The 115,157-nt window shown below is 52.1% G+C and overlaps 1 protein-coding gene across 1 annotated transcript; it reads right to left on the minus strand.

The window, feature by feature from the left end:
• Positions 1–1,122: 1,122 nt before the first annotated feature.
• Positions 1,123–59,085, minus strand: RUNX3 (RUNX family transcription factor 3). The gene is made up of 6 exons (XM_090268809.1): positions 58,566–59,085; positions 26,111–26,376; positions 24,130–24,286; positions 16,465–16,569; positions 7,345–7,503; positions 1,123–2,680 (listed from the first exon to the last, which is right to left on the minus strand). Exons 1-6 carry the CDS (start codon positions 58,621–58,623, stop codon positions 2,136–2,138), a joined length of 1,290 nt encoding a protein of 429 aa, XP_090124935.1. The 5' UTR covers positions 58,624–59,085; the 3' UTR covers positions 1,123–2,135.
• Between the last annotated feature and the right edge of the window lie 56,072 nt (positions 59,086–115,157).

Here is a 115,157-nt window from a genome sequence, read left to right on the forward strand (position 1 = left end):
CCACCACCAAGAGGCTTCCAGTAAGATGGTATCAAGCCCTTCGTTTTCTTGTGCTTTCTAAGTCAGTGTGTTTGCCTAGCATAACTTTAAAGTAGCCTTGTACATAAGGACCCATTCCTACAAGCCCAGGCTGTCCGCGCCCACTATGGGCCTTAGGACTCAGCATGGCCGCTGTCACTTTTAGTCAAGGGGTGGGGATGGGATCAATTTATTTCCTGTCCCTGCCCCTACCAGGGCTTGGATATCAGGAAGGGGTAGTAATCTGAAGTGGGGCCACAAAGTGCTGGGCACTGGGAACCAGGGGTGCCTCCCACACAGGCCTGGGCCAGTCTACAACCACAGAGAACGGAACGAAGGAGAGACAGGATGGATGGGTAACTGCTTCCTGAGAAGGGGTGGGGCGCCCCCCCTGGGTGTAGAGAGTCGCCAGGACACCCCCAGCAGCTCTTCTGAAGAGATGGGAGACTGCTTTTTCCAGTGAGGGCAGGATAAGAGACTGCAGCAGGAAGGGTTTGGATAACGAAGATCACCAGGGGGGCTCCTAACCTGCCAGGCAGAGTAACAGTGTGCCTCTCTGGCTGTTGTCAACAGGTCGGGGGCGGAACTGCAGGCTGAGTGCTGTGACAGAGACAACCACTAAGGAGCATTTTGTAGGGGAGATTTCCACATCCAGAGGATGTGGCTGAAATAACTGCTAAAAACCACACGCTATGAGTTTTCTTGTCCTTTCCACATAAGCCTTCCTAGAACTACAGAACTCAGACACGGGAATCCATGCAGCCGGAACCCTTGGGCTGGGCTTGTTTCCCCACTTGCAAACTGAAGGGGCAACACCTCGCCCCCGAGCAGGGGGCAGGGGTGCTGCGCTGAGGCTGCTGAGCTCTGGACCCTGTTCTTCCCTCACGTGGCCACTGCTCTCCACACCCACCTGTACCAGAGCACCCAGGACATCCTCTTGGACAAGTGTCTAGGAGCCATAGATGTGCGAGTCCAGCATCTCCCCAGCATTTCCCTTGGTCCTCACCAGGGCCAGCCTTTGGGGGATGTCGGGGAGATGCTGCCAAAGGACATGTGACCTGTGGAGAGGGTACTGAGGCCCCAACAATTCCACACTGGGGAGAGGATGTTGTTACCATGGGCTTTAACCCGCAAGATGCAGTGGGTCTGAAAATGTTTGACTGAAGCTTCTTTTTCTAAAATCAGCTTTAAAAACTAGTTTTTGTTCAAGATGGTGGTTGGACCATAGATTAGTTCAAGATGAGGAGTTGTGCATCAGAGGTCAGATTTCCCTGGGGTGCTGGGCTTGTGCACAGTGTGACTGGACCTAGGCGGGGTAACATCTGTCTGACCCCAGTGCTTTCTGCTAGTTCCTATCTGGCCCTGTGCTCTCTCCAAAGATTGCAATTTTGGGACCAGCCTAGGGTGAAGGGGGATCCCTGGCCCCTCCCAGGAGAACAATGGATGAGTGCCTTCGGCTGGTAAAGTGCTTGGAGGGCCCACCTGCCGGTGCCTTCCCTGGTGTTAGGCAACTGCTGCCACAGGCTAGTCTATCCTGGGGCTTGGGACCCACCGGCAGCTGGATAGGAACAGCGGCTTCTTAGCTGTTAGGAATTGTAGGGGGACTGGCTTGGGGGGTGCCCTCACCCCACATCTGCCAGTGATTTTTGGGAACTCTGGATGGGTCCCTTCCCCATCTATACAATGAGGGGAATCCCTCTTAGGGTGGAGGGACCTTCCAGTTGTGCCGCAATTCGTGTAAATGCAGAGAAAGGGCTGAGCCCATGGGTGTCTGAGGAAGGTAAGGGTAGAGAGATCTTTCCAGGGCCCTGTGGATAAGAGGACAAACTGTATGGGCCCTGTGATGTCACTGGGCATAGCTGGGGACAGCTAGGCCACCAGGGGAGGTGGCAGGAGGAGGATACTGTACCCAGAGGAGAGTGGGGTGAGATGCTAAGATCTGGGCTGGGGCTGTCCCACCCCACTGTACAAAGATGTGGCTACACTGGATGCTCTTGGAGCCGCCACCAGCTCTGGGCCCATGACTGCCCTGAGCCTTGGAGCTGGGCCAGCCACTCGTCGGGAAGGTCCTTGGGGTCCCTGCTTCTGCTGGGAGCAGTCCACTTTGACCCAGGAGGTCAGTAGGGCCGCCACACTGCCTCGTCCATGCGGCCCGGCGTGCTCAAGGCAGTGGGCGAGTTGCTGTGGCTGCCATCGGCCTCCACGCCGTCGCTCTGGCCGCCCAGGCTGGGGTTCATGAGGTTGCCGGCGGCCACGGAGGCGGCACTGCTGGTACAGGAGGCCAGCATGCGGGTGGGCGAGCGGTCGCCCCCGCCGCTGCTGCCGGCCACCATGGAGAACTGGTAGGAGCCAGAGGATGCGCCGTAGTAGAGGTGGTAAGGGGACGGGTTGGCCTGGAAGGGCCCGCTCTGGTTCTGCGGGGCCCCCGGGTAGGGCGGCGGGAGGTAGGTGTGGTGGAAGCGACTGGTGGCCGGCATGCTGGCCACGCTGAGGCTGCTGATGCTGGTGCCCGAGGGCGTGGCGCTGTAGGGGAAGGCAGCCGACATGGCCCCTGGGTAATGCATCCTGGGGTCTGGGAAGCGGCTCTCCGTGAGGGTCTGCAGCGCTGGGAAGGAGCGGTCGAACTGGCGGGGATCGGAGAAAGGGTTCAGGTCCGAGGTACCTGGAAGACAGCAAGAAGGATGGTCAGTCACAGCTGGATACCACTCCAGCGGCCTTCTTTAAGGACGACCTTGGTAAACGGGGTCAAATACATGAGGAGACTGGGCTTTGGGTGGTGAGCACACCACATAGTATACCAATGCATCATCAAGTTTATATATCTTATTAACCAATGTTGCCCCAATAAATTTAAAAAAAAAGAAAAGAAAAAGAATGACCGCAGGGCTCTGGTTCACAGGCTCTGTTTTTACTGCCTCGGCTGCTTGGGGGCGCGAGACCTCCTGACTGAATATGGCCCTGCCTGGGAAGCAGGTGGGCACAGGTGTCTGGGCTGAAGCTGGCCATGGGGGCCTCCCTGGGCAGACGGAGAAGGGGGTGAGGACCCTTCTTTGCCTCATGCAATCCTCTTCACAACCTAGCAATGCAAAGGCCTGCCGAGTGGTGAAGGTGGGCCCACTAGGGCTGGTGGGGGTGGGCATGGGGCAGACAGGGAGAGCACACGCCTGGCCCGGCAGCTTCTTCCTCCCTCTCCCTGCCTCCTGGTCAAGAGCTGGCAAGACTGCGGGTGTACAGAGGGTCCGCAATGACCCTGTGAGAAGGGGATTTGGAGCCTGCTTTTGCAGATAAGGAAACTGAGGAAGAGAGAAAGATTAATTTTCCGGATGTTGCAAAAAGGACACAAACTCCCCATGAGGCCTCTGCTTTCTGCTCTTTGCTCGGGCGCTGTGCGTGCCTACGCCTCTCCTGCCCAGGTGGGGCTCAGTTGGGTTATGTGAGCTTATGCCTGTGTGGCGGGGGCCAGGTCCAGAGCAGTTCTGTGTGCCCCCCCCAGCCCCACCCCCACACACCTTGCCCTGGGCCTGTGTCTCCAGGGCTGCCTTGCAGACAATAGTGAGAGGCCACCTTCATTTGTTTCAACAGCAGAGTGAGATGGCAGCCAGAGGAGCTTGGTGGCCTGAACCCTGCCTTTGTCAGGGAGAGACCCAGTGTCCAGCCCAGGTTCTGCCCCAGCTCCCCCAGTTTGGCTCCCCACTGGACTCCAAGATAGCCCCTGCCCCCTACTTTTGTATTCACTGATCCTCAAAACCTCAGTATTCACAGGGCCTTTGGGATTGAGTCTAACTCCTTGGTAGGAAAACTGAGGCCCAGAGAGGGCGAGGCGCTTGCCTAAGAGTCACACAGCACACTGGACTGGCATAAAACCCTTGGGTTCTAGTTCTGAGCCCCAATATGGGCCTGACAGGTAGCTGTCCCATCTCTGAGGCAGTACAGAACAAAGGCTAACTGTGTGGGCTCTGCAGCTGGATACGTATCTTCATTCTGACACTTCCTAGCTGTGTGTCCTTGGGCAAGTCACTTAACCTTTCTGTGCATCAGTCTTCCCTCATGAAATACGGAGACAGTAACCGATCCTAGGAACGACGCTAGTTAATACGTGGGAAATACTTAAGAGAGCAGAGGCCCGATGCAGGCCTGTGGGTCTGCAGGGGCTGTGACACCTATGGCTCTGGGCAGCCAGCAGAACAGGCCCTCCCAGGGCCCTGCCAAGATGATCTCCCGACCCTGAGCCTTCCTTGTACACTGGCCAAGGGGGTCACTTTGGCAGCAGTGAGGTCGCGGATGCCTCCAGAAGTGGTCCCGAGGGAAAGTCTATCTGGACCCAACCTCACACAGGGCTCAGGGAGACCAGCATCTGCCCCTGGGCGGCTCCAGCCTGGCACTGTTCGCTGTGATTGAGGCTTGCCTGATGACAGAGAGCTGCAGCTGCCCTCAGGCCTCTTCCTTCCCCAGATCTGCCCAAGGTGCTGTGTGACCTCAGGTGAGGCTTACAACTTTTCTGGGCTTTGAGGTCTTCCCAACTCAGCTGGGAAATTTTCAGACCTTGGGGGTCTCCCCAGCTCAGAGTGTCTTCTCAGCAGTGGGCTCTGGTCCTGGTTGTGGATCACAATGGAACGATTCCCCCGGGCTCAAGGTCTGGGGGTGTGGGGGGCCACGGTCCTCCCGGAATGTCTGGGACCCTCCCTACCAGGTTCTTTGGCTGGTCAGTGCTGCCTTGAAGCCTAGAGGGCCAGAGGTGGCTGGCTCCCCCTCAGAATCCCAGGGGAGAAGGTCTTGTTGGCAGCACCTAGCACCCCAAACACAACCAGGCATGAGGCTGACTCCTCTGCTTTGAGCCCAGGGAGTGGGTGGGGCCCACCCAATAGGAACCCCCTTCTCAAAGCAAAGGAAACCCAAACAGGGAGCCCAGGATGAGATGGAAGGGCTGCAGCCCAGGAAACACAGGCCAGGCAAGGGGGGCCGGGTCTGGTGTGTGTGGCCATTGGAGTTCACCTGGGCTATACAGGCTCTGAGCTGGGCCTGCCCAGAGTGCCACAGTCCTCTCCTGCCTCCCTCCCAGGGTGGTGGGGAAGTGTCTGCCCTCAGCACCCCTGAGGCTCCTGCCCCCCAGCCCCTCCCAGCCCAGTAGCCCCAGGAAACCGGAGCTGGCCGGCTGTCGAGCAGCCAATCCCAACACTGGAAGGAAATGTTTATTTTCTTCTCCAAATTGCCCCAGCTGCTGCGTGGCAGCTGAATGGGTCCTTTGAGCTGTTAGAAGCCCCCATTGTGGGCAGCCGCAGCTGGGGGGGCTAGGGGCCGGTGTATGGAGGGGATGGGGCCTTGGCACTGCTTGCCAGTGACCAGAGCCGGGGGGTCAGAACTATTAACAGGCACCAGGAGAAGTGGTGGTAGGCACCCTGACGGGACACCCAGGATGGAGTCTGAAGGCAGAGGCTGGTCCCACCAGAAGGGGAGGGCCACAGGGAGGCGCCCCAAACCCAGCCTTGCCAATGCCCCTTTGTGGCAGGTACCTCCTTCTTCCCACTTTACAGATAAGAAAGCTAAGGCTCAGAGAAGTAAAGTGACTGGCCTAGGAACACACAGCCAGTGGCTGGCAGAGGCAGAATGCCAAACCTGGTCCATCTGACTGCAAAGGTCATACTCCTCCCCTGGTCCTGGGGGTTAGGGGCCCTTCCTCTCACTTCAAAAGGAACAGGCATGGGGAGGAGGGCCTGGCTGAGTTGAAAGGCCACATAGGCCACCTAAGGCCCAGTGCTATGGGTGGTCAGGGAGGGGCTGGGGGCCTAGGATGCAGCAGAAAGAAGGACTGGGTCCACCCGCCCCACACAGGCCTTCCCTACCTCTCTTCCCGTCCTGGAGTAGAGGCAGGGCCTCTGCCAAGTGCTGGGCTAGACCCTGACCTTCGGGGCTGGACAGAGGGTGGGTAGTCTGCCTCTGGCTCCCTCAGGCACTGAATCCATTTCCACACCACTGTGGGGGGGCTGAGGTGGGCTCTCCTTCCATGGAGAGCCTGTTGGATTCCAGGACTCCCTGGCAAGGCCCCAGTACCCGACGAGGCCCTGGCTCTGCCCGAGGCTGCGAGTGTTAGGCTGCTGTACCCTGACAAATGCTGGCCTGTGGGAGATGGGAGCACAGACAGCTTTTGGGCAGGGGTGGGCGTGAGCCCAGAGTACTTCCCACTTCTTCTAAGCTCAGATCGTAGCCTGCAGCCTCCTCCCACCTCCAGCTCAAGGGCTGCCCACAGGCTCTGAGCAGCTGGACCTGGGGCCCCTCCCCACCTCACCAAGGCCCAGCTTCTCAGGTCAGAACGAGAGGGACCCTCTCTTTATACTAAGGGCCTATATCAAGTCTGCCACCATCACTGATTTGCCAAATGGGCTCTAACCAGGCCCCGGAGGACCGAGAAGGGATGACAGCCACAGTGTGTGACGGCAGCCACTCCTCCTGCCTCTGCTCAGGACTGCCAGTGAGTGTGCTCTGCTCCAGCTTGGCTCGAGGGCCAGCTGTGCACACAGCCTCCTGTGCCCAACCCACTGGCCAACAGCGCCTGGAGAACGGTAAATATTCATCATCCAACCATTTACTGAGCACTTGCTAAGTGCCAGGCATCTGTCTGCTCTGGAAGGCCTGCTGGAGATCTAGCTTTGATTGCACCTGCTGTATCCATCCAGGCCATGGGGATAGAGGCCCCTTTCTGGGCCTCAGCCCAGAGGCCCTCCTGCTCCCTTCTGTTAAGGAGGAGTCTCTGGGCCTGTGGGAACTTTCCCAGGAGATACTGTGTATTTCTCCAGGGCTGCAACATCACCGCACAGCTTACAAAGCTTGTTTGAGTGCAGCAACAGCATTTGAATGTCACCCCAGCCCAGGGTAGAGGCACTCACCACCACCCTCCTTTCAGATGAGAAAGCTGAGGCTTGGGGGTGGGGCATGTCTTCAGCAGGGACATGTCTGCCACAGGATCCTCGGAGAAGTCATGCCCCAATTTTAATGGGTGTACTATGAGAAGAATGCCCATTTCCCCAGGGGAGAGTAAGCTCCAGCAGGACAGGGATCGTGTCTGCTCCTGCGGATCCCGGGGCCAGGAGCCAGCAGGACACAGGGCGGGTGTCAGTGTTTGCTGTGTGAATGAATGAATGGCCTCGTCCAGGCGCAGGCAAAGAGCATCCCTCAGGAAACATCTGTAGGAGCAAAGGAGCACAGCTGCCTCCTTTGCAACACAAGGGCGATGCAGTGAATAGCCTCTGGGTGAGCTTCGGTCAGGAGCACAAGGACCACGTCCAAGCCCTGGCCCCCCCTCCCCCTCCCCCAGCCTCCCCTGTGCTGTACCTTGGATTGGGGTCTGGGCCTGGCTGTTGAAGTGGCTTGTGGTGCTGAGCGAGCCGCGGGGGCTGGGCATGCTTGGTGTCACCCGCATGCGCACTCGTTCCAGGTCCCCGAAGCGGTCGGAGAACGCCTTGGTCTGGTCCTCCAGCTTCTGCCGGTGCCCTGCAGAGCACGGAGAGCCCATCAGCAGCTGGTTCCCGGGAGTCTCAGGTGGACAGAAACGCCACTCTCCCTGAGGTCTAACATTAGGCCTTTGCAGGGGGGAGCCCTTAGGTCACTCCCCACCTCCTTTCTCAGCTTCTCCAAAGACTTTCTGAACAGACTGGGGTTGTATGTACTGCCCTGGCGCTGCCGTAATGATCCCACCTCATCCTTCTCGAGCAGGAACACCCATCCTCACACCTGAACCTCTACAACACACGGTTTGGCAGAAGGGGAAACTGAGGCAACAGGCATGAGCAAGGGACTCAGGCAGGCTCTGGTGGGGAGTAAGGGGGAGCATCCAGGAGTGCAGCAACCCTCTGCCTCCCAGCATCGCAGACCCCACCCCTATGTGGGAGGCAGCTCTGGAATGGGACTGCCACCCACCCCTCAAGCCCAGAGTCACCCTGGTACCCACATGCCTGCTCCTCTCTGGGCCTCAGACAGAAGGGAAATTCACCAGGATGCTGAGAAAAGGCATGGGCACTTCACTGAGGGCTGGACTCCCATCTCTGACTGGAAGCTGGGAACAGGGGACCAGTGCACCCGGCTTGGGACATTGCACCTGGAGAAACTGCCAGCATTTCCTGTTACCCCTCTGCCATGGCCCACACAGGAAGGAGCCCAGCCTCGTCTCCCAGGCCCTGGAGGTGCTGGCAGCCTGAAGGTGGCCATGTCCCTGCCTCATGCAGCTTCTTGAAAGACATCAAGCCTAGAGGGACACCACACACACACACACACACACACACACACACACACACACACACACACTCTCACACACACACCACTTTTCAATGAATCAGTTTACATTTCACAAGCATCACATGAACATGTACAGAAATAAAGGCGTCCCAGATAAGGCCATGGCTCCTTTGAGCCACCCAAAGCCCCCGCCCCCATAAGTACCCACATGAGGTCTTTCCTTCCAACCTTTTTTTTTTTTTTGGTTTCACACACATGGAAAACACAGAGCAAGTTTCTCATGGAACTTTCTTGAATGGTCCCAGCCTGGCTGTATCACTCTGTAACTTGCTCTTCCAGCAGCACACACCCTGGGGCGCTGCCTCGGTTTTCTCATCTGTAAAATGGGGAAGGTAAGCCAGCCCCATGTAAATGACAGCTCCTGCCAGGAGCCCGAGGAGGATGCGCCGCTCTGCCAGTGGGTGTCCTCATCCATGCTGGTCACATCTCCTGGACACTGAGTCTACTCAGCCGCTCTTCTCAGACGGGCACTTAGCCTGTTTCCAGATTTCCTGCATTATTCCCTCACACGTGATACTCCCAGGGACATCGCTGTTCACACCTCTGTGTTTCTGGGGATTTCTCCAGGGCAGACACTACTCAGCCCAACTGAGGGTGGCCCATTCTGCTCCATCCAACCCCTGAAGGAGCAGGCTGGGCAGGCACAGTGGCCTTTTCTTCTTTTTACAAGCAAGAGAAACTGCCACTCAGAGAGGTGAAGAGGCTTGCCTGAGGTCACAGAGTGACCAAGGGGGAAGGATTTACTGGATCTGGGATCTCTTGGAAAACAAGTATGGGGAGGGGCCAAGGGAGAGGGCAAGTCCTTATGTCTACCATGACGAGTGGAATTTTCTAGATTGACAGGGAAAGAAGAGAGGAGTGGGTGGGAGGTAAAACAGTAATCATCACCGGCCTTCCCCGAGGCCCTTAGAAATGGAGCAGATAGTCCTGGGAGCCACAGTGGGCTCAGCAGGTCACCGAGAACCAGGGAACCCACTTTCTCCTCTGAGGACGCTCCAGGACTGGAGCCCAGGGGACACTCAGCAGCTGGGATGAGACCACAAGGCCTCCAACCAGGAACCCTCCTGCCGCCTCCCAGGGCTCCTGGCAACAAAGGGGAAAATGTGGGTTGGGAGTGAGTTGGCTGGAGCTGGGGCTGAAAATTCAGGTGCCTATGGGGGCTGTGCAAGTCAAGTAAATGAGGCGCATGGGATGGTTGGAGACTGGGGCAGACTGGAGAGGCTGATCCTTGTAAGAAGGGTAGTTAGCATCTAGCCCAGCTGCCTGGTGCTCTGACGGGGGCAGGCCCAGTGTTGCCAGAGCTTTCACTCGATCAGGAGAGACCATAAACCTGCTGTTATATGAAATCTCCCATATTTTGTATGTTGGCAATTAATTCAAATACTGAACAGCAAAAACAAAAAAGCCAAACTGATCGCGTTGTAGGACGTGTCCTGCCCAGGGGCTGCCAGTGTGTAACCTTCATTATCTAGCTGGTTGTATAACCACCAAGAACTGGTTAACGGAGACCCCTCAGGAGGTGGTTTCTAGGGCAGTGCCCAAAGGCTTGGCCTCAGCCCTGGAGGAAATACTGCCTTTGCTGGTGAGGCAGCCGAAAATGGCAGAGTGAAGTAGACCAAGTGGAGGACGAATAAATTCAGAACAATCTCAACAGGCAGGAAGCCGGCGATGGACCTGGAGACCGCAGGCTGACCCGACAGCAGCTTAGGTGCAGAGGATCCGGGTGTCTTAGTCAGCCACAAGCTCGAAGGGAGCCAATGGGGCTCCGCAAAAGCTGGCGCAAAACCTCAGGCCTTGTCATTGTCATCACTGGCAAATAAAGCCCCGTTTCTGAGTCACACCGTGTTCAGAGTGTTTACAGTTACTCCTGTGGTTCAGCAGGAGGAGGGCGGAGTTCACAGCAGATGGGGGTTCAAGGATGGGCCCTGCTGCTTGCAGTCTGGTGGCCTCCCTAAAGTCACACTCCCTTTCCTCCACCCTAAGCCACAGTGTCCCCACTGTGGCGCCCTCCCAGGCGGTGGTGCTGGCCAAGCAAGTTCTGTGAACACTTTCCACCCACATGGGTCAGGGCCATCTTGACCAGAACTTCCACCCCAGCTCATTCCAAGGGAGGCAGGCTGACCATCCTCACATTAGACACCAGGACACTGAGGCCAGGAGGGTAAGTCGTGTCTGGGACACAAAGGCAGGACAGCAGAAACAGCATGTCATCCAGAACCCAAGGGCTCCAAGGACAGATGGGACCACTGAGGCTTCAAGATGAGGGCCGTGCTAAGTGCTCGGTCTGGCATATAAATCGGGTAGCCTGGCTCCTGCACGTACGCTCTCATCGCCCAGTGTTGTTCTGCCTTCACACGGGGCAGAGTTTCTGGAGGAGGCGAGTTTTAATAGCACTTTGGGAATTGCTTCCTTGTTGCTGTGAAGGCTGGAGCCATTGCCAGGGAGGGGCAAAAGGAAGCCGAGGCGGCTCCTCGTGGCAGGGGTGCCAGAGAATGTCAGCGCCCTGGGGCCTGTGCCTTCACACTGAGAGCAAACAGAACTTCCTGTGCCTGGGGAAAGAAGATGGGCCTGTGGGAGAGATCTCTTTCATGTGGCCACCCACAGTGGGGGGGTGGGGAGGCTGTGCCTCAGTTTCCCCTTTGCACAGGCTGCTCACTGAGGCCCCTCTAGCTCTGAAAGTCCCTGACCTAAGATTGCAAGGGTCAGCAACTGGCCAGAATGAAGAAGGCAGGGCTGCTTGCTCCAGGCCCCCCCCTCCCCCTAGCGTTTCTCGAGTCTCCTCTGGCTCCCACGCTTCAGAGCCACAGCGCAGGCACAGACCGGCCAGGAATGCTCTTCTGTCCTCGGGGGCTCAGCCCAGGCATCTTTCCTCCAGGAAGCCCCCTTCTCCCAGCCCCGAGCTGCACAGCCCCTCTGCAGGCCAAGTGCCGGAGCAGCAGCAGTGGAATAAAACAGCCACCATGCTTCTTCCACGCCGGTATCTGAGCGGGAGACGTGCACGGCCATATTTCACCTGGCAACATCCCACATGGAAGGTGTTCCACTGTCCCTATTTTACAGGTGAGTAAACTGAGGCTTGGAGATGGTAAGTGACATGTTTGATGTCACCCAGAAAGCACCTGGCTCCCTGTTCTTCCTGGAGTCCATCCTGCAGGAAAGGAGCCTTGGTTTTGAAAATCAGCGGCTCCAGACAGTGGGTATTGGGGTCCAGCCCAGGCCCAGGGTGCAGAGTGCTCTCTGCAGGTCCAGGAGGATGGGCCTGGGGAGGCGACAGGGTCTCAGTGGACTGGATCAGGAGCCTGCCCTGCTCTGAAGATCAGCACTAACAGGCCAACTCTGATCACGCCCTGCTCTGACCCACCAGGTCCCTTTCCTTCTCCAGGGCTGTTTCCACAACTATAAAATGGTTATCACACCGTCAACCCCGGGAGTGAGGAGGAGCTGAGGACAGACCTCAAGTGTTTAAAAATACAGCACTTGGTGGGGAGGGGGGGGAGCACCCTGGCCCACGGGACCTGGCTTAGGCTGCCCATCAGCCTCCCCCAGCTGGGCTCAGATTGCTGATGGCCCCTCCAACGTCACCAAGCACTGTGCCAGGTGGCCCAGGCACTTTGTCTACGAGGGCCACGACCCTCTGAGAGGCTGCTACGGTCACCTCCATTTTACAGATAGGAAAAGTGGAAGCATGTGGTCAAGGTCAAACCTAGCATGGTTGGCACATGGCATGGAGCTTGGCTGCGGCTAAGGTCTTGGCTTCCTAAGACCTCCATGAGAGAAGAGCTGGGTTGCCCTGTAATGAGGTCTGATTGGCGAGAAGCCAGCTCAGTGTCCTGCCTCAGTTGGGTGGAGGGGGACAGGAGGCCAACGGGGCAGAGAGCAGGGAGCAGAGGATCTTGGCAGGGCCACAGGAACAGGGTTGTCTGGGGAACAACGTGGGCCCCAATTATGGGACCCTTCACCCATATGAAGCCACTCAGATGTCTACTCGTCTGCCCGGCCCGGCTCTGGTGTGGCTACAACCCAGACACAGCAGCCACTGTCTGCCCAGCCGTGGGGTGGGGCACCGGGCCCTAGGCCCGCTCTGCGGCCTGTCAGGAGATTTACACCCGACTCTTAACAACCGCGTGGAATCGCAGGCGGGTGCTGGGCCCGGGGTGGTCTGCCGTGAATCGGCCCCCTGTGAGCAGATGAAAGCCAGTCGGGGGCTGGCGGGGGGCCAGCGGGCAGGGAGGCAAACGGCTCCTTCCCAGGGCTGCAACTGGGGCTTCCAGCGGCCTGGGGTTGATTAGGGGAACCGGGGAGGTCTGAGGTTAACTCCTTCCCTCCCGCTGGGTGCACTCCCCTGGGAGTCATGGGGGGCCAGGACCAGCTGGCTCTCCTCAGCTGGGGCATCCCTCTGCCCGCACCAGGAGTAAGGATGAAACTGTGGCAGCTTCAGAATGCTCACAGGCCCAGCTGCAGGCCTGGGATCACTTTTCCTGCCCATACTGTCTGGAGCCCCCAGCAGCCACAATGACTGACTGCTCCCTCGCCTCAGGTCCCTGATCAAATGTCACTTCTTTAGGAGGTCTCCCCTGTCCCCCGCCCCTGCCACATCCCATCCCCTACACTCTGGCCCCTCGCCTCCAGCTTTGCTCTTTTTCTCATAGGACTTCACATGACCTGAAATGTATTAGCTAATCATTTATTTACTTCGTTTGTTCCACAATATTTACAGAGCACCTACTAAGTGCTCATTTCTGAGGCCTGTACCAGGGCCTGGCACATGGTAGGTGCCTAGGAAAATATCTGTTGAAAGCATTCCATGTACATTTCTAGGAAGGGCCCATAGGTCAGACGGCAGGGATGCCCCTCTCTGCCTCAGGCAGGATTAAGAACCTGGGTCCGAGCCTTTGAGGTCCATCACCTGCTAAGCCTGGAAGATGTGGGGCGAACAGTTCCCAAACTGTGGTTCCCAACAGAATCTCTGCGCACTGTACTGCCTCCTGCCCAACCCTGGATCCTGCTCAGCCACCTGCTTTGTAAATAGCCCCCAGTGACGGAGAGGGACACCAGCACTGAGAACCTCAGAAACCCAGGCCACACAGGCAGGAAGCCACCAAGCCAGCTTTCAAACCCAGCTGGCCACCTGGCTGCAGATTGGGCACGCTCTGCAGGGCACTGGAGGGGAACGACCCAGCCACAGAACCCACAGTGGCCTCAGGGATCTGCAGGCTCCACTCCCTGGCTCCCTGGACCAGCCCCTACTCCCACCACACCCCACAAAAGGCTCAGCCCTCACATGGGGCTGGGAGTTGCAAAGCAGGAAAAAGGGCCAGAAAGAAAACCCTGTGATAACCCATGAAGGTTCTTGGGCACTTCCTGAAGGCTGGGCAGTTGGTTTAATGCTCACAAGAACTCCCCAGAGAAGATGCTAATGTCATCCCCATTTTACAGATGAGCACACAGAGGTGAGAAGGCCCTTCCAAGTGGCTCACGTCCCTGAGCCCCAGGCTGGAGCCCTGGGTGCGCTGAAGCTCCCCTTTGGACAAGTGGCTTTGTCTCTGGGCCTGTGTCCTCCTGGGGCTATTAAAGGTCAATTAAGAGAGACTTTGCATAGGGCCTGGCACTCCAAGATGGCTTGATGACCAGCAGTGGTTTGGCTGGCTTATCTCTTATAGGTAGGAAAACTGAGGCCCTGAAGGGGTGGATTTGTCCAAGGGAACAGTCTGAAGGCCAGGCTGGTACTGGAACCCAGGGTGCTGGTGAGACCAGACCTGAGGGCCGGGGTGGGGGCAGGGGCAGGGGCAGGGCAGGTAGGCCCGCAGGATGGGAGACCTGGCCCCCTCCCACTGGTGCTCTTTTCTATAAATGAGCTGATCTAGCCTGTGCTGAGGCCCAGAGAGGGATGCTGTCTGCCTCAGGTCATGCAGCAAGCCTGGCTTCTGACTTGGACTTATCTCCAGGCCCAGCTTTCCCTTCCTCTTACTGCTTCTTCCGGTGCCACCCCTCCCCCACCAGCTCACTGCATGAAGGGGCTTCCTCAGGTCTAGGGGACCCCAGGAGAGAAGAGCAGGGTGGAGTGGGTGCCAAGTCTTACTCATCTAGAAGCCTCAGTCGGGGCCAGTGGGCAGCTCTGGGCTGGGCCGGCTGAACATGGAGAGCTCTGAGGTATTCCAGGCACTGCCTGGCCCCTGGGTACCTTTTCACGGGGCTCCAAGCCCCGCCTCTCCCTCACTTCATGCTGCATCATCATACTGAGCCCAACTGTGACTCCCATCTGTCCTGATTCTGCCGCTGGAGCTTCAGAGTAGAATCCTCCTTCACCAGAAACTTACACTCCTATTGCCACAGCCTGGGGTTCTCAGCAGCCACCCTAATGGTGGTGGTGGTGGTGGACGCCTGGGGGGATGCCCAAGTACCAGAGATAACAGCACACCACCATCCAGTGGCTAAGGAGGCACCTCCCTCTGCTACAGCCAGAGGCTATCCACCTGTGGGCACTTCCTGGAGGGGGCAGCTGGGGCCCAGAGGGTTAGCAACTTGCCCAAGGTCCCCCAGCCAGGCAAGCTGGCTCAGAATCTGCTCTCTGCACAGTGGCCTATGACTCACAAGGGCCTCCCAGCCATCATCACATTGAGACTCTGGGGATCCCTGACCCAGTTCACAGATGACAAATCTGAGGCCAGAAAGGAGACATGACTCGTCCACGGCTATGAAGCCCAAGGCCAGGGCAGGGACACATCCACATCCAATCCTGGCAGTACTCTGGCCAGAACGGGAGCTGACTGCCTTCAGGCCTGATGACCATGTGCAGGAGCTCAGGGGAGGCCACAGGAGGTGGCCCTGGGAGGCCTGGACAGAATGCGTCCAGGGCCACTGGGTGCAGGTCCGAGCCCTTCCCAAGTAGCCAGATACTGGAGTGGGCCCAGGAATTGGACAGATGGGCAGCCAGGCCTGCCTGATTCCCAAGAAGGGCCAGGCCTGGATGGATCTCACTGACCATGCCCTGGCAGAATCCTTCTCCCATTCTGAGCCTCCTAACAGAGACCAGGAGCTTGTCCTCCTGCCCCAGGCCTGCTCCACCCAGAATCAGGAGCAAAGGCTGCCTCTGGAACACTGGATGCCTCCCTGAAGCTAAGACAGTGTGAGGCCCCGGCCAGGATCTCCCTGTCACCAGGCCTGGATTCTCTCCTCACTGGAATTGGGTGACTCTTCGGCTCTGGCTGTCACGAGGTTCCCACATGAGACAGATGGTAAATATGAGAGAGTTTTCTAAACTGCAAGAGGCAACAATTACAAAGAAAGAGAAGGACAGCGCAGCTCTCAATGCACCAGGCGACCATGTGCAAGGCAGGGGACAGTCTGGACAAGAGCTCTGCTCAGAGCTCAGGAAGCAGCCCATCCAGAAGGCCATCTGGTTCTCTGTGTCCTGCATTCACTCACTCACTCATCCAGCGAACTCAGGCCTCTGGCCCACTCTGTGGCAGCTGCCCCTCCAGTTTCCCCAATCTGAATCTGCAAACTCCAGGTTCTTCAGCAGGCAGAAGCCATTAAACACAAACTCTCTCTGATGCTACAATGCATGAACCAGGGCTCCCTACACATAGTAGGTGCTCAATAAATACCTGAAAAATCAAATTTGCATTCCTGATTTTGACATGTGTGGGTCCTGGAGTCAGAGTGCCTGGGTTCTGTGAGACTCGAGTAAGTCACATACTAAGATTCAAAGGAAGAGCTTCCAAGGAGGGGACCTGGCCTCCTCAGCCACTGGCAGAGGAAGCTGGGGTGGAGTAGAGCTCACCTGGCCCAACCTCCAGCCCCCAAACACACACACACACACACTCTCTCTCTCTCTCTCTCAAGCCTGTGCCAGCCTCTTTCTTTCCTTAACGATGCAAGTCCATACTCCCCAGCAGGCCCCCATGGCAGAGGGTCTCAGCTGATCCTCCTATCTCTCTGTCCCAGCCTCCTCACTGCCTCCCCAAGTCCAGGCCAAGCAGAGAGGTTCGGGGGCTTTGCTGTCAGGCACACAATGTGTGGGGGTGCAGAGCAGAGGACCACAACCCCCCACAAGAGTGCTTTCAGGACCCAGTGTCATCTGTCTGACCTCGGCTGCTGCCCCTCCCCCTCTGGACCCTCTTTTCCCCATCCAGGGGACTCAGTGGCTCTGGCACTTACGTCTGGGTTCCCGGGGTCCATCCACAGTCACCTTGATGGCTCGGTGGTAGGTGGCTACTTGGGTGGGGTTGGTGAACACGGTGATGGTCAGTGTGAAACTCTTCCCTGGGGGGAGTGGGGAAAAAGCAGGTGGTTGGTACCTGGAGCCATTCACAACACTCTGGTCTTCCACCTCGTCTGCCTCCCCAAGAAGCCCCTAACCTTCTATAAGGGCAGAAAATGGGGTTCTGGGTAAAGTTCAAAGCTGCTGGGGTTGGCATTCAAGGCTGTAGGAGGTCTGGCACAAACTTTATAGCTCCCACCTGCCCCCCGGCTCTGGCTGCCCTGGCTTCTTCCCTCTCTGCTTCTTGTTCTGGTTGTGCTGTTCCTTCTATCCAGAGACCCTTGCAATTTTGGGATGGGGAGCAAAGATGGAGATACACACACACACACACACACACACACACACACACATATATTATTTTTTCTCCCTGAAATATAGAAAATTTTGAGAACATAAAAGATATAAAAAAGAAGAAAAACCCCTATAGTTCCACTAGCCAGAGATAAACACTATTATTATTTGGGTGTTTTCTCCCCTAATATTTTTTGTGTGGGTGTGTATTTAAAGAGTTGTAGTGATTCTAAAATATATATTTTTGTACCCCGCTTTTTTTCACTTAACATCACATCATAAGCACTTTCCCATGTCATTAAAAGTTCTTTATAAACTTCATTTTTAATGGTTGCAAAATATTTCAACTCACAGGAGCCTCATCTTTCACTTATCCATCCCCTAACTCTCGGGTAGTAGGCTGCTGCTAATTTCTTATTGGTGTGTGCAGCTGGGGCTGGAAAAGGGCTGATTTGAGAGCTGCAGACATTTCATTTGTAGACACACTGTTATTTCCAGAACTCTGTTCTATTTTTAAATAGACATTTGGCTCCAAAGTCTCCATTCAAAATTCCTGAGAGGGGAAAAAAACTTTTAAAATAATAATAGTTTTTTTAACCATTTCAAATAAAATGAAATGACCTTCTGTTTATAAAAATCTTTGTCCACATCTCTGCATATTTCCTTAGCACGGATTCCAAGAAGTGGCAAGTGACGTCATCACATCAGAGGGTTGGGACATATTTAGGGGCACTGATCTCTCTAGTGAGATGACTCTCCAGAGACGGTCCTGGCGGGTGTGAGGCCGCGGGTCGCCCTGGGGCCATCAGCGTCATGACCACGTCTGTCCGGGAGGACGATCTTTTAAACTCTCCTGACTGCACTTGCCTTTCTTCTATTCCTAGTGAGAATGAAACTTTTTATATGTTTATTACCAGTCCTAACCCAACACAAGTTATGGCTCCATGTTCTTTTATACTTTCCTATTGAGGTTTTAGTGTCTTTAAAAATCACTCTGTATTAAGCTTGTTAACACTTTCCGCGTCCTGCCTGTGGCAACCAGTTTCCCAGTTTGCTGGTCTTCACATCTCACTTTCTGACTCTGTTTTGCATTTTCGGTTCTACCTCTGGTTTGTGATTTCTCCTCTCATTTTTACGTTCAGGGAGGTTTCCCCTTGTAACAAAGCAGATAAAAGTTTATCTCTGATAAACCGTGTCCTCTTTACTTTCTACAGCTAATTCTTTGATTCTTCTGGGTTTCAGGCAGGGGTTTTTCCTCAAGGGCAACCCCAGTTTGCCAGTGCCTTCCCTGAAGTGAGAGCACCCTGCCCCCAGCTGCCCTGTTAGCATTAAAGCCGCCCTACAATGAGATCGCAAATGTGTGTGGGAGCTTCGCTGACCCCCAAGTCACACGTGGCCCCTTGTCTGAGCACTCCTCTCCCTGGACCCCAGTTATAGGCTTAGGGCCTCCCTAAGGGCAGGGGCCATTGGCTCAGGGCACCTGTGTCCCCCAGGGCTGGCTCAGGGCGGGCACGGCGGGGGGCTGCCCTAGTGGGCCTCTCTGCTCCCAAAAACTCTCCAAGACAAGCAGGTGAGTTTTGCCATCCCCACTGCACAGGTGGGAGATGAGCTCTCAGGGCAGGGCTGGCGGCACAGCCCTCTGTGCTTGGTTCTTTCTGGGTACGGGCTGGTCCCGTGGTCAGGTGAAAACTCCAGGCCCTGGGACAGGGGGCTCCAGACCCAAAGTAAACCAGCTGGGCTGCTGGGGCCACACTAAGGAAGCCAAGCGCTCTGAGCCACCAGGGCTGGCGAGGACGGGGCTCAGACTGCAGCGTGACTGGAACTAGAAAGGATGGGGCCTCTCTGAAAGGACTGTCCTGAGCCAGCCAGCCGGAGGCAAGGTGGCAAGTGCCAAAATCCGTACCTGCCCCTGGAGTTCTGGGTCAGCGGGACTCTTTCCGTGGTTTCTGGACACAGGATGTGCAGAAGGTCTAGGGGAACGCCAGGCAGGTGGGTTCTGTCTCCCTGCCCACCCCCTCCAGCGGATCCTCTCCTGCTTTCCCTCAGTCTGAGGTCATTTCCCTTCCAGACACCCTTGCCCTCCACCAGCCAGGCACTCTCTGGAGGTCCCTGGACCTTTCTGTCCCTCAGCTCCTTGGTGCTGCTGGGCACTGAGCGATGGGGAGTTTAGGTGGACGGCAGCGGAGCCAGAGGGCAGCCAGAAGGCTGCCAGGTCGAATGGGCCCTAACCCCCTCCAAGTGCTCCTGTTTTCACCCTGGCTCCCTCAGGTCTCCACTGAAAAGTCACCTTCTCAGGGAGGCCCTCCCTGATCACTTTATCTAAAGTAGGGGTTTTTAACTTGGTATCTGTGGCCTCCTCCTAGAACTGAGTGTGCCTGTGAACTGGAGCAGGAAAACAAACAAACAGCAACTGTCCTGTCTCGAACCTTTAAACAAATTTAGCATCTCTCAAGTGTGAACATAGGCAAGAAGCCACAAGCATTACAGAAGTCCCTGTGACCTTGTCACAGCAGACGTCATACATACGTATTTGCGTATCACATTACAGACATTGCAGATTTCTCTAAATACCTCTTATGCTTGTCACAGCTTCAAATCACGGTTGTCATCAGACCCTTTGCTAGATCTTACTATTCAATATGCTAACAAAGGGGCACATTTATCACAACTTTAAAAGACATCTTGCTAACTATGGTTTAATACAATCGGCTTTCACTGTAATCTCTTGTATTTTATTTTGTTCCTTAAAAAGCATTATTCTGAGACTGTCAAAGGGGTCCACAGGGTGAAAAAAGATTAAGAAGCTCTATCAGAAGCATCACAGACCCTCCTGCTCCCACTCTCCCTGCTTGAATTTCCCCCAAGTGCTTATTGCATCTAATAATTCAACTGCTTATTTATTTTTGTTTTCCTCTATTAGACTGTAAGCTCCCTGGGTGCCAGCATTTTTGTGCTTTTAATTGCTGTTTCCCCAGCCTCTATGAGAGTATCTGGCACACAGTAGGTGCTCAATAAATGTTTGTTAAATGAATTAAGGGCAGAGGATATTGCTCCCGTTTTTTAGATGAGAAAACTGAGGCACAGGGACAAGGAGTTGACCAGGTCACACAGTAGCCGGGCAGGGCCCAGAAAGGGCAGAATATGCTGGGCCAGCCCCTCCACACAGACACTAGGGACCCAGCGGCACATCACATGGCACTCCCGAGGTCACCAGCCCTCCTCTACGGCTTCCTCCCAGTTTCCAGGCCTGGCACCACCCCTCCCAGGTACTCCCAGAGAGCAGGGGCTGGGGAGGGAAGAAGGGAAAGGCTGCGAGCTGGAGCGGGGGTGGGGTGGGGGGGTGGAGCAGGTGGCAGGTACCACAGGTGGCAGGGACACCATGAGGGAAAGCTGTCTTCCTGAGTGGCCCTTGCCCCTGTCAGTGGCCTGGCAGCAAACCCATCCATCATCTCTCTCCCCGTCTTGAAGGGGGATGTTAAGAAGACAAAGGAGGTGGACAAGTGCAGGGACCCCGGAAAACGTGTAGCCAGCCAGGAGTCTAGAAATTGCAAATCAAGGCACTCCAAGGGCTGGCACTGGTTGGAGGGGGAGAAGTCCTGGTCCGGAAATAGCTGCTCCTTGGGGCTCTGAATGTCTCCAGACATTCCTGCAGGACCTGGGCCCGTGGACCACTTGGCATGCACAGCTGGTCTGGCTGTGTGACCTTGGGCAAGTCTCTGTCCCTCTCAGCCAGGGTTCCCATGTGAGATGTCCCAACCATGGGGTTCATGAATAATGGGAGGGGACATGTCTCAGGGAACCTCTGGGTTTTCTCAACACTGGCCAAGAAGTCATCTGTCGCCTCCCCACCAGTGGTCCCTCCAAGGCTGCAAGCCACAATCTCATCCCAAATCTCTCTCCACACAGTACGATTTCTTTTTAAATAGTTATCGACAGTTTGGGAACTCCTGCTCTTTTCACTTTCATGTAGACCCATGGCCACCTCTTAGAGGAAATTTGGGGGATTTGTGGTGTGTGGTCCTCAAGAGGTGGGGGGGCGGTGCAAATGTCCATCACTGCACAGGGCAGTGAAGTATTCATTCTTCCTGTGCGTGAAAAATTTGCTTATAAAGACTCTCTGGGCTATGAACCTAACTAAATTTTGCATGAAACAAGGCACACTTTTCTGCACGCTTTTAACATCTATTAAATTTTTCAGGAGGAAAGACAGTTTTTAAACAAATTTTTGTTCAGAACTTTGCCAAGAATTGTTCACAACTTCAGAAAATCATGTCATTGTTGGCAGTGCCGCCTTCAGACTCTGAGTCGCGGACACCTCACCTTCCTGGCTTGCTGTGGCTGTCACGGGGCTTCAGCCAGAGGTGTAAGCGTCTGTCCCCCAGACAGTGTGGTCTCCCCTGACACTGACATATTCAAATAGATATTTTATTATAAATTACTCCCCCCTCTTTCCATTAGAGCTATAGAGTTTTACAGATTTTGAAACTGCGCATAAGTAGGTAGGCTAGGTTACCTATGAATTTCATTGTGAGATGGTAAAAGGAGCATTTCAAATTATTTAAGAAGGGCCACTGCATCTGGCAGGGCGGGGACCTCGGCCTTAATCACTGCAGGAGACACCAATGACTTGGTTTCCTTCCCTTCCTTTTCTTGTTTCACACCTACAGTCTAATCGCGAGCTCTGTGGTGGTGGTGTGTGTGTCTTTCATGGAAAGGCATTTTTCTGGAAATAAGACAGAATCAAGGAATAAAAAACAAAGAGGCAAGTAGAAGTTTCCATCTGGCTTCTTAGTCCTGGCAGAAGTCAGAGAGCCAGGGAAAAGCTCTGGTTCCCAAATCCCAACCTGTCCCTACTCCTGAAGTGGCCCGAACTGTCTGCCAGTCACTACTGGTTTGTTCTCTCCAAGGGAATTTCCCAGTGGGCAGGGCAGGCGCTGCAGATGCGCTGCCGTGTGCCCCAGGACCCCTCCTCACCGCCACCCGCCTCCACTTCTCCCACTCACCAATTCACACCTTCTGGGTTTCCCCCACCCCCGCCCAAACCGCACCAGAATCAGAGAATCAGTGACTGTCACCACTCAAAAGGACTTCAAAGATCTCTAGTCCCAGGCATTTGAAGAAACAAAATCTCTAACATGTATCTAGCTCTCAGCAGATGCCAACCGAGACACTTGTACCAAGTTCCTTAATCCTCACAAAACCCCACGAGGTAGGTACCATTATGACCCCCATTTTATAGATGAGGAAACTGAGGCACAGAGAGATGAAGCCATTTGCTCAACGTTATCAAGTCACTGGTGGAGCTGGGACTAAGATCTAGGCCAGCTGGTAGTAGAGCCTCTGAGGTCTGAAAGTCTCGTCCGGGTCCATAGGCATCAGAGCTCCCACTCAGGCCTCTTCTTGCCTCCCAGGACCACTGAGACTGGCGAGAGAAACTCAGCTTCCTGCATCCGTTTTCCAGAGCCACTAACCAGCCTCAGCTAGCCGTGCCTGCTTCAAGAGTGTGCTGTCCAGCAGTGCTGTGGAACCCTGCCTCCCTCCCGGCAGGGCCTGCGGGGTGGGTGCAGGTCTGTGGGCATAAATGCCGCAAGGAAATCTTTTTTCAGCAGCAGAATGGCCATGCAAGGTCTCAGGTAACTCAAAGAATCATCACCTCTTCTATGTCGCACCTCCTAGAAGCGGGGGCTATGGTGCCACATTCCTGACGTGACCTGGGCTCCAGGGACTGATCTTCCCTTCTGCCTGCCTCCCAAGGGGCTGCAGCTATAGAGGGCCTCCCTCGCTGCAACGTCTCCTAGGCCGGCTGATGGGGCCACCACTGGGCAGCTGAGAGGCACTCGAGCAGGAGCAAGCCACCGCTAACCAGTGGCAGCTAGGGACTCTCTCTGCTCAGGGCTGGGGCTGGGATTAAGTTGCAAAAGGCTTGAGATATTGGGGATGACAAAAGGGGCTTGGAGACTAATTAGGAGCAGCAATGAAAGCTTAATTCATAAAAGCAAACATTTTCCATCCATCAACCTGCAACCAGTTACGGGCAACGTTTGAAAGAAATCTGTGCATGGGGAAGGGAGCCAACAGGAACAGGAAATGTTTGAAAGAATGTAAACTATTTCAGTTTCATAAAAAGTAACAAGTAAACAGTTATTACATGCAAATAATGCCCTGGTTTTAATTAATGCTGAAAAGTCAAAATATGTTTGACATTTGTATGTATACATTGAACGGCTGAAAAGGGAAAAATGGTGCCCAGATGCCCACTTCCGAGCAGGGCTGGCGGCTCAGAGGGAGCTAAAACCTCGGAAAGGTCTTATTTATTGGTGTTGAAAAGTACAATTCTGCCTTGGCCTCTGCTTCGACTAGGAGCAGAGGGAACCTAGTTTACTTTCTTAACAAAGCTGGAACCTAGTTTACTTTCTTAAGAAAGCTGGAGGGGCAGGCCAGGTACTTGGGAAGGGCACTCCTCAGTTCTCAGCAGGATGGTCTTAAAGAGGCAGTGAGACCTCAATTCTCCATTTCTCCAGGGCAGGGTTTCTAGGACTTCTCCACCCGAAGAGGTCAGGTCCTAGCAGCCTTTCCTACTCAACAGCCCCCGGCGGCAGCCATAGCTGAGTCTGTCCTACCTTCCTCCATTCTGCCCCAGGTAGATCAGAAACGCAGGGAGGCACACCGGCCTTGATTCTGGGGTGGAAGGTGGCAGCCTTTGAGCTGCGCTTTCCAGTATTCAGCACCCTGTGCAGTATTTTTTTCTTTTCTAAACCACGTTAAGGCTCAAAGGGCTGGGGAAACTGTGGCTTTGGGAGACCACAGCTGTGGAGAGGCAGCCTCAAAGTGTGGGGGAGAACCTGCCCCACTGGGGAGAGTGGCTGGGGTTCTTGGGCCCCACAGACCAAGGATTTGTCCTCTAAACCACCTGCCGAAAAACTTACAAGGCCCCTTTTTGAGCGTGTGAATCTTCCTCCAGCATCTTTTGTGAAATCAGGGCACTTAATCAGGAGGGAGGTGGCATGGCAGACTTCAGGAGTTAGTAAACCCCAGGAACTAAGAGAAAATTGTAGCCTTTTTTTTTTTTTTTTTTTTTTTTGGCAAGAGACCCTAACTTCTTCACATCTTTAAAGGGGTCTGAACTCCCTAATGGGTTCCAAATCGCTGTTTTAGAACTGGACCTGTTTTGGGGGCTCCCATTTGGACCCCAAGGCCTCATTCTCAGTTTCCTTCCCCCCCAGCCTTTGCTACTGCCAATGTTGGGCTGGTACAGACTCCTTTCCGCTCACCTCGCCCACTGCGGCCCACGAAGCGAAGGTCGTTGAACCTGGCCACCTGGTTCTTCATGACGGCGGAGGCATTGCGCAGTTCAGCAGAGTAGTTCTCATCGTTGCCTGCCATCACGGTCACCACTGTTCCATCTGGCACCTCCCCCAGCGCCACCACCTGAGGGCAGGGGGCAGGGGACAATTTAGAAAGGCAGGGGGAGGCAGGGAAGGCGGGGGAAGGGCTGGGGCAGACAGCTCCCCTAGGTCCCAGGCGCACTGCGGATTTCTCAAATGCAGGGTGGAGAACAGGCTTAAAAACAAGAGACCTTCCCCCAAACATAACAAAAACAAAAAAGATCTCTACCTTTCGTACCAAAATCCTGGAGAAATTGGTTAAGCCATGCCCTGCGAAATTATCCTTTCAATTCAATTAAATCTAAGCGAGAGCTGGGAATGAACTCAGTCATTATGAGGTAGGGTGTAGTTTCCTTTTTCCCTTTGCTTGAGCAAAAAAGGACTCAACATGGACTCTAGTAAAGTAAAAATGGCATCAACAACAATAAAAACGGGGCTCCAATAATGCAAGAACCGTTTGGGGTATGAAATTGGGCCATGAAATGCGGCCCAGGCCCAGTCTATCAGCTCCTGCATAGCCCGAATTCGTTATGCAGGGAAAATGCAAAATGCAAAACAAACTGGGGTTTGAGAGGGTTTGTACAGAAAACCCCTTTAAAGTGGGAGAGGGGCTTTTGATAGCAGGAGGAGGCACCTGCTGGGAATTGCAGGATGGGGTGGAGATGCCTCCCTAATACAGTCTCCCCCAATCCTCGCCCCAAGGAGCATGGAGAGGCAGATGCCTTTTGAAAAGGAATCAGACTGCAAACGCAGCCACAGCCATTTAAACGTGGCCACCGCGTGTAGGGACTAGGGATCCAGATGGTAAAAATTTCAAGGAGAAAATGTTTGGGGTCTGATTAAAAAGGCCAGATTTCCTGTCAACATCCTGTCTTCTTTTAATTTCAAAGATTCCTTTTAAGCTCCAAGTGACAGTAAAACCTCCGATCTGAGGATTAAAGTCACACGGGCCTCCCCTGCTCACCACCCCCCACCCCCGCCAGGAGATTTCTCCCCACTGGTATTTTAAGATGTCACCCGGGAGACCTCAAAGGGCCACTCATCAATGGGAGCAAGGACGGACTCAGCGGCCAGAAGCCGCCGTTTCCAGCCACCTCGGGCACGGCCACCCCCAGGCGCTGGCCCTTCCTGCCCTACTCTTTCTCACGGCAGCTGCGAGAGGTTTAGGGGAAAACCAAGGCGTTTTCGTTTCATCTCGCTGCCCCCTTAAAAAAATGAAAATGAAACAGTCGCCTACTCCTTGGCAAAGAGAAAAAGATCCTCTGAATGACTGGGGGCTGCCAGGGGTGCGAGCGCCCCCGATCTTTGTCTGACATTTGGGATCCCAGCCGTAATCGTTTAGGAACAGTGTCTCTGACCCGGGCCCACGGCCGCCCGGTGTAAAATTTCTGAAGCTAGAGTTTGAGGGTGTGAGCAGGAAGTGTTTCTGAAGCGGGGCAGGAGGAGGGGTGCCGGCAGTGAAGGGTAGGCCCTATTCACCCTGCGCACCCCACCTCCGGTGTCCTTGCCCCGGCCCCCGGGCTCCTCTCCTCCCCAGCCCGCAGGGCTGTGTCCGAGGGATCCCGGTTGGAGGGGAGCCCGGTCCGCCCGTTTCCATATCAGCCTTTCTCCGCAGGGCTCCCCGAAGGTGGAGAGGGAGCAAGCTCCCTAGAAGTCACCCATGCGGGGTGTATGCAAGAGGGAACACCGAAGAAGTCTCCGGGCCGAACCCCCAGCGAGACCGAAAGGGCCCTTGGCCCAGCTGCCTGGGTCTCGCCGCGGGGTCGCGGGTACATCCTCTCCCCTTTGCTTCCCAGCCCTGGCTCCTGCAGTTGAGACGCCCCGGGCCCCGGGGCCAGCGCCCTCCCTTCCCGGGCCCCGTACTCACCTTAAAGGCGACGGGCAGCGTCTTGTTGCAGCGCCAGTGCGAGGGCAGCACCGAGCAGAGGAAGTTGGGGCTGTCGGTGCGCACCAGCTCGCCCGCGTGGTCCGCCAGCACGTCCACCATCGAGCGCACCTCGGGCCGGGTGCGCCCTCCGGGCCCCACGGCCGCCTGCGCGCTCAGCGTGCCGCTGTTCTCGCCCATCTTGCCGCCGCCGCCACCGCAGGGGAAGGCCGTGGAGGGAGGTGTGAAGCGGCGGCTGGTGCTCGGGTCTACAGGAATACGCATAACAGCGGCCGTCAGGGCGCCGGACGGGCGGCGGCGGCGGCGCGGCTCCCTCGGGGGCAGCCGGCGCGGGCGCCTCCACGGCCGCCGCTGCCGCGAGAAGCCGGAGAGCAGAAGCGGTCGAGCCGGGGCCTCAGCGCGCAGGGGCTGACGCCCGGGGACGCCCCGCCGGGGCCCTCCCGCAGCGAGGCCTCGCCGCCCCGACGGCCGCGCGCAGCCTGCCGGCTAGTCCCGCATTCTGGGCGGGCTGCCCAAGTGCGGCAGCCCCTCGCGGCGGTCCCGGCTGCCTCGGCCGTGGCGCGGCCCGCGCGGATGCTGCCGCCGTCGTCTTCCGCCCCCGCAGTCCGCTCGCGGCCGCCCCGCCAACTACGCGGCCGCAGCCCCAAAACAAATCCTCGAGAATCAAGTGGCGGTGCAGCGGCCGCCCGCGCGCGGGGTTAGTACCCCGGAGCCGGCGGGGCGGGGCCGGCCCGAGCGACGCGTTGCGCAGCCAATCGGAGCCCCCATCGCGGGGCAGTGCTCGCGGGGGGAGGACCGGGGACCGCTGAAGGCGGCCCCACCCGCAGGGGCGGAAGGCTCCGCCTGGCGGAGGACACCCGGGTTGGATCCCCTGGCGCGATAGCCCAGGGCTCCTCAAGGGTTCTGGGGGACCGGGGCCGAGGCTAAAAATGTGTTTAAAACGTCCGGGTCCTACAGAAGGCTCATTTGCTGCCGTCTCCGGGGCCGCGCCTCCCCTTTTCTCCCCCTTCCTCCACCTTCCCCGCTGCTTGCGGTCGAGCCTCCCCAACTCCAGCTGCTTTCGGCCTGTACTGCAGTGGGGAGCCGCAGGGGTCCCAGGGTGGGTGACATCGCGCGGGGAGCTGCCCCAAGAGGCTTCTCGCTGCCCCGCTGCAAATTATTTTGACCCAAGAGCCTACACCGCACAAGAGATTACGAGCGCGCCCCATCCTTTGCAGCTTCCAGCCCTGCGAGGCGTTGGTCCCAGCCTCGGAGGCCCCAGTGCCAACCTGGGGACAGAGGGAAGGGTGCCCCCCCCCCACGGGCCCGCGTCCGACTTGGGGGAGACTAACCCCGTTCCTCTCCACACTCGCCTCGAAACAACTGTCAGAATCTCACAGGCCTCGCCGCGTCGTTTTTCGTTGTGGAGGCCCGTGCCTTCTTGAAAAACACGATGGGGCCTAAACAACGCTAGTGTTTCCCCTGGTCCCCGCCCCACCTCCCAGCCCCCGTGCTTGTAACCACGGTCCTGTATCGTGGGAGAGGACGCCAGTTCGTGGTGAGAAGAACGGGAATGGCCGCAAAGCTAAGGGCCCTGGCTTCCAAAGGAGGAAATTTTCTTCCCCCGCGTGGATGTAAACCGCCTCCCGCGGATCCAAGCCCACGCCTTCACGGGTGGTGCACTCCGGCTGCGCCGCAGGAATGCAGACCGCTCTGCCGAGGCAGGGTCTGCTCGCTGGCCCTGGGTCCTCGCTCCCACTCCTGGCGGCGCGGCCCAACCACTGCACGGGCTTCACGTCAAACAATCCCTTCCGCTCGCTTCTCCCAGGCCAGGCAAGCGGGCCTAGGAAACGGCTACGGAGGAGAGGGGAATAGGGAAAGATCAAGCCCCATTCTCTCTGGATTATCGCCCCCGATGCGCTCCCTGGAGCCTGGGGAACGAACTCTTGCCGAGTGACCCCGCCGTTTGGAGATGGGTTGGATATTGGTTGTTCCCGGCCCTCGACAGGTGCAAAACGACGAATTCCAAGCCTCGAGAGCACAGAAGCATAGCATCCGATGGTGACGGCAAGATCTCGCCCTAGATCTGACCTCGCCCCAGTGACCGCCATTTCGTCTTCGACAAACGAAATCAAGCCCAGCGTGCACTGAAGAGCAGATGGGACCACCGGGAAAGCGGGTCCCTACCCGCCTCTGCGCATCCGATCAGTTCCTCGGCCCACTTCGAAAGCGGGGAGGGCGAGGGCCCCTTACTGGACTTTTTGTAGAGCCAACATCAAGGCCCGCGATCTCGGGAGCGCAGGCAGTAAGTAGCAGCAGAACCAGAAGGCGAGGGACCCGGACCTTAGCGTGTCTGACCTCTTGGAACTTCCCAACGAAAGGCCCACCACGTCGTAGCCAGGTAGGGTCCGGGGCCTGCTACCCTGGAGCGACTGTGGGGTCAGGACCCGCTTCCGAAGGGATTTCTAAATTCGATTCGTTTGTTTTGGTTTGCACCCTTGCCCTTACTTGCCCCTCCGCCTGATTTCTCCCTCTCATCCGACAGCGGGTTTACAAACGGGTTTCTTGAGAATGGGGCTTGGGTGGGTCTCAGCACCTGGCACAGGACCCGGCTTGGCGCCAGCGCTCGGGAGGGCGCTCGCTGAAGGCTGGCGCCAGAACCTGAGGACCCTGTCTGTGAGCTCTTGGGTCTCCAGCCCGAGGTCACCGGAGCCGACGGAGGCGGAGCAGTTCCGGGAGCCACCGCTAGTTAGCGCCTGCACTCTGCAGCGGCGGAGTTTCCCCTGCAGGCCCTGCGCACACATGTGCGCCAGCTGCGGCCCCCGTGTCCAGGAGCGGGGGGTCATCTCCTAAGAGCTGCCCTTTCTGGACAGACGTCTTGTCCGGCTCCTCAACATCTGTGTGGCTACGTCTCGAACAAACCAAAGGCCAGAAGGATGACGTCTCCCCCTCCGTGGATGACACGCTTTGACATTGGCGCTTTTTGCATTCGCTTCTCAGACATTCGAGCGTCCCTGCACTTTCGACCCGCGGAACATTCTTCCGGACAGAAATGCAGGCCTCTTCAGTCCCGTTCTGGGGTCGGGGCTGAGAAGGATGCACAGAACAGACCAGCTCCTTCCCAATTTCGACCTACTTCTGCCCCATCCTGGACCGACAGACCTAGGGTGCTCCCCTGCCCCATTCCGCTCTCCCTCTCTCTCTGTCCCATTTGTAAGATAATTGGACAGTTCCCACTCCCCTATATGGAACACAGGGATACCTTTTCTCTTCCCCATCTTAAATGGACAGCCATCTCCTCCCTCTCTTCCACTAGACTGATAGACAAACACCCTGTTTTCTCTTAAATGGCTCTGACCTAAGCGCCCCCCAAGTTGTCTGCAGCAGGGTGCGGAAGCCGGGAAGTCTGAGCTTACCTTGCCCCAAAGCTGGGTAAACAGGGACCCAACCTGGGACCTGCAGAGCCCTGGTTCTGGTGGCCACTCCTGCCGATATCATTCACCCCAGGGAGAGGATCCATGGGGTGAGAATGATCCTGTGCCAGGAAGCCCTCCTCCTGCCCCTGGAGGGTGGGGTGTCTAGAAGTGCACTCTGCTTGCTTTCCTGGTAGCGAGGTGCTGGCCAGAGAGCTTCCAAGGGCAGATATGATTCTTGGAGAGTCCTGGTGCTTGGGGAGGGGGAGAGATCCCCTATATGTGCCAGAAAATGGACATATATGCTCTGGAAAACCTAAGAGGTTCTCTGGTTGTGAAGGGAGCTTGAGTCTGCAATTCTACTGCCTGAGTTTTTCTTCTGCCACCACCTACTCTGATCTAGGGAAAATTGCTTAAAACCTCTTTGAGCTTCATCTGTGTTATTTGTAAAAAAGTGGTGGTCATAATAGTGGCCTCTTCATAAAATTGCATGTAAAGTGCTTAGCATAGACCTGGCACATAGGGGGTGCTCCACCCATGGGAGCTGTCGCTGTTATTATACTATAAAAATAAGACCTGATCATTCCTTGTCAAGGGCCACAGCAAGTCCCCTCCCCTGTCTGGGCCTTACACGTCCCGTTGTGAAATATCCAATTCTCATGTCCATGGTTATCCTGCCCTCTTGGTTCGCCAGGGGGCCGCCTGGGGAGGGCAAAGACTGCGTCCTGGCTCGGGCAGAGGCAGCTTACAAGAGGGCTTGCGTCATCCACCGCAGGGCTGCTTGTGCATCTTGACGATTCACCTTCCTTAGGCTCTCAAACCCTCACTCTAGAAACCCACTGGCTCCCACCAGGCACTTCCCTAAGTAGGAACGGGCCTCAGCTGACCCTGTCAGCCACCTCCCCCTCCAGCCCTTCCTAGGAAGCATCTGTTCCCTTTATCTCGAGTCTCACAGGAGCCCCACTCCAGTGACTAGTACAGAGGACTGTCTTCTAGAAACGAATGACCTCTCCCACTTTAGCCTCCACACCCCAACTCTGGAGGGATAAATATCACCATGTCACCCATCTACCTGGTGCCCTGGAACTCAAGGCGGGACATTCCTGTCCCTCACTGAGCCTGAGTTTCTTCTCTTTCCTATGAATGGAGGTCGTTCTAATCGCTCTATTTTACAAATCCGAAGGATTGAAAACCCCACCTAGGAGGGGAGCGGCATTGAATTTCACTGGATCTAAAATACCATCAATTGTTCCATGTGAAAGAATACGAAAGACAATACCGCTAATTAAACCAGCACTTGTCTGCATCCTGGTTTTAGATACACACATTTATACATATATAATTGTATATTGTATTACATATATTATGTATTATACATATAAAGTTACTGAGGAAGGGTCATGAAAAAACTATTATGTTTGAAGGGTTGTTGCTTCAAGGGTGGGGGCCCTCACCCCAGAGAATCCAGCTCTGAGCAATCTCTCCTGGACAGCCTCTGGAAGGCTCCAGAATGTGCCGGCAGACAAGTGCGCTTCTCAAATTACAGAGTTTTGTTTTGCAAGGGGCCAGACTCTGCAGGGAGGAGGGGAGCTGGGGAGAGCGCTGTGCTTAGGGTACAGCTACTGGCTCTGCTGTTGACTGGCTATGTAAGTTCTGTACCTCTCTGAGCCTTGGTCCCCTGGCTGGTATCGTGGGAAGGACAGTGATAGCCACATTTGCTGAGGTGTTACCGTGTCTAGGCACCGCGATTGGGCTTTAAAGCGCATCATCCCATCCTCTCTGCAATTGTATGTGGTAGGTGTTACACCCATTTAAATGACAAGGCATGTTGCCCAGAGTTTTCTGGGCTAGGGAGAACCAGAGCCAAGTTAAAAGCCCAATCTGACTCAAAGTTTGGGGAGCGGAGGCCCCACCGGGTTATGCACATCCCCCTCCTTGGTTGAATAAAGTAATGGGAAGAGCCAGGTATACGGATATTGAAAGTGCTGGATAAACGTTTGCTGTTATGATGGCGGCAGAACTAGAGGCAATAAAATCGGTTAAACAGCCACAGACTTGGAAATCAGCAGACCCCTCAAAGCCAGGTTGGGAGACAGGAAGGGCGCTGCAGGGGTCCTCTGCTGAGACCCTCCCACCTTGTGCTCTCCTTCAGCCTTTGAACCACCTGGGAGGAGGCAGACTCAGCTGTAGTCCCTAATTCACTGTTGGGGACACTGGGGCCCAGGAAGGGGGAGAGATGTCACCTGAGTGAGCAAGGAGAAGCCGGATTGAGACTGAGCTTGGGCAAAGCCAGGGGGCAGCATGGGGCTGCCCGAAGTGGGGGTTCTGACCTCTGCCTGTGGGGGCCCCAGGTGGAGCCTGGGCCAGGACCTGCACTGTGGTCCCAAGGGTGCACCTCATGGCTGAATGCAACCCCTGAGCGCCCAGCGCCGGAGGGAGAAATGCCAGAATTTCCATCTGAGGATGGGAGGGTACTTCCATGGTCCCCCAAGGCGCCAGGCAGGCTCCCTGAGGGATCCCAGCTGAGTTTCACTGTGACCACAGGTTGGAGCCCCCCAGACCACTCACCACCACCTCCTCAGGTGGCACTGGCTCCTGGCATCTGCAGCGGAGGAACCCCCAACCCCCACTCCCACCCCACTGTAGTCCATCCTGAGAGGGTGCCCAGCTTGGGGAATAAGAGAAAGGGAGGGGAGGAGGGGAGAGAGGTAGTCTTAGCGGGAACCTGGTGCAGGGACAAGAGGCAGACCCCACCTGTAGCCAGGGAAGTGAGTTCTGGTTCCGGCTCCCACCACCGAGTCTGGCATTCCTGCCACCCTCCCCGCTTCTCGCTTTGGTCATCTATAAAATACAGAAGTAATCCTGGTAGAGCCCTTTGGCCTATAACTAATAACTGTCCTAATGTATTGGACCTCTGCCATGTGCTAGGAGTTAACCGTCATGATACAGATTTTATTCTCTCCATTTTACAGATGGGGAAACTGAGGCTCAGAGAATAAAGAGCTTCTTGGCTCTGAGCCTCAGAACCTGAGCACCCTTCTTTCAACATGACTTCATCCAAGCTCCTGCTGGCTGTTCACAGTGCCTTAGACTCTCCATCCACAGCAGTGGGTAGGAGCAGAGCTACCTGCTGGCAGAGCCATCCAATCAGAGGACTCTACTGCGGGTGAGGCAGGGAGTGGTGAGAGGGACCTGGGCAGGTTGGAGCCCAAGAGGGTTCTGGATGGGTGTGCCCTTTCCCCAGCCTCAGGGTGGGCTTCAGCTCTGGCTGCCAGGGAGAGAGAAAGGCCCCTCTGAGTGGCTGTCGTCTCTCACATCCCCTATTGTGGAGGAAAGACAGCAGGATTTCCAGGTTCAAAATGCCTCCAAGCCTTAATCAGGTAGCAGGAATAGGAGCCAGTTAGAAACCACTTTTTGAAATAGGATCGGAACCACAGGAGGAGAATCCTGACCTCTGTCAGTCTTTTCTGATAACAGTTAAGCTCTTACAGCACACCAGGCCGATCCCACACTTTATACTTATTCATGCCTCACAGTAATCTTATGGGAGAGGTACAGTTATCACCCCCATTTTACAAGTAAAAGACTGAAGACAGAGAGGTTAACTAATTTGCCCAAGGACACACAGCTGGGGAAGTGCAGAGCTGGGATTCCAACCAGGCAGACTGGCCCCAGAGCCCATGTTCCTGACCACCACGCTCTGTTGTCATGGACAAGAATCAGATACTTGAAGTTACAATCATGGAATAGAATTAGAATCCTGGCATGAGAATTGTGGGCAGGATTCAGAATTTTATAATGTCAGACTCCACATGGCTCAGAGGTATCACATCTAAATCTCCCATTTATCAAATGGCAGAACTAAGGCCCAGGGAGGGGAAGGGTCACCCCCCAGGTCACAGCCTAGGCTGGGGGCAGAGTCCGGAACCCCCTTCTGCCACCTCCCACTGACTCTGGTCCAGATGCCTTCCTCCTCATGGCAGCCCTCCTTACCCCACCACCCACTCCGTGGCTCCCTGGCCCCCTGGCCCTGCCAGTCCCATTAGGGATTTTCCACCTCCCCAAAAGGTCCTAATGACTGTCAGTCCTTGTGAAGCCTTAATTAATCTCAGAGGCCGATGGCTCAGAGGAGACCAGGGGCTTTGGCCTTACGCAGATGAAGATTACGGCTCCATTTCATGTGGTGGTGAAGGAACGCCTCAGACATTCCTCCCAGCAATAAAAGCCACATGGCTTTCCAGCGTCGCCCTTGGAAAAGAAAAAAAGCGCAGCCCTTTGCGGAAAGAAATCAACTATGTGCTGTATGCATGGCAGGAGATAAAAACGGGGCATAACGAGGTGGAGAACAGTTGGTCTTTCATGCTGCCTGTGATGGCCACCGAGAGTGGCAGGGCCCAGCAGTCACGATCCCAGCTGCAGCCCTGGGGAGAGGGGGTGGCCCTCAGCACAGTGATGGAAGTCACTGTGGAAGGGTTTCAGCCCCTTCCCGTGAACTGGCTTTGAGCCGGCCAGATGCCCCATAGGCAGGGCCAGCTTCCTGTCCTGGGACCCCTGCAGTGACACAGGCCCTGCTCTCAGAGGGTCCTGCCCTTGCTTTAATGCTCTGCCTTCACTGCCTTAAATTTCTTCATTCTTTTTGAACGTGGGGCCTGCAATTTCATTTTGTGCAGGCCCCCCAAGTTATGTAACTGGTCTTGCCCACACATTTCTCCACCAGCCAATTGCCACACGTCTCCCAGCCCCTACCACATGCCCAGGCCTGGGGAATAGTGTATTTAAGCACCTGCTTTGCTTACATTCTCTGAGATGAATTGAGCAGCGGTGGAAACTGGGGCCCAGAGAGGCTTCCACGGGGCAAGAAAGTCAGAGACCTCTGACTCTGAAGCGAGTGAACCGCTCCACGTTCTACAATATCTCATCTTCGCCATTCCCTGGCGGGTGGTGAAGCACACAGTCAGGCCTCTTTATTCCCGAATAACAGAAGAGATAACTGAGGCCATAGAGATGAAGGTGCTCGTGGTCACACACAGTCAATGATGAACTGAGCTCTCAGTACCTGGCTGTGCCACAGTGAGCCACCTTAGCCTGGGCTTGCGCCAGGACCTGGATCCATAGGGCTGAGGCGGGGTGGGGCGGGCCCCAGTTTTTTAATTGTTTGTTCCACTTCAACTGTTTGTCCTGGCCCCCACAGCTCCCATTTCTAAATATCTGCAAGTCCTTCTTTGTGACTTCCTCCACTATTTCATGCTCCAGTTTTCCTCTGCCACCTCATTGTTTGGGGACACGGTTGGGCCTTATCCCTTGACAGACTCAAATGAGTCCTAATCCCCCATGAATCCTAGAGAGCTGGGGCTGAATGGAGCCTAAGGACAGTCATGACCTGTAACCCAGGTGGGACCTGAGGCTCACGGACTGGCTGCTGGCTCCCAGGGAGCCTTCCCCTTATTTCTTGCTGGGTGACCCTGAGAAGATCCCTTTCCTCTCTGGGCCTTGGACTCTTCATCAGGGAGGTAAGTGCATTGGACCACACTTGATCTCTGGAAGGATTGCCCATCTTCAATGTCCTGGAATTCCATGTTAATCTATGACAAGTCTGGGAAATCTGAGGCCCAGGGAAGGTCAGGGACTTGCTCAAGGTCACATAGGATGCTCATTAGCAGTTTAGCCCTGACTCTGGGGGACTGCCTATGGGCCCAGCTCTCCTCTGCAAAAGCTTTTGCGGGGGCTCTGCCTTGGCCTAGTCCTCCTTCCCCATGCCCCAGCCCACCTTGGCCTGTCAGGTACCCTACATGCCCATGTCTGGAATCCACAGCTAAGGACCCTTGGTAGGAACTAAGGACTCACATTAGAAAAAATGTGCCCGGTGATGGCAACATCTTTATTTTTCCCATGCACATTTTGGCCTCTCCAAGCCCCAGTTTCCTGTGTCATTGTTTCCATAATAAAGGCTCCTTTTCCGTGGGTTATAATTTGGCTGGAAAATGGGAAGAATCAGACTCTAAGATCTGAGGGGCAGGTGAGGGAGAGAGTGCTGAGAAGCCAGGATGGAAAAGACCCCACTGGATCCCTAGCACACAGGGCATACACACACAAACACACCCTCTTCTCATGGACACACACAGCATGCAATGCTTATGGGCATACTCTCACAAACACTCACTGGCAACTCACACACAAGCCCTCGTGGAGGCCAGAGCTGGTATGATGCAGCCACACATGTAAACAGTTAAGTGTGTGTGTGTACAAAGATGCTCATACAGAGACATACACAGATGTGTAGATGCAGACAAGCCCTCGTATAAGGTTGGGTAAACACACACAGAGGCCAAGGTGCACAGCAAGGTTGTGTAGACGCAGACAATCCCGTGGATGGATCCACACACAAGCTTTAAGGCAGGCGTGGAATCAGGGCTCAGAGCTTGGACCTGTAATCCAGGTCAGCCCTGGCAAGAGCGGAGCCCTGGCCATGGAAGTTTCTGCTTCTCCTTAATTCAGAGGCATTGACTTCCTAGGTAGTTTGCCAGCCTTGGGTTTCTGGACACTTCCCTGGCATCTGACTTTAAGTCTGCCCTGCTGGCCCAGAGGACAGTGGCTGTAACAGGGGGTCTGCACACGGGGTTCCCCGAGGCAGCCAGGGCTAGAGGGCAGAGCACCAGCCTGGGGACCCCAGGCTCTGGCGCCAGCACCTGGCTGAGAGGCCCTGGGCATGACACATGCCTCTCTGTGCCTCAGCCACCACACCTGTCAAATGGAGGTAATAATTGCTGCCCAAAGGGAGTGTGAAGGGGCTGCTGGCGTGCAGTGGGAGCTTCAAAACAGCGGCCGTCACAGTTCAACCACCTCGGGAGGATGAGTCAGCCTGAACCCTCTGTTAGGGCCTTGGTAACACCTCCAGGGACCTCAGCATGGGGAATGGTATTGAAACCTTGTCCCATGATGAACTGTTAAAACAACTGGGGACTTTGTCCTGGAGAAGAGCAGGCCTGGGGGCTGGGTGGCAGAGCAACCTGTGGATACAGGGGACAGAACTAGGCTGGTGGGTATGGGGCAACTTACAAGGAAAAGAAGCATAGAGAGCCAGCCGGAGGGAGAAGGGGACACACCCCTCCGGAGGTAGAGGGCTTCCTGTCATGGGAGATACTCAGGTGAGGCCAGGATATCATAGAGGGAATTCAAAGTGTTGGAAGGGGCAGGAGGCTGGCCCAGATGCTGGTGTCCAGCCCAGGATGGGTGCATAGTAAACATTTCTGATCAAATGAGACCATGGCACCAAAGCTCCACGTGTGACCTGATGGTCTGCAATTCAGTCAGCTCTGAGTTCCCGGTGTCTTCACCTTCTGGCTGCGTGACCTTGAGCCTCCCTAAACCTCAGTTTTTTCCTCTGTAAAATGGGGAGAATTACCCATCTTTCGTCCTCTTTGCCCCATGTAAACTTCTTCAGTAGCTTGATAGCTCACACCCTCTATTGCTGCCTTTCAGTTCATCCCCAAATTTTTGCTCTTATAAATGGAAAACGATACTGAAAGCAAAAAGCATACAGACATGCAAGAGAATGGCTAATACAAAGACCAGGAGAGTGGTTCCGCCCATCCAGCCATAGCAGGGGAAGGAGGGAGAAGGAGGGGGAAAGAGGGATGTGACTGGGCCAGGGACACTGGGGGAGCCCTAAGGTCCTGTCCGTGGGGTTCTTTAAAGCTAGGGGGTGGGCATATGAATATCTGTTTTATTATTTTTCTCTAAACAGTATTTATATTTACACTCTCTGTTACTATATTTTGCAATAACATATTTAAAAAGAAAAGCAAAACATAAACACAAAAACAAAAACAGAAAAAGCTCCCTTCCCCCAAACCTCGGAAAAAAGAATGGACAAAAATGCTTACAACTGCATAGTCATAGAACTGCCCAGGCTGCGTCAAGCTGTGCAGTGTTTACTCTTGGCCAAATTATTGTTTTAACCAGGTTGTCCTGCCAACCAGATTGCTCCCAGCCGAATCATCTGCTGGCCCTTCCAGCCATCCTCATGGCAGCCCCTATATGGAGCATTTCTGGATACCTGGCCCCTGCTGAGCCTGCTCCCTACTGAGCCTCTTCAATCTTACCAAAGCCTTTCAGGTACATGGGCTACTTTATAGGCAGAACTGAGGTTCATTGAGTAAGTCTCCTGAACTCAGGAAGGAGCAGAGCTGGGATTTAAACCAAGATCTATGGATGCTGAGATTGTGCTCTGCTGTCTGTAGCAGGGCCAGGCCCCTGAATTAAAAAAACTAATGCTATCTACACTTTACATGTATTATTTTATTTAGTCTTGCAGCCACCACTAAATTATCACCTCCATTATAACACTAGGAAAACTGAGGCACAGAGAGGTTAGTATTCTGCCCCAGTTCACACAGCAAGTGAACGTCAGAGCTGAGTATTGAACCCAGGCAGCCTGTGCTGCCTGGCCTGGCCCATGGGTGGCACAGACACCATGGAAACAAGACAGTTATGGCCCAGGGTCCACAGATGACCCCCAGGGACCAAAGGCCAGCAAGAAGTGGGTGGCGGCACAGGCTGGAAGTATGGGCTGCTGGGTAGGGGGGAAGTGGGGGGACCAGAGTGGAAGGCACCCAGTGCTGATTGGAACAAGGTGGCAGCACTGGGAGCCCAGCCGGCCTTCATTGATCTTGCCCGGTGTTCCAGCCACCAGGCGGGGCGAGCACTGGGCAGGCTGCCGGTTTTCCCAGGTGTGGGGACACCCTGGGGGAATGGCTTTTCATGTGGTTATGGAGTAGGCCTGCCACCCAGCACGTGGGGGAGGCCAGGGCATGGGGGGCATGCTGGCAGAGTGGGGGACTGGAGACTTGGAATCTCACAGCTAGCAAATGTCAGGCTCCTGGAGACAGTGTCAGGGACCCTGGGCCCCCGGCTCCGAGAATGTTAGAATTTTTGTCGTCAGAGCTCATGTTTATCTGAGCGCTCACTGTGTGCCAGGCACAGCTCTGAGCTTAATTCCTTTCATCCTCACTCTGTCCTAGGAGCTGGGTTCTATGATTACCTCCACTTACAGATGGGGAAACTGAGGCTCAGTGGGGTTAAGCAACCTGCCTAAGGTCACACAGATACGAGGTTTTGTCTAGAATATAAGATGCCTAGATCAGAGAGTCTTAGAGTGTGGGAAGCACTGCGGTCAGTGTTGGGAGGGCCTTGAAGATCCTTGAGCCCAACTCCCTCTTGTGGGAGAAACAGGTCTGGGGAAGGCACATGGGTTCTTGAGGTCACAGGACGACCAGTCGCCAAGGGGAGGCCAATGGCAGGACCCACCACTCCTCCAGGTCATCTCGGGAGCTTGGCTGGCCCCTGAATGCGAGGTGCCTAGGGCACGGACCCCTTGACCCTCAGGGAAGACCTAGTCTGCTACATGTTACCAATCTTTCTGGTTGGTAATCAACAGTTTCCTGCTAGCACACCGGAAGTTCTTTGAAACATCTAATCTGAATCCCTGTCGTTGCAGGGAAACCCTCTTCCTTCTCATTTTGCAATGTGAGGAATTGGGCTTTTGATGTGAACACTTGGAGTGGGTGTCAACTTAGCAGAACAGGATGGTACTGGGGACAGGGGCTGGTGGAATGAGAACCAGGAGTGGGGAAGAGCATCATCGATTCTTTCTTCCAATCTGCCCTACGGGGATCTGCGTGACTGGCCCCCTTCTGTCTCTCTGCCCTCATCTCCTTCCATTATCCCTTTCCCTCTGCTGCTGTTGCCACACTGACCTCCTCTCTGGTCCTCGACACACCAGTCACACACCCTGATTGCAGGGCCTTTGCACATCCTGTCCTTCATATCTGTCTGTGTGGCTCAACTCCCCACCTCTTTCAGGTCCCTGCATCGCTGCGAGATGCCCTCTGTGAGCTTCTGTGGTTGGGCAGAGTAATGGCCCCCAAGGATGTCCACATCCTGACCCCCGAAACCTGTAAGCCACCTTACATGGCAAAAGGGACTTGGTGGGTACGGTAAAGGTTAAGGACTTTGAGATGCGGAGATTATTCTGGATTATCTGGGTGGGCCCAATGTCTCATGAGGGTCCTTACAGGTGGAAGGGGAGGCAGGCAGGACAGTCAGGGGAGATGTGATATGGAAAATGAATGGGAGAACCAGAGAGATGGGAAGAACTTGACCCAGAGGTGCTGACTGTGAAGAGAGAGGAAGAGGCCACCAACCAAGGAAAGCAGGTAGCCTTTAGAAGCTGGTCAAGGTGAGCAAGTAGATTCTCCTAGAACCTCCAGAAACACAGTCATGTTAACACCTTGCTCTTAGCCCAGTAAGAGTCATTGAGGACTTCTGGCCCCCAGACTGTAAGGTAATAATTATGTTGTATTAAGCATGGTGATTTGGTATTTTAGCAGTAGGAAATGGATACATCCCTCTCCCGTGATTTCTAGCTCTTCAGTACAAGTATCACTCCCTGGTAAGTTATGCCTTTACCTATGAATCGCTGTCTCTTTCCCCCTTAAAAGGAGGGCAGGGTTTTTGTTTTTTCATTTGGTATTGCATTCCCAGTTACAGTTGCAGATTTATTAAATAAAAACACAGAACAACCAGTTAAATTGAATTTCAGATAACCAGCAAACATTTTTTAGTGTAACATTGTCCCAAATGTTGGAATTATTCATGGTTTGCCTGAAATTCAAGCTATTTGAGTGTCCTGTATTTTGTCGGGCAACTCTACCCCAGTTGCCTAAAAAAGTGCTTGGGTTCATTCTAGGATCTCAGTCAATATCTGTTGAATGAGTGAAATCAGTAAATGAATGAATAAACATAATCTCTAGCTTAAAAATCAGTTTGACTTTCAGAGTGCCTGCAGGTATAAGTGGAAATAACAGCAAAAAATAAGAGCAAAGAGCTTCGCAGCCCTTCTTACGCACCAGGTTCTGTTCTGAGTGCATTACAATTTTTCACTCACTCACTTCTTGCAGGAACCCAATGAGATCATTAGCCCATTTTCCAGAGGAGGAAATTGAGGCGTAGGAGGTTTAGTGACTTGCTCAGAGTCACACAACCATTGACAGAGCCAGGCAATTCAAGGCCCTTGAAGAACCCGGCTCACAGAGCATCCTCGCTCTGTCTCCTGACACACTCCCCCGCAACAGAGCAGATTTTTTCCTTTCTAATAGCCCATGGTGCCTCTGCAGGAGGTGGCCTTCCCCACTCTCTGCCTGCAGAACTCTTGCTTGTACACCAAAACCCTGTCCTAATTTCCCTTTGTTGTGGGACCACCTCTGACCCTTCCAGGAGGACTTGGCCCCCCATGGGCCCTTGTTGGAATGCATTTTAAAGACTTACTGTTGTGTCCTTTTTCTCCCCCAGACCTGTGACCTCCCTGTCGACAGAGAGGGGTCACTTTCAGCTCCTTGGCCACAGAACTTAGAACTGAGCCTGGCTCTAGGGGGGTTTCCAGAAGCATTTGAGGATGAATAAATGAATGAATGAGCGAGTGAACGAATGAACGTCATTCCCTCTCAGCCTGTTTTAGAGTCCGAAAGGAGACAAACAATCTCTAACTCCCATCCCCCATCTCTTGAAACAAAACACACTTTTTCTGATTATAAGAATAATACGCATTCATTAAAGAAAAAATTAGAAAATAATAAAATTATGAAGAAGAAAATTAAAACCACCCATAATCCTGCCACCCAGAACAATGGTTAACATTTTGGTTTTTAGCCTTCTGGTGTTCTTACCGTACGTATAGATTCAATTTTTTCTCTCCCCTTCCTGTTCTCTCCCTCCCTTCCTTCTTTTACAACGTTGGGAACATATAGCACATGTTTTGAACCTGCTTTTGAAACTCACCAACATATAGTGTGCATTTCCCCATGTCTTTAATCCTCTTCCTGATGGCAGGGGACATGCCTGCACTGACTGGGCATGGTGGGGATAGGAGTGTGGAGACCCCACCCACCCGCCCACCCACCACACCAGCTAGGCCATTGTGGTGGTCCCTTGTGGTTGGCTCTTTAGAGTGCTTCTGGGTTTCAGCCATGAAGACACTGCTGGGAGACCCTGGTGTGGACATCTTAGCCGCGTCCCTGATTCCTTTCCTATCTTAGGACGAGTTACAGGCGGGGGCCCAGTGTGGGCACTGTTGGGCTCTTCAGCTTCACTCCCACCAGCAGCCTTGGCCTCTGGGCTTGGCAGGAAACCAGTGAAATTATTTATCCTCCTTTGAGGAAAAGCCCTGTTCATACCCAAGACCTCACTGCTTCCATCTGGGCTGAAAATACCCATTTATTCAGCCACTTGTTCACATTATGGTCTGAGGCTCATGGTTTCCATCTCAGACACTCGGCTGCAAGCAAAAACAGCCTCAGAGATGACCACAGACTGAGGGTGCTCGTGACCTCCATCCCGTGTAGATGTCACACTTGTTAATAATTCCTTGACTGAGTCTCCTCGGACCAGGCCCTGTGCATCGCAGTGTGTCCTCACAGTCACCCTCAGAGGCCGCGACGGCTGTCTCCCATCGTACAAGTGAGAACACTGAGGGTCTGAGAACTAAGTGGCCCCGCAGGGAAACAGGGCATTTGGGGTTCACCCCAGGCTGGCCTGATTTGGTGTGAGGCTGACTCTCCTGCCCTCCAAGGACTGTGTCCATTTAGACCACTGATTCTGCCTCTGTAGACCACTGAGCTGTGGGCCTTGGAAGCTGGGAGTGCAGAGCTCTTTCCCACTCCCCTGCTGCCTGCTACCCGAGGCGGACACGGTCGTAGCATCAACAGGAAGCCAGGACAGAGCTTTGGCCTAAAAGCTGGGTGGCCAGATCCTGCCCCCTGTCCTGATTCCACGTGTGTCCTGGGAGGTCTCTATGCCTCACCTTCTCCACCTGTAATGTGGGCGATCAAGGGACCAGGAGTAGCCTCTTGGGTTTGCGGCTGCTCGAGCAGAGGAGTGGTGGTCCTCAGTGCTGAGTCAAAGGGAGAAAAGGTCTGTCAGACAGGCCACCTCGCCACAGGCAGCCACGCCTGGTCTTTGGGGACAGGAGGAGGCAGGTCTGGGTCCTGGGCTGGGCTGGGAAGACCCGATCGCCCCAGATGGAGCCTGGCCCCCTCAGCCCCTACAGATGGGAGGCTATTTTTTAACCGACCCCACAGGAAGAAGAGGCCAGAAATGAACTCAAGGGGTTAACCCAGGCCCCTAGGGACCCTTCCTATTTGCATCCTCTTTCCCCTCCCAGCCAGGGAGCTGTGCGGCCTTCACTGGAGCTCCCTGGAGCCTTCCAGAGCTACAGCACATCTGACTGGTGGAGCTGGAAGGTCCTTGATTGGCCCAAGTGTGATGGGTGCAGGCACTGAAGCCCAGAGGGGTCTGACCAGGCCTGCCTTCCTCACTGCCATCTCTAGGTCACCTCCTCTGCCTCCGTCTTCCTGGGGTGACCCTGCCCCTCCTAGCCTCAGTTTCCCCACCTACCAGGTGATGTGTCCTCCAGGCATCAACAAGGCCTCTCCCAGATAGGCAACCTCTTCGGAGCCAGGGCCTCCTCTCTGTCCTATCAATCCTGGGTTTCCTCCAGAAGCATCAGCTCCCTGGACAGGGGCCAGTAGAAAGTGTCTGGGGACCCCCAGAAAGAGGAGCGACTTCCTGAGCAGAGAAGTAGGGACCAGCCTGGGTAGGAAAAAGCAGCTTCCCCCTGTGGCCTCCCTCAGACCACACCACCAGGTGTCCCTTGGTCCCCACAAGCAGAGGTTCCTGAAAAGTTGGTTGTCTGTCACAGTGGGTGTGGCCTCTGATGTGTGTTATCTTGTGTGAGTATGTGTGCTCACATGTGGGGTGGGGGTGGGGTGAGCAAGGGGGGTTGAGGGGTACTAGGTAGAGGGGGGACCAGACTTTGGTTGCTAAGCTGGGACAGCTTGTGATAGAAGCTTCACCAACCACACCCATAGTTTCTACCCGGAACCTCTCTGCTGGTGCTGGTCTAACCTGAAGGTGGGGTGCACATGGGCGAGGGGCACGTGGAGGCAGGCACCGGGCACCAATGCTCTGAGGGCCTCTAGGAAGCTATGACCTCTGTGAATGCTTGAGGGAAGCGGACTCTGACTCACCTCCTTTTATTTATTGTCTATTTAAAACAATATTGTTAATAAATAACATTAATTGAATCACACACACACACACATGCCTGTGTGATACCGTAATGAGCACAATGAAAAAACCTTGGAAAATACAGAAAAACACTTAAGAAATGTTGAAGCCTGAAATCGCGGAGCCAAAGCACCTTTGAGGGGTAGGGGTCTTTGGGGTCTTAACAGAATCATATCAAGCACTTCACATGGGCTGCTGGCAGAGCTAAGCACTTTAAATATTATTCTACTTAATTCTCTGTACTGTTATTCTCCCCATCGTACAGATGAGGAAACTGAGTGAAAGGGACATGAAATATCTCCCTTGGGGAGTAAGTGGTAGAGCCAAGATTCGAACCCACGTCTGGCTAATTGGAAGGTACACCTGCTCTCAGCGTCCAGGTCTCAATCCCTGAGAAAATTGTTCATTTACTCATTCCTTCTACAGTATTTACCAAGCACCTCCTATAAGTCAGATCTAGCTCAGCCCTGGGTACTCGACCGTGAACGAGACAGACAAGTCCGCAGTTTTAGCCCTCAAATGGCCACAAACCGAGCCCAGCCTTGACCACAGCTTGATCCCAAGTCCAGGTTGTGGCTGATTGAGCTATGATCCCACCTCCCCGACTCAGCAGGAACCTGTAGAAGCTTTTCATCAGTGCCATGTATCGAAAAGCCACAGTCAGGTGATCCACCTTACCAGGCCATCGACCATGACCTCAGGTGCATTACTCTGGGCCAAACCTCCCCAGGACAGGGGCTTGCCTGGAGCTGGGGGTGGCCTTGGGCCTGGCTTGACCAGGGTGGATATAGAAGCTCAGTTCCCCGCTTGCACTTGGCCGAATGAGCCACTGCACAGGGGTGTCCTGGGAGAGTGAGCTGGTGTGCACCTCCAAGCAGTCCCAGGCAGCATTGCTGAGCTCAGGGCAGCCACTGGGGGGCTTCCATGTCCCCAAGTCCTCAAACCAGGTCTCCTCGTCCTGACAAGACCCCAGACATCCTAGGACAGCTGGGGAAGTGTGACTCCTTCCACTCAGTTGGAAAAAGTCAACACGCGGGTCTGGTCTGGACTCCCTCCGTGCTCCTGCACTGTATTTTGGTTACTCTGAGTGTTCTCCCCAACCCTCAGTCAAGGCCAGCTACCTAATTTAGGGCACCCAGCATGAAATGAAAATATGAGGCCTCTGTTCAAAAAGCAGGAAAAAAACACTTCACTTTCTTCGACAGTTGCTAGACCTGTCATGGTGTGTTGTATCTGCTATCTCACATCACACTTCTTTGGACCTGGGGACACTGTGGGGTGAGTGCAGACCCTCACATTCACCTGGGTTCCCACCCTCACACTTAGTGTATGGGTCACAAGCCCCTGTCTCCCGAAAACCTGTACTCATGCCCAGGCCCTGCCCAGGCCCTGCCCAGGCCCTTCCCACGGCAGGAGCGGGGCACCCTTGCATCAGACTTCACTTACAAAACACCAATCAAATGATAGAATTATTAAGAATGTCAAGATAGCAACCACAGAGCATTGAACCCAAGTGTGGGGGCTCCCTTCTGACCTTGAAGCCCATGACACCCCCTGGGTTGCAGCCTGAGAGGGGTACCCCAGCTCAGACAGGAGGGTCAGCCACCCAACTCCGAGCCTGCAGGGGTGCAGGGGGCATGTGTGGTATGAAGTCAAGCCCATGTATTCAGGAGCTGGGGGACCCTGTGGCAGTGGTGAGCAGAGCCTCTGTTCAAACCCCAGCTCTACCGCTTATAAGCCCCGGGACCTTTGGCTGGTGGCTTCGCTTCGCTGGGCTTCACTTTCCTTTTCTGCAAAATGGGGACACAAATACTGGCCTTGGGGTTGCGAGAATTAGCAGTGATGTCTATAAAGTTCTCCTCGTGATGCTGGCACAGGCGTGGTGACTCAGGGCAGGCAGACAGGCAGGTGTGGGGTCCATGAACAGGCAGAGGCATGTCTCTGTGCATGTCCCGCATCCCACATGGGGACCTGGGAAGAGAATTCCGAGGTACTTCAGCAGGATGCCCAGGGCAGTAGGCCTCGGCACGATGCTGGAACAAGCAGAACCTGCACTAGGTGGGAGGGACCCTTGAGAGACCTGGGGGGGCCCAGGGAGAAGAGCCCAAGGGGAAAGGCCCCCACCAAAGTGCTGTTATGAGAAGGTTAACAGGAGCCCCTGCCCAATGAGAAAGAGGCCCCTTGCTGTGGCCCTGGGCCAGCCATGGGGTTTGCCAGGCTCCTTGGGGTGCTCTTCAAGCTCGGCTCTGACCGTGTCCCCTCCCTGTGTCTCAGGTCCCCACCTGTGCTCTGGGGAAGGAGAGGACCGCCACGCCCCAAGCGCCTGCTGAGTGGACCGTGCACTGTGTTTTTCAGATCTCCCTCCCTTGCTCCTCAGATGATTTCTGGTCCACCTTTCCAATGAGAAACCTGATTCTGAAGTGCCACCTTCTGCCGGGGAAGGGGACCAGGGGACCAGTGGGAGCCAAGGGATGTTCCTTGATCCAGGAAAGCCTGGTTAACTCATTAATTTGATGAGTTGCTGGGCTGTGGTGAGGTACACAGGCTCCAGATACAGGCTACCTGAGTTTGAGCCCCAGCGGGGTGACCTCGGGCAAGTGGCTTAACTCCTCTGGACTTCAGTTTCCTCATCTGTAACACGGGCTTAATAATAGCAGTTGGTCTTACGGGGTTGTGAAGATGAAATGATCAAAGATAAGTAACGCACTTAGTGCCTGGCATTAGTAGGGGCTGTGTAAGTGTTTACTGTTAATATACCAACTATTTAAGAGTTGACTTGTCGTTATTTACATTTTCTAGGCGAGCTGTTTTCAAACAGTGTGCAGCAAGAATGTTCAACACATTCGATACCTGACTGTTTAGTCAGAGGTACTGACCTCATTCCCTTTAGACTGTCAAATAAAAGAATGACAACAGTCAACACAAAAAAAAGGCATCCTGTACGAATAAATCAAAATTATACCTGGTTTTTTTTGTCAGATTGGCAATAAATATAAGAAATTTTTGGTGTGCCATAGAGTTTTAGTAATTAGTTTATGTGTGCCACAAGATGAAAAAGGCTTGAAAATCGCTGTTCTAAACAACTACGTATTTCCTAATCCCAATTTTGTGCTGTTTCTTTTTGTATTCAGGACACATACAGTTTTCCTTTCAAGTTTCATACAATTTCTTAGGTCCTTCAAAAGATCATTCTCTGCCCTGGCTGGTGTGGCTCAGTGGATTGAGCCTGGCCTGCCTGTGAACCAAAGGGTCACCAGTTCGATTCCTAGTCGGGACACATGCCTAGGTTGTGGGCAGATCCCCAGTTGGGAGCGTGCAAGAGGCAGCCACACAGTGATGTTTCTCTCCCTCTCTCCCTCCTTTCCCCTCTCTCTAAAAATAAATAAATAAATAAAGATCATTCTCTGCCCCCACAGCCATAGTGGAGTTAACAGCTCTCCTTAGAGCAGCTTTTCCCAAAGTGCCCCCCCCCCCCCCGCCCCCTCCGCCACCCCAGGGAGCCAGCACACCAGCCCAGGAGGAGAAGCCTATGTGCATTAGCATATCAAAGGCTCTGGAAAGTTCCGAAGCAGAACACTCAGTGAAACAGTGTTTGATACAGCCATTCCCACTCTTGTTCGGTCACAGAGCCCCTGTATTTCTGCTCAACACCTGACAGCATCTGCCACACACGCCTTGGGAGAGGTGCCCCTCATTTCCTTGTTTCTAGGAAATGGCAGACAGGGTGAGAGCTGTGAGCACCTCCCCTCACAGAGACGAGTGGTCTCCCTCTGCGGAAGTCATCTCCAGTGATGAAGGCTTCCACTGCTCAGCTGGTCCCCTGTGTTCTCGCCCTCACTGTCTGATCCATCCTCGCAGCAGCCTGGGGAGGTCAGCAGAGTCACTATCCCCATCTTCCAGGTGAGGAGGCCGAGGTTCACGGAGGTTAAGTGGACACACAGCCAGTAAGTGGCAGATCCGGGAGACAAACCCACAGCTTCTGATTCTAAACCCATATGCTTTCTTCTGTACATTAATAAGAAGAATAAAAATAGATCCCATTTTGCCAGAATCAATCTTCCCCGGTGATACGCTTTTGGAAATCTAAAGCTTCCCTCCCCTCCATGACATTGACTGTGTTAAAAACTTAACATCTTCAGTAGCTTTGCTGTGATTATGAAAGGCAACTGTTCTTTTATATATATATATATTTGTTTATTTACTTATGTATTTATTTTTAGAGAGAGGGGAAAGGAGAAAGAAAGGGAGAGAAACATCACTGTGTGGTTGCCTCTCATGTGCCCCCAACTGGGGACCTGACATGCAACCTAGTCATGTGCCCTGACTGGGAATCGAACCAGCAACACTTGGTTTGCAGGCCGACACTCAATCCACTGAGCCACACCAGCCAGGGCCATTCTTCTTATATATAAGACTTTTCAAACATTTTGAGTTGGAACATGAGAACCCCCTAATCTCACTCCAAGAGATAACCTGAGTTAACAGTTGGACAAGTACTCTTTCAGGTCTGCATGATTCAACAAGGTAGCCATTAGCCCAGGTGGCTATTTCAATTAAAAGAATTAAAATGAAATGATTAAAAATCTGGTCCATCAGTTGCACACGTTGTGGCTCTGGGCTAGCACATTGCAAGTATTGAGTGTTCACACGCAGGAAGTGGCTATACTACTGGGCAGTATGGACATACAATGTTTCCATCAGCACCGAAAGTTGTATGCCACAGAGCTGCTCTAGACTCTTCCTAGACATGTCCTGACACATGTGCACAATGATTATTAATATTCTCGATGAAGTTCCTGGATATGTCATAAGTCTCTCTATGGTCTCATCCACAGAGGGAAAAGAGCCTCTACAGGCAAAACACAGACCCTTGGAAAAATAGTCTAGAAGGAAATATGCCAAATGATGGTGGTTTTCTCTGGGTGATGAGATAACAGACTTTAATTTTACATTTCCCGCGTCCTTCAGGTGAGCTACAGCATAAATGTAGGTGTGGTGGGGATGCTGTGGATTCATGATTTCCCTAATGTTCTTGCTTTTCTAAAATCTTCCAGGTAAGATCTCGCCCAAGGCTTAAGTTATTATTATTATTTTTTAAATTGTGGACTCCTGAAGAACAGAAGCCTGCATGAGCCAAAGAAATAAAGAGCAAAGAAGGAAAAGCGGACAGATTTATTTCCAGCCTAGGGCTGTTGTAGGCACGACGGCTTCATGGGCATAAGAGCCGTGCAGGCGCACAGGGTCCTTGCTTAGAAGGGCCCTGTGCTTGATTTTAATGTTTTGTGGTCACTGTCCTGAAATTCTTAATGATTTCTTAACAAGGGCCCTGCATTTGTCTTTTGCACTGTGCCCTGCCAATTGTGTCATGGGCACTGGTCCTGGGATTCTCCCCAGGACGGGGCTTGTTTTGACTGCTCTGAACCTCCGCCCTTGTCTTCATCAGACCACAGACGTGCTCATCCATGGAGCGCTGTACGTATCTGAGGACAAGTGTGTTTCAGCTGCTCAGATGTGTGTCTAGAGAGTGATAAAAATAGGACTTGAGAGCGGGTGCAGGAGGTATGCCTGTGGTCTCTGTCCATACACATACACATGCTTGAGGCACACATCTACACTGGCCTATTTCAGAGAGCAGTGCAGTGCATCATGGGGTTCTCTGCTCCACACCACCGCCCAGCTCAGATCCTGTCTGGATCTCCACTCCTTGAAGGCCATGCCCAACCTCCAGGCCTGGCCACCTCCTCCCCAATCTCTTCCATACCTCTGCCATGCCATTCACTCTTCCTGGACCACTAATGTTTCTTTCTTCTCCGATGTACCTATTCTAGACCCATATCAGATTTTGCCCTTTTGGGGAAGCCTTCTGAAAGTATTTGAGAAGGGCCTGAAGGTAAGTTGGTGGCATACAGGAGGATATGAGTCACCTTGCCTGGAGGAATCAGGGAGGGCTCCATGGAGGTGGTGAATCTGGACCTTAAGGAAGAAGAGATGCCTGCCAGGTAGAAGGGGGAGTTTTACTGGGCTGACATGGATGTCAGATAGACCCTGGCATGAATCTGGGCTTTGCCTGTTACTAGCTGTGTGAGTTACTTCCCATTGCTGAGCCTCAGTTTCCCCAGCTGTAAGATGGGGATATTAACGATAACACCTACTACACGGATTATTGTAGAGATTTAGTGAAATGAGATATGCTTGCAAAGGAACCACCACAGTGCCTGGTAAGTCATCAACAAATATGGTTCCCTTCTCCTTCCCTCACTGCAGGTCACCCCATCACTCTGAGTCTATTTGTTAATTCATCTCTGCAATGGAGGTAGTGATGCCCAGCACACAGAGCTGTGATGGGGATTTCAGGGAGTAACAGAATCATTTGTAGAAGTTCCAGAAAGCTAAGATTCTTCTGCATTGACAGGAAGGGCACAAGCTAGAGGGGTGCTGGCCTCTCACTGGGGTGCTTTTGCAAGGCAAACTCTTTCCTTATGGCACAACAGCTCCAGGAGGGTAGCTCTTTGTTGGTTCTGTTTGCTCCTGATTCCCTTGTGGGTAGAGCAGTGCATGGCATGCAGTCGGTGCTCCATAAATGTCTATTGAATGATCAGCAGCAGCAACTGGCCCACTTCACATCCCAAGCCCTGAACACTGGGAATGCGAGAACCCAGGGAGACCAGCCCTTTCCAGGGAGACTGCCTCCAGATTTCTGCCACAGTGCAAGCCACAGCATTTCCTGAGCTCCTGCTGTATGCCTGGCTCTGCCCAGCCCAAGGCGGACCCTGGCTCCACAGCCCGACAGGGCAGGGGCAGGGAGTAAGATGGCCGACACAGCGGCTTCGGAAGAGGAAGAGAGAGGAGGGGTGGCCTGCAGGGCTGTGGCTGGGCAGAAACAGGCCCACTCCCGGCTGCAGTCCAGGGGAGAGCAGGCCCAGCTCACCTGCCCCTGGGGGTGGGGGTTGGGGGGTGGGGGTAATGCCTCTTCCTCTTTCTTTCTTTGAAAAAAAAAAAAAAAGGTTTTCCTCCTAAATCTACAAGTCATGTTCAGTGTTTAAAGGTTTGGAAAACACACAATTACTGAAGGAATTAGAAAGGAGGAATTAGTGCATGATGTAGTATTAACTGTGACATTTTAGTGATTCCCTTCCAGTCTTTTTTCTAAGGTGGCCTTGTTTTGTCCCCACTGGGCAGAGATATAGCGGCTTGTAGAGGAGGACCAGGCTTGCCCCCAGGCCTCTCACCACCCCTAACATGGGGCTCCTTACTCTAGCCATCCTGGACTCGACACGTTGTCAACAGGTCTGGCCTCCTGCCACACTTCCTCCATGGCAGGGTGGGGGAAGAGGTCCAAACTCCTGCTCTTGCTACCTCCATGGGGAGCGGAGAAAGTCTAGCTCCCCACTCTTGTTTTCTCCACGTGTGTGTGTGGGGGGGGTCCAGCCTCCTGAACCTGATTTCTCTATGGAGGAGGAAAGTCTAGCCTTCTGCCCCTGTTTCTTCCATGTTGGTGGGGGGAGGTCTAGCTTCTTGCCCCTGTTTTTTCCGTGGGGTGGGGGCAGAACTTAGGTTCACTGAGGGGCTGCTGATGGAAAATCCTCAGGGAGAGGGCACTCCCCTCTTTTCACCCTTTTAATCTCACCCTCTGGTATGTTTGAGCGCCCCAAGTTTTCCTTCCCTTAATGCCGGCCACCTTTCCCCTCTTAACAAAGGTGAGCAGATCAGGTGAACTCAGAGACTGTAAAGTGCACGTGACTCACAAGGCCCTGCACTTTTAAAAAGCCCCAATGCGCAATGCTTCAGTCCAAAGGGGCTGAGCGCTTACGGTGGTATTTTAGTCACTGCCTCACAGTGAAGGGTGTTTTGAGGGGGGGCTGACTTTGGTCACCTCTTTAAATCATAAGTTATGGTGTCCGCTCTTTCCGCCCACACATAAGTCTGAACTGCTTGCCAAAAACACTTTTCCCAGACGCAAAAGAAAACCCCAAAGAGGAACCTAAACCTTCATGTCGCTGCACCGATTGGATGATTGGACATGAGAGCCCAGGCTCTCACCAGCAAGCGTTTCAAAGAACTTGCTAGACGGTGAAGGGGGAAGTGAAGGGAGAAGCTAGCAACCTCTGGTGCTGGTTAGTCGTTGGTTCATTCATTCATTCATTCATTCGTCCATTCATCCTCCCTTTCCTCCATTCACTTAGCAAGAGGCTCCTGCTCCCCAGGGGCACCCTACTGACAAGTGGGAGGCGAGGGGTGCCTGAGGGCAGGGGTGTGCTCTCCGAGACCTGGAGGGGAGAAGGGGAGAAGGGGAGAAGGGGAAGGACCCGAGGAGAGGAGCAGGTTTCTCACCTTCCTTGTTCTACTCAGTCAGAGAGCCTCTTTTGCCCAAGGAGGGACAACATAAAATAGTAATTATTGAATAGTAAATATAGTGTTTATGGACGGCTTGCATCTCTGCCTTCCATCATGGAGGTCCTGTAGTGAGCACATAATGTATATTGTAGCATTAAATCTACCCCACAAGTCTTGAGGTGGGTACTGTTTGTTCTCCCCATTTAACGGATGAGAAAACTGAGTTTCCAGAAGGGAAGCACTCCATCTAAGGCCACGCAGTGAGCAAGGAATGCATCCTAGGTCTCACAAAGGCATTTCCTGTTGCCTCCTCCCCAAAGAGCATTCTTTTCTTCACCCTCATTTCCAAAAGGCATCGAAAAAGGGCCTGGCAGTGTTGGAGAGGGAGCAGGGGTTGAAACAAGGGAACATCTGCCAAATGGCAACTAATCAAACTGGAGGCACGCTGAGGGGCCCAGGAAGGCTAGCTGTGCTGCGTGAGCGCTCACTACGCACCGGGGCCACATTTAGGGCTTCAGGGCTGGTCAGGTTCGCTCTGTGCAACCACCCTTGGCTCCTAGCCTCATCTTAGAGAGGAGGAATCAGATTCAAAGAGGTGAATTAATATGTTGGGTCCCCTGGTATGAACAGCTCAGATCTGGTCTGACTCCTCAACCGTGTGCAAAGCAGAGAGCTGGTGTCCGGTTCGTTGAGAAAAGTCAGTTTTCCTGCTGTCGAATTCAACCTTACACAAGACCACACCCCTGTGTGGAACTCAGAACCTCTCCTGAATTTGCTCACCGTTTTTGATTCTTGTGACTTTTGAAGGTCTGGCCGAGGGCGTCTCACTCCCAGCCCCAGCTCCACAGTTCCCAACCCCCGCTGCATACAGGTGCTTCCTCCAGCAGCTGCTATTTCAAGGCTGCTGATGGAGGCCTGGGTTCCAAATCCCCCAGGGCTAAAGCCTTCCCTCCCTCCCCTTTATTTTCACCAAGGAAGACAGGTACACAGCACTAAGGTGGGAATGATGGGCTGAGTCCTGGGCTGGCCCTGGGCCTGGAAGCTCAGAGGAGCCCTGGCGGCTGCAGGTGGTTCTGGGGAGAAGCCTGGCAGGGTGGGGGTGGGGGTGAATTCAGTCTTGAGGATTGGGTGAGACTCTCCAACCACTCTGGGTGGCACATGTGAGGAAGGGTCTGCAGATGAGGCAACCCCAGGAGAGCTGGTGCTTCACCTGCCCCACCAAACCCTGAGCCCAGGCCTCAGTTGCCCCATCGGTGGAGGAGTCTGGACTGGCAGGAGTCAGGGGACAGTGCTGTCTCCCTGCCTCTCAGAGCCATCTGGAAGGTCAGGTTTTCAGGCCCAGTCGCTCAGGGTCATCCATCTCCCGGCCCCCACTCCTCTGTAAACTCCCTGCTCCCTCAGGTAACTGAGCAAGCCTCAGCTTTGATGCGGCCACTCAAGGCTGCGCTGTCAATGGGCCCTCTATGTGACCAGTGGGGCCGCTGGCCGCGTAGTGGGCGCGGTGAGGCCTGGACACACAGCCCCACTGTGTGGGGCCAGCTCATGCCCGCCCAGACCCTGTGGCTGGTTAGGGGCTCCCAGGAATGCCCTTCCAGCCTGGGGGGTGCTTTGGACAGGCAGGGTGGTCTGGGGAGACGGGTGTGTGCAGGGTGGCCTCAGGAGCCACCATCAAAGGGGCCTGGCAGAGGTGGCGCCAGGTGAGTGCCGTAGTGGTCTTGGGATGGCTGGCAGTCAGTCCATTCATCTCCCAGGGTTGGTGGGGGAGGGGAGGCCACCATGGGCACACTACTCAGGGTGACCAACCGTCCTGGGGTATCTGGGACTTGGGACTTACAGTGCTAGAGCCGGGAGAGTCCCCTGCTGTTGGCCCTGCCCAGAGTCCAGGAAAGGACACAGTAACTGACCTCCCTGGTCTGGGTAGCTTCCTTCCTGTCCAGCGACCTCTGAGTCAGATCGTCCCAGCAAGACCTGCCTGGAGTCATTTTGCCCACCCCTGCTTCCACAGGGGCCTGCCTCATGCTGCAGGCCATTTTCCATTTCTCCCAGCATCCTCAGGGGAGGAGCTGCTGGCCAACCCCCTAGCTGCTGCTGAGACCCTTGGCCAGACAGTCGAGTAGCCCTGGTCCTGTCCCAGCCCCCGCCATGCACCGCGCCCTTCAGCCCTCGCAGCAGGCGCCCACATCGTCTTATTCTGGCTGCCTCCACACCTTGGCCCAGGCCATTCCCTTGCCTGGAACATCCTTTCTGCCCTTGTCCCCTCCTTACCCTGCAAGACTCAGCAGAGTGTCACGTCTCCAGGGGAATTATTCTCTCTGCCTTTTTGGCCTCCAGCCCCCACAGCTCTCCTGCCCATAAGATGTATTACACCCTGGTGCAGTTTTCAGCTGATCCATCTTTTCCCACACCAGCCCGTGTGCTCTTTAAGGGCAGGAAGTCTGACCCAGCCAGTCACCTCAGCACCCGAACCCCCAGCACAGGGCCAGGCTCATAGTCATGGAAACACCTACTGAGCACTTACTCTGTGCCAGGCAGCCTGCTCATCTCATTCTTTCCAGAGCCCCATGAGGTTGGTGTAATCATCACCCCCTTTTACAGATGGAGAGACAGAGGCACAGAGAGGTGAACTGACTTGCCCCAGGCTACACAGCTCGTGAAAGGCAGAGTCAGGACTCGAACCCGGAGAGTTTGATTCCAGAGCCCAAGCTCGAATCTTGACACTCTACTCCTTAATAAGCTTCGGTGGAATTAATGAATAAATGAAAACCTTTGCCTCTCCAGGGTGTAAATCCTGCCTGTGGCAGTTGAGGGTCATTTTCCTGGGTTCCCTGTTCTGGGAAGGGCACTTTTGCCTGTAGGGGTGAGTTTAGGGGTACTGTGAGGGGGACCTGCTTTGAGGGGTTGCCCCAGGGGATGCAGAAAAGAGCCTCATGGGGCTTCAGTGGAGGTGCTGGCCCTCACTGGAGCTGTGGATGGGCCCTCAGGCCTCCTAAGGCCATTGCCGACATTTGTCAGCTGAGGAAACCAAGGCCCAGAGAGAGGAGGGGATGTGCCTGTTGTCATGTGGTATGGCCAAGTCACAGCCATTAGGTCTCAGTTTCCCTATAGGCCAAAGAGAAGAACAGGTACTGCTTGTCCTGCCTGGGAGAGTCCCAGGAGCGGAGACGGGAGGAGGATAAAGTGCAGAGAGCCCAGTGGCTCCCCAGGAGGCCCCTTGGCCCTCTCAGTCCTGCCATCCCAGTGTCTGGAATTCTGCCACCAGCCTGCCAGTTCTTGAGGTTAAGCATCATTTTCTCCTCGTCTCCTCCTCACCCTCACCTGCAGGGTGGAAGCACATGCCTCCCACCCTCCTCCCAAACCTCTTCTCCACAGTGAACTCAGAGGAGTTCTGGTCCTCGCCTCAAAATGAATGCTTCCTACTCTGCTAAGTCAGAGAAACCTGAAGAGGGGTTGGGGGGGCAGTCATTGGATGCCACTCACAAGGAGTCAGACCCTTCAAGGGATCCAGGGCTCTGCCTTACTGCTTCCAAGAGGCCCCTAGGCAGGCCCCTCATCACTAGTTGGGCGTAGAGGCAGGGGGTGCTTCAGCCTCAGCCTGCCTTTGCCGGTGCAGGCACAAGAGCAGTACCTCCCTTTGGCCTGTGGGGACACAGGCAGCAGGAGCTCAGTGCTGGGGACCACCCTGGGGAGGTGGGGGAGTAGAAATAGTAAAGGCCACCCAGGGGGCTGAGCCACATCCAGGAGCATCAAATCCAACTCATTTATCCCCTTTTATCTGTGAAAGAATGGCAGCCCAGAGATGTCAAGTGACTCAGATGAGTCACACAGCACATGGGTGGTGGAACCAAGCAGAGTACAGGGCAGTGGTACCCAAACCTTCCCAGGCTGTGTGTCAGAACTACCTTGGGGGGATGTTCAAAATCACATGTTCCCAGGCACCAACTCAAGAGAGTCTGATTCCACAGTCACAGGTGGGAACTGGGAATCTAGGTGTTTAAAAGCTCTTTTGAGGCAGTAATGTCCCATACCCATTGGCTTCATCACCTCTGGCTGAGGGACTGGAGTTTCTGCTCATATAGAATTCAGGGGGGTTCATGAACTTGAGCAGGAAGCACACAGACTTCTTTCCTTTCACTAACCTCTAACTGAAATTTAGCATCTTTTTCCACAATGACTCTGTCACAATGGAAATCACAGATATTCGCCCGTCTCGTTAGGGTTCTCACAGATGATCCCGAAATACTGTTTATGCTCATCACCTACCATCACTGTGTGCCAGCAGCTGGTGTGAGATCTCTTCGTCCACTGTGGTACTAAAGAGTCACATGGTCACAATCTCACAACCTGGCTTTTTCACAGTTTGCTAACTACATTTTCAAAGATTTGGTTTCCTCTGTAATCCTACGGATTGTGTTCTATGCCTTTAAAAATATGATTCTGAAAAGGAGTCCCCCTGAAATTCCAGATAGGTCTATGGACCAGAATAGGTTAAGGACCCTGAGTGGGGCAGTGTGGAGCAGAGCTCTACAGGACCCAGAGCTTGGATCTCTGTAGGGACAGAATGGGCAGCCCCAGAGACAGATCCGGGAGACAGGTCCCCCGAAGTGAGCTGTAAGTGGAACATGGGGAACAGGCCTGGGCAGGAGAGAGGGCACCAACAGGGTGGACGGAAGTTTTCCATGGAATTGTAGGGAAAGCCTCAGACCCCAGACCACAGGCCTCAAGCCTACAAGGCACATCAGTGTCTCTGTTCAGCAGGGATCAGCCCGCTCTTCCCAGTGGGCACACAGTTGGCCACCATCCACCAGCCCTCCTCTTCTTCTCCCTTTGTGCTGCCGTCTGCCATCTCCCGGGCTACACAGTGGCTCCAGGAGCCCGTCCTGCGTGGGCCAGCCCACTAGTCCCGTCTCCCAGTGCTCCTTTGTTTTAAACTCGACATTTCTTCATTTTGCTCATGGAGAGATACAGATTACAAAGACCCAGCAAATGGTTTTTATAAACTCTTATTTTCTTGCCACAGAACAGCCTTTAATTAGCTCCGAGGACTACAAAGGAAACAGCGTTATAATGGGGGCGGGCGGCTTAAAGGAAAGAGCCCACGGCTCTCGGCTCCTGAACTGGGGCTGCTGCTGTCACCAGCCACAACCAGGTTTGGTGGGAGTGTCCCTGATGCAGGGACGGCAGGTCCCCCTTCCCCTCCACTCAGTCCCCATCTGCAGCCACACAGCCTGCCTCAGCTTTTCACCAGAGAAACAGTCCTACCGTCAGGCAAGCCCTTTGGACAATAAGCACCCAAACGTGCCTCAGTCCCTGCCCAGAGGCAGCCGCCCACGGACTATTAGCCAGCAGTGGGACAGGCAGAAGGGCAGGTGGACAGTCAGGCTGACTTCAGCGTCTTAGCTGGGTAACTGTGCAACACCAGCCCCCCAAACCCCAGAGTTCTAGAGCCTACTCAGCCCCTCTGTTCGGGAGAAGAGCTGGTCTCCACGTCCAGCCCGGGGACACTGCCCTCAGATACAGCCCATTCCTAGCCTCAGACCATCAGCATATCACAGCCAGAGGGGTCTCTGGAGCACAGAGAGGTTAAGTAACTTGACTAAGGGTGCTCAGCAAGGCAGCCCCCGAGTTGGGACTCAAGATCAGGGACTCCTGACCCCCTGTTTCAGGTGCCTCAGACCCACCTGGGCTTCTGCTGAGGAAGAGGGTAGGAAGGCAGCAGGGGGTTGTCTGAGGTCACAGCACACCAGCCCCATAGACCTAAAGTCAGGGAAAATCTCTCCCTGAATTCCAGCCCCAATCAGAGGTTCTAAGTTGGGGGTCCTAGACCCCTATCCTTGTTGAGGGATTCAACCCAGACCTCTGGGTCCCTTTAGGCCACGAACGGAGGCAAAAGCTACCCAGAAACACCTTCTCATCCTCTGCAGCCAAGTTTGCAAACCTTCCCGAGGCCTGCTCCCCCCTCGCCAATCCAGTCTCAGTGCCATCCAGAGCGACACAGGTTCTCAGTAAAAGCCTGCAGCCCCCTTTCCCTCTTGCTGCTCCCCTCTCCCCAGGGATCACCTGGAGGAAATGGGAGAAGGCCCTCAAGAGGGTCTCAGGAAGGGGCAACCTTGCCTCCGCCTGCTTCCCAGCTCTCAGAAGCTGGCCTGGCTCTGGGAGAACTCAGTGTCTCCTTCAGTCCGTGTCTGCCTGAACCCAGGTGGAGGGTCCAAGCTCTCCGGCAGGGTCAGGGGCTGGGGCTGCAGGACCCAGGAGCCCTGCTAGTGAGACAAGAAGCGGCGGGGCACAGGGACACCCCCCAAATCCCTTCTACATCAGGATCCACCGAGATCTTCCCTTTGAGGTCTTGTGGCATCCATTGCCCCCACCACTGTCTCCATCAGCTGAGGACAAAGGTCCACTTTCCTCCATGAGACCACGGAGGCCACCAATCCCTCTTCCCACCTCAGGCTTTCAGGGGCCAGCGGATCGAGGTAAGCAGGCTGCGCACTTGAAGGCAGCCAGGGTCGTTGGTGGAGGGACGTGGTCCGGGGCCTGGCCACAGCTCCCCACCCGAAAGGACCGGCCCAGGGCCCTGGGCAACAGTTACTCACCGCGGATGAAGGTCGGCGTGTAGGTCGGGAAGGAATCGAAGATGCTGTTTGATGCCATGACCCGCTCTGAGGAAGGCGAGAACTCGGCCCTTCGCAGGGACGGGTCGGGATTGACTTGGTTGGCTGTTGCTATATTTTTTTCCTAGCTACTTTTGAAAAATAAAGGGGTGGTGGTGTGTTGCTTTTTGTTTGTTTTTTTGTTTTGTCTCTTTTCCCCCCCTACTGCTGCAAAAAAGAAAAAAGGAAAGAACGCGAGAGTGTGTGTGAGCGAGAGAGAAAAAAAAATCCCCAAGGAAAGTAAGTTTCTGTTTGTACCCAAGAATTTGGATTCTCGGTCCCACAGGAATGTCTAGCCACAAATTTTCAACAGAAGCGTATGCAGAGTGTATCATTAGATGGCGGGAAGGGGCCTTCGGCAGCCAGGGCGGAAGAGCTCACAGGGCAGCAAGAGCCAAGCCAGGCCAGCACCAGCGCCACGGGGAATGAATGAATGAGGCTCACCCCCCGACAGAGCCCAGGCTCCAGTGGGTGCGAGGGTGGCCCGGGGGTGGGGAGGACCGGGAGCCAACCAGCTCCTGCGCAGGGCCCTGCAGGCAGCTGAGGGCCTGGCCTTGTGGTTCTGTGGTTGAGGGACCAGGCCTTCCCAGTGTCAACCCAGCCTCAGCTCACAGGATGCAAGAAGCCAGCTCGCGGCCTTGGCCCATTGGCTGGGCTGCGGTCACCTGGGCCGTGATGTCACGGCCTCTTAGATGATCTTGCGGCTGGCTGTCTTTCTCTTTTTTGGAAAAGGAAAAAAAAAAAGAGAGAGAAAGAGAGAAAAAAGTGATGGCTTTTATTTGTGGGGCTGGCCTCAGCACGCAGCCCAGAAGCAGAACTGAAGCAGCTGAAGCTGGGGCGGCTGGGGCAGAGGTTTGGATCCTGCGGGTGACTCTTTTTTCATAAAGGCCAGTGTTGGCCTGGGCAGGCTAGGAGCCCCAGAGGGCCCTCACCGGGCACTGGGAGCCTGGACCCCCCAGCGGGCAGAGGGCTTCCCTCCGTGCTGCGCTGCCCCCTTGCCTCCCCACCCTCCTCCCCGCCCCCAGCTCCTGGGCTGCAGCCGAAGGCCCATTGTCCACCGCCACTGATGCCAGAGAGGCGTCCACATGTGTGGCTGGGTGGCACTTCGGGGGGGTTTATGGGAGTTGGGATTAAGTACAAATAGGAAACACATGAAGCGCCATCTCCAGTGTTCACGCCTCGCTGCGGCCTGCCCACCGAGAACAGCTTCCCTGCGAAAGCCGGCAGCACGGGGTGCGGTGGGGCCTCCACGGAGCTTGGCTTCTGAGGCCCGAGCTTGTCATTTAAGGCCTTTTACTTATTTCGCTCACCTGTGCCTGCCCTTTGGGTTCCCTGCTCCAGTCTAATGTGCCTGGGCTTTCCTGCCGCCTGGCCTTTGCTCATGCTGTGCCCACTCAGTGTGCCTTTTGTCAACCCCTTCTTGAATCCTTCATGTCCCAGAGGGTTTGAGGCTCAGAGGGACTCAAAAGTAGAAAAGACGTGGAAGATGATTTTACCCTACACTTTCCTGTTCCCAGAAGCTAGGTCAGGCATGGAGGCAGGAGGGTGGTGACTTTTACTATTTACTTTGCAATCTATTCTCCCATTTTACAGGCCAGACCACTGAGGCCCAGGACATTGGGGTCAGCTTGTGCAAGGCCCCACAAGAACTCTGAGTGGGATTAGACTACCAGTCTCTGACTCACCAGCCCTGGTCTCAGCCATGACCACAGCACCCTCTGCAGCCTGGGCCCTGCCCCTGGCTTCTCCAGGGAGCCCACACTTGGGGCCAGGCCCCAGCACCAGCTTCAGGCTCATGGTGGTCTCTGTAGGCCAACACGGAGCAGAAGGGGCATCCGGGAGAAGGAGAGCCTGTCCAAAGTCCCACAGAGGCTCATTTCTGCTACAGCTACAGAGTCACCTGGGAGCAGGACACCCTCGGACACTCACTGTCTGTGCCGCATGTGTTGCTCCATGAAGGCTCAGTTATCTGTCCCCAGATGGCGATTTGTTGCTGGTGGGGTTCTAATTTGATGGGAGGAAGCAGGTTTCTGGTGAAAACCACGGAGCTCTGGAGCCACATTTCTAGATTCCAGTCCCAACTCTGTTGACTCCCAGTTGCAAGACCATACGGCAAGCCACTTCCTTTCTCTGGGCCTCAGTTTCCTTCCCCGTAAAATGGGGATAACACATTTGTCAGAGAGACAGGCAACTGGGTGAGGACACCATAAACATTGGTTTTCTTGCCTGACTCTCAGTGACGTTAATTTGGGCTCTGTTATGAGTAAGCACAGGTAAGGAACCATCACAGCGTGTAGATAGACAGACTGTCTCTGATGTGAACTCATCGGCTGGCCGGGCCTGGGCAGGGCCGTGCGCTCAGTGGCACAGATAGAATCTGCCAAGGGGCCTCTGCCTCCTGGTTAAATTCGGAGCGTTGGGGGTCTGCCATGTTGTGGACTAGATCAAAGACGGACACAACTGGAAAGACCCCCTTTAATAGAAGCAGAAGCTGAGGCCCCCAGAGGGACAGAGACTCACCCCAGCTCATAGTGAGTCAGTGGAACCCAGGCCCTGCTTCCCAGCTTGGGAGTTCTTTCCACGTAACCAACACCACCCCCAGTTTCTAACATACCACCCTACGCACTTGGCTGTTTTTTTCCACATGTAAAAATGGGCCCCCAATAACACCTATAACTTGGTTACCCCAAGGGACTCTCCCTCCCTGGGAAACTGAGTCCAGGCCCAGGAAGGGGAGGGGTCCCAGGAGACTGTGGGCCCAGGGGCACATCTGCCCAGCAGTGGCTTAGTGCATTCCTGGAGTGGAGCAGCAAACTCATACTGGGCACCAGGTTTCGTCCTTCCCTTAAGAGGCTTGTAATATCCACATGACCCCTCAAAAGCACATGCCAGACTTTGAATGAACCCCAGGACCCTGCCTGGGGAAGCAGAAAGAATGTTCCAGGAGCCTGACTTTGGTACTTAGGAGCTAGGAGATCATGGGCCAGAGGCTTTATTCTTCTGAGCCTGCTTCTGACAGAGCCTGTGAGATGGGGCCAATTGCAATACCCACCTTCCAAAATTGCAGAAAGGATTAAATGAGAAAATGTTGATTGTGCCTGGCACACTGGAGGTGCCCAGTTCCCAGGGTCTCCCTTCCCTCCAACTTCTCTGACTGCGTGTTTTCTTGGCAGGCAGTGGGCAGTTGGGTTTTCTCTTCTTCTCCATTGGAAAAAATGATCTGATACCATAGAAATATCTGAACCAATTAGATGAGGTAAAACCAAAAATCTGGTTGAAAGAGGGAGTCATAAAAGGAAATAGTATTTGTGTTCTTTAAATGTTTAATTTTAAATTTACATGGATAAATGTGCCTTAAACGGCCTTCCTCTTGTTCCTCTGGTTTAAGCCAACCCAGATGGCATCTCCTATAATTTCCAGTTTTGGGTCCTTTCAGGTGGAAAATGAATGTAAAGATGCTTAGGAAGCAATCAGCATCCAGTAGCATCTGGATTTTGCTATTTCCCCCAATCTTTTACAACGTCCTTCCCATCCTTAAGTCAATTTATTTTTTTAGTAACTTGCCTTTACTGAGTCTTTCCAAAGTATTCAACCTGGTTTTCATAGAAACGGACACTCCAGCTCTGCATCATATCATCAATAACATAGCATCACGATCAGTGAGGGGCCAATCAGGAAAAGAGAAGCCACTCTAGCTACTGGAAATCGAGAGAAGTTAAATCAGGGGTTATAGGCAACACAGTGCTCTTCCTCCAAAAAAGATGGTGAGGAGCCCCAAGATTTGGGAACAGCAGAAGGTCACCCTTTGTCATGAGGAACACAAGGAGAGGTGGTGTTGCCAGGGACTCCTAGTGGAGGAAGGATCATGGTAGAACAGTCTAGCATTTGCTGGAGCCACAGAGGAGACTCAGCCGCTAATGAAGATTCCCTGAGACAAAGAGTTAAGGGGCTTCTCTCTTCTTCTCATCTTTCAATCCTTCCTCGTGCCTCCCATTGGTCAAGTAGAGCTGGAACCAGCCAACTTAGTGTAATCAGACCCCTGAATTATAGAGCCAAATGGGGGAAGGGGTAGAATGGATCTGAGGGCAAGCTGTCCCTGGACTGGTATAATATCCAAAGAAGTTCTCTAACCACGAAAACCCACTGGGCCCTCCCAAAAACCCGTGGAACAGGTGTGACTCTCTCTACCTTTCAAATGAGGAAAGGACCAATCCCAGGACTGACCCCCAAGTTCTAGCTCCAGGAGTCAGCGCAGCCAGCTTGGATCAAATGGGGAGCAGATTTGAGGTGGGCCCTGGTCTTGGAGTTCAAATTCTGGCTTTCCACCAGAAAGCCAGAAAGGTGCTGGAGTGATATGGCTACCTGCTGCAGGCTAGCCAGGGGGCTCCACCTCAGGGCCCAGCACAGAGACAGCAAGATACGATGCCCCTCTCTGGCTCCCCCGTCCCCGCCCCCCCCTGAAGCCAGGCCCACCTTCTGCTCTACTGGAGCTTAGGGCTGCAGATGGGGCCTCTGCAGGCCACACAGCCCACCCAGGGACCGGGATACTCAGGCCCAGCAAAGGGATCATTAGCTAGGGACCTACTCCGTGGGAGGCACATGCTGAGAGCTTTATGCACAGTGTCTCTCAGGACAGCCAACCATGCTCAGTGCTCTCCCTGCCAGTTTCCAGGGCAGTGAGCTGAGGACACCTGCTCAAGGCCACCCAGTCTGCAGGTGGTGAAGCAGGGTTCAAACCCAGGCTGCTCCCTGCCTGCACTCTGAGCTCCCCTGCCCTCCTCACCCCCAGCCTCTCTCTTTCCTGTTCTTTGTTTTGAAAACTGCTCATGGTGCCCCCTTCAGAGCCAAACTCCTCCCCGCTCCCATTTCACCTTCTTGCCTCTCCCCTCCCACTTCCCTAGGACCCTGTTTGTGGGCCTCACTGCTATCCTGTCACATACCTTGGTAGTTTTGAGGATTATCTGATGACAGTTTTAGCCACAGTACCTGCCTGACCAGGGACCCCAATAGCTCCACTCATGGTCTTTCCTCCCATGGGAAGGTCCACCATTAGTCACATTTGGGTTTGGATACATAATAAACTCAAATATGGGTGTAGCCCTAGTCTTCTATTGAAAAGACAGAGGAGCCTCTGAGAGGAGTTAGCCAGCCTGGGAGAAGGGCACAGGCTGGGTTCCACCCAGCTCACCCCAAACCGACGTGCTGCCTCTCTCTCTGAGGGCTTTCCCACGGCTTAAAACCACGATCCTCCGGGTGCTCCTCCACACCACTACCACCATCCACAGAGCAAGCCAGACAGACAGAGCAGAGATGGAACTCCCCACTCTGCAGCCAGGGAGACTGAGGCAAGCAGTGGGAAGAGCCTCACACACAGTCACAGTGAGTCCGGGGAGTCCCCAGCCAGCTGTCCCAGCACCCCTGCGGCTTTCCCTTCTCTCTCCGTGGAGGCTGAGGAGCTGGGGCCTTGGAGTTGGGGGAGCCGAGTTCAGATCACAGTTTTGGTACTTCCTAATCATGTGAGGTCAGCCAAGCCTCTCAGGACCTCACTGCACTTACCAGTAAGATGGGGACGATCAAAAGCTTCTCTTGCCCTGACTGGTCTGGCTCAGCTGGTTGGGTATCGTCCCACAAAGCGAAAGGTCTCCAGTTCAATTCCTGGTCAAGGCACATGCCTGAGTTGTGGTTTTGGTCCCCAGTCGGGGCGCATACTAGAGGCAGCCAATCAATGTTTTCCTCACACATTGATGTTTCTTTCCCTTTCCTCTCTCCCTTCCCCTCTCTCTAAAAATAAATAAATAAATAAAATATCTCTCTCTCTCTCTCTCTCTCTCTCTCAATAAAATCTTCTCTTCTTCCAGGATGTGCAGGTGGGAGGGAACCCTAGGCAAGGCACATAATAAGTCTTCTGCTGCTATTTGGTTGCTAACAGCCTCCGAGGCTGGGGCAACAATGTAAGGGGTGTTTGTGGGGGGTGGTGGGAGAGGAGGGCAAAGCTGGGCATGTGGCTGATTCACAACTTCCCTAGGGTCCTTGGTGCCCCCACCCAGCTGCCCTCCCACCCAGTCTTACCAAGGCCCTGACTCTCCCAACTTCTGGAGGCTAGCCCCAGCACATGGCAGACTGAACCTGGGTCCCAGGTTGTAGGACAGGCCACTGGGGAGGTCATCCTGGCCACAGTGGATCAGCCCAGAGGCCTCTCATGTTCCTTTGAGTCCTGGGAAGCCTTGCCCAGCAGATGCTCCCTCCCTCAGAGTCCTAGGCCCCTCAGAGAAAGAAAGAAAACCCCAAGCTGCAGCTCCTTTTGGTTCATAAAATGGATCTTTCTCTGGGTTTTTCTGTGGAATAATCTATTTTTAGCATCAAAGAGCTCTGCTAGGGGCTTAGACCTGCTGAGGGACCAGCTTTGTGTGACCACAAACCCGGTGGAGGTGGGACTGAAGGGCAGCCACCCAGCAGGGCCACAGGGTGGGAGGGGCCACCGAGGGCCAGACTCTGGTCGGGCTCCTTCCCTTCCATTCAAGGAGCACTTGCTTGGGGCCAGACCAGTGCCTCGGTTCCCTCCACCCCCATTTCCTCTCAGCGCATTCTCCCCACAAACCGAATAATAATAACCATAGCAAGAACCATAAACTAGCACTTACCATGTGCCAGGCACTCTTCCAAGAACCTCACATGAATTAGCTCACTTCATTCTCACAATAATCCGATCTTTTAACAGATAAGTAGATTGAGACTCAGAAGTTAACTGACTTGCCCAGGTCAGCTCAGACGGGATGGCGCAGGATTTGAACCCAGGCATTCCTTTTTATCATGATATAGTCTCATTTTACAGCTGAGGAAACAGAGGCTCAGAGTAATGGCTGGAGTTGCTCAAAATACCCTAGATCACAAATGGTGAGGCCAGGGTCCCTGACAGGCCTGTCTGATCCGGAGCCTCTGGCCTGAACACTCGCCCCTACCGACCTCTGGGTTCCCAGTGCAAGGCACCTATAAACTCAGCTAATTCTTCAAACAAGTGGTGCGCATGTGTGCACATACGTGTATACTGTCCTCCTCCCACCTCCCATTTTACTGAGGAGGAAACTGAGGCTCCAAGAGGAGAAAGGACTCTCCTGAGGCTTCAGAGCCGGTGAGTGGTGGAGTCGGGATTTGGACCCCATCTTCTGGAATTCCTGAAGCCTTTGCTAGCAGCTCAGTCCCACCATCCCCGGCCCCCGCTGCTTTCCTGGGGCGGGGGTGGGGAGCTGGGCCCCAGGAGAAGCATGAATTGGGTAGAACTTTTGAAAAAATGATTTAATGCTTCTCCCCGCCCCCGCCTCTCTCTCATTACGTCTTTCAATCAGAATGACCCTGTTTGCAGGGGTGTGCCGGCCAGCAAATTTGCTGACCCAGGCAAAAGGAAGGGGGGTGTCATTATGTGGTTGGGAAATGGTGGGGCGTTTTGTATGCCACCGATCTAGCATCCCAGGAATTTCAGCAGCCCTCAAGAAAATTAGAGAATTAGCTACCACACAGAGCCATGGCTTCCTTGTCCCGGTGTGTGTGCGCTTTTGTTGACTTTAAACTAGGATGCTTTAAGATCTGCACATAAGGAGCAGCATTATAGAAAGAGGAGCTGCCTAGGGTAAGGAGGGAGCCCTGGCCAGCAAGGCTAGAGGTCAAGGTTGACACTTGGGAGAACCAGGCTCAGAGAGGAGCAGGAACTTGCCCTAGGCCACACAGCTGAGGCCAAGCTCAATATCACATGACTTGTGGCCTGATGTTCTTTCCAAGATGCCAGGCTCTGCAAGTAGCTTGCTGTGTGACATCAGAAAAGTTCTTTTCCCTCTCTGGGTCATTTTTTCTCATCTGAAAGGAGAGGGTGAGATCATTGTCTTAGCTGGGGTTCCCCAAAGGCAGAACTGAGTCTAAGGAATAAGGTGTAAGCAGGTTATTTGGGAGGTGATCCCAGGAAGCAGGGATGAGGGAGGGGAGGAAGAGACACAGGGAAGATAATGCAGCCCACAAAAGGTGCAGGGGCAAGCAGCTTACTGCCCTGGGCAGCTGGAGCTTAAGCCCCCAGGGGTCCCTCTGGGAAACTGGATGGGGCACCACACAGAACTGCTACCCTGGGACAAGGTAGTGGGGTATGTACTCACCCCTCTCCACCTGTCATTGCTTGTGGGTTGTTTTAGGAATGATGATTCTACGAAAATTGTAGTCTCTCCACCTGGGCAAAGCTCACTCAGGCCAGAGAACATCCTCAGGACAACCTGTCCTTTAAGGGAACTGTCTACTCAGGCAGGGCGTATGCATGATTTCTAAGGTGCCTGTCGGCTCTGGTAGGTAAGGATTCATCATTTCACAAGCGCGTTCATCAGTATCCTCTCAACCCTCTAAGCCGCCATGCTGTCAGGGAAGTCATGTGTTGGCCCTGTAGGTGGGGTACAAAGTCACTTCCTCACCACTGTGCCAGGGCCACCCCTATTCACGCTTCAGCATATTGGCCATTGATGTTGTTGGAACCCCTGGGAGGCAGTGCCTCAGGGTGCCCCCTGAAGAGGGAGGTGCCGAGGTTTGGGCTGAATGGAGAGAAGGGGACTACTTCCACCAGAGAAGCCTGCTTGGATTGTGTTTTTATTTTAGCTTTTTTTTTTTTCCCCATCAAAGTTAAACATGCTCATAGTTTAAATAGTCAAGTATTTTTATAAGGTCCTCCCTTACCATTCCTCAGAAAAAAATCACTTCCAACTCTTTTAACTCTTTCTTTTAGTCTTTATTTCCCTAAATGACATGCCTACCAAGCTCACTGCCTTTTTTCACTTTGAAGCATTATCTATCGACTATCCACCATGGAAGATTTGGTTCCTTTTACCCAGCCCTCTCCTTACAATTGGGCAAATGTGTTTCACATCTGAGTCATGTACTCTGCTCTGATTACAGTTCCTTAACTACACAGCCTTTTGTTTTCCCTGGAGTTGTAATTGGTTGAACTTTTCATTTGTATAATTTTCTATGTATTTACCACTAATTCATCCCCAGATTGTCCAGTAGTTGTCCAACTGTCCTATTAGGAAATTCAGTAACATCAGGTATTCCATTATGTCCTTTTTGGAGTCATCCTTCCTGGAATTCCCTTACCAGCTCCAGTCTGGACTGGTTGCTCTCCAGACTACAGCTCAGCTGTCAACTTGGGATGATCTTCCTTCACTGTCTGAAGTGTTGAATATGATAGTGGACGCTGAGATAAATCCAGCAAGCAGAACGACTGGCCACAAACGAACCGGAGGACGGTGGCTCGCTTTTGTCCAACAGCAAAGTGCGCAAAGCCTCACGGTCCTTTTATTAGGATTTCAAAAGTTACTAGAACAGCGGGTGTGATGTTCCAGCCAACAATAGAAGAATTTTATAAGTGAAAGAATTCTTACAAAGTATCATTAATATGTAAAATACAGCCAGGGTAACTCCTGGTTTAGCTAGCACCTATCAGGGAAGCAAAGCAGATCCACTAATCCTCAATGCCAGCTCCATTTTAAGACTTTATTAACAAGGAGGCAGATGGAGTACACAACAGAACTCGCTGTTCCCAGGATTCCATGACCCAGTGGCCTTAACAGCCTAAAGCCGAAGGCGGAGACAAGATTAGCTCATCATCTCCTGGGTCATGGGACGACACCTGGGCGGAGGAGCATGAGAATGCCCCTACCCAGAGATCTGTGTTCCTGCAACAACTGTCACCCTGAGATTCTTTTTGTCCCCTCTTACATTGGAGCCCTTGTTTCCTGGATTCTTTCTTAGTGTACTTGTTCATTTTGATGGAGCACATCTTTCAAAAGTTTCCTAAGAAAGGGTGCATAGGAGGTACTGTAGATATATTTGTGAGCTGGTTACACTTGATGATATCTTTAGTGATACTTCATGGGTAGTTTGGCTGGGTATGGAAATTGTGGTTGAAATAAATTTTTCCTCATCAAAGGTACTTTTCCATTGTATTCTTCCTCCTTGTGCTGCTGTTGATAGGTGTGAAGACATTCTGTTCTTAATCGCTGAAAATAGCTTATTTTTTCTCTCCGAAAGCTTTGAAGATTTTTTGTGTGTGTGTCCCAAGTATGCTGAAATTCCACAATGAGATAGATGCCTTTGTGTGATTCTATTTTCATCCACTGTTCTGGATATTTAATCAGTCCTATGATCTAAACAGTCATGGTGATCAATCCTGGGTAGTTTTCATGGATAACTTCTTTTGTCATTTTCTGCCTTCCTTTTTCACTGTCCTCTCTTTCTGCTGAGACTTCTAAAATTCTAAATAATTTAAGATTCTAATAAGTTCTAAAATTTTTACCCTTTTTACTGTCTATTTCTTTGTACTGTGTTTTCATAGTCTTTTGAGAGAATATACCTTTATCTTTTTCTTTTAGTGTCTAATTGAGTTTCTCATTTTTTGTTATAATAAATTGAATCTGTACTTTTTTGTTTTCTAATTATTATATTTCATAACTGTCTATCCTTATATGGATGCAGTACCTTCCTCTTATTTCTCTGAGAATATTAATGATAGAATTTTTTTTATGTCGTTACAGTACTCCAATTTTTTTTCCCTTTGCTCCCCTCCACCCAGTACCCTCTTCCCTCCAGAAATTCCACCCCCCCCCTTAGTTCATGTCCATGGGTTGTGCATATAAGTGTTTTGGCTTCACCCTTTCCTATATTATTCTTAACTTCTCCCTGTCTATTTTGTACCAAACAATTATGCTTCTTAATCCCTGCACCATTTCTCCATTTCTCCCTCTTCCCCCTCTCAGCTGATAACCCTCCAAATGATCCCCATACCTATGATTCTGATCCTAATCTGGTTTGCTTATTTGGATTTTGTTTTTATTTTTTTAGATTCAGTTGTTGATTCTTGTGAGTTTGTTGTCATTTTAATGTTCATAGTTTTTATCTTCTTTTTCTTAAATAAGTTCCTTGAACATTTCATATAATAAGGGTTTAGTGATGATGAACTTCTTTAGGTTCACCTTGTCTGGGAAGCACTTCATCTGCTCTTCCATTCTAAATGATAGCTTTGCTGGATAGAGTAATCTCAGTTGTTGGTCCTTGCTTTTCATCACATTGAATACTTCTTGCCAGTCCTTTCTTGCCTGCAAAGTTTCTTTTGAGAAATCAGCTTATAGGCACCCCTTTGCAGGTAACACTCTGCTTTTCCCTTGCTGCTTTGAAGATTCTTTCTTTACCTTTGGCATTTTAATTATGATGTGTCTTGGTGTGGTCCTATTTAGATATAGCTTGTTTAGGACTCTCTGTGCTTCCTGGACTTGTAAGTCTATCTCCTTTGCCAATTTGGGAAGTCTTTCTTCATTATTTTTCACATAAGCTTTCAACTCCTTGCCCTTCCTTTTCTCCTTCTGGTACCCCTATGATTTAGATGTTGGCACGTTTAAAGTTGTCCCAGAAGTACCTAAGCCTCTCCTCATTTTTTTTCAATTCTTGTTTCCTCATTCTGTACTGGTTGACTGTTTTTTTCTTCCTTATGTTCCAAATCATTAATTTGAACCCTGGTTTCCTTCCATTCACCATTGGTTTTGTGTAGATTTTCCTTCGTTTCATTTAGCATAGCCTTCATTTTTCCCTTATGCGTTTGCTATACTTAAGCATATCTCTCAAGTCTGTGAGCATCTTCATCACCAGTGTTTTGAACTCTATGTCTGTTAGGTTGGCTATCTCCTTATCTGTTAGGTTGGCTATCTCCTCATTGCTTAGTTCTCCCACTGGAACCTTGATCTGTTCCCTCTTTTGGGCCATACTTCTCTGTCTCCTTATCGTGACAGTCTCCTGTGTTTATTTGCCTCTGTGCCTTAGGTACAGCTGTTACACCTGCTATGTTTAAGGGGCAGAGCCTTAGGTATTCGTCAGTACAGGGTGACCCATTTCACCACATTGTGGCGCTGTATGTGGGGGTGGCGTCTGAGAAGGAAGGATGCTGCTTGCTCAACACTTGCCCCCTTTCCAGGCACTTCTCCCACTTCTATATGGAATTGGCACCACTCTAGCTGTTGCCCTGGCCGTCGTTCCTGGAGTGGGTGGGTCTATGGATATTCTAGGACCTGGGGGCCCTTTAAACAAGCGGACTCTACTAAGAGACCAGCAGTTACTTCCTCTGCCCCAACCCCCACTGGTTTGCACAGTCAGAAGCAATGAAGCTTTATTTTCCCCAGCCCTGGAACCGTGAGCTCTGTGGTCTGGTCTGGTGCTGGGAGCGCTCCCCAGGTGTCCCACCCTACTTTTAAAAAAGTGCGACTGTGCTTTCCACCAGCCTGCTGCTGTCACTGCTGCTGCCACCACCACACTGCATCCTCTCTGCCCCAGCTCCGCCCTTCCTACCTGTCTGGATGAGTATTTCTTCTTTATATGTTTGTTTGTTGGACTTCCATGCATCTTGATTTTCTGGAACTTCTGGTTGTCTGTAGTTTTGAGGTAGTTGTATTCCTTCTTAGTTGTGGAGGGAGACAGAGTGTGTCTGTCTAGGCCTCTGTCTTGGCTGGCTCAAATTTTTTAAAAATATGTAATCTCTCTGCCTAACATGTTTCCTTTAATTTAGTTTTTTTCCCTTTTATTTTTTTGTCTTTTCTGATAGAGACTTTCTTCATATGGATGATAATCCTTGGCTCTCTGCCCTATTTAATAACAGGGTACTGAATTCTGGAAGCTGTGTAATTGTGTGGGACTGCCCAACTCTGGACTTTGGAGAGGAGGTCTGGCTAGGTCATTACTTAGTCAGAATCTCTCCTTTTAGCCTGCTCAGATTCCCTGGAGTAGACACTTCTAATCTGCTAACAAGGTGTTCGACTGGCTGCCCATGTTCTAGGGCAAGAGTGCTGTAATTGCATGGGTGTTACATTCATTTGTTCCTTTATTTACAGTGCTGTAGCCTTTGCCTTTTATGTGGCTGGCCCCCTCCTGTCCAGAGACCCTCTTATTTTTCTCTCTCCAAAAAATAAACTTAAAATATTCTTCTGGGGTGGGGGAGCAATATCTGGGGATCCAATTTCTTCCTATAGACTTCCTAATATCCCTTCTGTTCTCAGTCACTTCTTCACGCCCATTTCTGAATATATCTCGTACTACCAGTCCCTGGGCCTTGGGTGGGTTTGCTGTGTAAGGAGTTGAGCTTCTGTCTAGCTTTCCCCACTGCTGTGTCTGTGGGGGTTCATGTCTCTCAGGCCAGCCAAGTCAGTGCCTTCTCATACAGAGGCTTTCCATGTTCTTGCACTCTATTGCTGTTCCTGTCCCCCACTTCTCTTTGACGTTGTAGACTTACGCCTTAAAAAACACACCACCAGCAACCATCCCACCAACCATCAATAACACTTTATATGATAGATAGGAGCAGAAGTAAATGCATGCCTTCAGCCTACTCCTTTCCATTTTCTAGATTGTGGGGAAGATTTTATCTGAAATAAGGATTCCAGAATATATCTGGGTTAGCTTTGAGGAGATTCAATTTTTAAAAAGGTGAATTCTCCAAAATTAATTTATAAATTATATTAGCAATTCCAATTAAAACCCCAACAGGGATTTTTTTTTTATAGAGCTTGACAAACAATTTCTAAAGTTTATGTAGAAGAATAACTGGCCATAAAAAGCTAAGACAATTCTGTAAAAGAGAAGCAAGAAAGGCTGGGGGTGGGGTACCCCACCAAATATCGGGATCCAGAATATATGATAATCATGAAGTCAGAGAGGTACCAGCATGAGACTATACAACTAGGCCAATGAAACAGAATAAAAAAACCAGAAAATGACACCCCTAAAAGGGTGCATCAGTCAAGATCCTGCAGGAAAGAGGGTGCCCTCAAAGGTCTAACTGGGGAGTGTTTAATGTAGGATCTCTTTATGGATGTGTGGTCAGGGTTAAGGGAGCCAGCAAGGGATGGAGATGCACCCAAATCCTAGCAGTAATGGGAAGCCATCACCCCACGGTACAGGAACTCAACAGCTCCTGGAGTGGGGCTGGCTCCGGGAAGAGATGCAGAAACAGACCAAACCGTGGCTGGCCCAGTGGGGAAGGAGCAACTCTTACAGTGCCTACCCTGGCCAAGCCCAGATGGGAGGCAGAGACCAGGTGAGGCCCACCATAGACGTCGGCCTGCAGGTGCACAGAGCAGGTAGAGAAAGGTGGAGAGTAGATCTGAGGGGAAATGGAATAACCGATACATCCGGAAAAGCCACTCAGAGGTCCCACAGACAACACAAATATCACAGCTCCGAAAATGACTTCATCAGATCCCCCTTCTCCTTCCATGAATGGCACTGCCATCCACCTTGTCATTAAGCTGGATCCTAGGTCACTCTCCACTCTACATTTACTATTTAATTTACCTTCAAAATAATCCTCATACTGCCTCTTGTCTAGTAGGATGAGCTACTGATCCTGGCTGATAGGTGGAGGGGTCAGTACCCTGCCTAAGCTTTCAACAACTTCCCATTTCCTACAGGAAAGCCATGGTCTTAACCTCAACCTGTTCCTCCCAGCTCAAGCCTTCCAGACCACCTGTGGTGTCTCCAACTCTCCAGTCAGCATCACATCTCTGTGACTTTGACCCTGCTGTCTCTCCCCTGCACTGCTTCCTATCCGTGGAGAAGTCAGTCCTCCTCCATAGTTCTTGCTGCTTTCATGTCTCCGTCTGGCCCCCTCCACTGGGCTGTGGGTGTTGACAGTTGGAAGTGTATCCCCAGCTCCCAGAACAAGCATCCGTGAGTGTTAGTTGAATGAATATATGAGGATGAGCAAAGAAGGGATCAAATGAATGCCCCTGTTTTTCCAAAGCATTGAAGAAAAGGGAGTACGGGTAGTTGGACTTGAAATTCATGTCATTTACTCAACAGTTATGTGTTGTGCACTTATTATGGGTCATACCCCATGCTGGTGCTAAAAATATAGCAGTTAACACAACAGATGTGCTCTTGGTCCTAGTAGGACTTAGAGTCTGATGGGGGAAACATACATTCAACAGGTAACCTCACGAATAATTATTTTGGTCATGAAAACTTTATGGATGAAATGAAAACTTTATGGATGGAGTGGTGGCAACCCAAGTGTAGGGGCAAGGTCTCTGCAGCGTGGACCTGGGGGAGGGAACGGTGTGGGCCAAGGACTGGAAGAGGGCAGGAGGCTGGCCTGGCCTAGGAGCTGAGAAGAGGTGACTGTGGGCCTCCGGGAGAGGAAACGCTGAGCAGGCCAGCTCTTGGAAGGGGGATAGGGGGTGTTGAAGGCACCCAGAGGGATAGAGTGTTGATAAGTCTTGGAGTGGAGATGTGACATGATCAGGTTCGCATATTTTCAGTTTCCTTTGGAGAGTGAGTTGAAAGGGGACTGAGGGTCAGGGTTCCCAGAACTGTGGCCCCTCACAGGGCCTGGGTGTCAAGTACCCTCAGAAAGTGGTCCTATCTGTCTTTAGTGCAGAAGGTGCCCCCTGGGTTTCTTGAGGGGCTGAGGGGAAGTTGCTCACCCCCACCCCCAGCGCCCACCCCCACCTCTGCTCCCCATGCGTAGAGATTTGATTTCCCTCTTTCAAGGAAACAGATCAAAGGAACCGAAGCTGCCTCCCTGAGGCCTGGGGCAGGAGGGGAGAGCTGACAGACAGGGAGCGAGCTCTGTTTTCCCTGTGCCCTGCACTTCACCTTTACACGCCTTATTCCTTGTCCTCACCCCCATGTGCTGCCCAAGGTGTCATCATCTGTCTCCATTTGTAGGGTGGGAAAGTGAAGGCTCAGGCCAGGCAATTCCCTGACCTGAGGGCTGGGATGGGGGTGGGTGCCACTCCACTGGCCTGGCCCCTGGTCCTCCCTCCAGGCCTGAACTCCCTGCCCAGGCCCGGGACTAAACCATTCCTCCTCCCCCTGTTGTTAGGTTCATCTCCCTCCCTAGTTACAAAACTAACACATGTTCAGTGTTGAACAGTTGAAAAGACTACAGAAAACATTTAAAATTACTCCCAGTCCTATTGCTACACAGAATTAAATACTGTCAATATTTTGGTGTGTATTTTTCTCTTGAGTCAGTGTCTGTCTTTTCGTCTCTCCTTTCTTTCCCCAGATGTCATCACCATGCCTACATTTTCATGAGTCTTCTACCATATGGATAGATACTGTTCTTCAACAGGCATTCTTACTCGAAATATGAGGTCTGTCTGGAAAGAGGCCAGCCATTGTTAATATAATGAGAATGGTTTGCATAACATCAATGTAACCTGGCAGCCAAGGAGAGTGGCCTGGAATGCGCATGCGTGAACAATGATGACTTCACTGTACTAGTCAGTGGGGGCGGTAGATGCCGTTGAGTGAGCATGTGTGCTGTGTGGCCGTCATAATTCAAAATTACTGAGCGAGTAGAGCAACAAATCTGCATCAGATTTTGCTTTAAACTTGAATATTCCTCTGTGGAAACTATTTGGATGATTCAGAAGGCCGCAGCTATGGGCAACTGGTGATTGGCAGCTTCATTGTGACAGGTGCCCGCTCAACGGATCATGTCTCATGCAGAGATTTTTGGTGAAGCATCAAATCACCCAGGTGATGCAGCCCCCTACAGCCCAGATTTGGCGCCCTGCCACTTCTGGCTTTTCCCAAAACCACAATCACCTTTGAAAGGGAAGAGATTTCAGACCATTGATGAGATTTAGGAAAATACGGTGGAGCAGCCAGTGGCAAATGGGAGAACTGTGTGAGGTCCCAAGGTGCCTACATTGAAGGGGACCGAGGCAGCATCACCCTATGTACAATGTCCCTTGTATCTCGTATCTTCAATAAATGCCTCCATTTTTCATATTACATGGCTGGATACTTCTAGACAAACCTCCTACACCAGCTTCAGAGGGTTTGGGGACCCCAGAAAACTACAAGTAAAATCATGCGAAAGGTGTAGTTTCCAGGGAGAGGGTCCCTAGTGTTTACAAAATTTCCAGAGGAGGCTGGGGACCAGTTAAAGGTTAAGACGCCCTCCTGCCTCCTCTGGCCCGGGTCAGTGATGTCCAGGAATAGGTGTCAAGGCCTGAAACAGGACAGTGCCTGTGTGGAAGAGGCTGAGATGGATTCAAGAGGCATTTTAGAAGCTGGGTTGAATGAGCCAAGGATGACTCTGAGTTTGCTGCCTAGAGACCGGGTCGCTGGTGGTGAGGAACAGAGGGGTAGAGCCTGTTAGGTTGGGGGCATTGGGTAGAGTCTTTAGGAACATGTCATCGCCATGACAAAATTTCCTGAACCTTCTCCCATATGGATAGGCACTATTCTACAACTGGCATCCTTCCCTAGAGTGCACAGGCTCCGGGGACTGTGAAGTCCAGAAGTGTGAGGGGCCCAGGGCAGCCCGGCCATATGTGAGAAGGCCTCCTGGAGGAGGTATGCAGCGGCAGATGTACAGATCTGGAAACCGAGAAAAAAGATAGGAATTCGGGCCTCACCTGCCCATACACGGTCATGGAAATGTTTGGGTAAAGAGATCTGGACCAAGAGCAGGAAGCTGGGATGTACCAGCCTGAAGGATGGGTGGTGGGGAGAAGGAGGTGAGCTCAGAAAGGTGACTGGGAATGTAGGGGTGAATCCAGAGGAAGGTTTGGAAGAAAGGTGTCATTAATGGGGGTGAATGCTGCAGAGAGCATCTGAGATGTGACCATTAGATTTTGGTGACCAAGATGTTTTTGGTGATTAATCAGGTGCAATTTCAGGTGAGTAGGGGAAGGGGCAGAGGAAGCCAGACAGTATTTATTTATCCACTCATCCATTCATCAATTTATTCATTCTTTTAAACTAATGGGGCTGAGAGAAAAATGGCCCTCCAGAAGCCAAGGTCTGCGGAGGGGTCATGGGGAGGGGATGGCCCAGAGGAACAGAGAGTTCAGTAGAAGAAGAGGGAACTGTCTGGGGCAGCATCTGGAAACAGCCTTGACAGTGGAGAGTGGATAGAGGGGTAGCCTCTTCTGGAGGGCTGCACGGAGGCAGTGTCCTCTGGGGAGAGCCAGATTTGGGGCAGGTAGGAGGTGAAAAAAACACTCCCTGAAGATCTTGAATCTTCAGACAGCTGGTGAACCGTGCTCTGTGGCAAGGCGTGGTGTGGTGGGGGAGAGGGGCTGGAGGCACAGGAAGCTCCAGTGACTGGCAAGGGAAACCCAAGCCAAACTTAGGCAAGGATTGCATTCAGAAGTCCCAGGGCCCTAATCTGTCCCTTACCCTGCCTGATCCTTCCTGCTATCTATCCTCCAGAATCCCTGTGCTTTTCCATTCTTCCCCATCAGAATCCATTCCCAGAAAACAAGAGAAATGCCTTCTCTTTGAAGCCTGGTGGACCACAGAGCTACCTTCCCAGCCGCCCTCCACCCCGTTCTGGTGAATGAACGTAGTAGGCACTAGGCTCGGGGGAGGCAGCTGACATGACTCGATTTCAGGCAGTGGGGTGCAGAGGAGAGAGAAAGATCTTCCCAGCATTGCAGAGCCAGCTACTACAATGGCATTAGGGTCCTGGCTCCGGTGTAATTCTAGGGCCTGCCACTGCTGGTGGCCCAATAATGATGGCCCAGTACACCCCCCACACCAGCCCCCACTGAGGCTTCAATAGTATTTCCAAGGCAGAGCAGCCAGGAACAAGAGAGAAATCAAGATGCTTCCTTCATCTGCTCTGTCAACTCTGTACATTATGGCACATCAGATAAGCATCCTGTCTTGTATGTGGTCAAGGTGTCAGACGGGCTGGCTGCCATCTGCTTCCCTCCGTGGTTCTCACTCCTCAGCTGGGCCTCAGGAAAGCCAGGGGAGGACATGGGCACATGACACTCTCTCATGGAGCCGGGGTTGGGGTGGAATCCTGAGCCCCACTGCAACCCCAGATGATGCAAAATGCCTTGTCTATAATCTCTCATGGCTCCCTAGGACCCACAGCGTCCTCTCCACACTCCTCAGCCTGGAGGCTGAGATCTTCCGGGTAATCCTCTTGCTGCTTCTCATCACGCATCTCCCACTGGCCAGAATGGAATATGCTCTGCACTTTTCAACCTTCAGATCCTTGTTCACAGGGATTTCTCTCCCTGGAAGTCCCTCCCTTCCTTCTGCCATGGTCTAAATCCTGCCCATCCAGCTTCAATGACCCTCCTCCTGGAGGTCCGTAGGTGCCAACTTCATTCTTCTGTTCTTTTTGCAGCTGAGATGTCAGCTTCCACTTCCGTCTGCCCTCAGTTCCTGGCACGGTGTGGTATGTGGCATGGGCATCAGTAAGTGCTTTCATTGCATTTTCTACCCAGTTCAGACTTAGCTTGCATATATTAAGAACCTACTACATGTAAGTCTTAAATTGCACATAGTCGGCCTCATTAAATCTACATGATGATGTGGTGATGTCTTTACTACTGTCTCCATTTTCCATGTCAGGAAACTGAGGCTCAGAGAGGCTAAGGAACACCCCATAGTCACCCAGCCAATAAGGATCAGAGTTGGGATTACTCTGAGACCTTCCTGAGTTCAGAATCCGGGTATGTCTACTTCATATTTTTCCTTCTAGCTGGAACACCCTGTGGGCCTCCTGCCAAATGGGGTCTTAAAGGAAGCAAAAAGGAGTGGTCTGCTGTTTCCACACTGACTTTGATTTCAACCTATTCTTTTATCTTTATTATTATTATTTTTATAACAAAAGAAATGTGTGCTACAGTCTGACTTAAATCCAGGGCTCTTTTCAAGACACTCCATTGTCTCTGTTCCAGGTGGAGTCCTTGAGCCAGAGAAGGACACAAAGGTCACCTGGTTCATCCCCCTGCCTCCAGTCAGCACTCTTGATTATTTCAAGTGACAGAAACCCAACTGTGATGGTTAATATTGCGTGTCAACTTGGCTAGGGGATAGTACCCAGATATTTGGTCAAACACTGGCCTAGATGTGGCTGGGGAGGTAGTTTTTTTAGATGAGATTAACATTTAAATCAGGAGCCTTAAAGCAGAGCACTCCCCGTAATGTGGGTGGGCCTCATTCAATCAATGGAGGGTATTAAGAGGAAAAAATACTGACTTCCTCTAAGGAAGAGAAAATTCTACCAGCAGATTGCCTTTGGATTTGAGCTGCAACATCAGCTCTTCCCTGGGTGTCCAGCTTGCTGACACACCCTGCAGATTTGGGACTTGCCAGCCTTCACAATAGAGGGAGCCGATTCCTTAAAATCTCTCTCTCTCTCTCTCCTGCAAAGTAAGCTGCCAGCAGTTCTAACATTGTCTAAGCTTAGCAAACCATAGAAAAGGAGGGTTAAAAAAAAAAATTCTAGCAAGACTTCTGGAGTTGACACCCATTGGCTTGGCTCAGGGCATGTGACTGTTCTGGAGCCAACCGCTGAGACTCTGACTGGCCAGAAGGCCAGGTGGCCTTCTTTTCTGTGGTCTGACAGTGATTCCTACATGCTTGCTTGCTTCCTGCCTTAGGCAGATCCAGGGAACTGAATCATCCTAAAATCAGAACTGCAGATCTGAGGAAGGAAAACTCTGACTCCAAAAAACCTCCGCTGCCTTGCGGCATACCTCTTCAGGGGAAAGGCTAAGGGAGTAAACCCCGACAGAAAATCCGGAGCCGGAGTCCCTAAGGCGGTTTGACGTTGTAGTCAACACCGGCAACTCCTGCGGCGCACCTGAAGCCAAGCTGTATTGACTCCGTCTTTCCCTTGGACCCTTCAGCTGCGAAGAGAGGGGGGGTCTGCTGCATGGGCAACAGCAGACCCTCCATATAACCCTGCCCAGGCTCTGTAGCTTCAACACGGGAGGAGACAGATACCGTGTCACTCCCAAGTCGGACTGCACAGCCATTCTTGGCGGTGCAGATAGACTCTTAGGAAGCTACACCATCGTCTCTCGAGACGGACGGCTGCCGACAGATCTGAGGAAAACGCAGCTAATGTGAGGGAACCTAGGGATTCATTTGAATGGGGTCAGGGTGGAGCCAAGCTTTAAACAGTTCTTTGGAGAACAGCTTGGCTGACACTGAAATCTCCAGGGAACTTGGTTCGTGACTCCTCCCCACCCCTCATGGAGTTCAGGAGTCCTTTGGTTCCTGCCTTTGCCCAGATGCTTGAATCCCTTTTATAGCATTCTCACATGGTTGTATACCTCTAGTGACAGGGAGCTCATTACCCATGAAGGCAGCTCATGCCATTTTTGGCTAGCTCTAATTGAAAGAAAGTTCTCCCTCAGGTCAAGTTGAACTATGAGTCTGTACCTCTGCTCATCAGTCTCAATTCTGCCCCCCACCTGCTCCCTGTCCTGCCCCTTCTCCCTTCATGCCCCAGATCAGCACTATGTTAATCCCGCACCTATACCATGATCCTCCAAGGATCCAAGTCAGCAATTCTACCAGCTCTTCTCTAGGTGCTGAGCTGGGCGCATCACTCATACTGTTTAATGTCCGCCTCTTTGAGGTGGGCGCTAATGTTGTTCCCCCTTATGGAGGAGAAAACTGAACCTCAAAGATGTGAAGGGGCTCACTTAGGGTCGCCTGACTAACATGGGCTTAGTAAGAGGAATTTTTTTACTCCAAAGCCCATGTTCTTTGCAATTAGGCTACCTTGCCTTCAACTGGCCCTCAAATGACATGATTTCAGAAAGCCCCTGCTGTTCTTGGAGCTTTCTCCTGGTCACGGCCCAGGAGATAAAAGCTTCTCAAAGTGGGGTACCCAGGACAGAATTGTATTGGTCAGGGCTCTGGTAGCTCCATATTATGGAAATAACTCTCAAGCTAGATTAATTATTGGCTCATAGAACTAAAAATTCCAGGGAGATACGGCCTCAGGTATGGCTGGATCGAGAAGCTCGAACACCATTATCTGAACTCAGACTTATTCTCCTTCTGCAGCTCTCCATAATGCTATGCTCTATCTTGGTCTCATTTTCAGACAGGCCTGTCTCCTTAGTAACCTTCAGAAAGCAAAGTTTTACACCTTATCTGTTCAGCAATCCCAGGAGAAAGAGCTTCCCTTTTCATAGTTCTAGGCAAAGTCCCAGGACTGGTTCTCATGGACTTGGCTTGGGTCATGTGCTCCTGCTTAAACCAATGGCTAGATGCAGAAGCCAGTGCTCTGACTGGCCAGACCTGGGTCATGTGCTCATCTCTGGAGCCGGGGAATGGTGTCATTTCCATCCAAACCACATGGACTAAAAGTGTATGTGTGTTATTCAGTGTGGAGGCAGGGCATTCCCCAAAGAATTAGGGTGCTGTTTTCAGAAGAAGTGAGAATGTTGGGCAGCAGGCACAGACACAACGGTGCACTTACAAACCAATTCTTCCCTGTTGCTGGGGCCTAGGGTGAGGGGGCGGTGAGCCTGGCGGGGAGAATGTGACTCTCACCTCCTTCCTCTGGGAGCCCTACCTTCAGTAATGCAACCAAACTTTTGGTATCGATTTTAGCAGCCATGTCACCCAGTCAATGCATCTCCAAGTTCGAGCTCCCAGCCTCACATACCACAGCTCAGGCCAGCCTCTTCCTGCTGCACTTTGGACCCAAGTCCAGCACTTCTACATGTATCTCTCTGACATTCTGTCTTGTTATGCTCAAATGAAAGCTCCACACCAGCTGGGGTCTTTGCCTGTCTTATTCCCTCTTGTGTTCCCAGCACCAGAACGGTGCCCAGCTCATAGAGACGCTCAATGAACGTTTGTAGAATGAATGAAGGAAACTAGCTTATGGATCCAGCCGTGTGGGACAATACAGCCACTTTGGGCAGCTGTAAGCTTCCTTCCCCGTCAGGGTGCACATCACAGCTGAATACCAGCAGCTAACACGTGCTGAGCACAGGCCACACACTTCACGCCCACCATCTCACTTAATCTTGCACCTCCTCAGAGCCCTGTGAAACAGGGGTTACTTTCTTCATTGGCAGATGAAGGGCTCAAAGGGGCCATCCAACTTACTCAAGGTCACACAGCTAGAGTGTGCAGAGATAAGCTTTGAGCCCATACAGAGGGACGAGGTTGAACCCCTATCCCAAATGGCTGCCAGTGACACGCACAGCAAACCTATATCGGGTGTCCACTGTGTCCAGCATCATAGTAACGGTTTTATCTGTATCATCTACGTTCTTTACTCTTTTTTTGGGAGGGGTGGGTTGGTTCTTTCTTTCTTTCTTTTATTATTGTTCTATTACAGTTGTCCCAACTTTCCCCCATTGCTCTCTACTGCCCTGCCCACCCCACTGCTCCCATAGTCAGTCCACACCCTGCTGTCCATGTCCATTGGTCATTTATACATGTTCCTTATCTAGACCCTTCTCCTTCTTTCCCTCTTCTCCTTCCATCTCCCCTCTGGTCACTGTCAGTCTGCTCCTTGTTTCCATGTCTCTGGTTCTATTTCGCTCATTTGTTTGTTTTGTTCATTAGCTTTCTGTTATAAGTGAGCTCATATGGCATTTGTCTTTTGCCTCCTGACTTATTTCATCCATGCTGTTGTGAAAGGTAGGAGTTCCTTCTTTCTTTCTGCTGCGTGGTACTCCATTGTGTGAATGTGCCACAGTTTTTAATCCACTTATTTACTGACGGGCACTTAGGCTGTTTCTAGCCCTTGGTTATTGTAAATAATGCTGCTATGAACATAGGGGTGCATAAGTTCTTCTGAATTGGTGTTTCAGGATTCTTAGGGTATAATCCCAGCTTTGGAATCAGTGGATCAAAAGGCAGTTCCATTTTTAGTTTTCTGAGGAAATGCCATACTGTTTCCCACAGTGGCTGTACCAGTCTGCATTCCCACCAACAGTGTGCCAGGGTTCCCGTTTCTCCACACCCTCGCCAGCAATTATTTGTTGATTTGTTGATGATGGTCATTCTGACCGGTATGAGGTGGTATCTCATTGCGATTTTAATTTGCATCTCTCTGATGGCTAGTGATGCTGAACATCCTTTCATATGTCTATGGGCCCTCTGTAAGTCCTCCTTGGAGAAGTGTCTGTTCAGGTCTTTTGCTCATTTTTTAATTGGATTGTTTGTCTTCCTGGTGTTGAATCGTACGAGTTCTTTATATATTTTGGAGATCAAACCCTTGTCCAAGGTATCATTGGCAAATATGTCTTCCCATGCGGTTTGTTCCCTTTTCATCTTGCTGATGTTTTCTTTAGCCAAGCAGAAGCTTTTTAGTTTGATGTAGTCCCATTTGTTTATTCTTTCCTTTATTTTCCATGCTCTAGGAGATATATCGGCGAAAATACTGCTACGTGGGATATCTGAGATTTTACTGCCTATTTTCCTCTAGGACTTTTATGGTGTCACGGCTTATGTATAAGTCTTTTATCTGTCTTGAGTTTATTCTGGTGTATGGCGTAAGTTGGTGTCTAGGTTCATTTTTTTGCATGTCCCTATCCAGTTCTCCCAACACCTTTTGTTGAAGAGGCTATTTTTACTCCATTTTATGCTCCTGTCCCCTTTGTCAAATATTAATTGACCATAGAGACCTGGGTTTATTTCTGGGCTCTCTATTCTGTTCCATTGATCTATAGGTCTGATCTTAGGCCAGTACCAGACTATTTTGATTACAGTGGCTTTGTAGTATAGTTTGTTATCAGGTATTGTGATCCCTCCTACTTTCTTCTTTCTCAAGATTGCTGAGGCCATTTTGTGTCATTTTTGGTTTCATATAAATTTTTGTAATATTTGTTTTGATTCTGTGAAATATGTCATTGGTATTTTAATAGGAATTGCATTGAATCTATAGATTACTTTGCATAGTATGGACATTTTGATGATGTTTATTCTTCCCTCTCAGGATTGCCTTTCCTGTGTCCCATAGGTTTGGGGCTATTGTGTGTTCATTTTCATTTGTTTCCAGAAACTTTTTGATTTCTTCCTTGACATCATTGTTAACCCATTCACTATTTAATAGCATGTTATTTAATCTCCACGAATTTGAATGTTTTTGAGTTTTTTTCTTGAGCTGTTGTGATCTGGGAAGATGCTTGATATTTCAATATTCTTGAATTTGTTGAGGCTTGTTTTGTGTCCTATCATGTAATCTATCTTTGAAAATGTTCCTTGTACATTTTAAAAGAATTTATATATTGCTTCTTTGGGGTGAAAAGTTCTGTATATATCAAAAGTCCATTTGATCTAGAGTGTTATTCAATGCCATAATATCCTTCTTTCTTTGCTTGGAAGATCTGTCCATTGTGAACAGTGGAGTGTTAAAGTCCCCTACTGTGAGTGTGTTTCTGTCTATATCCTCTTGAAGTCCTCCAAGATTTTCCTTACATATTTGAATGCTCCTATGTTGGGTGCATATATGTATATAAGGGTTATATCTTCTTGATGGATTATTCCCATAAGTATTATGAAGTGTCCTTCTTTGTCTCTTTTTATGGCCTTTGTTTTGAAATCTGTTTTGTCTGATATAACTATTGCTACCCCAGCTTTCTTTTTCGTGTCCATTTGCTTAAAGTATTTTTTTTTCCACCCCTTCAATTTCAGTCTGTGTAGAGCTTTAGTTCTGAGGTGGGCCTCTCGTAGACAGCATATATGTGGGTCATGTTTTCTTATCCAGTCAGCTACCCTATGTCTTTTGATTGGTACATTTAATCAATTTACATTTAAGGTCATTATTGATAGGTACTTATTCATTGCCACTTTTTCCTTTTGCATCTATGTTCCCCCCTCTCCTTTTCTCTCTCTTTTTCTTCATCTTCTTAAAGCAGTTCCTTTATCATCTCTTGCAATGCTGGTTTGGTGGAGCTATATTCTTTTAGCCTTTTTTTTTTTTTTTTTTTGGCTGGGAAACTCCTTATTTCACCTTTCACTTTAAATGAAAACCTTGCTGGGTAGAGTAGTCTTGGTTGCAGGCCTTTGCTTTTCATTGCTTGGAATATTTCTCACCATTCCCTTCTGGTTTGTAGTGTTTCTGTTGCGAAATCAGCTGATAACCTTATCGGAGCTCCCTTGTATGTTACTAACTGTTTCTCCTTTGCTGCCTTTAAGATTGTCTCTTTGTCTTTGAATTTTGCCATTTTAATTATGATGTGTCTTGTAGTGGATCTGTTTGGGGTCGTCTTGATTGGGACCTCTGTGTTTCCTGGGCTTACATGACTTTTTCTCTCATCAAGTTAGGGAAATTTTCTGTCATTACTTTTTCAAAGAGGTTTTCTAACCCTTTCTCCTCTTCTTCTCCTTCTGGTATCCCTATGATATGGGTATTATTACATTTTATGTTGTCATGCAGCTCACTTAAACCTTCTTCATTCTTTTTAAGCCTTTTTTGGTTTTGCTGCTCTGTCTGGGAAATTTTTTCTACCTTGTCCTCCAGCTTGCTGATCTGATCCTCTGCTTCATCTAGTCTGCTTTTAACTCCTTCTATTGTGTTCTTCAATTCAGAAATTGTATCTTCATTTCCTCCTGGCTCTTATTGATAGTTTCTATGTCCTCTTCCATGCTGGTGTAGTTTGCAGTAAGTTCCTTGTAGCTTCCCTGGAGTTCTTTGTAGTTCTCACTGAGCTCCCTGAGCATCCTTATAACCATTATTTTGAACTCAATATCTGATCGTTTGCTTGCCTCTATTTCATTTAGCACTCCTTTTTGGGATTCCTCTTTTTCTTTCAACTGGGGGTTGTTTCTTTGTTTCCCTATTTTAGGTGATTCTTCTTGTTTGTTTCTGCTTCTTAGATTGATTTGCTTTGACTCTCTGTCTTCATGGTGTGACCTTCTGTGGCAGGAGAGCTGTGGGACTCAGTGGTGCAGCCTCCTTGATCTCTTGAACTTGATACTCTTGAGATGCCCTTTATGCTGTTTAGGTGGGCTCTCTGGTTGTAATTTTTTTTTTTTTTTTTTTAGTTCTTTATTCTTTAAAGCAACTCTTCAGGGTGGATGCTATTCTATCCTGTTCAACTGATGAGGAAACAGAGGCTTAGAGAAGTTAAGAGACATGCCCAAAGTCACATGCTGGTAAGTGGGTGAACTGGGATTTGAATCCAGGATTGTTTGATTCCAGGTTCTTCATGGCCACCCTGTGCTGCCTCCCCAGCAGTGTCCCCAGCCCCCATCAGCTAACCCTGATCTGATGGAAATAGTCACTGTCCTAGACACTGGAGATACAGCCAAATCCCCATGGCTGGCAGGTTGAACAGAATCCCTGCCCTCACAGACAACACAAGTGAGGGCATCAGAGAGAGATAACAAAGCACAAAGCTCAAATGAAACTGCAACATGTCAGGTGGCATAGAGCATTAAAAAGGAAACAAGCCTGCGAGCCAAGTGTTGCTGGTTCGATTCCCAGTCAGGGCACATGACTAGGTTGCATGTCAGGTCCCCAGTTGGGGGCACAAGTGAGAGGCAACCACACAGTGGTGTTTCTCTCCCTCTCTTTCTCCTTTCCCCTCTCTCTAAAAATAAATAAACAAACAAACAAGCAAATAAAGTATATATTTTAAAAAAGGAAACAATATCCAGGTTAGAGGACTGCGGGTTACACCGATGTCAGGAAAGGCCTCTTGATGAGGGGACCTTTGAGCAGACACCTGAGTGACACAAGCGTATGAGTTGTGCCATGATCAGGAGGAAGAGCTTTCTAGGCAGAAAAACAGCACATGCAAAGGCCCCACGGTGGGAGCAGGCTTCCTGTGTTCCAGGAACAGTGAAGAGGCCAGTGAGACCGGAGCAGGAGGTGGGGAGGGTGAAGGGGAGGGATCAGAGAGTGACACAGGCCATACCGTGTAGGGCCTGAAGCCCACGGAGGGGATTTTGTCTTCTCTTTCCAGGGCGGTGGGAGCCACGGGAGGATTTTGAGCAGAGGAGTGACCTATTACTCCTATCACTTACGATCAGACAATTTAGCACCGCATGGAGGAGGGGTAGTTCCTCACAAGAAAATCCAGAGACTGTTGTCAAAGTGTAACAGAACGCCTGGGCTGCTCCGACTGAAATAGAACCCACGGGCTGTTTAGTTAGGGGCGCGATTGCCCGCCGCCAGAATTATAACTCTCAATACCAGAGTTTAGTGAAAAGAAAAAGAATTGTTTATTTGCACATAGTTCTGCCTCCCCCTCCCAGACCTGGCCAGTCATAGGAAAGTCAGAAACATCGTTTCCCTACTTCCTAGGCACAGTTCAGCTTTACCAATAGCTGCCAATCACTCAATTCTGATTGGGGAGGTCCTTTCTGTGCTGTGGTGCCCTCCAGCTCTCAATGCAGAACCACCTGGATTCTCAGCCTCCTTGTAAACTGCCTTCTTCATGTAAACCACGTGGATCTCCTCTCCTTCTCAAAACTGCATGGCAAGAGCCTCTTAAAGCAGCCTGGAGGCCCCCTCCTCCAAGCCACATGGAGGGAGCGTGCCCGCTAAAATGTCCGCAGCTGCTTCTATATCCCTGACTACATCCTCTGCCGCAATGGGTGTTGCAAGCAGTTCTGACCATTCACAGAACCCTTTGCAGGCTCAGTAGGCTCCTTCTGTACCATCCCACAGTCCAAGACCTCTCCCATCTTCCTGAGCCTTGGAAGTTTCAAAGCGGATCTTTGTGCAACAAAGTTTCCAACCACTAGCCCCAGGCATGCAAAGGCATCCTGAAAGCTGCTTCCTTTTTCCTATCACCCAGCTGCAAACTCTGGGGTTTGCTTTTGGACTCCGGTTTCTGTAACAAAAGGAAGGGATTATGGACGCTGAGGGTGCCTGAACCACAGGCATCTGTGGCAGAGAGGTGGCAGCAGCCTATCTGCAGAGGAGGGTTGGTGTGTAGGACAAGGGGCTGTTCTGGGGTACAGAGCATGTTCTCCAAGGGCCTGTCCCTTCTTCCTCTTCTTATTCTGCCAGTCCTTGGAAACAGTCCTGCTGGGTGATATAAAAATGTCCTGTCTCAGATACTCAAGGGCCTGACTTCTCTTCTTCAGCTTTCCAGGAGAAAAAAAGGTGAAATTAATAATACATTTTATTTAATCCAACATGTTCTGAACAGAAAAAAATGTATTAAGCTGCTATTTTAGGGTTTTTTATAGCAAGTTTTTGAAATCTAGTGTGTATTTTGCACTTACAGCACTTGTCAGTTCAGACCAGCCGAATTTCAAGTGCTTGACAGACTGCGTGGCTGGGGGCTGCAGAGCAGGTCTGCAGAGTCGGGAAGCTGAATCCTCGCTTCAAATGTTCCCCTTGGAGAGAATTTCCCTGCCATGCTACCTGAGGTTACCCTCATCTACTTCCCTATTGTATTTTCTTCACAGAACTGAACGTCACCTAAATTATCTCATTTATTTGTTTATACATGCTATCTTTCCCCATTCTGAAAGTTCCCTGAAGGCAGAGATTTTCTCTTTTTCACAAATGTTTCTTCAACACCTAGACATTGCCTAGCACAGAAAAAACTCAATAAAGGTGCTATGAATGAATGAATAAACAAATGGATACTTCATTCATTCACTCGGGCTCCTCATTACTTCTGCACATGCTCTGCCCACCCCACCCTCCGGGCCTTTGCTCACGCCATTTCCTCCCCATTCAGTGTCCTCCTCACTGTCTGCACGTGTTGTAATCCTGCCACCCTGCATCAGGGACCACACTACACCGGACCTGGCTGCTGTGGGTCTGTCTCCCTCGCTTGCTTGTGAGTTCCTAGAGGGCAGGGGAACATGTTGTTTTTCTGCATCCTCATCACCTAGCCTGGGCAGGAATATTGACTGAATAATGAATGATGGATGAATAAATTATAATTGAACAATGGAAAGGAGGGGTAAGGGAAGGAAGGAGGAAGGGAAGGGCAACCCAGTTTAATTGTGACCTTCCCTGGGAGCCCCCTGATTTCCATGTTTCAAAGTCACATGTCATTTATTTCTTAACATCATTTATGGAGGTGCTACCTTAACCTCTCCTTCCTGGGATTCCAGGTAATACATCTTAATTAGCTCTTGCTCCTCCTTCCCTGTCCACTCTCCCTTGCCCTCTGTGGCATGGTGTGCATACAAAGGGCTTAATAACTACTGAAGTAAACATACAAGTATCTGCCCTGGCTGGTGTGGCTCAGTGGGTTGAGTGCTGGCCTGTGAACCAAAGGGTCACTGGTTCAATTCCTGGTCAGGGCACATACCTGGGTCACAGGCTAGGTCCCCAGTTGGGGGGCAACCACACACTGATGTTTCTCTCCCTCTCTATCTCCCTCCCTTCCCCTCTCTCTAAAAATAAATAAATAAAATCTTTAAAAAAAAAAAAATACCAGCATCCGCCCTTACCAGGAAGACCAGAATTTTTCTACTGAATGAGGATAAGGCTTAAATCCATTTTATATATATATAGCAGGGGAAACCTTAGACATAAAAGGGACATGAAGAGGGTGAAGGACAGGCTTCTGAGTTCTCCAAGGGAGGAAGGAACTATATGTTGGGTACCTGTTATGTGCAGGAGTTTCATATGGACTCTAAGTTTATTTACCCAATAGCCCAGTGAAATGGTTATTCGTCTTCTAAATGCACAGGTAGAGAAACTCAGGATCAGAGAGGTGGAGTGACAAGACCAAGGTCACACAGCTGTTAAGAAACATGGCTGGAATTGGGCCCCAAGCAGTGGCTCTCAAACAAACCAACAAAAAAAGCCCTATTTGTAGTGTTTGCCAATTTCTATGGTGTAAATACTCCTACCAAGGCCAATTGCAAGCTACCAACAACAGGCCTGCAAAATTCCCAAATATTTCCCAATTACTTCCTACAAGCTAGCAGCAGCCAGCACAAGCCATCGATTGCCAGCACACCACTGAAGGTCTGTCTGACTCCCAAGTAACGGTCCCCACCTGAGGATGGTGGGGGGGTCTGACCCCTGAGGGAGGTAGGAGGACAGGCTGGGGGAGCTGAGATGGGGTGTGGAAGGCCCCGTGCCTCTCTCGGTCTTGCTGGCTCCCCTTGGCCCACTCTGCTGTCTCCTCCTGATACTTTCCCACACTGGGTCTCCCTCCCAGAAGCCTCTCTGCTTGGTCTCTTTCGGATTCTTTGTCCCTCTGATATGTTTTTTCCTCCCATTTTTATCTGCAGATTTCTCTACCTCTCCTTTTCTTGAACTCTCCCTCCCTCTCAGGAAACATTTCAAAGTCTGTTTTAAAAAACAACACCGTGACTGACTTTATAGGTTTTTTTCCTCTCTTCTTGAGAACAGGACGTGAGAAGGCCAGGTTGAATTTCCTGTGTGAAATGATGTGTGGGGTTTCTGAGCAAAACAAGGGTCACGCTGTGGTCCTGGAGGAGCCCATGCCAAGGTCACCTGGAATCAAGCCTCAGACAGTACAGCCCACGGGTTGCCCAGGCCACTCCTGCACACACTCCCTGGGGACAGGTGTTCCAAACATGTGCTGGGACAGAGTTAGGGCAGGCACAGAACATTCCACCACGCACCGCAGTTCCACCCCATTTATTCAAGCCCTCACCGCAGGCAAGAGGGAGCCCTTGCCAGTCCAGACCCTGTTCCACCTCTTCCCACTGTGGGTGTGACCCAGGGCAAGTCACTCTGCCTCCCTGAGCCTCAGTTTCCTCACCTTTAAAATGGGGATGATGAGGTCGACTCCGGGGTCTTGCTAGTGAGACTAAATGGAAGTAACACACCCAGCAGAACGCCTGACAAGTAGCTGGTGCTGAGGTAACGTTAGTAACCTGTCCAGCGGGGAGGAAGCGGAAGGGAGGTGTTCTATATAAAGACTAACTGAAGTCTGCCCCGTTCTACAGCAAAATCATTGTTAATTGAAATTCTCATGATAGAAACTTCCAATAATTGGCTCTACAGCCTTCGGCGAGTTCCTAAACCTATTTGTGCCTCAGTTTCCTAACTTTAAAGTGGAGTTTATAACTGGACCTACCACATAGGGGTATTGCATAAATTCATTGAGTTAATACATGAAAAGGGCTTGGAACGATGCCTAGTACATAGTAAGTACTTAATCAATGTCAGCTGTTGTTACTAACTTACACATCCCCAACAGCCATTCAGAGTCACAGAACACTGTGACATTTTCCGGTTATATTTAAGGAGGCCTAGGATGGAGACTATCTCCATACATTTCCCCTTCACCTGACATCATCAGGAGCCTCCGAACCTCTCTGCGCTGCCCAGTGCCCTCATCCACCGACTTGGGGGGGGTAACCACGCCCCCCCAATAGGGTGTGTCTGAGCACCCCTGGGCAGTGCTTGAAAACAATGGCGATGATTATTCTTTCTCTTCCTGGTGCCTCAGATTCCTCATGCTGTGAACACGAGGGTGTTGTCTCTCTGCGCCACATCCTGACCGGGGCGGTCCAGTTCCTGGGGCTCAGAAGGACCTGCCCACGCCGCCTCCGTGTCCAAGGTGGCGCCGGATGCAGACCTGGCCATCCAGGGCCTCCCTGATTGGTTTGTGGCTGGGCATGTGACCCAAGCTGGGCCAATGAGAGCCCGAGCTTCTGTCCGGGCGCAGGAGCCGAAACAAGCTGACCTCTGCTGTGCCTGGCATTGCTCTCAGCAAGATTGTGCGTGATTTCATTGACCCTTCTCAGCATTATTCTCCCCATTTCACCAATGGAAACAGGAGTCCATAAGCCTCAGTTGTGCCTGTGACTCCTGTGATTTGGGGGAGTTCCTCTCATTTATTACCCCCCAGTTACTTACACGTGAAGTACTGGGGAATAATAGCCACTAACATTTTTTGAGCCTTCACTATGTGCCCAGTGCTGCTCTAAACAGTTTACATCCAAGAAAAAGGCTATTATTCCCATTTTACTGGTAGGATAACCAAGGCACCAAGAGTTCACACAGCTGATAGTGGTAGAGTTGCAATTTGCACTCAGGAGTCTGATTCAGCGTCCACGCCCTTCAGCTACTAACTATGCCACCTCTGCTGACCTGAGGACAGCATCCTTGCCCTCGTGGAGCAAGGGTGGTGGCTCTCGGCCCCTCTCTTGGTTTTCTGGTTAGTTCTGGCTTTCAGGAAGCAAAAGGAGCTGTGGCCTAGATCTGAGAATCCCAGCTCTGGTCTCACTCCTGTGTGGCCCCTGGTAGGCTTTGGCTCCTCTCTGAACCTCAGTTTTTCTTTATCGATGAGATGGGTTCTCAGTGAAGATGCTCCACATTCTTTTCACCTTCTTGGAATGGTTGGGCTCTTAGCAGCCCTCTGCTGTCCACCCCTGCCTCATGCTGTCCACGCCTTCCCTCCCCAAAGCCTGGTCCCTCCTCTGAAGACTTGCTCTTAGAACGAGTGGGCTGTAGATCTCCTGGCCTCCCTTCCTTAATGGGGAGAGGCAGACAGCCGGGGCAGGCAGGATCCAAAGGTCCAGAGTTGGTATAGATCCACCGCCCACCAGCCACGCAAGTCTGTCTGGTCTGGTGATGGGCAGGGCTGTTTCTATTGATCGGTACTGTCAACGTGGGGAAAGCAGTTGTTTTCCACCAAATCTGAAATCAATGGAACTCAGCTTAGATGAGAATAGAGGACTTGGAGCCAGGAAATAGTTACCCTTGAGTTTCAGAAACAGTTTGCTTGGAGGGTCATCTGGCATGGTAAGATTGCAGAGCATGCTGGGAAGCCCCAGAGGCCTGGGCCAGGGGTCACCTGCCCAGTTCAGGGCCAACTGAGATGCTTGGATAACTTCCTGCTTCAACTCATTGCTATTCTCCCTCAGTCCTTGCTCCTGAACCTGCTGAGTAGCCCAGTCGGTGGTGCAAGTCCGACAGCCCTGGGCTGGGGTCATCAATCTGGGTGTAGCCCCAGCTCTGACATTGACCTGCTGTGTGGTCTTTGGCAAGTCTCTGTTCCTCTCTGGGCTTCAGTTTCCCCAGGGGTCAAAGGAGGACATCAGACCAAAAGAGGAGGATAGTCCAGCTCTGCCCTCAGTGCAGATGGTGACAATATTTCTTCCTGTCTGGGCATGTTGCCCTTCCCAGGGAGGGTTCATGGAGTGGGCGTGGCCTTTGTGAGGGGCGTAACTGGCCTGTGTCACGCCCTGGCCCTTGTATCCCAGGGCGTGACACAGGCCAGTTTACTGTCCCCTTTCCACACACTCTTATCACCTCCTGGCAAGTTCCCTTCAAAAGGCCTTATGATATCCAACCTCTGACCCCCATCCATGAGGCGTGCCCATGTCTGTGATGGAGGCTGGAGCTCCCCATGGAGCCAGGGACTAAGCCCTGGGTCCTTGGCTATCTGTGTGTGGGGGGGGGGGGTGGGGGTGCTGCTCCTTAGGAAGGAGACTTCAGGAGCTGGGCCTGCAGACAGGGTCCTTATGATGGCCTTCAGAGCTGGGCCAATGATCTGAGCTGAGTCCTAAGCCTTAGACACACCCTGGTTTCTGGTCCTCAGTGCCCCTATCTGCAAAAGGGGCTCACTGAGCTGGGACAGCATTAAGGGTCCTTCCAGGCTGATGTTCTCACATGTGTTCTCTCGCCTGTTCTCCCACATTGTCTTGACTCCTTTCTCCCCTCTCTGCTGCTGCTCCCTCTTGACATCTCCTCTTAACATCCTACCTCTTGCATCCTCACAGCCTCCTGACCCACACTAGCCCTTCTCTTCCCTGTTCCACTCTATAGTTTAAGACGAACCTTTAAAAGCACATGTCTGATTAGATCCTACCCTGTCCAGCAACCTCCCTGGCCCCCTGTTGCCCAAGACATAGAGATCCAGTCCTCCAGGCAACACTCAAGGCCCTCCATGCTCTTGCCCAGCCCACTCCTCCATTCCTACCCCAGCAGTCCCCACCAGGTCTTCAGCTCTCCAGCCATAACACACGGTTCCTCTTGTCAAGCAGACCCGGGCTTCCCCACCTCTAGGCCTTTGCTCTTGCCCCTTTGTCTACCTATAATGCCTTTCTTCCCTTTTCCTTCTGTCAAAGAACCCTGCCCCTTCTTCAAGACCCGCACGCAGATCATGTCAGCCATGGTACCTGCTGTGCTCCCTCAGAGCTCCCACGGCCTTGGCAATAGCCTCTCCCACCCTGTGGGCCTGGGTCAGATTCAAGGTGGTCCCCATAATAGGAGATCTCTCCATGGCATGAGGCTCCTGTCTCCTCCCAAACTCAGGCCCTCTTCTTCATCACTCTCTTTGGGCTTGTTTAATATTGAAAAAAAGTAGCCACTTAATAACATGTGAGTGCTACTGGGCTGGGGTGCCCTTTCAAGAGAAAGAACTGGGTTGAATTTAACAGGAATGAGCTGGTTTGGGAGGATTTGACCTAAATCAGGAAGATTTAAATTGATTTAATTGGAATGGCCACCTAGTCAGGGTTAGGCTGGATTATCTAGGTTCAATTGGATTAGTCAAACTGAGTTAATGGGATTGGGCTAGTTAGTAGAGTGGGGCTGGCTTAGTTGGTTTAGACTGGTTAGGGGGAATGGCCTGTTTAGTTGCATTGTATTGAGTTACTTGGATTGGGAGAACTGGGTTGGCTTAAGCTGGGTAAATTGAGTTGGTTTGGACTGGTTGAGCTGGGCCATTTGGTTGTCTTTGTTTACGTTAGTTCAGTTGGGTTGGGTGAGTTGGGTTGATTTGTGCTGGTAGTTGGATTTGGCTAGGTTAGTTGTATTAGTCTGCTGAATTGAGACTTAGTTAGCTTGGGCTGCTAATAACAAAATGCCATAGATTGAGTGGCTTAAACAACAAACATTTATTTCTCACAGTCATGGGGGCTAGCAGTCCAAGATGAGGGTGCTGGCGTGATTAGGTTCTTGGTGAGAAGAAGGCCCTCTTCCTGGTTTACAGACACCACCTTTTATTATATCCACCCAAGACTGAGTGAGAGCTCTGCTCTCTGCATCCCCTTCTGAGGAAACTAATTCCACTGTGAGCGTTCCGCCTTCATGGCCCAATTATCTCCCAAAGGCCGCACCTCTAAATACCACCACGTTAAAGATTCAGGTTTTAACACATGAGTTTAAGAGGAATAATCAATAGCAAGTTGAGTTGGCTGACTTGAGATGGGTTAGTTGAGTTGGGTTAACAAGTTGAGTGGGCTGGATTAGGTTCATGGAACAGGGCCACTTGAGTTGGTCTGGTTGGTTGAATTAGGCTTGGTTAAATGGGTTGAGCTCATTACTTGGTTTGGGTTAGCCGGTTGGGTGATTGGTTTGGATTGGGATGGTCAGGATTAGTTGGGTAGAGCTAGTGGGATGGAATAGGTAACTTGGTTTTCTAAAACTTAGATAGGTTGGGTTGGTTGGCTTGTCTGGCTTGGAATAGGCTGGCTTGGTGGCTGGATTATGGGCTGACCTGGCCTGGCCTGGGCTCCCAGCTGGCGGGGGAATAGCCACAGTGCTCTGAGTTCTGCTCAGTCTCCAGCGCCGAGCAGGGCGGGTGGGGGGGGGGGTGGGCGCCTTGGCCACAAATAGCTGTGGGGAACACAAACAGTTTGGTGTTCAAAGACCTCAGTGGTGGCGGCTGTAACTTTCCACACGGCCCCAGCAAGCACGTCTCTAGGCCTCATGTTCGGGCCCAGCTGCTGCTTCCTCTGTTAGCAAACCACAATGTGGGGGGCGGGAGAGGTGGGGAGCATGGGAGCTCCAAGCCTCTCCTTGCCAGGCATCCCCCAGCTTAGACACCAGGTGTTCTCTGTTAGAGAGAGAGCGATTGACCCCACGAGGGGAGTATTCCCTCCCTATAGCCCTGCACAGCAGTTGTACCAGGCCTGGCAGGGGAGGGTCAGACCAAAAAGGACCTCAAGAAGGCAGGAGCCGAGGTGGGTGATGGTTAAACTGCTGGCCTGGGAGAGCTCAGGGTCCCTGGGACTTTGGTTTCTGCACAGCTGTGTTGGGAGCTGGGCTGGACATACACTTGTTATTCATTCATTCATGCAAAAAACGATTTCTTGAGCACTCACTGAGTGCAAAGACCTGGCAGGCAGGAGTCAAAGGAAGCCATGATGGCGATGGCCACAAAGACAGGCTTAGGCTTCCTGAAGGGCTGTGCGACCTTGCCAACCCTTGTTTTCTCTCTGCCTCTGCTCAGCCCCTTCTGTTCTCCTTTGAAGGCACCCACTGTGAGCAGCTCAGAGCCCTCCTGTGCCCAGACAAGATATACTCTGTGGGCAGAGGTGTGATGGTGGCCCAACCCAGACAGCAAGCCCTGTCACTCACCGCCCAGGACGCCCCCCTGCCTCCCACCGCCCTCTGGCCTTGCACTTCGTCTCACCTTCCCACCCATGCCAGCAGGTCCTGGGAAGGCAGAGCATCTCAACCCAAGGGGCCTCACAGGCTGTCAAATCTAAGCTCACACTTTAGAGATGAGGAAATCTGGCCCAGAGCAGGAACTGCCTTGCCTGGGACACACAGCACGCTGGAGGCAGACTGAGAGGTCTGGTCCAAATGTCTTGATTCCCAGGCCAGGAGCTACCACACGGCTCAGTGGAAATTCCATGTGTTTATGATCCCAACAGCCCTAGGCTTGCTGTTTACCTCGCTGTGGCCTTGGATAAGTGTCTTAGACTCTTAGCCTCCATTTTCTCTAGGACAATGGTCCTCAAACCTGGGTGATTTTGCCCCTTAGAGGAAGATTTGGAAATGGGGTGTGCCCACCAGCTGGCATCTAGTGGGCAGAGACCAGTAATATTTATAAACACCCTAGAGCGCACAGGACAGTCCCACAACCAAGAATGAGCTGATTCCAAATGGCAGTAGTGCTGAGACTGAGCAACTCTCTTCTACAATGACCAACTATGCTGGGACCGAGGGGTTTTCTGGGACATGGGACCTTCTGTCCTAAAACTGGGACAATCCAGGTCCACCAGATGGTTGGTCACACTAGCTCCTTCCTCTGGAAAATGGGACCATCATTTCCTTTTCTGTATGTTTAGGGTCTAGCACAATGCCAGGCCCAGGTCGGCACTCAGAAACCCAATGGGTGTCCCCATCAAGGAGCGTTGCTTACCGGGCTCCTTCCTCCTGAGGATCTTCGCTCTGATTTTCCCTGGTGGACGCTACTTTTCCTTTCTCTATGCCTGGCCCATCCTCCCAAAGCTCCCAGACTGAGCTCTTCCAGGAGTCTGTCTCTGTATGGTCCAGTTATAGAGACCTGTCCCTCCTGGGGCTTCCCACCAGCAGAGCACCAGCCCATTGGGTGTCCCGTCGGTAGTAAGGGGTTCTGAGGGTTAAGGGTCTTTCTTCCTCCCAGGTAGTTTAACTTATTGTCCTGGAATTATCTGACACCCTGCTCATGCCCTAACTAGTCTGAGAACTCCAAGGTGCAGGGTCTGCGTCAGGTGGGTGTCTGCGCCCAATGCCCAGCTCATGGCTTGGCACAAATGAGGCAACAGTAAGTGTCCACTGGACAGATTTCACCAGCTGCCAGGTTCCACCCTCTGCAAGTCCTCTGAGCCCCAGTTTCCAGTCTGTAAACTGGTGGTTATAATAGTGCCTCCCACCCATGGAGTTGGGAGGATCCAATGAGATAATGCTGCAGAGGTCCGCACGTGCTCTGTGCTCCACCGGGGTCAGCTGCTCTGATTATTACAACTCTCAGGAGACACCTGGGGCCATGAATTCCTCTCCTTTTGCTTTTCCATCCTGCCTCTCATCCTACCCTGCAGCTCCCTCAATCCAGGCCCTCCCCAGCAACAGAGACCCAGCTGGGAGCCTTCATGTGTTCCCTGGCATGACACGGGGCTGCGGGCTTGTCCTCAGGCACCTTGAAGAGGCGAGCAGGACCTCCATAGCATTTGCCCAGGTTCTCCCAAGTTGCCCCTCCTTGGTGCTCCGCCATGCTCGCCAGAGACAAAGTGAGCCTCTCTGCACAGGCTCAGGCAGGGAAGGGCGGATTTATTTACTCTTTGCCAATGCTGGTTTTTCTGTCCCTGAGGTGAAGGCCTGCTGGTTGCCCATGTTTCCGGCCCAGTGTTGGGGTGACATGTCTTCCAGCCACCTCACCCAGGATCCCCTCCACCCTACCACAAGCTCTCCCTCCAAGTCCCCTCCCTGGCCACCGGAAATCAGACTCAGGAGCCTTCAGGGCCCCTCAGGTCTTCCTCAGAGAAGTTGGCAGCCAGCAGAAACTGGCTCAGGACAGGCCACCCTTTGGCTCCAGCTGAGGTGGCTGCAGACTACACACTGGTCAGCTTTATGGAACACAGCAGAGCCGCTGTCCTGCAAGGTACCGCCAGAGGCCTTGATCTACAAAGCGATGCTCTCTGTGTCTCTGCCGCTGCCCATTGTTGGAGAAGTGTGTCCTGAACTTGGCTAAGGGCAGGGACCCGTCTTAAACTCCCTGACTTTTGGCTTGATGACTCAGGAAGAAACAGAGCCACACCCCACACTTTTGGGCAGTGGGGCTGCTCTGTGGTGAACTGTCCTCCCAAAGATACTTTTTTTTTTCCAAATTTCAGTCATTCCAGTAACAACTTCATGACTTTTCGTACTCTAAATTCATATCATACATAATATTCCTTATGTATATTTTCCTTAAGATATGTTTTAAAAAGTATTCATTCTTTTTACTTAAATAAATTTAGCCTTATCCTGAGAAATCTTACCTGTGGAATCATAGGTTTGATTCACTGGACTTTTCCCTCTTAAACATATTAAATAATTAAATAATTAAACTAGCAAATGCTGAACAGTATATCATCTATAATGCAGTCCCTGTGGGGGATCCCTGAGCCCATCTCTTGTCAGACCCCTGAGAAGACACAACCTGGCCTCTTTGAGACACCAAAAAGCTACTTAATGCCATAAGAGTTGATTGGGGGCTGAACTGTATTCTGCCCATCAGCAGTGAGTCCCGAGGGCAGTCAGGAAGTCCAGCTTGGCTTAGCTCAGGATGTAGGACTAATAATCATAACCCCATTATCAGCACAGCACTTTACAGTTTGCAGAGCCCATTCTCAAATCTTGGGCTCAACAGGACCAGCCTAAGTCCACATAATCAAAGAGAACGGAGCTGAGACTGATGGTCAAAGTCACGAAACGTTGTCACTGGGAAGGCCAAACAGTTGTCTGGTCTGTGCCTCCCAGAGGCTGCTCTGTGCGGTGATTCTGGTGGGGCACTGACTCTCGGAGTGAGAATGGAGGGCTCTTTACCACTCCTGCTCATGCTTTGATTACCACCAGGGCAGAAGTCTCCGTTAGTTGCTGGAGGGTCTTTAACACCTCTCTTATACCTCCTGGCCTCCCATCTAGACAGAAAGCCTCAAGGTCAGACCATAGTACAGTATTCCCTCATTTATCGCGGGTATTACGTTCTAGACACCCCCCCCCCCCCCCGTGAGTAGGAACCTTACATTTATTCTACACTCTTAAACCTACGTAACTTTAACAACATACGTATACAGTACTGCAAAATCCCGCGATATAGCGAAAAATCCACAATAAATAATTAAATATAATATTTTTTAAAATCCTGCGATACAGTGAGGCCGGATAAGTGAACCACGATATAGAGAGGGACTGCTGTATCTAGCTGGAGTTTCATAACGTGTGTGGCAGACAACATTCTAAGGAGGCCCCCAAGATTCCCGCCCCTGATATACATGCCTGCGTAATCCTGTTCCCTTGAGTGTGGGAAAAACCTGTGACTGTGGTTCATCGAAGGGAGTCTTTCCTGGGTGGGCCTGACCTAATCAGAGGAGCCTTCAAAAGAGCGTGAAGCATCAAGAGGTGCACTCCTGATGGCCTGGAGGACAGCTGACAGCCATATTATGAGTGGTCTGTGGCAAGAAACTATGGGTAACTTCTAGAAGCAGAGAGCAGTCCCTGGCTGACAGCCAGCAAAAACAAACAAACAAACAAACAAACAGAGACACCATTACACAGTCACAACAAACCGATTTCTGCCACTATCAGTGAGCTTGGACATGGAACTTGAGCTCCCATGGGAGTTCAGCTCCGTCAGTGCCTTGGTTTCAGCCTCATACTTGCCTGGACCTCTGACCTATGGGAACTCTGAGATAATAAATCTGTGTTGAGTTACTGATAAGTTTGTTGCACAGAAGCAGGAAAGTAATGCAATGCTTTTGTTTCCTTATATTTGTTTTGTAGTTATTTGACATTGGTGTGGACATGACTCTTTTATTGTGAAGTTAGAAGGTTTTCTTAAATTAAAAAAAAAAATTAAATTAATTCAATTGTAAAATAGCGTGGCAGATTTTAAAGTGGCCCAAATTCTTCAATGCTCATATCCTCCAGAGGTGGGCTTTAAATCTCCTCTCCTTGAATCTGGGTGGGCCTGTGTCTGTATCCACTAATAAAGTATGATGAAAGTGACATGATGTGACTTTCATTTTAGGTCATAAAAGGCCATGCAGTTTCTGTCTGCTCCTCTTGGGACAATAGTGTTGGAAAAAGCCAACTTTCATGAAAGCCGTCTGACTACCCTGAGGCTACCACGCTGCGGAGGCCACTGGTGCTCCTGTCGCTGGCCAGCTGAGCTTTCAGCTGACAGTGGCATCAGCTCCCAGCTGCGTGAATGAGCCGGCTGGGACACCCAGCCCAGTCAAGTCTTCAGATGAATGCAGTCCCGGCTGGCACCCGACTGCCTGAGACCCCACGCGAGAAGGGCCCTTCCGTGCCCTTCTTGAACTCCTGACCGCAGCATCATGAGCAAAATAGCATGGGTGGTTTAAGCTCTTACGTTTTAGGGTAATTTGTTGGGTAGTAATAGCAACGGGAACAATTAGTGACACATTCATGTGGTTCAAAATCAAAAAGTTCAACATTGTCTGGGATCAGCTGTGGCTGGGCCTGTTCAGAGGCTGGGGCTTTGATGAGCTGCTGCAGCCTCTTCGCCCTGCTCCCCACCCACAGGCTCATCAGGACAAACATTCGCAAACTCACTGCAGGCCCTGCCTTGTGGGCAATGGAGGCGTTCCTAACAGAGGCATCACGGGGGTGGGTTAGGGAGGCTCAAGGCCTAATTGGAGATGGGGCACATAGATGAAACTAATAGACCCCAGCGTGGGTGCACTGCAGGTGCTCACTCAATGTTTCTTGCAATGAACTGGCTTGCAGGACAGCCATGCTGAGTACTCATCCATTCATTCATTCATAAACGCTGTGGGGCACTGTGTTCACTGAATGAGAGACCTGATCCTGCCCTGGCACGTGCACCTGGTGTTGTACGGAGGGTCATTCCTGCTGAGTGAGGCTGGATGAGGTGGGAGCCTCGTGGCTGAGTAGACAGCAAAGGCATGCTGTCAGTGGAGCATGCATGGACCTTATTATTATTTTTAGTAGCTAATGTCTTAAAATTATGTGCTTAATATATACCAGACACCATTCTAAGTATTTCAGAAGCATTTAAATTTCCTCCAAGCCAGTAGATGATGTTACTATTATTTCTATTTTCAGATACGGGATCGAGACTCAGAGAGGTGAAGTAATTTGCAGGAAGGTGGCAGATGAAGGAGGAGAAGCCAGGCCTTTCTGAGCCCAGAGCCCAAACCCTTATCCACCACCCTGTCCTGCCTTCCCAAGGAATAGCAGGACTGAGTTGGCAGAAGGGACACTCCAGATGGTGGGAAACTGCAGGAGCAAAGGCTTGGAGGCTGGTGTCTGCTTCCTGGAGCATGGGGCAGGTGAGGGGAGGAGTGGGAGCTAGAGCAGGGCTCGCTGCCCTGTCTGGACGTGTCTGCGTGTGGTTGTACCGTTTATGGAAATGCCCCATCGGAGTCCAGCCCCCCCACCCCGTCCCCTGCCCTTCCTCCCTCCCTCTTTCTTTCTGTCTGTCTGCCTTTCTCTCCTGGAGCCTGCCTTTCTTTGCGGGAATGATTTTTAAATATAATATAAATGAGTGTATATACACACACATGTGTATACACATATGTATGTGTGTGTATATATGTGTGTATATATACATATTTAACAAGGTAAATGTCTATAATCAAAACTGGCATCCTCCCACCCTAACCCTCTTAATTTGTCAAATGTATAAAGAAGCTGGAGTTGTTTTCTGGTTTCCAGCTCATGGATCACTTTGGCCCAGGAAGGCCTTCGTGACAGTTGGGTTTATGAGAAACAGCTTCCCTGGAGGCCTGAGACATACCGCCCCAAAGGAGAGGGCTCAAGCACTGGGCCAAGAGGTCAGGCCCTGAGGGCAGGGCGCAGTCCCAGGCATCCCCCCATCCTGGGAGGCACGAATGAGCCTTGTCTATTAGAGCTGGAGGCTCCTTTGGTTTCCTGTGCAGAGAGGCCCAGGGAGGGTGGAGGACTGGTCCAAGGTCACAGAGTCAGAGTATGTGACTTAGACCCCTCCACTGCAGGGCTGTTTTCTTGCCACTGGGCTTATACATGCTTAGGGATTAAGGACCATGAGAGCTCCAGAGAGTCCCCATGCCACCCCTCCCCCGCCCCCGCCCCAAAGGATTACATGTGAAGAGAAGTAAATGTCCTGGGCCAAAGGGATGGGGAGATAATGGTGAGGATTCAGGCATGAGCTTCTAGGCTTTCTCCATTTTGGGGTCACACTACCAGGCAGTGGTTGAGATCAGACCAGCCTTGAAATGGAGTTCTCTTGATGCCTCTGTGGGGGATGGGAGGAAGGGGGAGGGAGGAAGCGAGGCTTAGCTGGGCTTGGGAAAGTCTGGAGAGAGCTGACATGGAAGTCAGACTTTCAGAAGGCCACCTGGAGCTCTAGGAGCAGCACTGGGTGACTGGGTGGCGAGTCAGGGGTGTAGGGTGTGGTGCAAGGAGACCGCCGCCTTCCTCTGTGAGCTTAGACATCCATTTCATTTACTTGGTGAGTAGTTGCTGAGAATCTGTGTGCTTGGCCCGGTGCTTGGAAAGTGGGGAAGAAGAAAAATGAAGCTGACCTGGTCAGTTACAGGAGCTCATTGCTCAGTCCAGGGGAGAACACTTGGAAATATTGTTAAAAGAGCAAGTTTGGCTAGGACCAGGGAGAACGTAGAGAGGGGAGGCTGTGGGGGCTTGGGTGGGAGTGGTGGGAGAGAAAGCCGAGCAGGTGAGGTGTGGGAGGGAGTCCCAGGCATAGGTACAACGTGGGCAAAGGCCTCGCGGTGGGGAGGGTGGGCAGCGTCTGGTCCTGCTCTGCTGGGACGTCGTCCTAGGGAGGACGTGTGCTTGAAACCAGGTCAGAGTGGGTCTTGAATGACCAGATAAGTATTTTTCACTTTATTCTTTAGGCGGTGGGAGCTCTTGAAGGTTTGGGAGTGAAGACGTATCAATAGCGTGAGAAGCAGGAAGAGTCATGTTTTGAAAATGTAATGCCCCTTCACTTCTTCCCGGCTCAGCTTCTTTATCAGCAGACTGAGGGGAGTGGAGTAGATTAGAGACGGCAGATACCTGGCACAAATAGCGCTACTTCCACAGCTGCCTCCGTCGCGGGCATCACCAGTCGATCCCGGCGCTTTCGCCCACGGAGCTCCGTTTCAGCTCCACAGCCCCCCGGGCAGCCTGTCCGGTCACGTGGGACTGGCCTGAAGGCCAGCTCTCCACACGGTGATGACGGTGAGGCGAATTGCGATGAGGTCAGCAGCACCTCCCCAGGTACAGAGGCGCTGTTGTGCCGCTCCCCTTCCGGTCAGCTCACCGCTCAGGGCCCCTGTTCCTGGCAGCAGAGGCGGGCGACGCTCACGCCAGGCCGCTCGGCTTCTGCAAAAGCCTCTCCCAGCATCCCAGCACCAAGGGCGCAACCCCACTTCTCAGCTCAATTCCACTGTCCTCCCAGGCCAGAGGGAGGAGGGCCGATTTAGGGGGCACCTCCAGCCTTGCCACTGTCCCCAGAGCTGCTGGGGGCTCTTCCCCCGCCGTGGCCGCAGCCCTGGTGGTCCTAGACACAGTGTGAGGAGCTCTTGGAATTGCTGGCACAGGACAGACGCCCAGTTAGTTAGAAAAACATGTGGCTTACTCTTCCCTCTCGGGCCCCCTCCAGCCGCCACCACCTTCTAATTCAATTTCCCTTGAAAAACAATGGTTTCAATGAAGGGGGAAACAAGATTTTCCGAAACTTCGTAAAGTTTTGCAAAATAATTACCCCCAAAACTGGCAGACTCCCCCTCCTTTCTCCTCAAATAAACGCCTCTAGGACAATTTTTACAGACCTCAAATTCCAGCTGGATTTGCCTGTCGCCTCCCCTCAAAGTTGCCCACCCCAGATCAGATCCTGGGCATCAGCTGGGCGTGGAGCCCAAGAGGGTTGTCGTCCTCCTTCCTGGTTGCCCACCTCCTCTTGTAGTGAGGACTGGTCTGGGAGGAAAGGAGGGAAGAGGGGGTCTGGCTGTCCCCCAGGCCTGGCCAGGGCAGGGGCCAAACCCTTCGAGGAAGCTCCCCGAGCTGACTCCACCGTAACGGTGCCCTGGCTGCTGCCGCAGATGGGAGCCGAGCACCTGAGAGGGGAAGAGTCTGTCTGAAGTCTCCACATGATGCGGCAGAGGACAGAGCCAAGGCTGGACTCTGGACCCCAGATTCTTTGTCCCAGCTGCCTTTCCTAGAAACTTTGGGTGGGTCTCTGTCATTGGGCTGGACATCTCCTGGGAATGTGGCCTCTTGGTTGGTCATTTTCCACCTTGGGTGGCTGCCAACCTCTTAGGCAAAGTGGGGTTCCTCCTTTTTTCTCCACTTCCTCCAGGGTGCTTATCAAGGGGCCTGGGGTGGTCTTGCTGGTCACCAGTGGGCCTGTGACCCACCCCTTCATCAGACACACTGGCAGCCAGAGTCCAACCAGCAGGACCAGAGCCTCCCTTTGCCATGCCATTCCACTGTCATGCCCCCTGCCCTCTCCTGATGCCCTTGCCTGGGCGCTAAGGGGTCCCCAAATGATCCTGAGCAATCCTCCCCTCACTGTCCCCCTTCAGGGGCTGCATCTGTATGCTGCCTGAAGGGTCCCTTTCTTAATACTCCCTCCAAGTAGTCCCCTCTGGTCCTTCCCAAACAGGCTTCTCCCAGCTGCTCCCACCAAGCGCCCTGCTTGGCCTACCCTCCCTACAACCTTGACCCTGCTTCCTACCAGCTCTCATCCCAAATCCCCTTCTTTTTCTACTGCCAAAAGGTGAACACGGATGAACTAATTCATACCAAGTTGTGACTGACTGACCAGCCTAGCTCTCCCAGAGGGAGGCTTGGCTCTGGGCTGATTCTAGGCTTTTGCTCTGTAGGTATGAGTCGGTGCTACAGTGAGAGACTTTGATGTGCAGTCGCCTGCCCTTTGCCCTTTGCTGTGGAGCTGCTGAGTGGGAAGCGTCCCGAGCAGCAGGGCAGCTGGAAACAACTTCTGCTTACCGCCTGCGCCACCCACAGCCCCTGGCTCAAAGCACCCTAGAGGTGTCCAGCTGTGGAGCCAGTCTCCAAGATGGCCCCAGTGACCTGGCCTTCTGGTAGTCACCTCCTTGTCCCCACCCACACCAGGCAGGGCTGACTCATGTGCAATAGCCTATTGTGGAAATGACAGAGTGTAACGTCTGAGCCTAGGTCACGGAAGGCATTGCTACTTCTGCCTCACTCTCCAGGATCACTGAGAAGCCGGCCTCCATGTTGTCAGGACGCTCAAGCAACCGTGTGGAAGCCCGCATGGCAAGGCCTGCTCCCAGCCTTCACCGGCTCGCCAGCCATGTGGGGAGCCACTCTGGGAGCAGGACCTCCAGCCCTGGTCAAGCCTTCGGGTCAGTGCAGCCCCCGCTGACATATGACTGCAACCTCAGGAGACACCCTGCCCCAGAAACGTGAGATAAGTGCGTCCCGATTCCTGACCCACAGAAACTGCAACATAATAAATGGTTATCGTTTTAAGTCACGAAGTTTTGGGGTGCTCTTTACACAGCAAAAGATAATCTGCTAGCCAACCCCTCTGCCACCAGAACTCTTCTGCAGCCTCTCACTGCAGCCAAATGCCCAGCTTTGTGAAGAAAAATTAACCAACACTTGGAAATAGGCAAAGACAGGGCAACATGTCTTTTCAATGTCATGTTGGACTGTTTATCAGACTCATCAAGAGTATTTATTTATCTAGAGGGATGTGCCTTTGACTTAGTATGTGCTATTAAAAGGCCTGTCTTTAGAAGTTATATGTTAACATATAGATGTCTCTCTAGTAGAAAACCCCAAAAGGTTATGGATTTTTTTAAACCTTTAGGACATTAACCAGTTTTGTATCTAACTAAGCCATTTTATTCCAACATTCTTTTTTCAAAATTCTATAACTTTCTACCTCTAGTTCTCCTTTGAATCAGCATTACTGTCTTACTGGTTGCCTCATTCATGAGTTAGATGGATTTTTGACCTATATTCAATCTATATTAAAATGAGAGTCAGGCATTTTAATATATATATATATATATACTTGGACAGCTTGCATACCCCCAAGAATGGGGAACTCAGTACCTATTAAGGAACCCAGGAAGCTTAAGACAGCTTGTAGAACAGGCTTAGGAGCTCTTTCTTTTCCCCATAACTATATTCTCTAGCCCCGGTTTTCCATTTGAGGAGAACCTCAGAAATTTGGTTATTTCCCATTGATCTGCACTATAGAGTACATACTTTGTAATCAGAAAAAGAAGCTATTAAATTTTTTAAGACTGCCATCTAAATTTTGCTTCTGTGAGTGGATGGAGAATGGACATGGGGGAAGAGCTGTTTATTGAAGTTGCTGGGCTCCCAGCCCAGTGCTCCTCCTGCTGCTCTGAGCGTGTCACGGGTGTGAAATTGTTTCTTGTTAAACTGGATGGAAATGCCTTGGCCCCTCGCACGCCCACGAGCCGTGACTCAGGTTATATAGAGTACAATCAAGTGCTCCGTCTTTTTTCTCTGAAGAGAGCAACTTATGAGCCGCAGGAGACCTCTTGACGCCTACTCACACCTCAGCTCAGCCAGAGGGTTTTCTTTATTTAAAAAAATATGTATGTCACAATAGAGGTAAATGCTCATTGAAAAAAATGTGAAACGCTACTACAGTGTGGTGAATATGAAGTGGCAGCCCTCCGGCCATCTCTGTCCCAGAAGTAACCACTGCCAACAACTACATGAACACCCTCTACCCATGCACAAAATCAAGATGATCACAGATAACATGTATATGGGACTTACTCTGCAGCAGGCTACTTTATATATTAAGTGTCATAATAGCCCCATAAGGTGGGTACTTGGTTTCCAACCCTATTTCATTGATGGGGAAACTGAAACACACAGAGAGATTGAGTAAGTTGCTTGAGGTCACATAGCCAGTAAATGGCAGAGATGGGATTTGATTCCAGGCAGCAGGCAGGAGAGTCTGGGGCTTGATCCAGAGACCTCTTGGCATTATACAGGTGTCTACACTAAGGTCTTAAGGCACAGCTGCTCAAGTATGGAGTCTGGACTTGAACCTGGACTCTCTGCTCCTTCCTAGCTCTGTGACCTTGGGCAGCTTACTACACTTCTCTGTGCCTCAGCTTCTTTATGTGTAAAATGGGGACCACAGTAGTTCTCCTTTTTTAGATGGGTGTGAGTTAGTGGGTGGCAAGTGCTTGGAACAGAGCTTGGCATGCAGTAGGTGTCACAGTCATCATTGTCACCCACGCCGGGCCTGAGATATTCTCCGGGCAAGAGGATACACACTTCCTGCTCGCTTGCAACACTCCTCAGTTCAGAGCAGGCAGCAATAGCCCGCCTCCCTCTCTTTACTGACAGCCCAGGGCCTGAGCCCAGGCTTCCTGAATTCAGGCCGATGTTACCTTGAAACATTACAACAGTTGCCACCTGTGCGCACCCACCAGGAGCCAGGAGCCCTGCTGGGGCCTTTCTGACCACATCAGTCAACTTGGGCTGTAGGTTCAGAGCTTGGCAGTCTGACGGTCCTGAGCTCAGATGCAGGCTCTGGCACTTGCTGCTGTTGCACTTCGGACAAGTGACTTTAGGACTCTGAGCCTCGGGGGCAGGGGTAGAGCAGGCAGGCAGTGAGCGAAACAGGTGTCGCTTTCTCTTCTGTGAACGGGGATGGCGCGCACACGGGTGCCCTCTGACCTCGTGGAGTCAAGATGGTGAACTGAGATGATGCTCGATGCTTGGCCCCAAGCCCACCTTGTCAGCATCTGGGCGACGTCAGCTGTGAACGTGACCTCATTTTCTCCCTGCCACAGCTTCATGAGTTAGGATTTAGCAGCCACCATTTACAGGAGAGGAAACTGAGGCTTACCAAAGGCAGTGATTTATCCAAAGTCATATTCCTGGCATTTAATGAGTTCAAGCAGATACCCAGGTCTGCTGGCTCTGAGGTGACCAACCCAGCCCCACTGTAGCTTCCATCACACCTCGGGACAGGCCACAGCCCCCCCCTCCAGTCCCACCCAGCCCTTACGCCAGGCACCTCCTGCTATGGCTGTAACACCTCTGGCCCTCAGGGACACTGGGGGCAGGGAGGAGGAGATGGGCACCAGAGGCTGCAGCTGCCAAGAGGAAGGGTCCTAGAACTGGCCAGAGAGAGTCCAGACTCTCCACATCTTGGAACTGGAGAAACAGACAGACATCCTTAAAAAGGTTGGCCTCCCATCTCCATCCAGGCCTCTTTGAATATGCTTGAATCAGCTTGGTCCCCGTCAGCCAAGCGGCTCTCCAGCCTCTGCTTGCACACCCACCAACAGGCAGCTTGGTGCCCCCTGAGTCCCCACTGCACTAGGGGACAGCACTGGCTCGTGGGACCACACAAGAACATGCCACAGGCCTCAGGCAGGCTGGTGGGAAAGCATCCGTTCCAGGACGCCCACTGCACGCCTCTCTTGTGCCAGGGACACGCGACCAGCTGAGGCCCCCATCCCAGAACTGTCTTCCCCACGGCACCCCATCAGCTTATCCAGTCTCCTCTGCATGTGCCAGACCTTTACACAACCAGGTTACTTAACGCTCCCAACAGCCTTGTGCCTGTGGTTAGCCACTGCTGGGGAAACTAAGGCACTGAGCAGTGAAGCGGCCTGCCCACACACACATAGCAGTAAGGGGCAGAGCAGGACACCAAACCCTACATTCTGATGACATGTCAGAGCCAGAGGGCCCCTCACACAGGATCTGACCAGGGACCCTCAACCCTGGCTGCTCAGTGGAATCACCTAGGGTGGGTTTAAAACTTTACTTATTTATTTATTTTTAGACAGAGGGGAAGGGAGGGAGAAGGAGAGGGAGAGAAACATTCATCAGTTGCCTCTTGTACATGCCCCGGCTGGGACCAAACCCACAACTCTGGCATGTGTCTGACCAGGAATCGAACCGGCGACCTTTCGCTTTGTGGGACAATGCCCAACAAACTGGCCCACACTGGTCAGGTTTAAATGGTGCCCACCCCAGAACCTTAAATAAGTATATGCATTAAGTATAAAACACCCCCAGTGCAGCCAGGGTTGAGGATCGCTGATAGACCCAAGCCCTCATTTTATAGGCAAAGGCCCAAAGAGGCTAAGCCACATGTCTAAGGTCACATAGTAAGTCAGTGGCACTAGAACTGGGTCCTGGGGTCCCTCCACCCAGCAGGACTCTGACACTTTTCAAGACTGCTGCACAATGAACTAATTGAATTCGGTTGGTCAATGTGCCGGCCACTCCCACCGCTGGACACTACTCACCTCCCCCCATCCCGGGCCATAGCTGCCCAGCCCCCAGCCTGACTCCTTCTCCAGAATGGTTGGCTGCTCTGCACTCAGAGGCAGAGGGTAAATCCACCGGGGAAATGGTGGCAGGTGTGGGGTTGCTTCGCCTGTGTCTGTGGGTTTGTCTTCCTCTTACCTCTCGTGAGACGGGCTGCAGAGTAGAGACCAGTGCTCCTTGTGGAACAAGGAGGGGCCACACTTCTGCAAAGATAGCGGGGTAAGGGGGGCTGGCCATGAGGTTGCCCCACCCTGGGCCTGGGCTACTGCAGGTGAGGCTGGGGGCACTTGGGGACACACCTTGGTGCGCAGCGCTCAGCCTCAAACCTCACCTCTTCCGTTTGCCAGTTGAGTGGGTCCAGCCACAAACTACCCCCTGAGTGGAGACCCTCTAACAGGGTGGGGCGGTGGTCTCATGGCTGTGGCAGGGTCAGATGAGACGTGACATGTGGCAGGGGCTTCCTGCAGGTACATGTGAGTGCCTGTTATCACTGGGCAACTCTCTTGGGGCCAGGCATGTACTTGTACCTTATGCCTGGCCAGATCCCCTTCTATCCCAAAGCCTCAGTTTTCTTCTCTGCAAAATGGGGGAGGGTGGTCCCTTCCTGCCCAGTTGTTCAGGGTTGTTTTTTTCACTGTTTTCAGAAGGTGTGGTGGTCACAAGGTTGAGAGCAACACCTGGAACCCCATCCTGGTCCTTTTGACAAAGTCGAGGCAGGCAGTGCTATCCTCTATGTAAGACAGGCGGGAGGGGGCACCTCCCCTTGGGACACGAGTTGGAGGCCCAAGCTGGCTTCTCCTCCCTGAGCCTGGTGCTGCAGGTCTGCCGTCTGTCTGGACCTTCAAAAGCTCCCATTTGTTGACCATCTACTATGTCAGGCCCCATGATGTGATGTGACTTGCTCAAAGTCTCCGTGGCAGGGTCAAACCTGACACTCAAGCCCACATGACCCAAGTCTTTGTACTTTACCTCACACTGCCCTACTTTGCCAAAATAGTGCTAATGATGCCTTTTATGAATGCCTCACTGTGCTCCTGGGAGTATAGGGCAGTCAGTTAGGAGCATGGGCTCAGGAGCTGAACTATCAGGGTTTAAATCCTGGCTCGGACCTTTGCTGTGTGACCTGGGGAAAATTACTTAACGTCTCTGTGCCTCAGTTTTTGCACCTGTAAAATGGATTAATGACTTCCTTCCAAAGAGAACAGTATGGAAAGGGAGAGGTTTGAGGGTGGGGAAAGTAACTTTACAGTGAAGAAACCCAACAAACACTAACTCAGCCAGCAGTCGAAGTTAACATCTCCAATAAAAGGTCATGTGAATAGTATGTGTCCTTTATATGATGTGATAAAAATGGTACTTTTCCTCTGTGGTCTTCTTCCTCAAATCCCTAAACGTCAGTCTAATCATGAGAAAAACAGAAATTCCAATAGAGGTACATTCTACAAAATCCATGGCCAGCACATCTCAAAACTGCTAAGGTCATTAAAAGAAAGTCAAGTCTGAGAATCTGTCAGAGGCAAGAGGAGCCTAAGGAGACATGACGGCTAAATGTGATGTGGTGTCCTGGGTGGGATCCTGGAACAGAAAAAGGACATCAGATAAAAACTAAGGAACTCTGAATAAAGTATGGATGTCTGTTAGTGATATCTATGCATTGGTTATAACAAACACCACACTAATGTGAGATGTTAATAATAGGGAGACTGGGTTTGTGGGGGGAGAGGGTACATGGGAATTCTTGGTACCATCTTCCTAATTTTTCTGTAAATCTAAAACTGTTCTAAAAACTAGAGTTATTTTTTAATGGAATTAATAATAACGCCTACACTCCTAAGGGTGGTTGGAAGGATAAAATGAGTGGATGAGTGAAAATTACTTTGAACAGTAGTACCTGCCGCATACAAAGCACTCAAGAAATGCTTGCCATTGTTATTACCATTATTATCAGCATTACATTAGGGTGGGGTCCCTGGCACACACACTGGAGGGCAGATCATAAGGTGACAGTGGCCAAAATTTGCTCCCTGTTGCCAGGACAGTTTCTCCTGCAATTCTGAGAAGGCAGGTCTGGCTTTTCCTTGGCTGGGTGTGCTCACCTTACCCTGTCTCATGGGGTCAGCCTGTGTGCACTCCCCCTGGTCCCAGGACAGGTAGAGCAGCTAGAAGGGGCTGTGTGTGCAATAGGTATGAACCCAGCCCTACCCCTGCCAGCCAGCAACCTTGAGCAAATGAAAACACCTGTCTGAACCTCTGCTTTCTTTCCCATAAAGTGGGGTATTGGCCTCAACCTCTGTGGCCTGGCATGGTGGAGTGCTCAATAAAAGGAATCGTTCGGGGGGCAGGGTGGGCTTAGGGATCAGACAAGGGTCCTGGATTGGAACGATGCCTATGACACGTTCATTGCTCAGCATCCCCATACCCAACCCTGCAGAACCGCCCTTCTCTTGGCCTCCAGATGGTCTTCTCCCCCTCATATGAGGCAAGACTAGGCTCTGAGCACAAGTGGACCCCAGGACTTGGGGCAGATGGTTCTTCTGGTCGGGAGAAGAGGGGCCTGACTGCCAGCTGCTTCTCCCCAGGAACGAGGTGGCGTTGTCCTAGGGGGGTGAAGGATAGCCAGGTGCACACACCTGGAATCAGCAGTGGTGGTTGTGAAGAGTAGAGCCCCCGTCTCCTGCCTCCAGAGACCTCAGAGCCTCAGCTTTGCACCTCTGTCCCAGCCTTCACAGCCTTAGCAACCTTGGTCTTTGGGGTTTCAAGTGCATTTGATCTTCTACAGTCAATTTATTGTTTTAGCCTCCTCGGCCTTGAACCCCAGCCACAGACCAAGCCCTGATTCCTGACACATAGCCCCAGCCACACACCGAGCCCTGACCCTGGTCTCAGATGGACCCATAACCACAGCCACAGCATCCTGACCCCAAGCAGCCATGTCAGAGCCGTAGAGTGGATCCTGGAAGAGCCCAGACCACCTGCTCCTTTAGCGTGGGCAGCTGGGCCAGGGGCATCATGGGAGACATAGCTGTAGCTGGGCCCTGCACGGCGCCCTGTATGACCCTGGACATGTCCCACCCGGTCTCAGTTTCCCCTGTGCCCTACGAGGGATGAAGAATCTTTGAGGGCCTCCCTGGCTGACAGTAGGTGGTTCAGGAGACACAACATGCTTTTGTGGGCATGTTTCCAGATTTTTCCTGACTCTCACTTCCTTAGTCTGAATCCCCTCCAGTCTTCTCTCTCGGCCTCAGCCTCACACCCCAGTGGTTAGGAACAGACCTTGGGGTCCCACAGACCTGGCCTCAAGACCTAATCACCACATCCTAGCTGGGAAACCTCAGCCAGGCTCTCGGCTCTCAGATCTTCAGGCTGCTCACCTGTGAAATGGGCATTTCCGGTGTTGGGAAGACTCGTGCAGGCGGATGTGGGAAGATTCAGGTGCAGAGCCTGGCACAGGTAAAGGGTGAGTAACTCAGAGATGAACATAGTGCCCTTGCACAAAGTTCCTGGGTTCTACTCAGCTCCAATGGTGATTTAAGATGCTATAGCACCCTTTTCTTTTCTCAGTGGGGAAACCGAGGCCGAGAGAGGCTAAGCCCCTTGCCAGCAGATTAGAAGCACAGAACCCCATGTTTCACCACCTACCCTGTTTCCTCTGCACTCCGTGGAAGTCACCAGAATCCATCATAAGCCTGGGCGGGTTGCTGCCCCTCCCTGAGCCTCAGTTTCCTCTTCTATACAAGGAGGGAGGGGGGTGAGTGGGACATCCCCCTCCAGCTCCCACCCAGCTACTGAAGAGGACAGGAGCGTGCCAGGGTTGGAGGTTACAGCTAGATGGCGGGCCTTGAGAAACCTCTGGAATGTGGGTTTGAAAGTTTGGGGCCTGTTTTTGCTACAAGAGCCCCCCTCCTCCCCTCCTTTCTTTTCATGCCTTTTCACCAACTGTTTCTTCCCTAATCCAAACCATTGTTTTTCCAGGGTGAAATTTAAATCAAAGCCACATGGTTCCCCAATGCACACACCATTGCCAAATGGAAGCGTGTTCTGGGGAAACAATAAAGACCCTGTTGAAGGGGATTCTGATCTCTCCGTGGGGACCGCCAGGCAATGGGAATAGTTGGGGGCTTCCAATTGGCCTGACTGGGGTGGGCTCAGGAGGTTCTAGGTTTAAATGTGTCTTAGACCAGGAGCAGAGCCATGAGCCCAGTTCCTCCATTAGGAGGGCAAGAGCCCCTTCTCTGAATCTGTGGTCTCTGTGTCATGAGCCATGGGCATACGGGATGGTGCCCAGGCCCCCGAGGCCTGTCAACAGTGGGTCGGCCCTCAAGGGCAGCCCAGCAAGGCTTGGCCATTTGGGTGACTTGAAGCGTGATAGCAGTGTGATCTAGTAGGTAAGACATCCGAATTTGGAGTCTGGTTCGTGTCTGACTCCCACTCACTTGCTGTGTGACCCTGGATAAGTTCCTTCACTTCTCTGAGCTTCTGTTTCCTCATTGGTAAAATGGGGCTCTTGCCAGACCTCTCTCTTGGGGCTGTGGTGAGAATGATGCAGACGGACGGTCAGTGTGAAACAGGTGAAGCACCAAGTTGCACAGTGCAACTCACAAAAGCAAGCAGCTCAGGAAGGTGCGGAAGTGAAGGGGGGTCTCAAAGAGGAAGGAGGGAGATGCCAGGCATGCTACTGAGCAAGGAGGCAGAGCAGGAGGGGCAGGGCCAGGGAGGCAGGGAGAGCTGGGTGTGTGGCATCTGACCACGTAAGGGCCCTGGAGTGGAGGGTCACAGGACTTTGGAAGGGGCAGACTGCTCTACTGCGGGGAGTGGGGGTGCCGGGGTGGGGACACTTGTGGGGAGGAGGCCTGGCTAGTCCCCAGAGGCCATTCTCCAGGGGCTTCCCCAGGCCCAGCCTCTGTTTTGCATTGTCTGGCTCTTCCAGGTGGGCCCCTGGGTTAAGGAGAGGTCAGGAAAGCAGGGGGCAACCTCACACACACACCCCCATACATGAAGAATTACTCCCCCAAGGTGTATGTCTACATAAGACCTGGACACCTGGGGGGTGAGCACACTCATACACAGAGATGTCCAAGCACACAGACTGAGACATACATGCAAATATACACACGCTAGACCCATATGCAAAACAAAGACCCAGACAGGCCCAGGCACTGAAACACATTTCCACACGGGGTCAGACTCACATAAAGGAGTTACGTGCACGGAAACACATGCACGCACACATGTGCACACAGGGGCGCTGAACAAGGGCCAGGGAGGCCTTCTAGAGCACAGGCTCCAAAAGGACAGCTGTCTCTCTACCCCTTTATTCCCTCCACAAACACAAACTGAACACCTACACGTGGCAGGCTCTGTGGCAGGCCCTGGACACAAAACAGACAAGTCCCCACTCCTGGGACTCACATTCTAATGAGAAAAAAAATCAATAATGTTTGTTGAAACAGTGATTGTTCTTCACATAATCATATGCTTTGTTCATTTGATCCTCACATGGGCCTTCTGGCATGGGGGTATCTGCCTGACAGATGAGAAAATGGAGGCCTGGGAAAGTGCCTAGACCTGCCTAAGGTCCCAGAGCCGGCACACACAGCCTCACTCAGAGGGGTTGGGACAGGGCTCTGTTTCTTGCAGTGATCTCCACCCTGGCTGGAGAGGCTCTGGGGATGTGCCCCCCCGCCCCGGACAGTGGGGGGTCAGTGCAGTCTGGGCCTGCAGAGGGGCCTGGCTGCAGCTGTTAGCCCAGCTGTGACTCTCTTCCCACTCCATCTGCACCTGCTGGAAGAAATTATTCTGCCTATGGTACAGAGGAGGACACAGAGTCTCTGAGAGGAGAGACACTCTTATAAGGCCACAGGGCTGGGTATTGGGGCAGGACTAAGACCCTTTTGGCCCCAGGGTCAGAGATAGAGAGGGGAGCACTTCCTGCTCATCCCACGGTTCCACCCAACCCAGGCTCCCCCCTCCCCACGATCAATCAATCAGTCAAGGAGTCCTCCCTGACCCTGGTCCTGGCTGGACACAGGGCTGAGCACCGGGGTGGAATGAGTGACAGACTTCAGCCCACTCCTGGCGCCAGCCAGGTCCATTCATTCCAGGCT

The sequence above is a fragment of the Furipterus horrens genome, unplaced genomic scaffold (genome assembly GCF_987537825.1).
Source record: "Furipterus horrens unplaced genomic scaffold, mFurHor1.1.pri manual_scaffold_3, whole genome shotgun sequence".
Lineage (NCBI taxonomy): Eukaryota > Metazoa > Chordata > Mammalia > Chiroptera > Furipteridae > Furipterus > Furipterus horrens.

Bases quoted from the DNA above. Each gene is read 5' to 3' on its own strand.
- RUNX3 (XM_090268809.1), bottom strand. From the start codon at position 58,623: ATGGCATCAAACAGCATCTTCGATTCCTTCCCGACCTACACGCCGACC. The intron at 24,287-26,110 runs GTGAGTACGGGG...CCCTGCCCTCAG, and splicing joins CGCTGCCCGTCGCCTTTAAG to GTGGTGGCGCTGGGGGAGGT. The intron at 2,681-7,344 runs GTACAGCACAGG...GCTGTCTTCCAG, and splicing joins GGCCCAGACCCCAATCCAAG to GTACCTCGGACCTGAACCCT.